The 130,293-nt window shown below is 40.5% G+C and overlaps 2 protein-coding genes across 2 annotated transcripts; both read left to right on the plus strand.

Moving 5' to 3' along the window:
- The first annotated feature begins 1,892 nt into the window (after nt 1-1,892).
- On the plus strand, nt 1,893-69,398 carry RFX4 (regulatory factor X4). Its single transcript, XM_066320252.1, has 18 exons — nt 1,893-1,962; nt 2,943-3,029; nt 9,739-9,799; nt 15,693-15,816; nt 26,867-26,928; nt 31,605-31,818; nt 32,675-32,752; nt 34,554-34,717; nt 36,743-36,843; nt 38,679-38,737; nt 40,247-40,391; nt 43,700-43,794; nt 45,239-45,356; nt 49,994-50,113; nt 51,389-51,550; nt 57,784-57,946; nt 60,377-60,515; nt 69,111-69,398. Exons 1-18 carry the CDS (start codon nt 1,893-1,895, stop codon nt 69,381-69,383), a joined length of 2,235 nt encoding a protein of 744 aa, XP_066176349.1. The 3' UTR covers nt 69,384-69,398.
- Nucleotides 69,399-73,968: 4,570 nt separating this feature from the next.
- Nucleotides 73,969-106,041, plus strand: RIC8B (RIC8 guanine nucleotide exchange factor B). The gene is made up of 10 exons (XM_066319992.1): nt 73,969-74,120; nt 77,284-77,331; nt 85,029-85,637; nt 88,118-88,212; nt 92,755-92,908; nt 93,232-93,327; nt 95,774-95,918; nt 96,072-96,216; nt 97,996-98,115; nt 104,967-106,041. The coding sequence occupies exons 1-10, from the start codon at nt 73,995-73,997 to the stop codon at nt 105,076-105,078; spliced, it is 1,650 nt and encodes a 549-aa protein (XP_066176089.1). The 5' UTR covers nt 73,969-73,994; the 3' UTR covers nt 105,079-106,041.
- Nucleotides 106,042-130,293: the final 24,252 nt, after the last annotated feature.

Here is a 130,293-nt window from a genome sequence, read left to right on the forward strand (position 1 = left end):
TATACTCGCCTAATTTGGTTTATGAGATAATACAACTTTTAAATAGTTAGTTGGTTCTATCACATTTTGTCATCTGCTAAATAATTCGATAAATTTGCCACAAGCTCCCTGATATTTTTTTTGCTCAAAAGGGTTAGTTTTCTTCATTCTTTGCTGCCAGACAGGTCATGTATCTCTTCAGGCCTGAAGAATTTCTATCAGCTATTTAAATGCAAGGCCACAAAGAGAAAGCCAGACTCAGGCTGCAGCAGGCTGAACCGGGGCGATTCAGGACCAAAGGAGCTGCAGCACATAATTAAACACTAACTGCACCCTGCTCCAGGCTTTAGATGAGGCAGTGTAAGCTGGCTGCTTTTCCCATCAGAACAGGGAACTGCGTGAACAAGGATGATGGAAATGGTGATTGAGCAACACTTGGAAAGTTTGGGGTTGTTTTTTTCTTTTTTCCTCCTACATAGGCAGGGAATTTGACTAAAGATGGCTGCTGCCAGTTCCCTGCTGCCGAGGGAAGAGGATGCATCCCAGCTTCCCAGCTCTCAGCGCAGGCAGGGAAAGAAAGGGCAGAGCTGGGCATCAGTCTCCCCTTGGCGCTAATGGCAGCCGCCTTTGCTTGTACTCCCTGCAGCTGGGCTCAGAGCCAAGGGAATTATATACAGCCATGACTGTGTGCTGAAAGGAGGAGGAGAATCTTTCCCAAGGCTTCTTGCACCTCTCTCTGATGTTGCGCTCAGCAGAAAGTTTCTCCTCACCTGTAAGACAGCTCGCAGTACTAAAATGGGAGTGGAGAGATGCTACGAGCTCGTTTTTAGGGCGGTAAAAGAAATCTGGCACAAAACAACCATATCCTTCTCTTGGCCCTTGGACAAGGAGGTGATACATGCCCACCCCATGCAGCTGAGCAGCACAAGCAGGGAAAGCCTCCGAGTTGGAGTCGCCGCTGATCTGTGGGTTTGTAACTGAGCAGGGGCAGATTTCACAGCACGGGCCCTGCTGGCAGGTTTTGCATCGTGGTGTCAGCAGCCTTACAGTGATTTTTTCAACAAGGCTGCGTTGAATTTGATGGGAGGAGAAATATCCTTTAAAAATCTATTGCTCAACAAGTGGGGTTTTTTTTGGATGGTTTTCGGGGAAGTGCCTCAAAGGAGCAGGCTGTGAGGCTCCTTAGGCACAGAAGTGTGATGATGAATGAGGAAGATGCACACAGGGACATGCTTGTATTGATGAAGGCAGCACTGCAGCATGTTCCTGCTGCGAACACGTGGGGAGGGGAATAGGCTGGAGCTGCCACAACACTGCCTGAAAACAGCAAGCACACAAAGCAGCAGTACCTGGAGTCGTGTGGCAGAGAATCAGCCCTGAAAGGTTCTCAGCACATCCTTTCTGGGGTTCTGTGCAGGCACCTTTGCCCTTTTGTTTACATGGCAGTGGAGGGGCTGTGTACCGAGGAATAGGCACAAGTTTATGCAACTGCCTGGGTTTAAAAAGCGTTTTTCCTGCAGGATGTATTTGCCCATGACTATTCATTTGTTTATTGGCATCTAGTGCTGAAATGAAGTCATACCAACTTTTATCTTCTATAAACCAGATGGGCAGCTTTCCCAAGACACTGGGTTCCTGCTTTCCCTTCAAGCCTGCTGCTGTGATGGGCTTTTGCTGGCTGGCAGACTACTGCCTGTGCTGTGTAGCCTGGTGTCTGGGCTCACGGAAAGGAATCTGGAGCCATTTCCATGTCTTTGAAGGTGTTTCTGGCTCTGGCAGTTTGCTGACAGCAAGGCCTGTTTCCCCTTATTTCTTGAGCATCTCTTCACTCAGCGGAGTTGTTTCCTGTCGTAACTTGCAGAGTTGCCTTGCAGCCTTCCTATCTATCCCTTTTATTTTCTTTCTTTGGCCACATGGAGCTCTCTGAGCAGAAACTCATTTCTGCTCACCTTCGTGCCCTTGAGAAATCATCTTTGGAGGGAGGTCAGTTTATTGTAGCAATCCCCAGGGATTGAGGCAAACTCAAGAACTCATATTTCATACTTTGTCCAAGGAAACACATAAGAAGGTGTAACTTTTGCCCTGAAGACCTGTAACAGTATATTCTGCTGAGCCTAGTGCATCCTCTAAAGTCACCAGGGGATGTAAGTTATAGCTTGCAGGAAGAACAGGGGATTCAAATCCATGTAATGCTGCAGGTAACTCATCTGACTGGCGGGGATGAATTGTAAAACAGGGAGGAACAGGAGTGGTTGCATTTGCACTGTGGGGTGACAAAGGTTTGAGCAGCTCAGTGGCTTGCTGACTTGCTGCATTGGACTTGTGCCAGTGAGGAAAAGATCTCAGTAGTGCCTGGGACTCCACCAGTGTGAAGGAGATTGCAGGACTGGGCTTCACAGAGCACTATGTGATCCTCAATTGTAACCAAAATTCACATGCATGATTGATTTTATACCCATTAAGATTTCTTCCAAAACCAGTGGGAATACTCGAGGATATAAGCCTTGGCCAGACTAAGACTTGGAATCTAGTGAAATTTCCATGTTTCACTTGATTTTTTTATGTTTTAATGTATCATGTGACGAAGGGCAGAATATCCTGAGGACCTTTGTTTTGTACAGAGAAGTGTTTCATTCTCTGTAGTTTAAAAGCAAAAAAATCCAACCAAACAAAAAAAAACCAAAACAAAAACAAAAACAAACAACAAACAAACAAAACCCCCCCCCCAAAAAAAAACACCCCACCAAAAAATGAAACTAGAAAGCAACAGTTAAGTTTGAAAGCAAGAGAGGATTTTCTTGCTAAATATCCTCAGACCAAGCATATTGTAATAGAAATGTTAAAGATCACCATCTGTTGCTTGCTGGCACTTTTAGGTTTATCTGTTGCAAGTTTATCTTTTATGCAAAGACAAACAAACAGAAGAGCTTTTTTTTAATTTTTTTTTTATTTTTTTTTTGCAGAGAGTTGGATTGAACGATGTCTCAATGAAAGTGAAAACAAACGTTATTCCAGCCACACATCTCTGGGGAACGTTTCTAACGATGAAAGTAAGTAACTTGTCATTCATTGAAACTGAGTGTGAACGTGTCCAAGTGCTCATTTCCTGCTGTATAAGTTGCTACAGCTCAATTGAATTTTTAGTACTGTGTATTTTAAACAGTCAACTCACTTGACATACTTAATAGTTTTATTAATTTTTTTTCTGGAATATTTGCACTTTTAAAAAGGAAAGGAATACTGTTTATTGGTTAAAACAATCAGAAGAATTTGTGTGTCACTGAATAAAGGTTGGATGATCACTAAAATGCTCTGTTAGTATCAGCTTGGGAGAAAAACCACCTGCTTTGCTTTTCACTGGTGAATGCCATGTGGTCAAAATATGGGAAAAAATGTGCAGTTTTCCAATACTACTATATCAAAACATAAAGTTTAAAAAAATCTTTCCTAAAGAATTAAGCAATCATAAGATTAAAAAATCGCTTGCTAAAACATGATATTGCTTTCTTTTTTAGTGAGAGAAAACATTATTAATCTAGTTTTAAAATAGCTACTTTTTTTTCTTTTCTAGTGATAGTAATTTTAGATTTTGATTTTTAACAATAGCAGGAAATCAAAATTACTTCAAAGTAGTTTAAAATAAGCAAATTGTTTATTTTTAAAATTTCAAGACAATTCCTAGATTACTGTTTAGTTTTCCCTGTTTATGCAATTTCTGTTCTGCTTAATTTGCTTAAAGCAAAGTACTTTTCATGCTACTTCTCCTCTCAGGACTTCATATATTCACATTACAAGACATGAATGCAGATTGAATTCTTTAATGCAGTAACTAGTAATTTACATTTCATAAATATGTGTTTAGAAAGTATATTTTAAATAACTTCATTGCTGCAATTCCTTGCCACATTTTTTTCCATTTTATTTATTTATTTATTTATTTTGGCATCATGGTAAAATGACTTGTAGAACAATGTTGTAATGGATTGTGAAATTTGGTGTATTGGAGTCCTACTCTCATTTGTTTAGGGTTATCTTTTGAGGGAATATTTCTGAAGGAGAAGGAAGATGTTAGTAGAAAAGTGGTATTTATTCATGACTCCCAAGCTAAGAGCAGTGGACGAGAATCTTTAAAGAGAGACAACAAAACTGGGAGAGGTTTGGGGTTTTCTGGTTTTAAAAATTAAGGAATAAAAATAAATTAATCTTTAAAAATTGTAGTGGATTGTAGTGAAAATACAAACAGCAGCTTGTTATTTTGAGTTTTGTGAGAGCCTGTGACATATAAACAAAGTTCATTTCACTCTGATGCTACTGAGAAAGTGATGGAAGAAATCTGTAATGGATGAGATATGTCTTCAGGCTCTTAATAGGGTCAGAAGTCAGGATTGTTAAATGTGCTTTAAATATGAGCATAAGAAACTTCCATATAGCTGGAGCTAGTAAAACCCAGGACCTGTGTGATTAATAAGAGCAGGTGTTTCAGACAGTGGCATTGAGAAGATGGGATGTTGGCTCATTCTGTTTTCTGGTTCTGGAATTAAGGGGCAAGCAACGATAATGAAACGCAGTGAATTTAGAACTGATTAAAAAAAATACATAAATGAATTTGTTCCACTATTCGTGTGCAGAAGACATTGTCACAGCATATAATAGAAACCTAAATGAGAGGCAGAGCTGATTTTATCTAGCTTCCTTCTTAATAGCCAGTTCTTCCAGATGTTTCCTTTGCACAGATTACCAGCATTTCTGCAGTGCAGATAAGAGAATTAATCCACCTGAAAAGTCATCCTTGTTTTGAGAGGGAGGGGAGAAGGTGAAGAGGAAAAAAGTAGGAAAGCAAAATAAGCCACAGCAATAATCTGTGAAGTCCAGAACAAATTAGAAGTTTCGCTGTAGAAGTCATTGTCCTCCATGCTCCTTTCTAGACCTTGAGTTCTTTCTAACATTTTTCTAACGCTTCCCAAACACCAAAGAAGAAATTTCCAAACCACTGTGTCGTTCTTTGTCCAGCCTCTGTCATATATCTGCAAACAAAGCAGGAGACAAAATGTTTTTTAAAAAAACACATAACCCTATTTGAATTCTTCAGAATGGTGGTCAAATTGCTGCTGTCAGTGTAGGTCCAGTTTCCATCTGCAACCAAAAGAAGGCTTAATCTACCTTTCTCTTGGCTAGTTTTTTGTCTCTACATACAAGAGGTAGCTGCATGTACCAGAGAAAAAGTGAGTTTGGTTTTCAGTTGGGGTGGGCTTTTTTTTTTTTGGCCTTGGCTTCACTGAAGATTATGAGAACTTGTGCTGTGAACTGATAATGTTCTTACTGGGCATAATGCTTGCTCTTGGGACTGGCTTTTTCCCTGGATGATTTTAGAGTTCATAGGGTTTCAGGACAGGAACAGTAGTTTTGCTGGTCTCCTTTTCTGCCGCTGAAGTATGCTATGAACCATACTTGAGACCACAGGAGATGTTTGCAACTTCCATCCTGACCCAGCTCTCCCCAGGCCTCTTGAACCTGCATTAGACTGGGAAAGGAAGCAATGGCTCATAGCCATGGAGTCCCATCATCTCTGTGCTTCCTGGGGTGCTTCTTTTGGAACCTTTTATGACCTCTTCCAAACCACAACTTCTACATTCTAAGATAAAAACTATCACTACATTTTATTTCACTTTTCCAGCTTTTAAAACGTTTTGTTTTTTGGGTTTTGTGGGTTTTTGTGGTTTGTTTTTTTTTTTCCTGACACTTCCACGTTCCACACTAGTTGAAAAATTCACAGGAAGTGGTACAACCTTGTAGCCAATAATTAAAAAAACCCAACAAACTCCATAACGTTTTCAAACTCCATTGAACCAGATTATCCAAATTGAAATAGAGGTCTGCAAGAACACAAATAAAGGTTTATGAAACTTACAACTTCAGTTCCTTGGGGAAGGGATCATGATGTTTTCTGATGAAGTGGAAGGGTTGCTTGTCCAAATTTTCTTGCTCATTTGGAAATGTGATTGTGTAGACTTCCTATGAGGTAAGAGAAGATATTCAGACTACTTTTTGTGCTTCAAAAGTGGTGTTCAAAATCTATGTTCATACTGGCTGTAATGGACTTATCCAGCAGCTTTGTTTTTTGTTTGAACTAAACCTCTCATTTTTCCATTAAAAATGTTGAAAGCAGAGCTACTTGTTTTCACTGAAATTTTCCTTGGAGAAAATTCTTTCTTTTTCAGTCATACCTACTCAGTGAGAATTATGCCCCCATGTTTCTCAGAGGATTTAATAAACCCTCCACTGTTCTAAAAGGATGGAATACATGCTAGTGAGCCTGAATCTCATTTATGGCTATGTGTAAGTAAGAGACAAGAGAGCTTTGCATCATAATTTAATTTTGGCTAAGGCCAAATCGCTCCTGAGAACAGTTAGAATCTAGTCTGCAGTGGATATTCTTCTGAAAAATATGCAGCTACCTGAACTAAGGGATGGATTTTATCTGTATCAAGATATTAACAGCATGTTAACTCTGTGGTTTTGAGAAATGTGCAGGCAGCACTGGAAAGTACAGGGCTCTCCAATTGCCTCCACAGGGGAAACAAGAGCTTAGTCTGTTTATCATAACTTAAACGGAGCTAACACCAACACTTCACAAAAAAAGGTGTGTCTTTGCTTTGGGTTGTTCCACTCTCTGTGTTTAATTAGGGCAGCAGGCTCAAAGCTGCTGGGCACAGCTCCTGTGGTCTCCATGTCTTACACCAAGAAGTAGGAAACCCCTCGAGCTGTGCCTAGAATCAGACAGTAAAAATTAGAGGATACCTCTGAAAGCTCTGGGAAAGCCACAAAGATACAAACAGGACTCTGCTTGAGGGGCTTTGAAACACAATTTTGGAAGTAAGATGGAGCAGGTAGCAAAGAAACTTCCATGGAGTTTGGGGAAAAAAGGATTCTCTGATGTCTCTGGGAGCCAACAAATACTGGGGTTTTTTTCTAGAACGTTGATAATTCCTGCTTTTATTATGTTTGAAGGCCTCTTCTATGCTGAGAGTTTTACTTGCAGTTGTCTAAGATATGATCTGGTTTCAGTTTGGGATGAGTACCAGGTTTTCCACCTAATCAAGTACCTTGAAAACACCTTTCCTTGAAATGCTGGTAGTCCTCCTACTAGCAGTGGAGTGAGCACATTAGATGGGTTTCTCCCTGAGGTGCTGTGTGGGGACACTGGCAACTGTGAATTAGGAACAAGGTTATTTTTCCTTGTGACTTGAAGCCCTTTTGGCACAGTAGAATTGTCATGTCTCTTCTTTGACAATGCCTCAAAGCAGGACTTCTTTTCAGTGACTTTATTTCGTTTTCATGCAAAATAGGTCAGATTTTAAAAGGTACACAAAATTATTGAATTTTAGAGGGTATGACTTTATTTTAATCTGCAGTGTTGTTTTGATGTGAATTGATAAAATGACAGGCCAAAAAGTAATAAATGCTTTTTTTTTCCCTTCCCTCTTCCATTCTAGACAAAGTGATCTGGTATCAGACCTGAGTCAGGAGTTAAACCTTCTCTGCTTGATCTATGGACACCATTAGGTGCCCTGCTACCAGCTAGAATATAAAGTATAGGGATATTTAACATTTTCTGCTAGTCAAATATCTGATGAGATTATATTATAAACTAGACAAGATGGAATTAAGAGTTTGTATATGTTATACTGAAAGTTTGTATTTCTAGATCCCATCTATTCCTGTACCGTCTGCGACCCTTTCCATCTTTTTAATGGAAAAAGTGGAAGTTTGGCTGGCAGCTGATGCAATGGCAGAGAGCAAAGCTGCACTCTTTTCTTTTACAGAGAATTGATTTTTGGGGTGACAAGCGCTAACTCTGAAAAATTCAGCTCCGTTGAAAATCCGGTTGTTCAAGGGAAATAAATGCTTAAAGAAATTTTCTGAGTTACACTTGAAGCCTGTGATTCTCATTTTTGCTTTCAAGGGCCAGTTACGGGAGGATGCTGAGGAGTCTTGAAGGATCCCCAGGAAGCAAACAAATATCTGACATAAATTGCAGTTTAGGGCCTGATTGTCAGTTTGTGCTGTTTGAACAATTCCTTTCGTGGAAGGAGCTGAGGACAGCTGGCGTGAAGCGTATCTGAGGGCAGCTTGGGTAAAACACCGGCTCACAGGAGCTCACTCTTAATGCAAGTGAAAAACACCTGCGAGGGGGAATAAAAAGGATATATTGTGTGATTTCGGTGTTGAGTTGATGTTCGATGTGTGCCACGTATGCAGAGGGGAATTCGGCCAGCTCAGCGCCGGTGGAAGGCACCGTGACAGGTCCTGTGTGCGCTGCGCGCCGCCACCGCCCGCTTAGGGGAAAAAAAAAAAAACCCCGAAAACTCCCAATTTAAAAGCAATTTGAGATGTGACTGTTGGTCCTGTGCGCTGAATACAAGCGGGCCGTGACAGGCGGGGAGGGCGGTGTGCGGCCCCAATGGTGAGGGGCACATTGTCATGCAGATGCGGGAGCGGGGGGTCCGCGGGGAGTGCGGGATGCGGGTCTCCTGGCGCTCAGGGCAGCGGCCGCGGGATAAAGCACATCTTCCCGTGGGTAAAGGCGAGAAATCCTGCGGGGACGAGGGCTGAACGCTGAGCCTTCCAAACTGGGAATTATCTATTTGTTATTTATTCCTGTGCGTGGGTTCCCGGGACGGCACAAAAGGCCTCCCGAGAGGGTCTGATGTTCTGAGGCGATAGCCCGGCTCCCGGAAGATGCAGCGTTCTAAAGGCTCGCTTAAATAACTTCTAAAAGTGAATTACACGGGGCAATGCCACTTGCGGCGTGGTGGACAGGTTTGCCTCATTGTTTAGGTATCAAAGCCGTCTATGATGAATGCTTTCAGCTGGGACGAAGCTGTTAAAATCTCAAAATATGTTAGATGCGATACTTTTCCCAAAGAAGACCCTTCTGGAGCTGCTGACCGTGCTCAGCTTTCACCCAGGAATGTTCTATATGTTTAGCACAACACTACTCGGTTGGAATTGTTTTATACGGATTTCTAAGTTGTTTCAAAAAAAATAAATGCAAACTAGGAAGAATTCAGTATTAGAAGTTTTATTCTAATTGCCTTTTTCTTTATTCATCTTTTATCCAAATTTTTGGGAAGGCGGCAAAACAGAGTTGCCTTGGAAGCAGCTAATGGGGAAAATGATCAGAGAAATTACCTGAAAGAGAATAAAGTATATACAGAATATATGTTCCTCTCATTCAGAATTAATCTCTGTAAATTTACAAACATCTAAAATTTACCTTATGTTAGGATCAAACAATGGGTGCACCTCATTATTTTAAAAGCCTTATCCAATATAAAACTTGTGGAAGGCAACAGTTCCCTTTTAGTGAGTGAAGCTGTTTAAAATGTTCTGTTATGCTGGTAGAGATCTAAGAGTTGCTATTTTCCTATATTAATTTATCCTTTGCAGTGTCAATAGTCCTAGGCACCATTCTGCTCCTGCTATCAGTGATATTTGCAGGTTTTACTGCCTTAAGCAGTACTTACAGATGGTATTTTAGTCAATATATTTCCGTATTAAGCAACGTTTTCAAAATTTTGGCAAAATTTTGAGAAAGCTTTGGCACTTGAGAACATTCAAATTTTTCTTTAAAAAAATTAATTAGTCTTTTTAAAAAAAATTTACCATTCAAAATTATTTCTTTTTAAGAAACAGTTCACGAATTCCTGAGAAATTCTTGATGAAATTACATAGCTTTGTTTGTTTGTTTCTTAACAGATGAGGAAAAAGAAAATAATAGAGCATCAAAACCGCATTCAACTCCAGCTACACTGCAATGGTAAGATGCCTTTTAAAAAAATCAAGAAAGTCTATTATTTTTTTTTTTCTTATATGTGTTCCAGATGAAGGAATAGAGCTCTTGGCCACCTTAGAGTTCTAAAGATACTTTCACTGTAAGTGTTTAATGTTCGTAACCTGTACAGCATTTCTCAACAAATGTCTCACAGGATTTGTTTGATCAGAGGAAACTTCTGATACAATTTAGAAAATCTATTTAACATATTGATTTGCCACCTTGCCAGCTGATTATTTGTGATTTGTCATCATTGTTCCATTTATTACAAAAAGAAAACCAGTACTGAGATTTTTTTTTTTAAGACTCACATTTGTTTCTGTGTCTGATGAAGGCCACCCTTACCAACTGTTTTACTGACATGAGATCTCTGTAATTTAATGCAGAAGACAAAAGGAAAGAGTTTGAAGTTTGATTAATTTATCGAAATCCCCTTGCTAAGTTAGTGAGGAGAAAAAAAAAATAATTGGAAGGGTAATTAGGAAGAGAGAGAGGATAGTTTGAGGGTTATTCTACAGTGCTATAAAAAAATAAACAAGTGCTGCTCCCTGTGATTTGCAGCAGTATTTTAGTCTGTATGTTCTCTAATGTGTACCTGTAATTCTGACATCCTTTGCTATTACTCATCTCTTAGACTTTTGTTGACTTTTGCCTCAGTCAAGGTTTTTAATTCTTCTTTAGATTTCTTAATATTGTAAGTGAGCAAGTATATTTTGAGTTTCTGTGCATCTGGCAGAACACAGCTGTTATAGCAAAGCCTCTGAGCACATTTACCTGAAGTCCCATAGTCTTTAGCTTGTTTTAAGCCCTTTTAAAGAAAGGCCTTTATTTTATCCATAAGTACCTGAAGTACTTCTTGTACTTTCTGGATGAAAAGATAAGATTGTTGGGAAAAAAAGTGAATTTTTTTAAAGCAAAATGTTAGCAAACTTCTTTCTCTGCTTCTGTCAGTCTCTTGGGAGATTTCACTGAAAAAAAAAAAACAGCAAAGAATAAGTCATTCAAAGTATTTTACTCCATTTTTTCTGCCTGTGAAATGACATGATTCTGTGAAATATTCATTAAAACTATTTGGATTGTTTCTTCTGTATTTGCTTTTTAAAGTTGATTGGTGAGGTTTTTAGACCAAAAGAAAAAAAGGATCTGATTTTGAATAGTTGCTGGTTGCTGCCAGTATTCAGAAACTTACAGACACTTTCAATGCAAATAATGAGACGGGCAAATATAAATAAAGGCATTTAGTTTGGAGCTCTTGTTTCTTTGTACCTATTCGAACCACAACAGTCCTGTTTTTCAGAAGTTTAAGGAAAGGGAGTGACTTTTCTTTGACAGACACTCGGGAAAGGGTCTAACTATGGACAGAGAGAAAATTATTAAAATAATAACAAAACCTCATAGTGGCACTTTCTTATTTTTCATTATTCATTCCCACAGCTTTATTTTATTTATTAAAATAAAATAGCAAGTAGGTCTTACCAGTGCCAGATTCAGAGCAGTGTTTATTTTGCAGTGAAGTCAGTTAAGAGCCTTTTCCACGGGATCAAATAATGTTGTAGCCAAGAAGCCAGCATTAATTAGAGCATCCAGCGATACTGATCCCGACAGAAAACATGCAAATACAATAAACAGCCTTTTTTTTGCCAAATACTTTCAAGCTTCATCAGTCATAAAGGTTAGTAAATCCCTAAACTCCTGGGATATTGAGCCCTGCTGGAATGTAGTGCGCACACTAATGCCCATTCAGCAGTGTTTGCAGTCGAATCCTAGAGTTTTGGTTCTGAAGAGGCTGCTCCCAACTTCTTCCCTTCTCTCTTGCAAGTGTACAAGCTTACTAGCTGTATGTTATGGTTCTTACACGTTGAGGCTGGTCAAATATTCTTCCCTTTGAGCCCTCTGGAGCATTTGCAATTTCCTCTATACATCTCCCACCCGAAGTTCCACGACTTAACAGAAGGCAAAGTTTCATGTTTAAACTGTTCAGCTGGTGTCAAACTGAATTACACAATTGGCTGAATTTATTAACAGGCATGTTAGGTGAGCAGTTTCCCAGCTTACTAGTCATACCTACAGAACAATTTCCTGGTAGTTTCCATACTCTTTTCAATGTATGTGCTGCAGCTTTGAATTGGTATTTCCTGGAGAAATTGATATACTAAATAAAAGGAGAAGCTCGAAAGTTAGGGTCAAACTGCTGAAGTAACAAGCTTATTTTGAGTGAAGATGAGCAATTTCCAGTGTTCTGGAAAGTCAGACATCAGCATTGGGTTGTTTGTACTGCAGTAGCATCCAGCAACGATGGGCTGGTAAACTGTTGTGGTCAGCACTGTAGGATTGCTGCACAGAGAACTTCCTAGAGGAAATTCTTTACACGTTGGACATGGCTGAAGATGTTAGACAGTTCTGCTTGCTTCAGGTGTGGTGGTTAAACCTCAGCCAACAAGTAAGTGCCACACAGCTGCTCACTCCTTCCCCTTCCCTGCTCTCATCGGGAGGGGGAGGAGAGTTGGAAAAAGTTAAAATCCACCGGCTGGGATAAGGATAAATAATTAATGATGAATAAAACCCAGGAAAGAACAAGTGATGCACAATGCAGCTGCTGAGCAAGGCCCAGCCCATCCCTGAGTGTTGATCAGCACCTAGCAGCCATCTCCTCCCAGATTATTTACTGGGTATGATGTCCTGTGGTGTGGAATATTCCTTCAGCCTGTTTGGGTCAGCTGCTCTGGTTGTGGGCACCTCCAGCGTCTTGTGCAGCTCCTCTCTGGCACAACACGGGAGACTGGAGAGTCCGTGCCTTGGGGTAAGCACAGCTTAGCAACACCTGAGAATGTTATCAACATTTTCCTCATACTAAACCCAAAACGCAGCACAGTACCAGCCACTAAGAAAAAAAAATATAACCCTTTCCCAGCCAAAAGCAGAGCCTCACACCAAGCATTTGCACACTCAAGGAAGACTAGAAAATGTATCTGAGTGTTCCTTAGGCAAGCATATGTCCTGTCTTCTGGATGCAAGAGGTGGGATTGGTGGGGCAAATTATTGACCAGATTTCAGGATACAGCACCAAACTGCCCTTGTTCTGGCAAATGGAAACCTCACAATTGTCTGCAGCATCTGGTGTTTGCCAAGTTAAAACTGGTTATGTTTTTATTGTTGATGCTACTGTCATTTAGAGCAAGCGAAGGTAACAGAGTGTCAAAAAACAGAAACAGGGGAAATGTCAGGTGGAACAAAAAAGAGGAAGAAAGGAGTAGGGAAAGCATAGTAAAGACATAAGGGAAATGTGTACATTTTGTCACAGGGTTCATATTGCCATCAGCTTTATTAGTTATTCCTTGTCTGTAATCTTGCCATAAAGAACAAATTCTATCAACCCCATGGGGAGATATTCTTAATGTTTGTGCCTCTCCAAAGGTGAAACGTGTTGAACATTTTAAATGTGGAGGATGAAAAATAGCTGAAGAAGCCAAGAATTGTGTCTGGATGACTGTCAGCCTGGCTAAATAGCCTTTTCCTGGAAACAGGAATGATGCTTTTGTTTTGTTTCCTTGATGATACAAAATGAAGTGAAAGGCCTGGTAAATGTAGCATTACTGCCAAATACATCGTAATTGAGGAAACTGCCAAATACATCATAATTTGGGAAACTACACAAGCTCTAATGTAACTGTTAAGGCATGAATATAGCAATACCTGATATTCCTGTGCTCGTTATCATCTGTAAAGCTATAGCCTGGCTCTAAAATGTTCATGTTTATTCCAGTGGTAAACTGGCTGACCAAGGTGTTTATTTTACTTCGTTTTGGGCTGTGTGTGTGTTTACTTCCCCAAACACAGAATTATTTGAAGTACAGACAACCTAATCATGCAGTTTGCTGGCTTACAGTGTAGGTACTCTGAATTGTAACAGTACTGTGAGGCTAATGTCAACAAAACTATTCTGTTTTCTGCAACATGCATAAAAAGTCTTTTAAAAGAGTGGGATAAAGCATAGCTAGGGAATGGATTCTCCCCAGATTTATGGTTCCTTATATGTTTTTATACTCCCATCACAGTTGTTCTGTGGTCTTGAGATATAAAAACAAATCTGTAACAACACTACAGCCATGAGTCTGATAGGGAATAATCTCATTTAATCCAGAGCTATGTAGGTGTATATGGAGGGAAGCAGCAGCAAGGACAGATAAAATTGTCATTCCTGTGGAAGTATTAGGGGTTTTATTCCTATACTGTAGTGGTACAAAAGGTCTCATTGTGAGCTACAGGGTTTCACATGGCTTTATTGCAATACTATATATATGTTTATATATATATATGTATATTTTATAACTGGTAATCATTTGCTAGGTAGGAGATTGCATTCATTATTTTTTCTACAACTCTGTAGAATGAACCTGGATTCCAAATATGATAAAGTTGTTAAATAAAAGACAGGAAGATAAAAGAAGTGGAGCAGGATGGGGTTTTGATCATTAAAAAAAAAAAGTTCAGGTATAATGGGGCATTGTTCAGTGTCAGACTAATGACTCTCTGTGAAAGAGAGGAGAAAAAGAGAAAAATTCATCAGATATGAAGAGAAATAATTAACTGCTTTTCTTTCTGTCCTGTCTTGGTCACGGAAGCTGACATTCCAATTAGCAGCTATAGTATACAAACGAACTCTCCAGGTTCTGAAAGGAGGTTTTGTTACAGCACTATGAAATTGAGGAAAGATGCCACGATGATATTTCTGTAGAAACCAGGGAAGAATAGATGTTGCCCATACAAACCGATTCCATTCATCTAGCCGGATATCTTATTAAAATAGTTTGCAGTCACAAATGATCACAATAACTGGAATGGAAGGTAGGTAGGTCCTGAAAAAGGCAATGAAGTAGAGAAACAAGATGCTTGGAAGGTGTTCTACAGCTGTCAAATGGCAGGGGATAATTTGATGTAAAACTGGAGTTTTTTGAGAATACATATTTATTTTTTAACACAATTAAGAGGAAGTTACACTTGATTCTTCCCTTACCCAGCAAGGCAGACAAGCACACGTGTGACTGTAGATGCCCATGACTGACACCATAAATGACAAGATTAATTATGGTTTACTGTTAAGTGTGTATGTAAATATCTCTTGACCATTTTTGGGTCAGCGATCATAAAAATGGCATTTCAAAGGAACGTTTCTTCTAATTTACAGATTTATAATGAGACCAGCTTCAAGCTTTAAAGATGAAGCATATGCCTGCTCATATATTTGACATATAATTTAAGATTTTATAGTTGTATGTTTCTAAAAGGTAGAAGAGGATGTTATTTCACTGGGGTTTTTTCAGCATTGTATTCAGATTGTAGTGGTGGTTTTTTTTTTTTTTTTTTTTTTTTTTTTTTTTTTTTTTTTTTTTTCCACTTTGCCCATAAACAATAGCAAGAAAATAATGCACAATACAATTTTGTGGACACTTTTGAGTATTAGCAAGTTATTTGCTTTTGCCACACCTGCTTCCTCAAGGTAAGCAATTTTGCAGCTGGACAGGTGTGAAAAGAGTGTCATAAACCAAAGGTTATGTTTTCTGTAAAGGAGAGAATGCTTCCCCTCAGTGAATATTTCTTGTTTCAAAGTTGCATGTGTATTTGTTTACTGTAGGGTGCTATTAGGGTATAACAGATTCCTGGGAGCTCACAGTTCTGATATCAAGTGTGCACCAAAGGAAGCAAGTGAGTATTATAGGAATTAATTGGAAGGAGCACTTAGGAATAAAGAACACAAAATTTAGTAGACCAAGAGGAAGTCAGAATCTATGGTCTTAAAAGGTGCAGCTTTTTGTACTGTTTGCTATGCAGGACATCCAACATACTTGCAGTTCTCTCTGTTTGGCATTTGCTTTTTAAGGCTGGAGGAGAACTATGAGATTGCAGAAGGTGTTTGCATTCCTCGAAGTGCTCTCTACATGCATTACTTGGACTTCTGTGAGAAAAATGACACACAGCCTGTTAACGCTGCCAGCTTTGGGAAGGTAAGTCTAAACTGCAGTATGACACCTTAAAATGTCATCTGGTTCAGGTGAATTTGTATTGTTGAAAATAATTAAATCTTTTGCTGTTAGAGACAGAAGTGTAGGAATGAAATCTCTTGTGTATTCAAGTTATTGGACAAAGGCTAAGGTAAGTATTTTGATAGTTGAAATAATTTCTAACCGTGGCTAGGCTCCAGAGTACATCAGCCCCCAGCCTAGCTGATGGTGACATGGTCACCACAGCTGATGGTACTAAAAATTGGCAGTGAAAATCGAATTGGAAGTTGAATACTTCCAGTCAGTGTAAAAGCATCTGCATTATGATCTGCACTGCTTTAACAAATGTATCATTTTTAAAAGCAGAAGGGTAAAATTGAATTCTGGAGCATGTCTGTGCTGTTCTTGTGAGCACAACATGGGGATCCCTGAATCAATGATATCAAATGATGTGGCAAATCTCACATGGTGGAGTGCAGTGCCTCCAGATATAGAAGTCCAGAAAGCTGCTTTTGTGTGCACTGCAGGTGCAAGCTACCAAGCTATCCAAGTTATATTTTCACTGTGGTTTCTCATGCTTCCCTTTCCAACCCTGCTGTAATAAGAGCCACTCTGGTTACCTCCAGATTCACAGTGGAGATGCACTCCTGGCACAGCTGTACATCATCTGGGGTGAGCAGCAAAGCTCTGCAGTAGTAGCAGATGTTAATAGCTGGGTTGAAAGTTACATAAAGTTTGTATTTTGGATTTGCTGGTCAGGTGATATTTTCCTCTCAGTGAAAAACAGGATGATACTTAAGACTGAAATTTTACCATAGAATGTGACTCAGGCCTTTAAACCTGTAGGCTGTAAAGAAAAAAAAAAAAAAAAAAAAGAGAGAGAGAAAAAAAAAGTGTAGAGTTTGCCACTGTTTTTGAAATGCTTGCAAGCATGAATCTGAAGCCCATTGTCCTGCAAGTTTTTCTCTTTTAGTCTTTGCAACATCTGTTCTATAGAAGTTCTGGGTATTTAAAGAAGGAAAAATGTTTCTAGGGTAAGTGCCCGTGTAAAAAAGTAGGTGAAGGCTGTATTTAATGAGGTGACATTTTCTATAGTGCATCTTTAGGCAGCCACTTTGGCAAGGAAAAGAAACTGTACCCTGTTGTAATATTACTATGTTTGTTGTGTCTTGAAGACCTGCATAACTCAGTAGAGTTTCATAACTCAGTGTCAGGTTTCTGTTTAAATACACTGCAGAATTGTAAATGAAGTTGTTGTTCACTGTACATATTATTGCTACCAAGTGATAAGTATAGTGGCAACATGTAATTTAAGAGCAGTGGAAATAAGAAACAGATTTCATGCAGTCTCACACATTTGGAACATGGCTCAAATTTACACAATGCTACTTCTGCTGTCGCTAAAAACTTCTGCTAATTGTAAATATTGTAAATTGTAAATATTCCAGAATAATTCTATCAGAACATAAATTTGCCAGGGATTTCACCATTTATCAGTATGTGGCAGTTTTGTTGCACTGTTCAATATTTCATCCCCCTTCTCTCCTGCCTCTCATACATAAACTTGTTCATTGGTAGGAGTCTCTTGACCTAGCAGGACAGGTACTATAGCTTCCATCCAGAAATCATGGCATTCCAATATATTTTTCATGTGCTGTGGTCCAAGTGGTTTCCTCTCTGCTGCAAAAGAGTTCTGAAGGAGTGTTGCATGAAAATTTTTTACCTTTTTTTGTGCAGAGGAAGGAAGCCAACCCAATCATCATGGTACTGTTTCACACTAGTACTTTGGGTGGCCATAATTTCTGCATCTAGGAACTGGCACTTCTGCACTGGTATGTCCAGGAACTTCAGGCAACAGGGGGGGCAAATATTGAAGTGAAACCAGCTTCTCCATCTGCAGAACCTGAGCAAACCCCACTGGTTCTTTCCAGCCTGTTACTGCCAGCTAAATGTACTGCCCAGGTATAAAGATCTGCAAAAGGCACATCTGCATTCTCTCAAGAGCTTGCAGTCAGCTCCTCCTTGGGAGCACATCACATGTGTGAACTTTTAGCAAACATTTATTATCGTGTGACTTCAATACAACCTTGGCAATGTGAGTTGCATTAATGCCTTGGAGGCAGTTGAGGCAGTGCAGTGAAATAGGTGCTATTTAAGGCATTCTGCACTTAGCTGCTGCAACAGAGACCCTGGACATGGTCTGTGTCTCTGTGCTCATTGGGAAACACCAGAAGCCCTGCAGCTGTCATCTCCTCCACAGAAAGGAGTTACTTGTTCCGTGAAATTTTAGACAGTTTGCCTTTCAAGTAGACCACGTTGAATTTATAATTCACATCTGAACTTTAGCTCTGTGGGTAATGTTAAATATTCAGGCTTTTTCTTTAACAAACTGGTCGTTTTTAGAAAGGGATGTGGAGCTCAGCACATTAAAACAAACTGTAATAAGTAACAGCATTTTCTGTTAAACTTCTAGGACATAGGCTGGACCTCAGACACTTAATTGCATTAATGATACCAGAATTGGTTTGGGGAGTAGGAAGATTAGCAGAGAGACAGTAATATGGACTGTTTTTTGAGGAAACTTAGCTAATAGCAATTAAAGGAACAAGAAGAGCAAAGAACAGAAATACTGCACAAATAAACACCTTTTAAAAAGCAACCTAAGCCACATAAAGAATATATAAAATCAGGAATACTCTAAGATGGCTATTAATATCATATTTGTCATATGACAAAGGGAGCTGTAACTTTGTAAGTCAAGATTTTAGTGTTTTACTCACTCATTTAACATGCAAAAAATACAGGCGGTTTTATCTATATCAGCATTTGCTAATCTGCCATGCCACCTAGTCTGTCATCACAGTACTTTTTATTGTCTGCTAAAGACAGGACCCAGCATTCTTTTATGTATCTTAACTAAATAGCAATTAGGAAGGGCCCTGTAGTTGGGTGGTTACAGCTCAGCATCAAGTGCAGAGTCCAGTGTTGAACTCCTGCTCTTACTGTAGACAGCTGAGCATTTTATATTTTGATTTCGTGCAAAAGTGAGGCAGGAAAGGTGAAGATGCTCCGTGAAAGTGATGAGAAGACAGGGAGGTACAGCGAGGCAGGGCAGGTGTGTCACCGAGTTATTAACCACTGCATGTTGCACATGAGAACAAGCTCCTCACAGTGAACGTGCTCAGACTGTGAATCAGCCTGCAGGCAGAAGGAGTGAAAGCCCTCTGGCTGAGGTCACTTAAAAAGGACGCCAACCTTGTGCCTCTCAGCCCTGTGCTGCAAATGCCTTGGGCTCTGCTCCGGCACCTTGGGGCTCCTGGGAGAAGTTTAAGGTGTTTCCAGCTGGAAGTTCTGCCACTGCCTTGCTGCAGGTGTATGTCTGTTTTGGGTTTTATCTGAGTAACGTGTTACCATAAAATGCTGGTGATTATTAACACGTTGGGCAAAGAATTACGGTGGATGAGGACCCTGACTTCTCATTCTTACTGGGTTTGATTGCAAAAACGAAATTATTCTGAATAAAGGCCTTGACCCAATCTAAAAGCAGGAATGTGTTGAGCATTTCCAAAGCCCCCAGTAGCTATTGTGTAGGGCTGGCTGCCATAAGGCTCTCCTGGTTCTGCACAGCTGTTAGCTGGGTTGGCAGGTTTTTGAGCTTCTCTTTTCACTTTTATTTCCAACACTGATTTCTCTTCTTGTTTCTTTAGTGACTCTGTACGTACACTTTTTTTTTAGTCAGGACCCTCGAATATGCAGTCTTCCTCATCTGCAGAGACCTCTCCCATCCTCCGTGTCCTCAGTTCATTGTTTTAAATTTACTGGGCAGTGCTGGTTCCCCGCCGTGCCCTGCCATGGCTCTGACCCGGAGCGCTGAGTGACTCGGAGTGAAACCGCTTTGCATCCTCCTCATGAAGCCGACTTCTTCCTAACTCCCATGTGCCCCCTGGAGGATAAATACTTTCCTCTTCTGATGGTTTTGTGGGGGTTTATTTTGGTTTTCTGGGGGTTTTTTTCCCCCCTTAATTTTTTTTTCTTTATTTTTTCCCTTTTCTTTTGGGGCTTTCCTCCCATGGCTTTTGACAAGCAGTAACAAATTAATTTTTGAAAAGGAAAACGAAGGTTGCTGACACTTCTCAGGATGGTTCTTCCCCAGTCTGAGGTCCCTTTACATAATTTTGGCATCTTAAAGAGTTTTAATATGGATGCATGCTCACAGAGATTTTGTTTCTCCCTGACTGGCTTTGCTGTAAGTGAGAATTATATTCCAGTGAATGCAGTTGATCGGATAAAGGGCAAAGTCCACAAGAGACTTGTAATATGGGTTAGGAAAGAACAAAGTACCAGCCATATTCCTTTTTCATCCCGATGCACTGTCTCTAAAAGCCCAGAAGTTTTGCTTACCAGGCTGTTCCTCCAAGTATGACTAGGATAAACAAGATTTACAGTTTCTTGCTGTCATACTAAATGATTTTAAAGTTTGAAAAGGACAGAAAAGGCCTTTATTGAAACCTCTTTGATAATGATATTGCGATGCGATTGCATTCTGATTTCTCTTTGCATTGAAATGCACATATCAGGATATTGGCCTGCTGTTGTTCATAAGGAGATACTTCTCCTGAAGATGTGTTTTTTATTTCTTTACTCTCAATTTGCTCTTAAGTAGCCTCAATAGTAACTGGAATAGCAAAGCCAAATTTACTCTTAGCGCTCTCTTCTGATAAATTAAAACAGCACTTGCTCTTTTATGAGCAATTTCCACAACACTGAATGGAAAAATAGAACTGGGGGAAAATCAACATGAGTGTGAGGATGTGGTGACTCTTATTGCACTGAATCAGTCTGTCAGTGCTAAGCAGTCCTCTGTTTTCCTTCATCCCTTTTGAACAGCTGGGATCTCTGACTGAAGAGGAGTTACCACAGTAGGAGTCTTCTTCCCAATTCTGAATCTTCTAGGGCAAGCTCCTCTGATGAGACCACAATAACACAAGTCCTGCAGAGGCAAGCAGTCGTGCTGGTGTGGGGAATGGTGATCCTGCAGTGTAACTGGAAAGGTCTTTGCTCCCTTGGCTCTGCTTAGCTGATTGTTGTATTATTGCAGGTTTCTGACTATTGCCTTTTTCTCCTTGAGCCTGGGGAGTAAGAAAACCAATGGGGACACCTCAGTTTCTCTGGAGTGACTTTTCCTTTCTCAATGCCCTTACAGCTATAGGATCTTTCGTGTCTTTGCCACTTCAAGCATCTGGTTTCCAGTTAGGCCTTAAGCATGGAGTGACCCCAGGGCTGCTTTACCTCATGCCTTGTCTCTCCACATCCCAGAGGTTGTGCTTACAGCACGGGGTCTGCCAGAGTGCAGGGATCCTGGTGCTCAGCCTCTTCCCACAGATGGGCTGGGTGATGGCAGCACTATGCTGGCACCAGTACAGAGTCGAGGTGAGTTGTGCAGGGGTTTAGTTCTGCTTGGCTTCAGCAAGTCAGCACCAAAAGTGGCTGCAGCTCAGCTCAGGATCTGAGGCAGAGCACCCAGCGTTTGCAGCTTTGTTGGGATGCAGTAATCTGATCATGCCTTAGGCTGAATTCTGTCTGGCCAGAGGACCTGCTGAAGGGGGATGTTGTTTTACGTGGAAGGATCTGAGGAGAGGTCTCAGGAGCTTCATGGCAGTGTCCAGTTCAGTTGGAGTCTCTCACAGAATCTCATCTCCATAGCAGGCAGAGGTGGGCACGGACATGAGAGAAAAGGCCAGCAGGTTTTTTTTCTGCCTTGCTTTGCAGTATCAGTGGAGCTGTATCAGTGCTAGAAACAAGTTCTTATCCCAGACCTAGACCATGCCCTATTCCAAAACTTAAGAAAGTAAGTGGAAAGAAATGGGAAGGTTATTGAATCTTAACAGATCTGTGGTCAAGAGTACTGAGCCTGTACATTGCAGTCTTCTGGCCACGCAAGTAAACAAGCAGGGGCCAGAGAAGGTATAGACACAGTCATGTCTCTACTCCTTTTGTTTACACAGCTTGGTGGATTTGAGAGACAGAAATGGTGTTTTGCATTGATCATGCTCTTTTCTATCAGTGGATGTTTCTCGATGCGAATTTTCTTGATAATTTCTTCAAGACTGTGTGATGTTGAATCAGCCCCAAGCCATTTTGAGCTGGAAGGAGCCTCTTAACACACATGTTGCTAATAACACCTGTCTCAGCACAGGATTTTGAAAAGCATTGAAGCAGATGGGGAAACCCTGGAACAACCCAGCTGGATCAGTACTGGGTCAAAGACAAACCAGCTGAAAACCCTTTCACGTGTAAGATTGAAGACATCAGTATTGCTTGTGTTTCACAGCAATGAGAATAAGGAAAGCGTAGCTCTCTGAGAATACAGCTATGTTTGATATCCCTGACTTCTTTGCTGCTGCCATGGCAAAGATTATTGAGACAGAAACACCACAAGAGAAGCTGGTAAATAAACACACATCTTCTGTACCTGACTTCCTTAAAGAAAAGCGTGCTGTCTAGGTGTGGGTCCTGAAACTTGAATTGAGAGAAGCAGAACCAGGCCCTGTTATGAAGAATCGTTATGGGAGGAAAGAGAATTTATTCCATAGTATGTAGAATCTTCTCTAGAATCTCATAGCACTAGGGAGTGCAGAGCCTGGAATCCATTTCTCATTCTGGCAGTGTGCAATTGCTGGTTTGCAACCTAATTTGATCTTATTTCTCTATGTTGTGAAGTTCTAGAAGGAAGACTAGAATTATGTCAAATAGAAAGGAGCATGATTATTGAAGAATAACGTCCTTCTGGATCAGGTGCACTAACAAAATGATCATGCCTTTTGAAAAGCAGAAATTTAAATTATTCTAGCAAAAAGACTTCTAAAAGCCATCCTCTGCCTGTTGCCCCAGAGGAAAATTCAATATTTTGACAAAAGAGGGAGGAAAAAAGTTACTTCAGAAGTTTCCAGATATCTCTAGTTTCTTCCCTCCTTATTTCTTTGCAACAAACACATAAGATGCTTTATAAGATTTCTTTTCCCTGGTTAGTTTTGACGTATCATAGACAATTTTAGATGGACTAATTGGGAAACACAGACTTCACAGCTGGATAGTGGATGCAATGAGGAGTGGTGGGTCAGAGAGTAGTGGTGAAAGCAGAATGTCCATGCCCATGGCAGAGTGTTTGGAATAAGGTGATCTTTAAGGTCCCTCCCAGCTCAAGCCATTCTGTGATTCCGTAATTCCTCATTTTAATGCTGAGCCTGGATCTGCTTTTGTTGTAATGTTGCAGTCCTGGAAAGAGGCAGTGGCAGAAATGACAGCTGGCAGTAATCAGGTTGAAGGAATGCACCCTGGCAGTCATTTGTGGGTAACAGAACAGCTCCTGCAGTTAGCAGTGCCTAAGGTTAACACATTGTGCAGTCTCTAATACAGACCCCTACAGAAGAATTTTTCTAGTTTTTGCTCATAAAGTTTTCTGTGTTTTACATGGATGCTCAAGTAACCCATTTCATTTTCAGAACGACCAAAAATACAAGTAACCGAATATTTAATTCAAGTATGTTAAAACACCTCTGCTATGTTTAAAAAGCTAAAATGGGATTAAAATATCCCATTATCTCCCCATGTGATCTACCTGCACAGACATTCCAAAAACCATTTGTCAGGATTGTCTGCAGCAATATTAAACAAATCCTGACCTGCATATACTAGTCCTCTGAAAATGGTAATCTATATGTTGTTTTATAATGTAATGTTTTCTATCTTCATCTTATATATGCAGTAGGCCCTCACCAGAGGTTAAAGCAGTTCTTAATACCATTGATTTTAATCAAGAAAGGCACAAAAGATCTTCTGTAGGCAGAAGGCAAGATCATGTCTTAAGCAGAGTACAGAGAAAAGGGAGGGAGAACACACTGAAATTCAGGAACTGAGAGAGAAATTGCAGGAACTTTTTTTTTTTTTTTCTGAGCCTGACATAGTAGGAACAAAAGATATTTCCATGTGAAATTTCTGGTCTACATCTGTTTCCAAAAAACCAAAAAGCTAGGTTGCCTAAAAGAATGCCATGTAAAAACTGCCACATATCTTAGGTGAAATTTTACTTGGAAAATGTAAAGCCTGTACCTTTTTACTCAGCAGATCTTACAGGGCAGCTGAAATTACTGTCACTGTGGAGAAGTGTGAGATGAAATTTTAGCTCCACTGAAGGGCAATGGTAAAAGATCTGTTCACTCCAAAATTCCCTTGGATACCACCCATGAGATCTTTTTACCACTGTTTGTGTTGAGAAGCCAGAACTGCTGTGAGAACAGGGACTTTCCCTTCAAAAAGCAGCTCAGACAGAGTGGTCTGGTCATGATCCATTTGCTTGTGCAAATCTCACTGCAGTGATGGGAGGAAAATGATCCATCTTTGGGTTTAAGATCCAAACCTGGATTTTCATGTCTGACAAGTAGAGCCCACTTCCCTTCCTGCACAACTGTAAAGTTAACACATTTTGTCTATAGGTCTTTAAACGTTAATAAGCTTTAAACCATCTATGACATATTTGTGCAGTGATTTTTCAGGTTGACAATGACCTGAATTTTTAAAAAACCACATACTGGGTTCTCTGCTTTTTCCACTGATTCCAGCACATGGTGAACTCCTCTTTGTCCTGCCTGATCTGACGACTTCTCCCTTTTCAGGGTAATCTTCCTGCATTTACCAGAATCATTGCAGAGAGATTTGCATAAGCAAATAGCTGAATATAAACATTTATATGGACAGAGAGTTCTTTTAGTACTTGGCTTGTTTTATTTCAAACACAGATGTTAATAACCACTTACACAAGCACCTAGGTGTAAGTATACTATGTTATATCCTATATATGCAGCATTAGATTAAAAAGTCCTGACTTTTGTTCCAAAGTTTTGCTTGATTGTTCTCTTTTTTTGTTGTTGTTGCTGTTTTGTTATGTTTTGCTTTGTAAATTACTGGAAAATAGTGGTTTAAGTGATGCATACTTTTAAGATACATTCTGAGGGATGTATCTCATTTCAAGTGTGCTGGATTTGAAAAAGAAACAAAGAAAAGAAAAAGGGATCATCTGATCAACTGCTTCATTATTATTCTCTTTTCCTGCTCACCTCTGCCCTGGTATGTAGAAATTGGCTGATTTATTTAAATCCCAGTAACTCCCATGGCATATGGTTCATAAAGTAGCATTTACAGTGTGCATTGTAACACTTCACTGCTACTAGAAAGACTTGAAAGTAATATGGTTTGATGCTGTTCCAAAAGGGAAAATAAAGTAAAACTCTCTCTAATATTAAGTCAACTGCTGTAAGAGCAGCTTTTGGAGAGGGATGGTGTTTTCTGAATGCCAACTGACACAAAAAACCCTCCCAAAAACCAATCGAAAAACTAACACAAACCAACCTTAAAAAAAAAAAAAATCCTCAGAAAGTAGTGCTTCAACACTGCCTTTTTTCCCACAGCCTTGTGGAGCCCCCAACTCTGTCTGCAGAAAATGAAAGAGAGAGGGGTGGGATTAATGTGTAATTAAAGGGAATTTGGAAGGCTGAGATGTTGCGGAATGTTAGATCAGTAGCTGGAACAGCATGTGGTGTTCTTTAGGCAGGCTTCATTGAATCCATACAAAAAAAGAAAGAAGGGCTGCTTGCCTGTCTGCTCATTTATCAAACAGCTAGGCTGAACTTTCACAGCTCCACAAAAGTGTTTTACTGTTTGCTGAAGTTTTGCTCCAGAAATTAAAGCTGAACAACCTAGCAGCTCTGAGTCTTTGCTGCATTTTTGACATCAGCCACCTTGTGCAAAGCTCTTGGAAACTAACACAGGTCAATTTTTACATTATACTAAGGGAAGACGGTTCTACCTTTGCTAAAACCCCCCAAAAAGTATTGAAGAAATGGTCAAATATGTGACATTGTAACGTCTTTATTTATATAGCGCCTTTTGATCTAAATGCGTGTTCCAAAGCTTTCAGTCATCAATCAGGATTAAATATTTATCATGGTGGGAAAACAGCTAATGGAGAAAAAAAAATCTATATTACTTGATCAATTTTAATTGACTTTGTTCCTAGTTGGACAGTTATAGTCCATCTTGCACGTTGTCTTCCTTTAATATTAGTTGGTGGTACCCCCCCCAAAGAGGAAGCATTTAGCAATTTATGTAACAAAAAACATAATTAAAATGGATTACAAATTTTAAAAGGAAGTAAGTCCTTTGCAAGTAAATCCTCAAGGTTTACTGCCATTTTTGTTGCACGCCTGTTCTCACAGAAAACTTTTCCTCCTACTGCAGACCCCAGTGAGAATCTGGTTCAATCCTGTGAGGTGCTGAGCATCTCCTTTCCAGCAACAACAGCAAAGCTTTTTCATCAGGATCAGCCTGGTTGATAGAGGCTCTGATGACTTAAGACACAATCTACATTCATTGATTTATTTCGTTAAGTGCAACTGCTGCTGAAGAAATGTTCTTTTAATGTCTGCTGGTGCACTAGAGTTTGGATTCCTGTTGATATCCTGCTGTTTCTGAGATCCACTTGTTTTCTGTAGAGGATAAATTGATTATGAGGTATCTTTACAAATGCCATGATGAGTTTTCCTTGTTAGAAATGATGCTCCTGTCAAATACCAAAATCTTTTCAGAGAATCATCTTTTAGAAAAAGAAGGGTTTAGTGGCAGGTTTGTGAAAGTCTGTAGAGAAGTTTGTTGATCCTGCAAAGCGACATAAATAAGTATTTGGCCAATTCTAGTCATGGTCTTCCTTTGCTTAGAGGCAGAACTGGTCATAGATTTTTAAAGAAATGTTATGCCAAGTAACTTCTGAAAGTATTTAAATTAATGGTAGTTAATGGAATTATAGTGAAGTTTAAAGTCTCTTTCCCTTCTTTCAGTAATGGAAAAAATCAAGAGCTTAATTTCTGTTTTCTCCTATCTCGTATTTTATTGACATCACAGTACAGTTTTTCTGCTTTTCTGTCTTATAAGTCCATATTAAACTGAGTGTTGGTAAATGTGCTTTTCCATTTGTCTTCATGTCAGTTCTGTTTATTTACAGATAATAAGGCAACAGTTTCCACAACTAACGACAAGAAGACTTGGAACCAGAGGCCAGTCAAAGTAAGCAGTGTATGGTATTATTATCACCTCTGACAGGGTGATCTGCCTCTGGCTCTGCTGAATGGAGAATGAGAACAGGGAATCATTTGTGCAGTTGGGGACTTAAAACAACTTTGATGGAGGTTCTATTGTAGACTTTACATTGTCTTATAAATTCAGCAGTGATCCTGCAGAGGTGGTCTAATGGAGCCCTTTTACTGATTTGATTAGCAATATTTTCTATATTGTTTTTCATCTCAACTCACTTTACACTATGTAAAGGACATTCATACACAGCATTAATGGACCTACACTTGGAGGCTGGAAAATAACAACTGGTTAGCATCATGTTTTAGGCTAGAGAACAAGTGTCAGGATGCTCTTTAGAATTTAGTTAGGAACATGTGTTGACCTAAACTGAAACTGTCCACAAACCTGCATTTAACCACCATTTTTCCTATGCAATGACATCCAACGCACCTTTGGGTGATTAATGAATTCACTTATTGCCTTGTCCAAACGACAGTGTTTTCTGAAAACAGTCCATCCTAATTGCAGACTGAGAAACTGATTCACAATTAAGAATGCACTTCCTGAGGTATTTGACATTTTCCTATTGTTGACAGGATGTGATTATACCAATTTCTGTAGAGGATTCAGTGATGTTTTTACACTTTTTTCTGCTTGTGGACTCCAAGAAATTTTTTCTGGGGAGCTTTGAATCTTTTTGTGGCAAGCATAAAGCCTCTCACATAAAATAAACTCTGCTCTTCTTGATTAGCTTTCACAGAATCCTACAAAGTAGCAAAAGTGTAGTGTCTTGGATCACAAGTGAAAAATTGTGGGAGAGGGAATGAAAAAGTGAGATGGCATGTTTGCAAAATTTTGTTGGTAAAGCTTCTCTTTCAAAGTAAAGCCTGAAAAGCCCAATATGGCTAAATGCTGAGAATCAAATATGCTATTAGGATTGAACTTACATACTAAAGCTAGAATGACCTGCTTTTTAAAGAAAAAAAAAAGAAACTAAGATGCTAAAATAAATGCCTTGAAAGGTAGATTTACTGTGCTCTTCTAGTAAGTGGTCCATGCCACGCAGTATTTCTTTGATGGGACAAAATGTTCTTCCCCCCCAGCTTGATATTTTCTTAGTTTATATAACAAAGTATTCTTTTTCTAGAGCAAACATATTTCAGCAGCTATTTGAAGATTTGATTTTGGGAATGGTCCCAAATGCAAATTCAGAGTTGTCATAACATCACTCATCAAAGCCACCAGAAATCTCTCAGGTGGAAATCCTGAACTAGCCTAACAGTATACTAGGAAAGTGTGACAGGACTGTAACCAGAGTCAGGATTTAGCATTGAATATAAGTTTTGTGGAGGCTCATAAAAATGGAGTGAAAGCATGTACAAGTTGCTTTGTGGACACATTCATGTGAGTACCCCATATTGGCCAGCAAATCATCCTGGCATCAGCTACAACTTTTGTTACTTGTCCTTGCATTCAATGTAAGGAGTACTGCTTTATTGCCAAACGGGAGCTCCTCCCTCAGCTCCAGAGGGCAAGATGCTCTTGATCTGCTGACTAGGGGTGTCTTGCACCTCCAAAAGCTGTCTCTTTACTCTCACTGAGACTTAATATTTCTTGCACAATAACTTGCCTGCCTGTCAGGGTAGCTTTCAGGTCACATACTCCTTTCATGCCACTTGTGCAATGGCTCTGCTCCCTGTCTAGCAAATTAGGGGTTTCTGTCATACACAGAGAGACTACCTGCATACTTAAGATAAATACTCTCCTTGGTAGACCCAACACAGCTGTAACTGAGTTCTGGTTTTGTTTTCAGAAACGTCTGACTGCATTCCAGTTAAGTGTTACATAAAGAAATTACTTTAGGCATTAACACTTCAGTGCCTTTATCACCAACTGTGATATCTGTGAAAAACTGACCGATTGCAGCCAGTATTATTTTCATTCCACTTCCCTGCTGCTGCCAAAGGAAATTCAGCCATATAGAAGTGGTTTAAGATTTTCTGACTTCACACTGTTCTGCCTTCAGTCTTTTTTATAGCACGGCTGCCTTGTGACATTACAAAGTTCAGAGCTGCAATGATGCTGTACTCTTGCTCATCAGTTGTGAGCTTTCTGTTTTGCAGCTGGTTTATTGATGTGCAGCTGTTCTCTGGGCACTGAGCTTAAGAACAGTTCCACCACAGGTGAGCTGTGAGAAGGCAGCTGAACAGAAAAGCAAATTTCTTTCTGTACTGGAGTCAGGAGCTCTTCAATTTGGTACACAAGGTGTGAATTAAACACTACATGGTGTGAAGGGAATTTTGCTTCTTTCTTTAAAGAGTGCTGTATATAACAGATCGATGAGAGTAAAAAGTATTTCACTTTAACACAAAAACGGTTTTGTTGTCTGCATGTTATTCTTCTGCATATCAAACTTTCAAGCCCTGTTTATTGAGCTAAGTTGATTTTTTTTTTTCTGATAGAAATGCAAAAAATGTTTGGAAAAGAATCTGTGTAAACTACTCCAGTGGGTTTTTGCCCTTTAGGATAACAGAATTACTGAAAGAAGCAGCTATGTAGAAAAATTTTGGAGTTAATTTTGCTACTGCTGTCTATATGAAGCTACACAGAAACCTCTCTTATGCAGTTTACTACCAAGTGAAATATAGCAGGAATTAAACACTGCACAGTGAAATTCTACTACATTTTCAGGCTTTTTTTTTTTTCCTTCACTGATTTAAGACAAAACTTGATACAAGGCTGACCCAGGTTTAAATTATACAAGTCCTTTCAATCCTGCTTGCTCTGACTTTTTCCCTCTTCCTGCCTTTCCCTGAACAATTTGTGCTGCTTGCTCCTTAGAGCATTTCCTTTTGGGTTCCCCTACCCCAAATGTAGCACACAGTTTATGTGTGAGTTTTATGGCTCTTATGTGCTGTGCTTGTCTGGCAGCTGCCAGGGGTTAAACTGGGCACTTAAACCAAAAGCTGGAGGTGTTACCATTCAAGCTAAAAAAAAAAAAAAAAAAAAAAGCCAAACATCTACAGCTGGTGTTGTAACCCCTTGCCATTCATTACCTGTAACAGGTTAGAAAGAATCTGGAGCATGGTTTCTTGTATAGAATGCATATTTTGACACCTGAGCTCTGGTTGGAAAATTTGGAGCCAATACCATTGCTTTCTCAGGTATTGAAGCTAGGGAATTCCATTCACACCATGTCAGTGTAATGTTTTAAGGTATGTCACTCGGATTATTCAATGTTAAGTTCAAGATAGCTTTTATTTTTAATGGAAAATAAGGGATGTCCTCGGTGGGTATGGTCAGGAAGCATGTACTAGAAATTTGCTACAACACCCCAGGCCTCCTTTCAGCCCATTTCTGCTGATAGAAAAGTTTGTGCTTCCAGCTCTTTGCCACTATTTTCTGCTGGGGGTTGTGAAGTGCACTGGTCTATGGGTGAATGACTGTCAGTGGAAAAAGGGAAAAGTTACTGGTTAGTTTAAACTACCATCACTTACGTGCTACTCTTTAATCAATCTGATTGATGACCTCTGTGAAACTGCCTCAAGTGAATTTGTGGCTATTTGGACGAACACATGTCATGGCAGCACTCTGGAATTGTAACTGGCTGAAGAGTCAAAGAAACATTCAGAGATGGAAACTTTTTGTGCCATCACAGAGGGATCCCAGAAGACAGAGTCTCATGAGGATCTGATAGGCTATAAGGGGAGAAGTGGAGGATCATTGAAAAGTCTGTGTAGGATTTGGCTGAAACAAAAATATACCAGCAATGCAATCTTGTGATGCCTTTTGCAATCACTACTAATTTAGCTGATGGGTTGGCTGCCTGCAGCTGAGAAACTGAAATGCAAGTTAGGAAATTACAGAAGGACTAAGATAAAATCTCTGCTGCTTTTATACCAGAGTTTTTCTTGATAACCAGTGCTTCCACCAGCACCTGTAATAAAGCTGATAGCTTTAAAGAGCAGTAGCACAAACTTGTGCCATAAGGGCACTGATCTGTTTTTATAACACAGGCACACAGTAGTTCTCAGACAGAATTAGTGTCCTATCCCTTGCTGATCAAAGCCCAGTGCTGATGTTAGGGTATGAAGCAAATAACTGGAACTGTATATTTCCTGCTATTCATTTTTTCCCCCTCCCCCTGCCTTTTCATTGAAATGGTTTCAATTTTTGAAACATTTCTGATCAATTCGTTTGCAATAAAGACTTATGCTTTTCAGGGACCAAACCAGCCCTCAACAGCCTGAGAATCAGGGAGCTGAAATAAAAAGAGTAGGCCCAGTCCAGAAGGTCTGTACCTCTGTTTATTGCTGAACTAAAGGAGCAGCTGGACAGCAGAGCTCTGCCAATAAGTAGCTTTAGGATGGGTTTGGTTTTTTTTTTTTCACTAAGAAGTTAAAAAATGGAAGTACATCACTTTCCTGCCCTACAACAGAGTCACCTTGCTTTTACCACAAGGAATGAAAATTTGAAGTTCAATATATTACGACAGTATTCTGCTGCTGAATCGATGGTCGTTAATCATGTATAAACTATTGCTCTATTTTGCTGCAGATATTATTTCCTGTAGAAATAATTTGCATTATCAGTTTTCCTTGCCTCTGTTTATTTTTCTTTAATTTTCAAACAGTCTGCTTTATAAAATACACATCTCTGTGTATCAGGTACCATTATTATGGAATTGCAGTGAAAGAAAACTCCCAGTATTATGATGTGATGTATTCTAAAAAAGGAGCAGCCTGGGTCAACGAAACAGGAAAAAAAGAAGTAACCAAACAGACAGTGGCGTATTCACCACGATCCAAACTGGGAACATTGCTACCAGAGTTTCCAAATGTCAAAGATCTAAATCTGCCAGCCAGTCTGCCAGAGGAGAAGGTAATGCTTTGGAAATCTTTTCTCAGCTTGTCTCGATTTTTTTTTTTTTTTTTTTTCCTCTCTGCTCTGGATGAAAGCTTTGTCTAATATATAAAGACTTTAAACTAGAGTGAGTTTAATAATGCTTTGACTTGATTTATGGGGGGCTGAATTACTTCATCTAATAGGAAGAAATCTCTTTTCTTAAAAAGGGGAGCTGATACTATCAGCTGTACAATATTTCTAATGCCCATGCACATTTTTTTTAAAGTTCCATTACATACAGCAGGGCAGCTTTTAAAATTATGTGAAGTTTGAGGGCAACTTTTAAAATATGTTAAAGCCCTTTAATCTGTGAACACACTTGATGGCAAACTGACAAACAGCTCTAATGATTTCTTGAGCAGAGAGAGATTTTGTGCATTTCTTATTCTTCTAGAGTAGAAATTCAGAGAATTCTGTCTGCACATATGACAAAAATGCTCTGGCTCCTCTTGGCTGGGCTTGCTAGGTTTCTGGTTCTATTCACATGTGCAGTATCAATGTGAAGTGGACAAAAGAATAGGGTTTTTTGGTTCTTTATGTCCTAATTAGGGCCACATTCTCGTCTTTGATCTCACTGAGGCTTTTTGCTCCTCTTACATTTGAAGAATCCTATTGACAGAAAAATCCATGAATTCAGAGGGAGAATTTACTTTTGGGAAGAAAACTCATCTCACAGCTAATCTACATACACTTTAACTGATTTCATTATTTTTGCAATTGTGCACAGATAAGAAAAGAACTTTGCTTTTTCTGTGCTCTGTGTTCTGATATTTTAGAATTTGATTTCTTAAAGCAGAATGATCTTTTGTGTGTCTCTCTCATTCTTTTTCAGGTTTCTACCTTTATTATGATGTACAGGACTCACTGTCAGAGGATACTCGACACCGTAATAAGAGCAAACTTTGATGAGGTATGGTTAGAAACTGTAGCTGCAGTTAAGTGATACATAAGGTATCAATGGATTTGAGACCTTATTTTGTATGTTATATTCCAGTCTTAGGGGTTTGTGGTGCTCAGTGCTTTTCAGGAGCACAGAAAAATAGCTGTGCTTGAGTGTCTAATATGTGACTGATAGCACTAAATCTCACTTATAAATCTCACTGGGTGAGTTGGAGGAACAAAAGCAACGAGAATGTTTTTGCCCTCTGTTCTCCAGCAGGATTAAGGTAGCAATATCCCCTTACAAGGAGTTGGACAACCCAGTTCTTACAACTCAGGAAGTGTGTCCACCACAACTTTTCAAAGCTCTGTGTTGGGACTTGAGCTGTCTGAAGGAATTCCTCTGAGCGCTCAGCAGAGCCAAGGCAGGTGTCACAGCAGCAGAGTGGGCTCTGCTGGTCTGTTAACAGTGATGCAGAGTGGTGGGGGGATTGCAGCCCCCCAGATGTCCCAGAGAGCCATAGCTAAAGTCTCCAGTTGCTCAGTTGTACTGCAGTGCAGCTCAGCACACTGCTGAGCAGTTAATGCCATCTCTTAGAGGGGGATAAGGCTTGTACCTGGTCATAGCTGACTGAACTTGAAGGGTTTCTGGCACTGCACACAGCTCTAAAATTAAAGCTGAAAAATAAAATGTTACTGGAATGCAAGCAGGTTTATATCACATGGGAAGATGGCTTCTTATCTAGGATAACAAATCTGGCTATGGAGATACTGAGGACCTGATTCAAATATGATATTCAGATCCTGGGGCAAAAAAAAAAAATCAAAGGAAATGGGTCTTTTGACTCTGTCTTCTGAACAACGGGAAAAATTTTCTTGCTTTTCTTCTTCTTCTTACTGTTTAATTCTCACACTCTTCTGATTTAAAGCTGGTTTTGCACCATTGTACCGAGTCCAGAAGTTTCCATGTAAGAAAAACACCTGACACATTCAGGAAATTTGGCTGAGTGAGTCTCAGAATAGTTTCTTAAGAGCAAGATGCTATATTTTATCAGACTTTTAAGGATCTATGGTAGGGAAGGGGCTGGGCAGCAACAACATATGAATGGCAAATACTCTTTGCTACATGTGGTGTGGTTGCTTACTTCACTACAGATTGCATGCAATAAGTTATCCTTCATGGGTACTGGTGTTCTGACCCCTGTGGAACTGATCATATCATTCTCTGAATAACACCCTTATTTCCTCCATTAAAATTTTCAGAGGTATATTTTGCTGTATCTGAAATCTCTCCCCTATTTTTTTTTTCCTTTTGCCAATTTTTCTCCCCTTTCCTTCACAGTGAAAGGAAGATAAAATCCAAAAGTGTAGCGTTTCTTTCCAAAGCAAAGACAGAAAATAGTAAAATAGTATATTGACCCTTGTAAGCCATTTGCTATCCTCCCCTCCCTGCCTCCCTCCACCAAGGCCTAGATTGCATTCCTTTGTACACAGGGACAGAGTGCAAAGAGAGAGAAAAAGGCTTGACATGTGGAAGCCAAAGAGTTAAACTCATCAGCCACTGATGGAAGGTAAAAATACAGTGATTCCCATGGATGTCTCTTCTCTAGTGACACGAAGACTCCCTGTCACCAACCCCGAGTGTCTCCTCACCCTTTGGTTGATTATCCTTGTGTGCTGCTTTACAGTATGAGCCTGTCTAATGAAGGAACATGCCTTGCCCGTGTTGCACTCTATTAGCCCAGCTCTGGGACTGAAACAAATGCTGTGTAAGGAGGATCATTTGTGGCCTTTGATTATTTTAACATTCCTGCTTCTTCCCATTACTGCAGGTTCAAAGTTTTCTTCTGCACTTTTGGCAAGGGATGCCTCCTCATATGCTGCCCGTACTGGGTTCTTCAACTGTAGTGAATATAGTGGGAGTTTGTGACTCAATTCTGTACAAGGCAATCTCTGGAGTCTTGATGCCAACGGTACTACAAGCCTTACCTGACAGGTAACTGACCCCCTCTAGCTCTGCTCTCTTTGTTGTCTTTCTTTTCTTCAAGAATGACACCAGTTCTCGGAGGGCTGCTTGCTGCCACCTGTCTTCTGACTTCAGATGGCAGTGTCATTTGAAAGGAGTTGATGAGCCTACGTGTTCCTGAAAAGATGTTCAGATTTTAACAAGACTGTATTGTCAAAAGAGTATTATGAAAATAATATTTCTCCAAGTATTATGAAAAACTTGGAGAGTTGAGGGGTTTTTATGTGATGAAGGATACCACCTTTTTCTTGGTTTCTTAAAGTTCAGCTAAACCCAGACTAAATTCACTTTTCCAATCCATGTGGTAAATTTCAGCTGGTCTCTTCCTACCTGACATTCATGGGAGTCCAAGAATTCTTGTTCACACAGGTAAAGCAGGACAGAGGTCAACAATCCACAGCAAAAAGTGTAATCACTGAGTGCAGTCAACACGTTTTCCCCTCTGGTTTCACATGTGTGCACTTAAGGAAGCCATTTTTTCCTAAATAATCTTGTACACTTTTAATATTATTTGACTGATGTGTTCTTGTCATTGAGCAATTTGTTAAGAATATTGTCCTAGGAGTTTTTTACTGGTGCTATGTGTTTAGCCCTTAAGATTTTAAAGTGTCTCTAATCAAGGAAAATGTTATCATGATGTTGTTCTGCTCTTTTACCTGCATTTCATGACTGCTAAAGTGAAAGTATTTTACACAAGAAATCAGCATGGGCCGTTCTTGATAAGACATGTACATTTTTACAGGCTTTGCCCCTCACCCCTCCCCAAATCTATTTCATTGGAAGGATTAAACAGAACAGCAGTCCTTTTCTCAAGCTGCTTAGTTCTTTCATAGCAAATAAGGAGAGACTTGAGTGTGAATATAGACTTTTGTAATGCATATAAAGGGCCAGATTGTGGCTATTAAGCCATAGCCTGCACTGGAGGGGGTGAAGAAGGGTCTCATTGCAATGGAAGCTCCTGAAGGAAATGTTGCTGACTCAGCCAGAATCCTCTGAGATACTTCCTGGGAACAAATTCTGGCTATCCAGAACAGGCACTTTTTTAGTGAGCTCAGCAGTTGTCATCCACTCCCCTGTTGTCTTTGGGTGTTTTTGTGGAGCAGAGCAGGCCAATGGCCATGTTCATTTTAGCACCTCTGTTGTCCGTGCAGTGTGATAGGAGTAGAGACAGAAAAAGCTTCTTGGGTGAAAGGGGGGAAGTTCCTTGTACCTTTTCTCTCTTATTTGTGCCTTTCTAGCATTGCTACAGGCAGTGCAGCATTGTCTGTCAGAGCCAGCCCTTGGGATCATCTGCACAACACTCTGCAGCTGTTTCTGGGAGCTGTCATCTTTTACTGAGGATTCCAAGGAGAAGGGCAGAATGAGCTGCCTGCTGAGTGTTAAACTCAGCATGTAAAAAACTGGAAATGATGGAACCATCAGGAGAGGGTAGCGAGAAAGAAGAGGAAATTTCACTTGTCTGGGAAAGTTCCAGTCCTGTGCAGGGCTGAGCAGGCAGGTCCTGCTCCACCTCCAGTTCCCCCACCTGTGTGGGCTTGGCCTGAAAATTCCTCCCCACCACCATCATCTCTCAATATCTGTCTCTGGCCTGCAGCAGAGTTGGTTGTTGCTCCACTTGAATATCCCCTTGTACATCTGTGTAAATGTGGACACAGCCGAGCTGAAGTCTGGAGCTTGATTTATTACCTTCTTTAAACGGTTGTGAATTCACATTTATAGAGAGTGGGAATGGTTTTATTTAAAGTAAAAGTACTATTTGTAAGTATCAAAGCAATGCCATACAGAGATGTAAGGTTTTGAGCATGGTGATAAATTTTGCTTTTCTTGCCAATGTTGTCAGAAGTTTCAGAAGTTTTTCTTCATGCTTACAAACTGAAAGATGTTAGCAACTCTGCATAATGATGAGCTGTAAATAAATGACTCATGGTCTTCACAAGTTCACAGCTTTTATATTCACAGAAAAACATGATGCCATGTTGTGATTTCTTTTTTCAGTTTGACACAGGTGATCCGAAAGTTTGCAAAGCAACTGGATGAATGGCTGAAAGTAGCTCTCCATGATTTACCAGAAAACCTAAGAAATATCAAATTTGAGTGTATGTATTGCCCAATCTCTCTCCTGTTAAACTGGGATGGACAATGTTTATTGATTACAAATTAATTGGAAGTGAGACTGACGTTCTTTTAGGAATTAAAACCTGTCATCATTGCAAATCTTGCATTCACTTAGAATCTCCACTTGTTCATGAGAACCAATCTCATTTAGTGAAATGAGTCACCGCTCAAAATGAGAATTTCTTTTCCTTTCTTGTGGGTTCTGATAAGAAATTAGTTTTGTTGATAGTAAGCAAACATTAAGGATGATATTAGACAAAGAAAATTATTAAACAAACCTTTAGGCTAGCAGCAATTTGAATACAGCTTGAGGCCCTTGCTCAAAAAAGTGCCAGAGTTAGAAATGAAGGAGATCAAATTACCCTGTCACCACAGGAAAGGGCACTAGTCCTTTTCAGACGTGCTTTGTAGATGCCTGCAGTGCACATCACCTATTGATAAAGCCTGCTTTATTTCACAGCTCTCAATTCTTTGCCTTTCATGAGCACTAAATTCCACACCACAAAGTTAAAGGGGAAAAAAAACCCAACCTAATTTAGGAGGAGGATTAACTATTTTGATCAGCGTGGAAAATTAGGTGTATATGTTACTGAGAACAGTCAGGATGGAAGCTGGAGCAACTAATTTCAGGGTGGTTTGAATTGTTTACTAATTTATTTTAAAAATCAAACGAAGTCTGAACTGAAAGTATGCTTTACCACATCTTTTTTCAGTTCAAAAACATCCAGAATCTTCAACAGCAAAATCTTTGCCAGTCTTACAGGCAGACTGAAGGAGATGGACAGTGCACTCTCTAGTCATCCTCAATCTGTACTTTTTAACTCCCTTTATGTACAATATGGAGGGAAAGCTCACTCTGTGACCACATTTAACATCTCCTTGGATAGATCTGGAAATCTGGTCCTATTGATACAAGGAAAATATTGTGTGCACCCTGCCTTTTACATGAGCCTTCGTTGCTTCTGCAGCTGTTTCTTCCTCATCAGAATTTGTGATAAGGGTACACAGCCAGTGGAGGTACTGACAGGAGGAACTGCAAGCTTTGGTCATTTTTTGCATTTCTCAAGTCACTGACTTCAGACCAAAAAAAAAAAAAAGGCACAATACAACATTTTAAAACCTCGTTTTCCAAGAGTAAGAAATATCTTAATGCAAGGTCCATATCACTTGCAAAGAGCTAAACTGGGAGCAGAGGACTTGCAAGAACCTCCTGGACCATTTCAGCCCATAATGCATTAGTATGTCATGCAGTTGCTTTCAGAAACTTTTATCAAATCTACCTGAAGCTGGGTCAGAGTTTAGCCCTTACTAGTCCAGTCACAAGACTCCACCAAAACTTGATTGCACAAAGATTTAGCAACCTTTTCTCTTTTCCACACATAATGTAGCTATTGTTTTATGCGCACTTATTCTTGCACCAACATTTTTCTTTCTATTAAATAGCTCTTTCAATTCTCCAGTTCCTTTGTGTAGCAAGAGAAAATTTGCTGTGCTGAACAAGCAAGGCTTTTCTATTGTTCTCTGTTTCTCTTGTCATCTTATTATTCACAGCATCTATAAATAATTGCTTGCAATATGCCTCTGTAAAATGGATTGAGCCTCCAGATTTAAGGGTTTAGGTCAAGGTTTAAATTAAGTTAGAACTGGGCTAGTTGAGTTAGTACATTTTACGTAGTGACAATTTTGTCACTACATAGGAAATGTCACTACGTAGGAAACTGGATATAGTTTGTTGTTCTGGTTTAATTTAATACTTTCTGAAGTAATTATCCTTATTTAGCACCAGATGTTAATATGGATCTCTTCTATCCTGCAGTGTCCAGAAGATTCTCACAAATACTGCGGCGACAGACGTCCCTAAATCATCTCTGCCAAGTAAGTATTTCAGTTACCCAAGTTTAATGAATGGCATTTTTACTGACTTTTCAAATAATTTTATGAATTGACAGGTTGGACTTTATTCAGAGGAGGAGATCACATTAGCAGTTTGTCTCCAATATTTGTTGTGGCCACCTGTACAAAATCAAAAAACTAATCACTGAACAAAGCTTTTCTAGACAACTGACAACCCCTGATCATTAAATTTAGCAGGGTACATTCAGGAAACAAAATTATTATTTGATTTGAAGAGATGGTTCGTTTCCAGGAAATAAGTGAGAGACATGCCATTGCTTTCATAGCAGTTTGTATTAGGCCAATTGCAAAGCAGGAAAAAATTCTACATGCCCAACAATACATTCCAAGTCTAATTGCATATTATAAATTAAATGCAAATTAGTAAAAGGGAAAACACCTGAACTGGGTTTTAAATAGATGTGTTCCAGTATCCATAGCAAGTGAATATAGAAGGTGCTCCAAAGAGTTTGGTTTTCACCAGTTTACATCAGGATTACCTGTAAAAAGTCGTGAAGCCAAATTCTGTAGAGTATAAAAAGGAAGAAAATTCATTCAATTCATTAACGTTTCATCCATATATTGGAGGGGATTGTTTTTTTCCCATCACCCGAAAGCTCCACTTCTGGAAGGTGTATCCAAAACCCCAGGTTAACCCTGTGAGGGGTGAAACCCACAGAAAGAAGTTCTAGGGAAATAAAAACCCACTCCTGTGAAGAATTTTTGGTAGGTTTCTTCATTCCATAGATCATCACTGAACTCTGGAGGTCCATGGCAATTCAGAGGACATCAAGATAAAGAAACCACAACCTTCTGCATCAAACCTGGGATCAAATCTCTTAGGTGAAGGACTCTTCAAGTGCATCACTCCCTTGGGGAGGCTGATAACCTTGGTGTGTGTTATCATCTCTGCTTAACTTGCAGAGATCTGTGTACATGACTGTGGCCTTGTGTCACTTCCTTTACTCTCAGTCCATCCCCCCATTACCAACAGCAGATTCCCATCTCAACCAGCCAAGACGTGGATCTGATGAGGAGGCCAAGGAGCTTTAACCTTTTCATGTGGCTGAGGGAAGAATGAGAGTCTTCACAGACTGGGAGAGGGGAGGGTGCGAACCTGAGTGGGGTTTGTTTGCTTGGGATTGGTTTTTCCTGTTGCTTTTTTGTTCTGAACTGAAGCTTGAAATGAAAAACCAGCAGAGCTGTTAGAGATTGAGGGGTCTAGCAATGGCAGCATCAGATTAGTGTTGCTCCTTAGGGTTTGTGGTGGATGCAGTCAAAATACTGGCAGTTGATTAAAGTAGGCAAAATGACTGAAGAGTTCTCTTGTTAGAGGACCCTGTAATATCCATAAGACATCAAGCTGGTGGGTGGGGGTCCATGTGGAGAATCAGCTTAGTTGAGCCCAGCTAAGGAAGCGTAAAAGGGGATAAAGCCTATTTTTTAACCTAATAAAGCATGAACTAATGAATAGATTGGATTGGATTACAGGCATCAAGAACAGTGATCCACAGTGCAGACATCACATTTCAAATGCTGGAGGACTGGAGGAATGTGGATCTGAATAGCATTACCAAACAAACCCTCTATACTATGGAGGACTCACGGGAGGAACACAGAAAGCTCATCATACAATGTAAGAGCAGAATCTTCAAATAAAGCCAGGTGAACTTGGCTTCCTGCTGCAAACAAAGCTCAGAGAAAGCAGCGCTGGTTTCGCAGCCATTGGTTTGCTTGGAGGCTTAAGCTAAATATAGAGACATTTACCAAAATGTCAGGGAAAGCCCTATCAAGGCCTTATGTTTGGGGCATAGATCTGGGCACCATTCCTTGATGCGTTCCTTTCTAGTACCCAGAAGAGCCAATGGCACAAAACTTGCCAAATTCAGGAGGATTTTTTTTTTTTTTCCATGAACCTGAGCAAACTAAATCTGAGTTAGCCCACTGAATGTGTGAAAATCAAATTTTTTTCTGCTGTAGAATTGCAGGAGAATTGTCTTTTGAATGTCTTCGACACTTAAGTTGCTGTGTATTTGAGTCCCTTTTAAACTTGTTTATGAAAAGCACTTTTTACACAGTGCTTTCATGACCAAGAGCATTTGATGGGATAAACTTTTACCCTGAACTTTTATGATTAATACAAGTCCCTTACCGGACAAGCTTATTGGCTAATTTAGCTTCTGTCTAGTATAGTGAAAGGTCTGGACTTGAAAGGGACTTTGGAGATATTGGCAAATACAGTTAAAGACCTTTTGCAAATCCAAACCATTCCTTCCACCATCCAGGAAAGTTTTGCATAGTTATAAGCTCAAGTGTAACCTGAAGCACACTGAGTTTTGTCGTTTTGAGGCAACAGATCTTTGTCTTTAATATCCATCACATAACCTCACTTCCTGTGAGCCCACCTGTTGTATTGCCATCTCTCTCCTGAGGAGGACCAGTCATCTTTTAGCCAGAATCTGCCTGAACAGGGCACAACCCAGGCCAACCACTTGTAGGAGCTCAGCAAGGGTAGGTTTGCTAGTGAGGTAACTCTTTCAGGGAGTGGCTGGGAAGACAAGGGGTTGGTGGCACCTTCACATGTACCCTGGACTCTACGAGGTTGACTTTGACAGTCATCCCACTGTGTTAACACTTGAATTCTTCTGCTCAGTTCAGGGATGGGCCTTGCATTCTCTGCCACCTCTGTTTTCCAGGGAGAGGTTCTTGGTGTTCTTTCCTCTCTTTCATAACCCTTGATTCATTTCATGGCCCTCTTCCTTATTGAGGAGATAGGAACTCGGCATGGCAGCAAAGGAGGTAGCATACAGTGAGACTGAAGTCCAGGAGCTGAGTGAATCCTTCTGTCATCTGTTACGTTTTCAAGATCTATCCAACATCCTACCACTGGTAAAAAAGAGAGTTTTCAAAGATATACTCCCTAGTAGCAGCAACGTTTTTGGCTGCCATTCAGAACATCCTTCATGTTTAAGGAATCTTCTTGTCTATGTGCTATTAATGTAATAAAATCAAACGGATTTTTCCTGAATGCTGTTGTAATTGTGCGAGTTTTTTCCGTATTTTAGGTCTATATAGTCCAATAAGCAGTAAGTCAGAAAGGGTAAGCTAAAAGCTCATGAGATGGGGTGCCAATGAACTGTTCAGATACGTACAGAGAATATTCTAGTACCTAGATTTTTCCCTCCACCTTTGATGTTTATTCTACTTGACCAAAGATTTTTTTACCATGCCTTGTATGACTTATATGGCATCGATTAAAGGCCCGTTTTCATGCTCTTGCTACTAACAATCAAGGAAGTACAATTTCAGCTATTATAACTAGAGAAAAAAACCCCCAAGTTTATAGCCTATTAACAAACTTGGAGAGAAACAGAGAAAAATCACTGGGTATAAGAGAACGTCTTTCCTGTTCTGCTGGACTACCTGTCTCTAACATGATTTCTGCTTTATTCCCTCATTCTCAGATCCTGTTGAGGTATTTTTAACAATCACTAAAGGCTAAACATCTAATTTTCTCAAATAGGTCGTTGTACACAGTTGCATTGCTCCAGCAACAAAGCAGGCAACTGATTTGTTTTTCTGCTCTTGCTCCCCTCTTTGCACAGCATATGAATTACTTCATCTGTTGTATCAGGCAGTTTTTGTCCAGCCAAATACTCAGGTAAGGAGACAACATTTAGATTTCTCTGTGATCCTGCTCTGAATAAAGGGAGGTTGCCCATTCAATAAAAGAATAAAAGAAGATAAGGGTGGCCCAATCATCATTTCCCTTCTTCCTCAACTAATGTTTCTGGTAACTCAGCCTTTCCAAGTCTCAGTTAAAGGAAATTGTAGTCAGGTGTTTATCAAATGCATTCCTGCTCATCCTCCTGATCTAACAGAATCAGGGAGGTTGTTCTTTGCATTATTTTTGGATAGCCTTTCTGGCTCATTTCCCTGGCTATCATCTCTATGCTTTGCCTCCTCCACCTCCTTCACTATCTTTCCTATGGAGAGAAATTCCTTCCTTCTGTTATTTACAATTAGTTGTAAATGGAATTGCTTAGCACATTGAAATCATCCTGTAACACAGCAGGTAGAAAGTATCTTTCTTCTTGACCTACTGGGCCTTTTATCTTAGCTGAGTTGAAGAATAGTTTGTTGAGGTGTCAAAGCACGTGATTCTTTGTCTTCCAGCCATTGGTTCTCATATATAAATGAGACTTGAAGTTTTAAGGCCTGCAGTTGAGAGACTTGATTTAACTTTTTGTATTAAAATATTAACATGTGTACTTGGAAAAGATCAAATAGCATACAGGTTGCTTTTTGCAAGTCTTGTTTATAAATAAGAGTATTTCTACACTAATAGCAATTTATTTGGAAGAAGGAGAAGTTTATGGGCATTGTTTGTGAGTGTGTGTGTGTCTGGCATTGCAAATAGATGATTTGCAGCAGTTAAATCATGTTTTTGCAAATTAAGCATTATACAGATGAGCGTCCAATCAACAATACTCATTCACTTGGTGCCTAAAAGATTCTTTATACATTTCTAAATCAATTTCATGCATGACATTTTTTCATCACCAGGGTCAAGACCTAGTTTCTCACTCTTCATAGGGAGCACCATAAACATTTCACTTCTGGGCACACCAGACAACTTAAATAAAAACGCTAATTTTAAGATAACAGGTTCAGATTGGTTTACATTAAAACAACACTTTCAATGACTGCATCACTTTCAGTAGAAACAAAGTAAGAGACCAAATGAACTTTTTGGGTCAGCACCAAGAAAGACGCATTTGTTTCAGTTAAGCAATCTATTCTAAAAAAAAAAAAAAACAAAAAAAAAACCCACAGTAAACTTGTGATTCTTTTGGTAGCCTTTTGCCGTTTGTTTTTTTTCTCATTTGAAACGGAATCCAAGTTCTAAGGTGGGCCTGTTTGTTTGTTTGTTTTGTGTGCCAGTGTATCAGGAGTTTGATCACCTTTTGGAGGAGCAGTCACCCATTGAGTCCTACATCGAGTGGCTGGATTCAATGGTGGACAGATGTGTTGTAAAGGTTGGTAAGAAGGAGTGAGTCACTGATGTGCATTATGAGCTCTCTTCAGGTAATACATTTTTAGAAAAAAGTAAAAGCAATTCCAACAACAACAGCAAAAAAAATGGTGTTGGTAATGAGCAGGACTAAAGCGTTAGCAGGCAAAATCTCACCAGTTTTCATGGAGAATTGCTTGCATTCAGAATTTTGCCTTATTCTGCTCTTTTTATTTTATTCTAAATATGGTATTAAAAAAATGAACAGGGTTGATGTGTCAAATCAAATCAAAATTTCAGGGATATGGAGAGATGAATTCAGAGTCATCCTAATGGTATAGTGCAAAGAAAAACATAATCTGGCCTTTTAAGATTTTAATGAAAAGGATATTTAAGGTAGCAAATTCATTTATATACAATCAAATGTAAAGATGAAAGTCTACATTACCATTCAGTCAAGGACACATTTATGTTCCTTGTGAGCTGACATGGAATACCAAGGACTTGTGTTTTATATTAAGTGAATGCAGAAACCTACTAGTGAAGCTTTAAAACGTATTTTCAAAAGCAATCCAACATTACCATAATTTTACATTGAGTATGAAAATATATAACTGACTATTTTAACTCCTGTTACTTCTTTGTACTAGGATGCTCTGTTAGAATTTCAGCTCTTCATTCCAATTGTTATACTGCTCAGAAGTAAAACTAAAGAAACCAAAATATGCTGCCTCTCTCTCTGCTGCAAAATAGCCATATAGAAAACAGATAATTCTCCAGATTACCTGAAATGCTTTGATTGTTTTGGGGAATTTCTTTTCTAGTCAGTGGAATGCAGTTTGAAATTCAGGCCAGAGCTGTTAATTTTAATCAACAACTTGACATGAATTTTAATAGCTGATTGGGTGAATCTAGTCCTCTAATTCACATATTGGCTATAATAAATATTTTTTGAAGAGGTAATGCCGGAAGTATGCTTTCTGGAAAGTATTTTTCCTAGTAAAATGACTTAAGTGAATTCACAAAAATAAAAATGAGAAGGAACAAAAAACTTAGGTTCAATATTAATCCTCGTTTGAAATAGTAATATAAATTTGCAGTGTAGATCAAACATTATTGATTATAAATTGCGTTCTTGACTGGGAAGCAAGAAGAAACACATTAGTAATTAGGTTAAGATGAAGATCAGAGCAATTTTTTGCGGTCTTTTTATAATGTATAAAGGAGATCCAGTTTTGAATAATCCTTATTGTTTCCTCTATCTGAAGGTTGTCCATGGTTTTAAGGTGGTTTTCTATCTTAAGGCCATTTTGAGTTTGGGTTTTCTAATTTGTAGTGCCTCTTTTGATGTGAAGATGGCGGTAAGTAGTTCTTCAGTATAAAAAAAGAGAAGGTTGATATGTGCATCATTCAGTACTGCTGGTAGAAATAAAAATTTCTCCATGTCAGACACATCTCTCTTCTTGCAGGTAGCTGCCAAGAGACAAGGCTCTTTGAAGAAAGTAGCTCAGCAGTTTCTCCTGATGTGGTCCTGTTTTGGCACTCGAGTGATTCGGGACATGACTTTGCACAGCGCACCCAGCTTTGGTACTTGGTTTTTGTTGTAATAATTGTATGCCACAGCCAAGAAAAAAAAAAATCTGTATCCTAGCTTGTAATGGACACTTTAAGTGAAAACATAACCAGTTTTCAAGTGTCCAGTGCTCTATTAAAAAATAGGTTGGGGCTAGTGACGTTTGGAAATAGTGCTCAGACAGATGTCTGTCTGCAAGCTGCAGCCAGGGGAGAGAAAAACATTGCTACTTGCTTCTGTTTGCATTTAGGAGCTGCAAGGATCAGTCTCAGGGCAGCTGGGGGCGTCCATTACAGGAGCATTACCTAATGCACTTCAGTGCAAAGTGAGCCTGCTTACCCAAACCACTCTGGCCCCATGTCGAGCCAAGAGAGATGATTTTATGCTGAAGTGGATGAAAAGCTCTCCAGTGAAACACTTTGCCAGCTCTCCTCTTAAAGGACATAGCCTTTGAGACTGGTCTTTGCAAAGTGAGCGTGCTTCTATAACCTGGAGAGAGTCTCTTCCATTTCTTAAGAAGTCAGTCAGGATAAAAAAAAAAAAAATTACTTTTTAAATGAAAAATCACGTTGCTTTTCCACACTGTTTGAAAGTGAGCTTTGTCCTCACATATGAGAAGTTCATATTAAAATCAGTTAAAAGCAAGAATGACTCGACAGGAGTGCCATGAGTGTGAACATTCAGTCACTTGGGGCCAGACTTTGCTTGAGGGATGCTTTTTATAAATACACATTTGTCTGAATGTGTTTCTAGAAAGATCAGTAAAGAATGGTTTTATACAGATACTGCATTGAACAACTGCAAGGTTCTCTGCAGGCTGAGCTTTGATGTCCTTTATGTTTTCATAGCCATCTAATAGCATAAGTTTGGATACTGTCAGTGAGATACAAGATGATATTTTTAATATGTTTTATATATCTATAATACATGTGATAGTTATTTATGTAGTATGTTTATATTTTAATCTGAAACAACTTTAATTTCCATTGTAAGAGAGTTTGCCAAACAGGATAGTGAGCTTCTCCAAGGTGATTGCAGTTTTCAGCAAAAAACCACAAACCTGTTCAGGTGCAATGCTAGTGGAGGCAGGAGGAGCTCTGAAGTTTTGAGTATCAAAACCATATCCTTATCCTATAAGGCAGCAGCTTGGGTTGTCCATACCCAAGTATCATAAATTTTATTTAGCCACAGGACACAAATTTATAATAATCTATATTAATGATGCTATTCTTTCACTGCAAAGCCATTTGACATATTTTTTGTTAATTAGGTTTGAGCAAGTTCCAAAAGAATAACCCCTGAATGTAAAATGCTCAAAGCTGGATGGCAGAAACTTTTCTGCACTTAATTTATACAGTTCTTTATAGCTTTTCAGAATTATATATCCATGAAGTGAGTTCTATGGAGAGAAACAAAGACTGATTAACTGTTCTAAATATTTACATATATTTACCTTTGTTCTTAACTTAGATAAAAAGTTTTGCATTTTACTGCACTGGGAACTGTTTCAGTGGACTGATTTTTAATTATTTTTCCACCTCAAACAATATATACACTCAGATGCTCACAGCAAAACTTTTTTTGAAGTGAAATAATGAGTTAGATGATGGGATTTTTACAATATGCCGGACAGTAGATTTTTACCTTTGAAACAGATGATTCCAAAATCTGATTGAAGGAAGTTGTAATACCTGTCACTGGAGTGACACAAAGTGGCACAAAGTGACACAAAGTGGCACAAAGATTGATCTGCAGAGCTTTTAAGCATGGGGACATGGGCAGGGTAAAACAATCTCTGGCAGAAAAGAAAGAGCTGCTCCCTCTCTTGCTCCGTCTCTCTTTTTCTCTCTGCCTGCCTCCCTCCCTTCCTGCCTCCCTCTTTCCTCCTTATGCATATCAAAGGCACAGTCGGTGGCAGTGTTTGGGTAATGCACCCAGTGTATAAAGTAACTGATTAGTAATAGAAACTCCATTATTTTCTCCAGATTTGGAAATCTCACTGTTGTTTTGCTACTTACACATAGTTGCTGTATCTCTTAATAGATGCTGGTACTTCTGTGCCTTAGCTGGGCATAGCCAATGATTTCTGTTAACCCCTGAAAATCAGAGCTAAATGCTTTTTAGTGTTGTAACTGCAGTCTCTTGAATGACTTCTTACCTTTTCCTAAAGAAGTGATTGATCTGCTGGCTACAACTGGATCCGTTTCTCTACTTAAATACAGACTTTAAAAAACCCAACAGTTTCGTGTGAGAAACAGTAGGCTGCAAACACAGAATAAATTATGGTTCATTGTGCTGAATAGCCATTCACTGTGAGGCTGAAATGCATGCCCTGGTATCAGTTTCACTCTATAGCTTACATTTCATTCGACTTATTTAAAAATATAAAAAATATTGCATTCACTGCATTCAGTACCAAAACCTTGTTTGTCTGGTGTCTTTCACACAAATTCTGAGCTCAAAAACTCTATGCAGAGCTTAAAAATTCACAGTGGGAGAAATAATAGGAGAGGAAGAGAGAAATTCAAAAGAGTGACAAGGGCACTGGAGTGTTTTTAAATGCTGCATTCAGTATTGCCAACCCCAAGTCTTCAAAATAAAACATTAGACCCCAAAAAAACAAAGACATTTTTTTAAAAATAGCAGCTCTTGGGTTCTTCTTGTTTCCTTGCTAGCATTACAGTGTTTAGAGTTTGTACTTCCAAATATTTTTATGAAACTACAAGCAATTTTCCTTTTTTATTAATGAAGGCTGAGTAAGGAGTTTGATTAAAAATAGTTAATACCCTGAGCTTTATACCATTACATGATGTTTTGCCAGCATTTTAGCCTGTTTTTCTTACTTGAAAGTTGCTTACCAGTAGTAACTGCACTAGAGTCAATAGAAACTTCCCACTGAAAAACTGTAGTCAGGAGACGAGTCAGCATTTTGTGGAGATTCTTGAAAATCTAAATTTCCACTGGGGAAATCCTGAGTCACCTAACAAGGTGCTCGGCCATGTCTGCTCTCTTTATTTTACTGCTAAATCAAAAAGGACTTGATTTAACAAGACTTTGAGCCCAAAGGATTTTTAAAAACAAGTTCTCTTCAGTAGTTAAATGAAGATCCCATCCCCACTTTTTTACCCTGGAAAGTCTGGGGAAACCTGTTACCATTTTGATCTGCTAAGTCATATAAAACAAACGAAGATCTGGATGCTTCAGGCTCACAGCAGCCAGATATTTCCTCCCCATAGCAAAGGTGTTGCAATCAGCTGTGTCCCATTTCTTGTGCTTTGCCCAAGAGCACATGTTCACCTCCCAGGGTGTGTGCCCAGCTCATATCAGTGACAACAAAACCATGCAGGCACGGAGGGGAGAGAATGAAACATAAAGACCAGCGGGGTCACAAAGGAAAAAGAATGTGCTCAGAGTCACTCTGAGAGCTGAACTGCCAGCTAGAATTGAATAAGGGAATTTGGTCTTTCAAACAACTTCTGCCCTGCATGTTTGAGTACAGAAATTGGAGTAGGGGTAGTTATGCTTCATTATGATAAAAGCTGATATCTCCAGATAAACTTAACTTTCCTGTGAAGAAATCCGTCATTATGAAATCCAGTTGAATTTGAAACTTCTTTGATCTTTTGCCCATGAAAGTATTTCTTCTCAAATGCAATAATGGAATTTCCAATGGAATACCTCCATACGAGTTATTTTGGCAGGAGGTTTGTCTGGCAGTAGTTGAACTCTGTTTCTATCTCAGATGATGACTTTTCTCTGATTTAAGTTAGCTGCTGGGTGAGCTATTATTTTACCCTCAACATACTTGTACTTGTCAGAGTGACACAGTGATTTAAATGAATACATTAAATACTCTGTGCAAGTCTAAATGAACCAAGGAGCTTTAAAAAACCAAACCAAACCCACAGTATGATAAAGTCCTGTCTGGAACTATCACAGGTACTTGATGTCATAGAGTCTATTGCAGAAATTGAACAAAATCCACCTTGATAATAATTGTCAGTGTCCCCCTGCAGATGGGTGTTAGTCCTTTCAGGAGGGCAGGGCACAATGTCTCAGCTCTGCTGTTTTACTCCTCTGACTTTCCCCTCACCCCCAAATGCATCAGTGGTTTCTTCTTACACATCTCTTTTTTTCTTGTGATTTGTGATCTAGGGCAAACATTTCTTCACCATCCCTGACATGTAGTCTTTATAAATTATGGGAAGCAACTCACTTCCTTTCTGTGCGGGTAGTTCAGAAAATTCATACCAGGATGTGTCACTGAGACAGCCAATTTGAGATTCTACTTCTGACAGAAAATGATACGTCCTTTAGACAATAGGAAATAATTCTAGTGTAGAGCAATCATCAAAACTGACATTCAGTGCTAATATAGGAGAAGAATAATCCTTCAAGTTCCAGGTCTCAGCTAGGTAGTCTTCTTGCACCCTAAACCACAACTGGTTGTAGAAGCCCATATAAATCCAGGAATGACCAGTTTGCTACTCCCTGGTTTTACTTTGACCTCTCTTGACTAGAGTAAAAGCAGTATTTCAGTACATGGAGGCAGTTTTATTCAGGACTGTTTGTGCTTGAGTACCGTAATAATTGGTTTAATGAGTGTATTGAGACAATCAATGGCTTTTTTGTTTATTCACTTTATTACCAGGGTCTTTTCACCTTATTCACTTGATGTTCGATGACTATGTATTGTACCTGCTAGAATCACTCCATTGTCAGGAGAAAGCTAATGAATTAATGAGGGCAATGAAGGGAGAAGGAAGCACAGGTGAGTTTGTTCTTTTGTTCATTAGTTGTTGCTTTGTTCCACTGGTTTCTCTATTTTTTATGTTAGGACATATCTTTATCCTTATCTAACATGCTGAGGCTTATCTGGAAGCAAAGCAGTTTTCACATCTATTATGGTGTGAAATAAATCATTTAGGAGGCATCCCTGGTTAATGCATTCTGAAAGAGAACTGCCTGCTTCACAGTGTCACTCTGGATGTCTGAAACCCCATTCATAAGCACTCACTTGGTGTTTCAGTAATAAATTCTTTTACCGAACCTTTTGTCTTAGTTAATCTTTCTAAGCCACCATTGAATTTCAGTGGACTCGGTGTTAGTAAGTTCACCGATATCACTGGATTTCTCCCAGTCTAAATAAGAGGAAGAGATGGCAGGAAAGAAAAAAGACAAATGGCAAAAGCTGTTGTTTCTGGTACACTTACGTTCTGAGTGCCTGTAGAGGAGATTCTGAGTCCTGCTCCACTCCACACTGCCTTGCCAGAACAGAAGCAAGCAGGGGTTGCCTTTAGTTTTTCTACTCTGGGTAACCTCTTGTAATGAGAGGTCCTCAGTGATTTTTCTTACTTGCATCACCCATTAATTTTGGCAAATTAAACCTCCCTCTGTCACCTTTGAAAGCTTCATTCTCCATTTTAGCTGTGGCTTAATTTATCACCCTGTAGATTTATGGGAAGAAAAACATTTCAGTGATTAGGGTACTTGCTATCTTCTGTATGGTGAAAGACTTGAATTTAATTCATTGCCCTGCCATAGCCTCTTGGGTTTTTGATGAACAAGTTGCTTATTCTAGCATATTTTCCACATACCTTTAGCAGCTAATGTTATGCAGAATGTCCTCCTTTTTTTAGTCAACAAAGAAAGAATATCATGGCCCAAAGCTACAGGAATGCTCCTGAAGACTCCTGCTTCTTCCTAGAAGGTGTGGGAATGCCTAACTCAGATTGGACTCCTAATTTTAGAAATGTAATAGTACATTATAGGAGTATAACACTTAAGGTGTCCATGCAACAGTTTCCTGCCTATGCAACAGGGAAAATAGCACTTTGCTTTAAGAGGTTTTCTGAAGGTAAGCTGAAGGTTGTAATGGTGAATGCTCTAGAACGGCTTCTTTCAAAGATTTGTGGTTCCTGCTCTGTATTTCTTGGAATACACTCTAGAGAACCTAACTGCTTACATTATTATTTTTTTTATAGTTCCTCAGTGTTGCCTGACTCTACCTTTAGCTATGCTTAAAGGGTTTTCTCTCATTCTGCAGCAGAAATACGAGAAGAAATTCTTCTGAGTGAACCAGCTGCTCCAACTCCCTCCCCAGCGCCGTTCTCCCCAGCTAAATCTGCCACTTCTGTGGAAGTGCCATCTGCCCCGTCACCCATCAGCAACCAGTCCCCAGAGTATGGTGGCATAGCAGCCACTACAGGTAGGTTGGCTCCTGGCAGATAAATCTGCCTGGAGGTGGCTTTTGCACTTGGTCTCCTAAAATTGAGCCTCAGAACACGATGTACTGACTTGCAAGATATGAGAAGCCTTTCCAAGCCAGAAGTCTGTTCTTACTGTGTCCACACATGATATGTGTGGGATATATGAGTCTACCAGGAAAAAGATCTGATGTTCGGATGTTTTATATGCCTGAAGGAAGCGTGCCAAATAATTCAAGTTTAGTGAGGTTTGCAAAATCCCAAATAACTAGTGGTTCAGGAATTCCTAGCTGGTTAAGTGGGAGATGGGTAACTTTCAAGATATTTAACACCCAAATATGTATAAATAGCTGTGCAGGTTTCTCTTGGGAATCTTTTACACATTGCTGATAACTTTCATCAATCAATGTTAGAGATGAGGAATTACATGTTTGAAGCCTATTTTCAGTGTTATACTCTATTATAGCAACTGATAAAGTTGTATTTTAGTGGGCCCACAAATTTAAAAAATCTGCACTTCAAGGACAGCTTAAACTTGTGGATAGGATTGACAGAAAACAATAAGCATATAGCTAGCTCCTTGTTTGGGCTGCATAAATGGACAACATCCTCTGTGCTCTAGAGCAAAACTCATTACCTTTTGGATGTGGGCAGGACAGTCTGTCTGTATGATCAAAAGGCAGTGTTCTCTTAATTCATGGAAAGAGGGGCAGAAATGTGAGTGACTTTCAGATGGCATTTCAGCTTTGCTGCTCCTCATTGAATAGGATGTACAATCAGAATGTGGAAACGATCGCTTTTGTGATGTCCTAGAAAAGTTACAAAATCTTCTTGAAAGAATGTCATAAAGTGATGATTTACCACACTAGAGAATTTGGCAGTGGCTAAAGAACTAATCTTTCTGAAAAATGTTTTTCATGTTTTCAAAGGCGCCACGGGGAAGCACAATGCATGTTGTGCTGGGAAGAGATTTAAAAATATTTGTCCCTACATCGCAACTTAAGATTTTTCGCTGTGGGAGGCAATACAATAGCTAGGAGGGAAATAGGAAGTTATTCCCCCTCAGGACAGTTAGAAAAGAGACAGATGATTCCTAGACAGGGTAGGCTACCACACACCTTCAGTTCAGGTGACAGTGGAGGTGGTGAGGATCTTTGACTCTCGTTGAAACATTGATGCTGTGTGGAACTTGACCTGTAGGCACTGTGGGATGGTTGTGATGCCAGAACCAGAACTTAGTATGATGCAGGGCTGTATGCAGAAATAAAGGACTGAAAAGAAGGGAACCATGTGTTCTCCAGGGCCGTTGACTGGAATGGAGCTCTGAGGGACTTGTATTTGGGCTGCAGATACAGCAACTCCATGTGACTGTCATATAACAGTTAACCAAAAGCCATTTGCCTTTGTCCTCTCACTACAAGTCCTTGTAAGAAGTCCCCTTCCATCTTTCCCTTCAGGCACTGAAAGACCACAATTGTTCCCATGCTATAACCTTTTAGGCAAGAAAGCTATTTCTGATTATTTTAGTTCTTTTTTTTTTTTTTTTTTTTCTCAGGTTTTCATGTTAGGTTTAAAGGCTTTGGTTTTAAAAGGTATTGGATTTTACTCTTATGGTCTGGTGCAGTCTCACTTTTGAGTATGTGAACATCATCTTTGTCTTACACAAGCCAAATCTGTCAATGCAAGTAAAGCTCTGGTTAATGTTAAATATGAATACGTGGCTATTTCTTTTTTCTTAATTTGAGCAATTAGCAATACTTCTGTTTCCCATGTTCATCATGTAGATGGACTAGTTTTAGTTTGCTTTTTAGTTTGCTAGCCATTACACCGTGGAATGCAGTGTTTATTCACATAAAGCAACACAAAATAACAACTGTGTCCCAGTTACAGGAAATGCTACCCTTTTAAAATAGGAGTGCTGAAGATGTATTACACACACTCAAACTACTTTACAGATCTGTGGTATTACATAGAATATTTTGAAGCAGGAACATCTTTTCTGGAAAGACCACGTTATTGATATTCTCATGTGACTTTTATGAGGTACATGTAAAATTCTACAAATGCTTTGCAGATCTTGAGAACTAGTTCCCTTGGTCACCATTAGCTCCAAATTCCCCAATTTAGAGCGTCATTAACTCTTTCTTGCTTGTGACATTAGCAATAAAAGTTAACTATTAAACTTGTGTTTTAACCTTTTTTGCCTTCAGTCAGTGGTTAGTACAAAACCAGCAAATTAAACCGTTGAAATTAAATTATACTGAGCAAAAGAAAGGTAAATCCTATCACGCTCTGGCATCTGTCATGGCACCAGTAACATTTTATTTTAAACTTTTTGTTAGTTACTAGACAGTTAAAAGGCTAATTAGCCTCCACCCTTTCTAAATCACAAAGGCCAGATTAATGATTGTTCAAACTGCAGCAATATTGTAATAAAAGTGATAGCTATATGGCTGACTATGCCGGTCTCTCTTTAAAGCCCCTCTTAAAGCTGTGATTACTCATTTGCCAATGCAATCGTTTTTAGACAACCCAAAATGAACTCGAAATTGTTTGCTCCTATTAGCCTAGTAAGCTACAGAGTTTGTTGTTCAGGTTTGAGAAATCTATGCATGAAATAAGTCTTCAGGTCAGTAGTGGTCATTAAAAGTCACTGTTCTTCCAAGTCTGGGCTCGGTATTAAAATTCTGGGCATATTGATGCACATCTAGCACCTGTCATATTTGTGTGAACGAGTAAAACAAATTTTTGGTTCTTTTCCTAAAGCTTCAGCTCCTGAACTCCTGTGAGTATTTGAGAACATCAGCTCTTCCTCAACAAGAGTTTAATTCTCATAGCTGCAGAGTGCAAAACTCAAAGGTGTCATTTTCAGAAGGCAATTCTTCCCTTCAAATGGAAGGGCTTGTGTTTGTCTAGAGCTTTATAGGTAAAGTGATCTGTTTGCTGTGTGGGGACAGAATGAGGGGTCTGACTCTAGATTTCTGACTGCTTGAGGTTGACAGTACTGCTGCCTATCAGACATAATGCACAGTGCTGGGAGTGTTTACTGTGTCTTGGTGGTCATTTGCTCCAGCCTAAAGCAGATACAAAATGCAGGATCGTGAAGCATCTTCTGGGTTTTTTCTGCACTGGTATATGTGTTGGCATCAATGACAACAGGGCTGTTGCAGGGCTAATAGCAGTTCCATTTATATTTGGCTCCGTGACAGATCAAATGGCGTCTTGGTTAGTATCCTCAAAATCTTTTTTTTTTTTTTTTTTTTTTTTTTTTTTTTTTTTTTTTTTTTTTTAAAGAGGAAAGAAAAAAGAGTGATAATAAATGAATTTTCCTGTTTTAATCAAACCCTGCATGTTCAGAACACAAAGCAGAGCAGATCATTGCTCAATCACTATTGTTTTTGCTTATTTCAAAAAAGCAGTTCAGTTGAGTTCAGTCATATCTAAAAGAGACTTCATCTCTTGGAGTTCAATCCTGCAACCAGCTGAGGAAATTAATCATAAAGGACTGGGACCTAGGCAGGTATTAAAAAGCTAACTATGAAAACCTTTCACACTTAACTCATTCCATCATAAGATTGGCAGTATCCTGGTTGACCTCATACACACTTACACGCAGTCTGCAAATCTGTTGTCATTTTCCATCCTTACTCCCTGTCTTTGTAATTAGGTCACTGAAAATAATAGCATCCCTTCCACAAAGAGAAGTGAGGCAACTGTAAGTTCCCCAGAACATTCTGGAAAATAATATTTGTACTGCTTTCTGTCATTCTGTAAATCCAGAGTAAAACCCAACATACTTTGGTTTCTAAACCACAACTTGCAAAAGAAAGGAAGTATTCCCTCAAGCTGCTGTGTGAGGGACTGTCCTGTAGCACCTCAGACAATTCTCAGTTAGGAGAATTAAACAGAGATGCTCACAGCTCTCCCAGTGCAAGATCTACTTCTTGCATTTGTTTCTGTGACATCTGGACAAGCACAAAGTTTGTTACTCTCCAACCATTTATTTTAATGTTGAAACTGAGGTGGCTGCCAGTTAGATTTGAATACCAGGAGTGACATCTCTCATCCAAGGAATTTGACTTCCCACAGGGAGCACACGAAACAACTTGCTGTCCTGGACTAACTCATTTTCATCAGACTATGATAAGATCCTCACTATTTTTCAAAAAAGAAAAGGAGATTGTAACAATGTCTGAGGCCAGTCAAATCACTATATTTGATAAAATGCAAAGGGTCTTTTGTCTCTGTTATTGCTGCTTCTTATTAGAGCTAGGAAGGTAATTATATTTTTGGATTAATGGCCAATCTTTTTTTGGAAAAAATAAAATCAAGTCAAAGTAAAACTTTTGTTTTATAGTGAAGTGAAGTGAAAAAGTGGGAAAAAAAACCCCAAACAATAATGTTACCTAAATATAAGTATTTGGGGGGTTTCACCCTCTTTGATGTCCTTTCATTTCTCTTTGTTTTCGCCTTTTGCATTTAGGCCTGTTTTGAAAGAAAATTGCAAATTTTTTTTTGGAAGATAACACTGGGAAAATATGTTGACCTTTTGAAATTGAAATGCTTCATTAAGATATTCTGTGGACAAGTCGCTGATATTTTCAAAACTCTTGTTTTCAAAACTCTTGTTTTCCTATTTGATAACTGCATAAGTACCTTAGGTGGCCCCTTCCACCTAAACTGTATTTTTTAGCAAAGGCAGGTTTCGTTAAGCATTTTCTTATCTCAAGGAACCATGAATGTTTATTTGTCCATGGCAACAGGATCAAGCTTTTCTTCTTGGGGTCTTGGGGATCTCAGTGGTCCTCTGTATCAGGAAGAGACGAAAACAGAAATTCAAGAGTCAGTGTTACAAAGTGCTGCAGGCATGTGAAAACTGACCTATCACAAATACTCTTGGCCAGAACACATCCAAGGATTTCTGTTGTAAGAGCGCCAAATCAAACCTGGCTGAAGTATTTCAAGCTTATCTTGTAAAGCTCAGAATGCCTCTGCTCAGTTGCAGAACTAAGCATTTCCCATTAAAAAAAAAAAAAAAAAATTGCCTGATTTTGACAAATAAAATCACACGCACCTGAAGAAAATTATGCACATTTGAAATAGGCTCTTCGTTTCCCAAAGCCACGGAGTGGACACAGACCTGGGAGTACAATCACTTCCCCCTCTGAATTAAGCCCTTTCATGCTACAGGAAGTCCTAGAATCCATACTGAAAAAAACCTGAGTCACCTCCTGCAATTCCTTTTAGCTGAAGAAAAAGAGTCAAGAGTCCCCAGAGCCGCCCAAACCAGTGTTCTTACTGGGTTAAATTCAGTGTTCTGGTCCTCATTTGCAGGGTAATCTCAGCCAGTATGGTCATGACCTCCAGCAAGAGCTATGTTATCCTGGAACAATAGATCTGTCAGCCTCCTGAGTGAAAGGGGTGTGTGCAAAGGACAAAGGTTTCTCAGCAGCTGGCTCATGAAACTGGAGTTCCTGCCTAGAAGGGATCAGGATGATTAAAAATCTCAGCACCTTCTAAGCAAAATGGAAAACCCACTTCTTTGCTTTGCTCTTCCCACAAATGCTCTACATGACAAAAATAAATTAAGTCCAGTCTCTGCTGCCACTAAAAAAAAAAAAAAAAAAAAAAAGAAACATTATTTGCAGGAAGGAAATAACTAGGCTATTTCTGTCTATCTACTCTCCATAATTTGAGGATCTTTGTAGTGTTGCCACTACAAGGGCTGGTACCCAGTTGGGTGGAACAGGTACAAACTGCAAAAGGATTCAAGATATTTATTTGCATAACACTCTTTCTTTCTTTTTTTCTAATCCTTCATTGTTCTGATCATACTTTCTGCCTCAGTACAGGCCTCAGAGCTGAGCAGGCCAGCAGCCCTCTCCATGTGAGAGACCTCAGATTTTGGAGCATCACACCTGAGAAATCTTAGCACTGGTGGTCTTCCATTTCTCAGTCCTATCCTAGTGCTTTGGTTTTTTCTGCAAAATTCTTTCAATGCCACACTGGAAGTCTGCAGTGTGAGCCATTCCAGATATGTTTTATTCTTCTAGATCCTTGCCTCCTTCAAATGATCGATGTGTGTTGGTATTTATGCCTCAGGTACAGCTGGTCAGTGCACTTCCCATGATCTATTACCTGTTTGGCTGTTTTCCCATAATTGTCTCGAAGCATGGCACCTCTGTGGATGACAGCTTGTGTTAAGAGTGTCCCTTTGGCTCCTCTCTGTCTGCAGGGGCTATGCAATCCTACACATGGTCCCTCACCTACACTGTGACAACAGCTGCTGGGTCACCTGCGGAGAATTCCCAGCAGCTGCCCTGCATGAGGAGCCCACATGTCCCTTCATCATCTGTCACACACCGGATACCTGTTTATCCCCACAGAGAAGAACATGGGTAAGGCACTTCCCAGGGTCTTGAGTTTTTCAATGTGGTTTTGGTGGGATTTGGATGAACTGCTTAGGTGTTTTTTTGTTTGTTGTTTCTTTTTTTTTTTTTTTTTTTTTTTTTTTTTTTTTTTTTTTTAGTACGGTAGAAGCTGTTTCTTGATGTAATTAAGTTTGTATTGCAAAGATGCTGGTATCATAATTCTTTGGCTCTTGTTGCTATTCTATAATTGTATTATGTCTTAGTTTTATAATCTCATCTAATTCTATTCAAAACCACAGTAGGCCTGGAGGACATTTTCTAAAAGAGAAGGCTTAAGTAGATTTCTTCTCTGATTCCTGTTTTCCTGTGCCATGTTTGAAAAAACTAGATGTACCTAGAGAACCCTTCTATACCATTTGTCAGGAGAGGTGATCCTTCTCTTTTGCTCAGCACTGCTGAGACCAAATCTGGATCAAATTCTGTGCTCCCCAGCACCTGACAGAGCCAAGCATACTGGAGTAAGTCCAGAAAAGGGTCACTTTGATGATAAATGTGGGACTGGACTGGCTGTCATATAAAGAGAGGCTGAGAGAGCTGAGGTTATCAGCAGGCAGAGAGAGCTCAGGGAGGGTCTTATCAGTGTGTAAAAATACCTGCTGGGGGATGTAAAGAAGAGAGAGACAGGTTCTTTTTCAGTGGTATTTAATGACAGGACAAGAACAAATAGAAGTACAAGAAATTCTGTTTAAACATAAATGAACAAAAAGCTTGGTTTACTGTAAGTATGATCAAACACTGAAAAGCTGTGAAGTCTCCATCCTTGCTGATGTACAGACCCCAGCTGGACACAATCCTGGGCAGGCTACTCTCATGGACCTTGCTTTGATCAGGTGGCTTAGACTAGATAAACTCCACAAGTCTCTTCCAACCTCAGTGATTTGATGACTACTGTTAACCTGCAGATGAAAAAATGTCCACAATTTGACCATATAGACATATTATCACCATAATATTCTAATATTCTCCATCACCATAATTTCCTCAAGGCTCTCAATTCAAATAATTACAGGTATAAATTTATGTAACATTATTTCATCTGGAAAAACTTCAGACACTTGCTAAAGCTCTCAGTGCTGTTTTCATTAAGCAACAGTTTCTTCTGTGCCATCCTCATTTGATTCAGTGCTAACTCACAGATATCCATAAATAAAAAAACCAATCACAAACTATTCAGTGGAGAAGGAATAGACAATATGGCAAGATCAGCAAATGCCCAGGAAGAGGTCCAAATGATGCAAGAGGTTCAAAAGGTTTTACTGTGTTCCTCAGTCTTATTGCAAACTCATTAACTTTGCAGAACTGCTTTCCCAGTGAGAAAGACTCTAAACTGTTTGGAAGGATATCAGTAGATGAATTTGAACCCTGCATCTTCTTCCGTCTTGGATGTGATTAGGTTTTGATACGTGTTTGAATGTCACTGCTAAGCCCTTACTGGGAAAACCTGGATAAGGAGAAAGGGAACATCTCTCTTATCCAGCAATATGAGTCTTAGGTGGAGGCAGAAATAGAGCAGCACAGAGGTTTGGCGGCTAAGAGTATTCAAGACTTGGAACAGAGCACAGTAAGGCAGTGTCTATGTTATATATATGTGAGAATTCGTTGTTTCTGCAGGAATCTCTTGCCTCTGGTGTTGGATTATGGTGATTTGAGGAAACATTTTAATCTAGGTGAATCAGCTTTTCTGAAAGACAACAAAGATCAGCAGTTCTCATGTTCACAGAAATGGAGAGACTGCAGGAAGTGTCCATGCATCTTCTGCTAGTGAATGATCCAAACAATGGTGGCAAACAAACACTGACTCAATAGCTAAGGAAACTGCTTCCTCCTTTGCCCCATGATGTCACTAGACAGAAGGTTGGGATTCAACAAAGAAAGTAGACAGGTTCTCCAACCTCACATCCCACTCCCTTACTCAGTGCTAAAGCTGAACTTTGTATGCTTCAGATTCAAAGTAATTCACTTCTCTTCCTCTCAATAGAGGAACATTTGACTGCAGCACAAGGAGATAGTTAAACTCATTGTAGTTCTTCAGGTCAGGGCTTACCATACTTCCTCAGCCTGGATAGCAATTTACTGGGAACATGGCATTAGATAACAATAAAAGGGAAAGGCACCTTCTCCTCAGAAAGTGCAGAGCTGGGTCTGCAGTTTAAAATCAGCCACAGAAACATTCTGGGTCTCTCTATTTGATGTTATGCTGGACGTGCTCTTTAACTAATGGCATCTGCTTCCCATGTGAGCTGGAAAATATCTTTTTGAAAAAGATTAAAATATCATCCTCCTATTAAAAAAAGCAAGCCAAAAAACAAAACCAATGGTATGTTTCATAAAAGTCGTGGAATGATTAGTGGGAATAAGTTATTGTGCATACTAAAAGTGGTTTTTGATGTATTTTAGATACACAGGAAGTTACAACTATGGTAGCTACAGCAACCAGCATCCCCATCCAATGCAGAGTCAGTATCCATCCTTACCACATGATACAGCTATTTCTGGACCACTTCACTACTCAGCTTACCACAGAAGCTCTTCACAGGTAATCTGCATTTATTACTTGGTGATAGTTGTTATAACATTTAAAATAATTCAGTTTGTAAATGTATCGACATATTAGCTGTCATAATCAATAAGCTGTCTAGATATTGATGGCACCTTTTTTTTTATTTTCTAATATTACCTAGGTATCTTTTAATTTTAGCGGAGGTCATAAGTAGTTTTAGACTGTCAGTGTAAAGTATTAACTCTAAAATCCAGCAGTCTGGATCATGGAAAGTGTTTGTGTTTTAAGGAGTAGCTAAAGCAAAACCAAATGTAACTACTTGTATGATTCTTAGGTGTTGAGAGCAGGAAGAGATCCCTGAGAAGAAATAAAAGTGTTTTCATTTAGCTGAAGAGACCAAGTGAATTCTTGTGGGGTCTCTGCTTTTGAGGATACCCATGTTTAGGAATGTGCTGAAGCACTGAGCTCTGCATATAGTTTGAATAACTTCAGGACACCACTGCAGAGGTAGTTTAAGCTGTATCCTATAGTCTCCAACTACAAAGCTGAGAAATTGTGTCAGTAACTCTTCCACCTCGGGAAATTGAGCCAGTAGGAGCCAGCCCAGATTAGATGTGAAGATCAGATCTGGCAAGAGTTCCGAAGCAGTGCCACAGTCAGAGGGCTTTAGTGCCTCATGCAGCTGGTGCTTCCTCAGTGTGGGCAGCTGCTCCTTGGGCTCTCTGCTGGAAGATTAGCAAGTGGCAGATACGGGGAGGGGGTGATGGCATTGGGCTATTCCACCCACGTGGCACCACTTAGCCTTTATTGGAAATTTAGGGAAGTTTATCAGGGACTCTCATGCTTAGCTATCACCATTGGACTGCAACAGTTTCATACCAGATGCAAAGATGTGAATTTGATAGTGCTTTGAAACTGAGCACACAAAAGCTGCATCTCATTCTGGTCTTTGGAATCAGTCTGCCACATGAACTTAGAGGAGTAATTTCTCCTTTTATGCTTCGTTTTCCCTAGCTGTAAGATAAGAATCATGGTATTGATCTGCTTAAAGCTTTTTGAGATCTGTACAAACCCAATATGCTCATTTGGAGCAGCTCAACAATGGCTCCCTGGCTTATGGAAGGGACAAACTATAACTTCTCACCCATTTGTGTAGAACTTGATCCATCAGACTACACGAGATGTCCGGCTTTGTTTGAGGGTTTTTGCAGCTGCTCTGTCTTTGGCAGGAAAGTGAATGAACATTTTAGTGCAGTGTCCTAGGACAGGTTTGTTTTCCTCCGTTTTTCAGTATGGGTCTTACCCTGTTATCTCAAGAAACAAGTAAAGCAAATCAAGATCAATACATTTATAGTTTAGTCATATCCTGGTTAACATGCGGGATGCAAACAGTAGCAAACATTGAACTCAGGGAAATATCTTTCATACTGTAGTAGTTTTCTCTACAAGTGCAGATGTCAGATCATTTTTTCCTCTCTTGCTAGTCTTGGAACTGTTCTGAAAACATATGAAGAACAGCTATGCTTTAATAATCACAATTTAAAGGAGAATTATTTCAATTTCAATGTGACATGTTCTTTCTCATGATGCTTATAAACTGAGATGGAAATGCACAGCAGGACACAGCCAACAAATCCCTGTTCCTATTCTGTATTGAGAACCTTACTTTTGAAAAATTATCTGAAAGTCATTAACAGTTTGATATAGAATTTGCTGACAGTCTTTTAAAGGCTAAATTAGCATCTTTAAAATGCCTGCCCTGATAATAAATCCTTTCTTAGCTACTTTTAACAACAACAACAAAAAGCTTATAAGATGTTAGGGAACTGTTCTTTTTCTAGTGGTCTTTGTGAGGGGGACATGTTGCAAGGAGTTGCAGTAGAACTCATGATGTTGCAAAATAAAAATAAAGGAAGACAAATTTACAGTGAATGTATCAACAGCTGCTGCTATACTGAAAGCAAAGGAGCTGCCATGTGCAGAGCAGTGGGAGTATAATCAGCTGGGAAGAGGAGGCATAGACCATAACTCTGAAAAGAACTCTTTGTTATAATCTACATTCTGGCCAAATACAGAGCTTTGGCTCAACTTTAGCAACTATTCTACCATGCTCTTTAGGACAGTGTCTAGGGATTAACTCCTATGAAAAACACCCAAACATCTCTGTGTGTGGAAAATTCTCTACAAACATGGATTCAGGGAGAGCCCTTGCCCCAGACAAGGGTCAGAGCCAAAGCAGGTGACATGTAGTTGTGGTGGGGTCTAAGCTGAGCTATTAATAAATATTTTGGTCTTGAAGAACATGATATCCAACTTCTTTCTATGGAAGAGAGTGACACACTCCAGGTTTTATCAGCTACTTCAAGAGTTTTGTCATTGGAATCTTTAGAGTGAGGCTGCACTGGGGAAGAAGTCACATAGACATGCATATTTTACTATTTACTATTTTACTATTAACTATTACTTTATAGTTCTCAAAAAGTGCAGGGGGGGTGTGTGGATCTGGCATTATAGACTAATTCCCACTGATTTTTTGATGACAAGAACAGTCTGTTCAAACCTTGGTCTTAATCCGAATTTCTTCTTCCTTCACCATCTGTGAATAATTCTCAGAACAGTTCCTTACTTGTTATTCCAGTCCTGATTGCTCATTTCTTCACTTGGCTTACTGGCCAGGAGCCTGGCAGACCAACGAAAAATTATCTACATATTGATCTGTTGCCACCTAATTTTCTAAGCCATAGTGCAAGAGTGCATACAATACTCAGATGCTACTCCACCATCACATAGCAGGGGACTGTTTAGTGTGTGTGCATAAACACATCTATACTGAGACTTCATTTCATCAGTCCTTTATTTCATCTGCTTCTGCAGTTTTTAGGTATACTGGGTGCCAGGGTAGAAAATAGGCAACAACTCTTTCTAAAAGCCTCTGAGAGGTCTCATCAACCTGTGCTGAGTTTAGCAGAGAGTTACAGCACCTTCACAAAGTTGAACCAGCTCCACAGTGTAGGCTTGACTGACTTCTGAGCACAGCTTTTATACGCAGAGTTCATCCTGGCTGGACAGGTCTTAATCCTCTTTCAGGCTATCCAAAGTATTTCAATTCACATTGAATTGAAATGGAAAAGGTTCTACCTTTTCCTTAGACACAAACTAAGTCATGCTGCAGTGATTTTCCTCTGTAAATTTCAAGGCTAATGCTTTCAGTAGGAAGAAAAATCAAAGAAATCTGCAGCAGTATACATGTTAACATATCTGGTAACATATAAAGATGCACCTCTTTGACTGTAAGTGCCCTAATGTGTAGTTGTAGTAAATCACACTGGAGTTTCAGTTATTCAGGTCTTATCTCTAGCAACGACCAGAAACATGTGTGGAGGAAAAGTCTTAGAAGTGGGGTGAGTAGAAGGTGGTCCTTTCACCAGTGTAGCTATGATGACTTTGTCAAGAGCTAACCTAGGGATATCCTGAGTAGGAAGCAGCACTTGGAATGATGTCTTTTGTTGAAAACCACTCTCCATTACCCTGTCTCTGAGCTTTTTTTTTGTACATAGAGACTTTGTCAGGAGTTGCATGAAACACTCATTCTCTTGTTAATTTTAAGTCTGTTATCTCATAATTGCAGTGGGTGCCCTAGGGTTTTTTGGGTGAGGAGGAATAGTGAATGTTCATTCCCTATTTATCTAGTCTCACCATTCAAGACATTGTAGATCTTTATTATTCCTTCCTCACCTCCTCCCTCACCATGTCTCTTGCAGAATGAAGTGTTAGGGTGTCTCTGGTTTCTGTTGTGACATGTGCTCTGTGCACAGGAGTTACCCAAGGGCTGCAGGGCAGGTGTGGTCTGGGGAAGGTGGGAATGTCCTGTTCTCTCAGTTGTGCTGAGCAGGGAACCTGATGGCACTCCCCTCCAGCCTTTCTGTGCAAAACTGACCTCAGAGTAGGTAGGAGGGACTCAGTCAAGAAGCTGCCAGATCAGCCACCTAGATTGGAGAATTCCTCCTAGATGCCACAGTAAACACAGCCTCATTTTACCTTTTCTCCTTTGCCACTTCCAAAATGGAACAACCATCTCCAAACAGTCGATCTCAGGTGACAGAGAGCTATAAAAGCAGCACAGCAATGTTTCTCTTTTTGTATCATGCAGGTCCTACCTTAAAGACAAGAATGATTTTATTTATTTATTTTTGCTGCCTTCAGGCTGCATTTTTGAGGATCAGAGTTTATTTCCATGGCCTGGACAGAACAAATCACCCTGGAAAATGCACTCTGGAAAAGCAGCAGAGTCTGCTGTTAAGCAGTAGATCAAATCTGCACTTCTCAGAGGCGCAGAGCACAGTGTTTGGGCCATACTTAAAGGAAATTTAAGCAGTGTTTGTACTCTGACTCTCCTGAACTGCTCTGGGGAGTGCAGTGGTCTCATATAATTTCCCAGGGTGCAGCACTACTCAGTTTTTTGTAAAATACTGCACTAAACCATGTATTCCTTTCATATACATCTGCAGCAGGATTTGCTAGAAACAGTGCTGGAAGACAGTAGTAACTCTTTTTGTGACAGTGGAGGAGCCAAGGAAATCTTCTCTCAGACAGAGCCCATGCTTTAGTGTCCATTCATGTTGTTTTGGCTCATCTACTTTGGGAAAAAAAAAATAAAAAAAAAAAAAAAGGATGGGAAAAAGTTCTTAATCCTCCAGCACACACACATTATAAACTCATGACTATACCAGTGCAGTAAGAATAACACCCTCCCCAATAACCACTCTGTCATCAAACAGCTGGTAATGACAGAAAGACAAAAATACTGCCCAAATCCCACCCATGCAGCAAGAGTCATTGTTCCCAACTGTAGGGCTTCATAAGGGCCTTGAGACTGTTAGCATGTAATTGAAGTAATTATGTATTGAATGCAACAGGAAACAGATGTCTAAACTTCTTTTGAGATAATTACAAATAGCATTTTCTGAAGGCTCCAAATGCCACTCCCAAAAGTACCAAAATCACTTAGATGGACTTCAAAGTTTCCATCAGCTTAATTAACTGATTCAATAAGGTTCAGTTTGTGGAGAAAAGGGTCAGATTAAGGGTTATAAAGATGCAATTAATCAATAGTTTCAATTATGTTATTTTATAAGATTTAAGTATATTTTTATGAAATTAATTCATGACCTGCTCTCCACAATTCAGTAGTTTCTGGTATGTGTTATTTGCAAATCCAAAAGTAGTGGCTAACATGCAACATGAGTATAGCATCCAGCAGAAGTGGGAACTAGTAAAATATAAAGTCAGAGCCACATTCGTAAGGAAAATATTTTGCTGTTTGGACATTGAAACCTTTCACTTCCAAGTATAATTGCTGGTGAGTTGAAAATAAGGATAAAGAGATTATTCTCCATGCTTTTGCTGCAGAAACTCAGCCTGCGCTTCGTGGGAAGACATATTTAACACTGTATTTTCTAAAATAATACTAAAAAAGAAATTGAATTGATTTTACTTTTTTGGGCAAGGCCTTAACAATAATCTGCTCAAAGTCTCACAGGCTTAAAGGACTTCTTGTCTAGGTCTAATGGCAGCAGTATTAACAAGCGTGAGTCAACCCAGAAAATGGTAATTTCCTGTCAAGGGTCCTCCAACAAATGTCGCTTTTATATCTGGCAAAGATCACTAGGCCCCAGTGTTTTGAGTTCAGCTTAAGCACTCTTCATTAAACCGGATGTGGAGTGTGAAAGGTGATTCAGGCAGCATGGGCAGGCATCCGCCCAGATGGCTCTGCATTGGACACTCCAACAAGGCTGAATAGATGCTTCATTGGATGAGTTAATAGTCAGGCAGGGGCCAATGAGTACTTTAAAAATATTGTCTTTCAATAGTCTCTTCACTGTAGGGGAAAAAGAAGCCACTGAGTCATTTGCGATTAGCTGACCTACCGTTACAAAACTTTCCATCTTGCATTCAGTCATAACAGAATTTATTGTAAAATACTGGATATTTAGAGTCCATGTTATTTTCAAGCCATTACTCTTTTTTACATTCATGACACATTCATAAACACAGCTGCATTGGGTGCGCTTGATGAAAAGGAAAGGCAGCACACTGTATCCTGTCCCCCCATACACAGCTATTTCCCTGCCTTCTCAGTAAGCCTAAGCGTGGCCTCTGGGCTGCACATTGCAGGAGGAAGATCTTTCTTTCCCCAGTGCATCCTGAAGTTCATTCTGGGAGCCAAGATTTCGTTCGCTCAGTGGCACAAGTTTTGTGGTTCCAAACAACCAGAAAAAGACAATGTGGCTTCCCCACACATTGCTGTGTACAACAAGGAAACCCACCACAATATTCCCAGAGCCCGTTCTCTTCTTCTTGATGATAGGTGAACGTTTTTGCGGTCCACAGATTTTCAAATAGCAAATTATCCTGCCTGAAGACAGGGATTTCTCTTGGCATTTGTAAGGGATATGAAAACATGTAATTCCCCTGTTAGAAGTCACAACCTCCGTTTCAAAACCTCAAAGGAAAATTGCACTGAGTCAGGAGGGCAAAGACTTCAGTCATGGTTAACAACAGAATAGATCAATTATCTCACTGGGAAGAAGACAGGAGAGAATCACTGGTATATTACGGCAGAAGTCTAGGGTAACCCTGCTTTAAGTACAGTCTTTAGTATAAGAATCTACAGTGATTTCCAGTACAGATCAATGGGTAGTAAAGGCAAAGACCACCATAACTGGTATCAAGTAAAACACTACTGAAGACAAAGAAGAAAAATTTTAGCTTGGGCCACATATTGCTTCAAAGCTTGAGTTTCAGCGTTGCTGATCATTGGGAGTTCTCATCTTTGGTGAAAGTTTTTGGAAAGCCACCAAGTCTGAAAACCTGATTCTCCTTCAAAGGAATATAAGGCTTTTTACACTCAGTATGTAAGCTCTGCTGTTTCCTACTGAAAAAACCCCCAAACTTTCTCTGGGATGAAAATGGAAATTTAGATAATGTTGTATAGATAATGTTGTCAGTGTTGCCAGGACAGCTTTTTCTGGCATCTGGATTAGCAGAACAGTGTTGAAATGTCGATGTTCCACGGTGCTGCTGCAGTTTAACAGCCCATTTCAGCAGCTGTAGTGGCACAGGTAGATTCAGCCTGTGTGGTGATGGAAAATAGAGGCCAGATAATACCTTCGATGTCTTCCCTCTCATCTCTCTACTGGCCTGTCTCCCCAGGACACACAGGGATGTGCTAAATCACTAACTACAGTATGTTGGTCAGAAAGTCTTCTTTTTCTCCTCTCTAGTTAAGAGTGGCGAGCGTGTAGCTCTGAGCTGCCTGAGGCTTGTGAACTGTTCAAATATGTTTGCCGAAGCTGGGCTGCCTTCCTGGCTGTGGTCTGAAGGGAGACAGCGCAAACTCCTCGTGGAGACACTCCTGCAATTGCCTTGGGCTTATGCAACAGTTGCTTATGCAACTGATTAACCCTGGGCCCATCCACAGTGGAGTAATGTAATGAGACCCCTTGGGAATCCCTGCTGTCTCCCTCCTAGGAACACCTAACCCAGCTGTTCTCTCCATAAGCCTCCAAAATTATGAGGGAGGGGTTTTGCAGCCATAGAAAGCTTTGGCATGTAGCTTGCAAGGTTTGTAAGCATCAGAAGCAATAGTCCTACTTTGGTGACAGCTTTTTAGCTAAAGAAGTACTGCAGCGTCAAACAATCCAAAATACGGAAATTTTAAATGTTGACGCTTTTTGCAGAAAAGGTATAAAGATGTAAAATGTAGAAGCTCTGAAGATACATGGCTGGCCAAGAGTAACAGGGATCCTCACCATCTCTGTGATGCACATGGATAATGGGAACAAGACAGGGAGATCCCTTCCTCAGACACAGCACACAGATGATCTGCTCTGGCAGGACTGGCAATAAGATAAATACAGGCTAAGCAAGGCCTCACAAGCAAAATTTACTTTCTCTTGCTGGGCAGCCTGTGGCTATAGAGGGCAAAAGCTGTTCTCTTCTTCCTATTTAGTCCTTCCTTAGTGGAAGCCATTTGTCAGACTTCTTTGATTTTTAGTTTCCAAGTGCCACTGTGAACAGCTGGGGACGAGAAGGATTCTTCTCCTGCCTGCCTCTTTCCATAAGTTCTCCAATTAGCTGCTGGCTCTGGGGCCAGACCACACCATTTTCCTGCAGAAACTGTCACAGTGTCTTGTGAGCACTTTAAAGGGAAGGCACATTCCCAGAAATAAAGATTCTTTTGCTTCCCTCCCTCCTTCAAAACTCACTTGAGTGAGGAGGAGTGGGGACATTTTATTTTCTGTTTCTAGTAAATAGCAGGTTTTTGAGTAAAAGTGGGAGAAAAAAAAATTAATTCAATCCATTTTTCTCCTCGCAGATACAGCCAGCACTTTGACAAATAAATTAATTTTTTAAAATCAGTGACTCTTTTGCAGAACTTTCCCTGAAACTTTGGTCTAGGGCAGGCACTGGTTATCTGATATTTCACCTTCAGTATGGTACCTTGTTGCTAATTCACATGATTTTGGCTTTTTTTAAGCACAGAATTGTGACACCAGCAGCCCTCATTTTAAAACGAAGTATGCAGCAGATGATTCTTTGATTTTTTTTAATTTTTCTTTTTAACTGTAGTACCCTTTCAACGGCCCAACATCAAGAATGGAGCCCTGTTTGATGAGCAGTACTCCCAGGCTGCATCCCACCCCGGTGACTCCGCGCTGGCCAGAGGTCCCAGCTGCCAACTCCTGCTACTCGAGCTCCTCCATGCACTCCACGAGATACGGGAATTCCAGTGACATGTACACACCCTTGGCAACACGCAGGAATTCTGAGTACGAGCACATGCAACACTTTCCCGGCTTTGCCTACATCAATGGGGAAGCCACCACAGGCTGGGCTAAATGAAGATGACTGGTATCAGCTAAGCCCACACACTCAGAATGAGTTATTAAAGACTTCACGCTGTGTGGGACTTTTCTCGTGGACGTTCTTCAAAGGAGGAGAAAATGTGGAAAAGATCCCGGGCAGATAAATGTAGTTCCTAAGGTGGGCGGATTGCAGACCAGTATGACTGAATTTTCCTGTAGCCGAAAAAAATACTTTTGTGCTGTTCTAGACCACTCTTTGGGCTGATCTGTGCCTTTTTTAATTCTGGGCCAACCCTGTGTGCTCTCAGTTTGAGTGAGCCATTTTTACCCCTTCTCTTATTGACAAACGTTAATGAGTCTTAAAAGAAAAAGTACTGAAGAAGGACCTATTTATAATTTGAATTACAGTCGGGAAATTCACCCTCAGCAAAACTCCATCATCTGTTCTTCTTTTAAGCTCTTAATGCATTCCTTAAAAACCATTCTGCCAAGTCATCACTCACTCATATTAATTCCTCTGTCTGGTTCCTTAAAAGGACATGTGTTGCTGTAGGTTTCAGTTTACACCTAACTTTGTATATTGATGCACCTTTCTGTTGAAAGTAAGTTTGATCTTTACAAAAGAAAAGAAAAGACATGTAGCATTGAATTATACACTGCCTTAAGTTGACTATTGTTCTTATTATATATGTATTCGTGTTGAGTTTGCACAATCTGGAAAAATCTTAACTTCTCTGGTCAGTAATGACAAGGTAAGAAGGGACTTGGGGACTGGGAAGACTTTGGATTCAGAGCCACATATGTTAAATATGATGATATGAAGCAATTATATAAAGAAAACGAAAATGCAAACATGATTATTCGCTTAATTATCTATTGACAGGTATGAAAGTGTTCTCTCAATTCCTTCACGTGGTGATAATTCTCTATACGTCTACAAAAGCAAAATTCAAAGCTGTGCCTTTGAAGTTATTCTGTACTGTGTATGTGTGGAAAAATGTATTGTATTTTGGGAAGAATTTTTCTTAGACATTTTCCGTCAGATTTGTAGCTATTTGTGAGTTTTTGTTAGTTTTTATTAACATAGTTTTTCTTCTGTATTATAAAACGCACCAGGCAATTATGGTGGACCTATTACCCTATGGGTAAGAAATAAATAAATGGAAATACGACAACAGGCATTTTAGTAATTGTTTTGTAAATAAAATCGTTGATAGCACCCAGTGTGATGATAACCATGTTTATGCCTAAAATGGCCACAAGTGTTATTTGTACAGTCGTGCAAGATATATGAGGGATTTTCACACCCAAATAAAAAAAGTAAAAGGAAAGAAATTCCGGTTAAATTTACTTAAATACAAAAACTTCTACAAGCTGCAGACCTGCAAAAAAAAAAGTTAGATGTCATCATGTATGTTTTTATCTAAGGAAGGACTCAAGAACAGGTATACAATTCGTGGCAAATGGGTGATGCACCTCCACTTGCCTGATGGACTGGTGATCATGACCTGCCATGGGCCCTCCAAGGACCTTGGTGAGATGTCCGTGTGTAGAACTGACCAGTAACTCAAGGCTGGGTCTTTGGAAGGATCAGGATGGAGGTGAACCCAAGCACAACTCAAGGGAAGCCAAAAGCACTTCCTCTTTTTTTACAGTAAATCGTTAAACCAAAAGAAGCCTAATCCCCATTGACTGAAAGAGAGGAGAAAATGAGACTATTTTAGCATACAATTATTTCATATTTTTCAACACCTTTGGGGACAACTCTGTTACCCTGATTTCAAGAGCTCAGGCAGACTGTTCAGGAAGGAGGAGGGATATTGGACACAGTGTGAGACCCAGAAATAATTAAACCTCTCTGAGTGGAGAACTGCAACATCTTGGGTGTCCTGGAAGAGGGAATTCTGGCTAACAGCAGCATCACAAAGCTGCTCCTAAAAAAGAGCCAAGAACATCAACAGTCAGACAGGGCTTGGAAAAGTCTTTCAAAAAAAAAAAAAAAAAAAAAAAAAGCTCCACAATCTTTTGTTTTTTAATCCTTTTGAAAAACTGATTTAGAAACTTGTGTTGAAGCCTCAGGAGTGTGAACATGCACCTTCGAACTGCTTCCTGATGAGGGTTTTGAAATTTAAAAGCAGACATTAATGGGGACAGTGTACAGATTGGTGAAACAGAGGCCAGCACCTGCAGGAGCAGAGCTGTGAGGGAGAGCAGGACTCACCCTGGGCCACTACAGCTCAGAGCCCACCAGGGCAGCAGAAACCACGGCAGCTTTCAGGTCACAGGCTGTGCAGCAGCTCAGGAGCACCACAACCTCTGCGCAGAATGCCTGCTGAGGGGCAAGAAGGTGTCAAATGATCCCAGTACAAGCTGCCAAACCTCTCGAGTCAGAGTGTGTAGGCTGTTGTTTAATCCTTTCCCTTGACCGTGGAAATTAAAAGTTGGGGGTTCTTGCCTAGCCGTGCATTTACGGGCGTATAAAGTAAATACGCGACTATGCAAACGTTGCTGAAGAAACTTTTACACCACATTCCAAAGCACTCAGTCTCAATTGCAGCTTCTCTTCTGTTATTTTTTCTCCTATTTTCTTCTTTCTCTTTCTTCTCTTTCTTTTTTTTTCCTCTTTTCCCTTTTCCTTTTTTTTAAAGTTTCTTGCTTACATTCTCTTTTTTCCTAACAGCAAATACACAATTTCATGAAGACGTGGTCTTTTTCATGGGGTAAAACATGTAACGAATGATAGAGATATATATAGTAGAATAGAAACTAATATTATATATTACAGCATAACTGACATAACACATTTAATATTTTTAAATAAATTTACACACACACACAAATATATATGTGTATGTGTGCCTATAAAAATCCATTACAATTCTTCAAGATTTTTCATTACCAGGTAGAAAAAAGACTCAGCGGGGGAAGAGCAGTGAGAACTCCATTCAGTAACACGAATCCTGTTTTTGTCAGGCTACCTCTTGCTGCTAAGGTCACTACCCTTTGACAAAAATGGCCTCTGACCTCCTCAGCCCCACAATTCTGTTGTGACTGACCCTGAAACCCATTAAATTCAGGGGCAGACATTGCTTTGGAAGGTTTAGATAAAGCTGACTAACATGGGAAGGGCTCATGGTATGCACCCATCTGAAAAGGTCTGGCAGTTCTTTGGTAGAGGATGCAATTTATTCTGTCCCTCTCTTTCACTGAAATCCTAATCCTTCATATGCTACATAAAGTGGAAACTAAAACGCGCTGATGATGAATAACAATGTGCCTTTAAAGGGCAGTAACAGTTTGCTGATCTTTAATTTTCAGGTTTCGTAATTAAAAAAAAAATCGGCTATGTGCAAGTAAAATTAGCGTTTTGCTGTGCTGTGAAGTAAATCTAAGCAAGCTTATACTTTACTATAGAATTGTAAATCTAAAAAGCAAAAGATTGTCTTCACTGAGGTTTCTCTCCAAAGCTCTGCAGCTGGATCTGGTTCAGAAGAAATGGCTGCACACTGGATGGCTGCATTTTGTTACTCCTTGCAGTCCAGTGACTGTGCTGTTCTGGATTTACATCTCAGTTCTTGCGGCAAGAAACTCCCAAAGAGGAAATTCAGGTTGTGGTTTGGGTCTGCATCTTAAACACTGCAGACCTGCCCCACCACATCTGGGCACCTCTGGGCCCTTTTCCACACAGGACCGGGCATTCGGGAAGGGTTTCCTTTGCTCATGGAAAGGTTTCTCATCCTCACGGATTCCTGAATTGAAGGAATAAAGATTTCAAGCAGAGACCGGACACAGCTCCGTATGAACATATTAGGTTTGGGTTTTTTTCCTTTTTTTAATTTTTCTTTCACTTCAGTATATCATTTTCTGTTATCTTAGACAATGAATTCCGACCATAGGGCACCTTGAGTATCGTGCATCTGCTGGGTGTTGTTCAAACCCAGGATCTTGCAAAACCTTTCTAGAGACACGGTGCACCTTTGCCCGAGCCTGCCGACGCAGCCCACCTTCCCCTCCTGCCACCTCCCCAAGAAAACGGAGAATTTTCCCGCAGCACCATTGCTCTGCTGGGTTAGGCCGGAGAAAAACGGGGTTGGTTTTGCTGCCCGATGCCGCGGCGAAGCCCCGCTTCAGGGAACACCCGCAGACTTCCCCCGCGCTGGGAGCGCAATGACCTAAAAGCCTGAGAAAAAGCGGCCAAACGCTGGTTGTGGCAGCCCTTCGCCTTGTGACGGGCACGGTGTGCACAGGGCGGGCCGCAGAGAGCACACAACGGGGCAAGCCTAAAGAGGGAGGAGGGATGTGGCGGTCCCCACAGCGCGCTGCCGCCGCTCCGCCCGGCGGGCGCGCTCAGCGCTGTGGGCGCGGACTGCAGCACCCATCGTGCCCCGCGGCAACACACCCGGCGCGCCGCGCCGCTCGGCATGCTGGGAAATGGAGTCTTCTCTCCGCACCAGCCGGCCAGAGGGACGGCAGCCAATAGGAGGGCTCGGGGTGCGCGCCGCCGGCCCCTCCAGCCAATGGCGCTGCCTGCCCGTGCGGGCGGCTTCCGCGGGGAGGGGCGGGCGCGTCAGGGGCCGAGGGCCGTGAGGGCGGGGCGCGGCCGCTGCCGGCGGCGCCGGGCGGGGCGGACGGGACGGGACGGACGGGCATGGAGCCGGGCGCGGAGCCGGGCCCGGAGTCGGGCCCGGAGCTGCGCGCGGTGCTGGAGGCCGTGGAGGGCGGCGGCGGCGGCGCCGAGGCGGTGGAGCGCGTCCTGGCGCGGTACAATGAGGAGGTAACGGGTCCCATCCCCCTCCCTTCTGCGCCGCCCCGCCCCGCCCGCCGTCGGCGGCGCCGCCAGCATCGTCCTCGTCCTCCTCGGGCTGGGCTCCGCGGCGGGTCCCCAGCGCTCACCGCCGTGCTCCCTGTCCCCCACAGCCGCTGTCCTCCGGCCTCCCGCTCTTCCCGTGCGGCGGGGCCCGGGGCCAGGGCGGCGTCTGGAGCCCGGGCGAGCACAAAGCCCATTGCCCGCCTCGGCCCCCGGCACCTTCGGTGTTGCGCCCGCTGGGGAGTGCCGGCTATCGGTGACCGGGCGGTAAAATGAGCTATTCCATAGCGTACGTTCGCCTCACAAATCTTTTCACCTACGTATAGCGGTGGGCAGGGGCCGGACGGAGGAGCGCTGAAGTCTCTCGGTACCTGCCTGAGGTGCGGCGCGCTGTGGGCAGCGCTTTGTCACGGGGAATCAGGGCGGGTTTCCATCGCCCGCACTGTCACCGTGTCCGTGTGCCGGGCTGTGTGAAATGGCCTGACACACCTCTCTTCATTTCTTCCGTGTCGCTGGCCAAGCGAAGGGAAAGGGGAAGACAGCTCGGAGAAGGTTGAGCTTTTATTGCCGGTGGGTGTGAAAAAGTAGTAAGGGTCTCCTGCTGTTGCAGTGTGATACGGGTATGTTCAGTGAAGAAGTGAAGGGTTTCCTGCTGATGTAGGGATGTGAAAGAGTGAAAATGGATGTTGTGTGGATTTTAAAAATCCCCCCCCTTGATAGAGGCAAGTTATATATATTGTATATATATTATATATCCCCCCCTTCTGATAGAGGCAGTTTGACACTTATATTGTAGTAGGGCAGTAGTCTGTTATGAAGGATTACATCTCAGCCCATCAGGTGTCTGCCCTTCTTAGTGTTTGTGTGACTGGTACCCAAATCTCTAAAGCTGGCACCAACTCAGAGTTTGGCTCTGGCTGTAATTTAAATGGCAGTCTTGTTGAACCAGTTATTGACTGAAATTTAGGAATCTGTTACAGAAACGAACATTCAGATCTTTTGTTAAAGTTTCATGGCTTTTGTGATGAGGGGAGAAGCCAAATTAATGTGGATGTGATGTGGGTATTCTTCAGCCTCCAAGAGCACTCTTGAAATTTGCAATCTTAAGTGCAATATGTTTTATATCTAACAATGGCAGTAACTTTTCTTCACTCGGAGTTGGGCTTGTAGAAGAACCTTGAGTAACAGTCCTGACATAGGCTGCCTTTGTGCATGTGGAAGTCAAAGGTAGAGATTGATGCAGCTGTAGGGCACTTTCCCTGAAGGATTGCTAGAACAGGAGTTCATGAGACACATCTGTTTTAACTTGCTGACCTCTGAGGTATAGAGGAAGGTTTCTGATAGAAAGAATCTTCTGTCTCCATCTTTACTCTTCAAAACGACCCCATGTTAAATGTGTTCTATCAAAAAGCATGCACAAGCATAATTTCTTAATTTTGCTGCACTGGATTTTATGCCTTCTCAGCAGCTTTCCCAGATGAATTATTTAGGCTTGAGTTGAGTTCTCAAGGACACAGTGAGAGCTTGTGCAACTTCTGTTCTGACATTTCAAGTATTTGCATGAAGTCTTGGAGTTAAATGTGTAGCTCAATACTTCTTTTGGAGTGGGATGAGAAACTTTAATGTTGTCCCAGTATAGTGTTGCTCTCACTGTGTTTCTTGTTCAAACTTTTTAATCATATTTCCTCCATCTCTTTTTTGATCACTTTGTTACTGACACTTTGCCTATGGGCCAGCAAAGGCAGGGCAGATTACTTCAGGTTCCAAAGCTTTATGTTTCCTTAGTTGTTTTTGTTTTTTTTTTCAAATAACAAACTAAACAGGTTTTAATTGAAAAGAAAGGATGGATCAAGTGTAGTTCCAAGCTGCTGGTGCCTACAGAATAGCCATAATGAGAGAAATGAATAGGTCTATTGGTGCTTCTCTGTGCTGTCCCATTTGCAGTGATTATTCCAAATCTCTGTTCTTCTACTGCTTAGGCTTGTTCTTACTACATAACTTTTGTATATTTGCAAAAATGTTCATGTGCAAACACGAGGGTTGCATTCTCTTGGTTAATTGCTCATCATTTAATGCTTTTGATTCACATGTTGCTGAGCTCCTGTGGGAGCCCTGTAAGAGAGAGGAAGGGGATTATGTGTCTACTATGGAGAGAGGAAGGGAATGATTTTCCTGCCCTCCTCAAGGCTCTAACTGGTGTTGGTAACCTCTGGTGGTTGGGGAGATGTCCAAGGCCTTTCTGTCTAATTGTGAGCTTGGGTCCTGAAAGTTAAGAAGGCCTATGAATGTGCTGTGGAAAGTCACTTTTGTTTTCCACTCGCTTGTGTGATGTAGCAAGTTGCATATTCGAAGTTGAGATTTTTAGGTTTTTTTTTTAAGCTGTTCATCATGTTTGATCATATAGACTGGAAGTTTTAAAATGTTCAGAGAACTGTCTGGTATTAGTGCTGTTTGCTTTGTCTGGCAGAATAACTTTTTGCCATATGAGTAATATTTCCCTAGTAGCATTCTTCAGGGTGCTAATATAGAACTAGATCCAATTGTTACCTGATGCCCAAATGCTATTTGAAGTGTTCAGTAAAAAATAAGGACTTTGTTGTTAGACCATGTCTATCTTTTGTTTAACTGTACTGGAGAAACAAATACCTTGGTGTTTTGGAGGCTGCCAGAACACAGAAACTGGTTGTTTTTGTAGCAAGGCTTATTTGATTTGTGCTACTTGTTTTCTGGGCAAGGTGATGCTGTGGTGGTTCTGGTTTGGAACACTCAGAGCAGTCAGGAGCTTGTAAGCAAGATCTGCTTAGGAAGAGTGTGGGTAATGAGGTATGTGTAAAACACAAGGCAATATCTCTCATTTTTCATCCTGTCAAGTGCCATGTTTGAGGTGTTTGACTCACATCCCACAGATAACAGCTTGCTCTGCACCAGTAGTGATTGTGAAACTCTTCATTGGAGTCACTTACTGAAGCTTTTGCTGTTGGGGAGGATGGGAAAAGGATGACATGGTTGTAGCCCCATTATCTGAGCTGGGTTTAACCAGACCCCTGAAATTTTGAATAGTTGTGCAGGTATTACATCCTCAGCAGCTGCTGTACATGCAACAAACACAAACTCTTATTTTTACTTACAGAATCGGGCTACTTTCAGATTTGACCCTGCAGATGAAGACAAAAGAAAGGTGAGTATAATAGGCTGTTGAGCTGCATACCTCAATGTAGGTGTATAAAAGAGTAAAGGCAGTCTCTTAACTTAGCTGCCATTGTGAAAAGGTGCAAGCAAGGAATATAAAATTGTGTTTTAATTTTTGCTTCTTCAGTCCAAAAGACACGACACCTATATATTCCTTTTTTTTTTTTTTTTTTTTTTTTTCTGAAAGACACAAGCCCCTAGTCTTGAATGAAAGTAGTTTCAGAAAAGTGTAGAAATTATTTTGTTGGGCACGGATTTGAGATGAGGTGGAGGAATAAGGGTGAAGATACTCTTCTGTATCTACTGAGGTAAAATTTTGCGATAGATTTTTCAATTTTCTCTCTTTTCAACAGGTGACAATATGACAGATGTATTTCTTGTCTAGATGAGATGCTTAAAGAACACTAGAGATTAAGATGAAAGGATAAGTACAGAAGAAAGCTGTTAAGCTGTAAGGAGGACAGGCTTACAGAGGCCCATTATTCCAAAGATGGCTGGAATCAGTGAGATGTGGTTTGTGCATGTCAGGTGTCAAAGCTGGGAAATGTAACTTGAGCTGTCCAGTTGTGGTAGGGCTTAACACATCCCTTCAGATCCATCCACAGCCTTGCATTTAAAGCTTGGACATGGAATTTTTATATTTTTCCCTGTTGTTATTTTTAGGGTGTAATATGTATTAACAAGTCCCCTTCTGTTGTGCAGTTAGTTTTGGGGCTGATTTGCGTGTTTATTCAGACAACATTGATTAGTGATTGAGTCTGTATGTTTCTGCTATTTCTGGAATGAACTCAAAAGCTTGAAATCAGAATTGCAAGGTTCCAGCAAGGATAGCTTGTTGAAATTGGGCACGCATTGTTTCATTCTGTGATCTTACGCTAAATCAAAATATTTTCAGGTGTTACCTCTTTTTTCTGGTAGAAATGGGTGGGATGATAAGTCTGTCAGTCTTTTACATTTGCAAACCTATCAGTTGTTTGTACTGTGACCTCCAGTTTCAATTCCTTGTTACACAGGGGACTCAAAGACCTTTTAGCTTTGCTTTATCTGTGGTTTTACTCGAAGCTGACACTCAGTGATGTGGTGATGGACTCTGTGTGTCCTCTCTGATCTGTGGAAGAGCTCAGCTGGGATCTGGACTTGGTGTTCTTACCTCTGTTTCCTCACCATCCCTTTTTACATTGAGAATGAGCAAATGTCTAGTCTGAAAAATTGGTTGCCAGCTACAGAACACAGGAAAGGAGAAGAGAGCAGAGGCCAAATTGGCAAAAGCCTAATAAAGACAATGAGTTTGGAGAGGTGAATGAAAGTTATACAGTATAAGGATATATATTTTTTAAGCAACCCATACACTCCAGTGACGTGCTAAAAATACAACAGAAAGGCCAAAACTCTGGCTTGACTAGAAGCTGGGTCAGTTGGACTGGGTAAACTGTTCTGTAGTGATATATGGCTATAAAAGCATGATGCTTTTAGGCTATAACCTAACTAAACCAGCAGTGAGTTTGTGATGCTGAATTCCGGGAGAGGATAGTAGGTTGTGTCCTCTAGAAGGCAGGGACAAGAGGTAATGCTATCAAGCTTGTCTATCTGGACGTAGCCACAGGACTGAAATACATCACAGGGTGATAAAAACACCAGATTGTAAAGTGAGCTGTCCTTGTATTTGCCCTGGTTGTGTGTTTAATGATGTATGTGTCTGCCTTGGCCTATCTGTGGTGAGTGTTCTGGATATTAATGAGATGGCAATCTGTGTTGTACTGTAAGATCCACTCAGATACCAGGCATATCAAGTTAGTGCCAATCCTTCTTAACTTGTTATATGCTAATAAAAAAATGTGAACTTTTGGAAGCCTGTTTGCAGTTTCAGTGTGTAAACAGTATAAAAATTGCCAACCAGAAGTAAATGTGTCCTGGAATAGCAGCTGAAATTAAAGCAGTGGTCTTGTTTCTGAGGAGCTTAATGAGCTCTTGGAAATCTAAAATATTTGTCTCAACGGTCAAAAAATTGTTGATGATGTTTTGTAGGGAAAAGTTGATTCTTCAGAGCTGCAACACTTCATAGCACCGTGGCATGGTTGAGACAACCAGTTGGTTCTTTAGCTCTGTTCTGGAATCCACTCCAGAAAAGTTCTATCTATTAACTTGACCAGGCAGTCACCTTGGAAAGAGTTGCCAGGTGTAGTGTCTCCCTCTCTGTGCACAGCAGATGCTTCAGCTCAAGCTCACATTTTGTATCCTAATACAAAAAGCAAAGGGTTTTTTGGACCACTTGATCCTTATTTAATAGCTTTGCTCTCAATGATTTATACTTTGTTCGGGCCAAAGACTGCTTCTGATGTAGCAACACATTTGTGCTGTTTACAGACTTCAAATGGTAAGAAGATTATAGCAGTGTTTGTGCCCTGGAAATGTCTCTCAGCACAGATAGCCTGGTTGGTCATAGCATTCCACAGCTGGAAGTTGCCACAGCACCATTTGCTGTAATATAACAGATGTAAATCTACCCTAGATGGCAAGTAAGGCTTTTTCATTTGGATGAAGGCACTGAGTTTGCAAGAGGAAGGGGGGGAAAAAAGGGAAGCAGTAGCCAAATGTAAGAATATAACTTACAAGTCATATTCTTACCTGGTGTGATTAAACTCTTTCCTCTTCAGATCCATACCTTTCTGTCTGCTTCATCTTTTGTAGTATTTGCAGCATCTGGTTTCTGCTGTATTAGGTCCAGCTTACTGTGTCGTGTCTCTTAATAGAAATCTTCAGAATTTGAGATCAGTGTTCTTGAGTTATTGTCCAGGTTCAATTTGAACGTGATGGATCTAAAAGTCAGTGGGAAGAAAATCAGCAGAACAGTCTTTTCCCCTTGCAGCACTGAGTGTTTTCAAGGTGTTGAAATAGCCTGTGGTAAATCATATCAAAGGTATTGTGGGGCTTCCTCTACCAGTTAAATTCATGATGTGGGGAGATTCTCCAAGTCTGTGGACAGCACCGTATTTTAACTCTGGAAGGATGGAAGGAGTGAAGTGTGTTGATGGAGCAAGATGCTGTCACGCTCTGAATCTTAGAAGAACCTCATTTCTAGTGCTGTTGATCCTGTGATGTCTTAAGGAGGTCTGAAGGTTCCTGCAGCCACCAAGGCACAGTTTTTCTCCTCAGTAAATTTGGGGCAAGCTTTTAAAGTCTACTACTGAGTGTCCTGTAAAAATATTAAGCTCAGGTTCTTCTATGGGCACACTGTGTGGTATCTTAGTATTAGTTGCTGTTGTTACTGTTCTGACTTCACCAAAGCCCCTTAAGGGGCTCAGTGTGCAAGAGGAAAAAAGTACTAAGTATCCTTCATTAATCCTTCATTAATACTCAGCATTTGTTCTAATTCCCCCTGGTCCTGCCCATTCCCATCCAGCATTTTTCAGCTTTTGCTGAAACCCATCTCTCCTTTTAACATCCTTCTTTCACCATGGGATTACAGAGGATAAAAGGGTTCTCCCTCTCCCTGCCCAGTGAGGTGAGCAGGGGCTGCTGTGAGTGCAGCTATGCAGGATTTCACCTTTCTGGGACTCTGAAGCAAGTGTTTAATCCACCAGTTCTGACAGCAGGGATTGCTCAGTGTGTTCCTCACCTCACCTGCAGAACTGTTGTGCTCTCAACACGTTCAGTCCTTCAGCTTGGAGCTGTGCCATGTCAGAGCTGGCAGGCTCCTGCCAAACCTCCCGCTATCAGTGTGCCTTCAACAATGAAGTGCTCAAAATAAAGCAGGCTGAATCCTCAAGAAATGCAAGTATACACCTTTCCTTCCCACCTACATCTGTCCACAGAGACTAGGCAAAAATTTGGCACGACCTTCTCGGGGGAGCTTATCTAACTGTCCTGTTATTCAGCAGGCTTGATGATACATGTTATGTAAATGTTGTCTTGACTTACAGAGAAATGAAAGTTGCAACTAACATTTCAAATATTCTTGGGCTTACTTTCTCACTGCCGTGGATGCCTGGCTTTGAAACCTACTAGACACTTAAACACAGAAACTGAAGAGTTGTGCTCCCCTCTCCTTTCCCTCTCCCGGCCTAATCAGCCTGTGAACAAAGATAGTAGAAGATAATGGAAGAAATTATGTTGGCCCAAAGCCACACAGCAGGTCTGTGGCTGAGCAAGGGAGAAAACACGTGTCTCTTGTATCTCAGGAGAGGTCTTTCTACTGGGCTGTGTTGCTTCTTAGCATCAAGACTTTATGCTGCCAAGATAAAATAGACCAAAAGAGGTGAATAGTTTATTTGTCAAAACAAGATGACAAATGGGTTTTTCTGGCATTCCTGTTTTAACACAAGATTGAACACTACAGCATAGACAAAAGGAAGGGTGTGCATTGTTCTGTGTTAGTCTTAGTATTGGCACAAAAGCTAAGAAATCTTGAATTTCAGAGAAATTAATAGATTTTACAGTAAAAAAAAGTTAAAACTAGAAACTGCCTTGCATCTGTGAAGAAGTACATGAAAAACACTTCTTGCAACATTTGTTGCACAGTGCATTAAAGTCAAAATATTATCTGCACGTTGATTTTAACAAAGAAATGTTAAAATCTTGCAGTGACCTAAAGTGTAGCAACAAAGCCCTTGAAACTGGAATAATCATCATACCTATTGTGGAAGGATAAGGTACCTTCCTGTCTGAATTTTCACTTGCTTTCATTTCCAACCACATAAATGAAATCTGTCCCCTGTAGCTTATGCCATGCTAATGGCCTACAGGGTGGTAGAAATGGATGAAAGTAGAAGAGGAAAAGCATAATAATGCTGTTGTGGTCACATCTCTTCCTGTTTCTCTTCTCTCTGTGCATCATTTCCCTTGTACCATCAAGGCCAAAACAAAAGATGTGAAAATGTGCAGTATGGCATTTAGTTTCAGTTGTCCCCAAGGCAACTTCCTAATGGGGTGAATCTTTCCATGAATAGCTCTGCAATTATAATCAGATACTCTAGCTTTTCCTGAGCTGCTCATGGCTTTTGGGATCAGCCAGCAGTGGTTCAATGTCACAGATATCCTAACTGATTCGTCTGAAATCACTCCTGATGGCTCCCTGGGTCTTAACTCCAGAGAACTTTGTCAACAGATAAGCTGCAAACAGGTTTGCCAAATCTCCAAAAAAAGAGTTCTATTTAATATCTATCTTTACTACAACTATTCAGAGTTAAGATTCTTCCGGTGCTGCATTTCACTAAGATTTGAAGCCAAGAGATGATTTGATATTTTTGAGCTAAATTGCGTGTCATTTACTGTATGAAGGGAAGGTTGGACTTCCAGCTCTCATAGCAAGTCAGCAGGAGCTTGGTGCCCTTTGGGATCCCTCCTGCAGTAACTTGGACATCTTGCAGTGATACTTTCATAGCCGCAGGTGGGTAAAACTTAGGGATGGAAAAATTAAGTTAGAATTTGAGGGGGCTTGATCTCTTTGTAATCAGTTGAGTGTTTAGAATTTGGATACAGGTTACAGACCACCTTGTAGCAGCTGTTACCAGCAAGGAAGACAATAACTGCTAGATCTGGTTGAAAAGCGCTTAAACACAGAATAAACTAGCATTTTTCTGAAGTTCTGTGAACTGACTGTTCAGTGATGTGTTGTTCCTCCAAACCAAACAGACTGTATATTTCAGCTTGCAGAGTTAACTGTATGGAAAACTCTCAGCAACAGAAAGGTTAGAAAGAAGTCGAGCTGTGACTAATTTGACTGTGGATCTGGACTGGTCATTTTTTGTTTGGGGCATTTTTAAAAACACTTAAAAGATGCCACTTTCAGAAACGTAGAGTGCAGGTCAAACCATGCTTAAGTCAGGGAGTTGTGCAGATCTGTTTGTGCAGCATTAGGCTAGTGGTGAAGAACTTGGAGAACTCTGTACTTGAGTATCTTTTTTCAGCCACAGTAAGTATGTATATGCCTGTACAAGTGGTCACATGTGGGGTTTATAGTGTTGTAGTGTCTGGAGTATTCTGATAAAGATTTCTTATGTTGCCTGTGTGGTAAAAGGTGGGGTTCATTCCTTGTTTCCAAACTTTTATAGGATGAGTCTAGTCAGGGCTGTGGAAATGCAGTCAAGGTCTTGGTTGTCTGAGTGATGCTTTTGGGTAGGTTTAACCCCAGGACAAGGATACTAGAAATCATATTGTGAGTTCCTGCTGTTTGACTTCGTTTACAGATTTTATTTTAACACTGTTGAAGTTAAAAACAGTTGAAGTCTTCTGTTGTTTTCTCCCATATTCTTCTGCAGTGTCTGTTCTAGATATGCTTTAGACTAATGTTTATTGTTGGTGATTTTTTTTTATTTTGGCTTTAATTGTAAGTCATCACAGTAATAAGATTGGCTTAGCTGTCCCAAGTGGAACCTTTTTTTTGAACTTTGTGTCAGAGTCATGGGCTTCTGCGCTCCTCACCTTTTCATTGTGGTGATGATGATGAAAAGTGGAATTCCAGAGACCATTCCCCAAGAACCATTTTACTAGTATAAAGAACATACTTTACTAGTATTCCAATGCTTTTTGTAATCACTTTCTTGACACAGACTGCCTGAGATGAGAGTGTGAATTTTGGGTCCTAAGTAGACTTCTTGCACTGGGGCTTTTCCATCAGTGGCTGCTCTGGCTTCTTTGGTAATTTATTTATGTTGCTGGTCAAGACACCAAGCTGGGGAGGAGAGGAGTGTAGAGGGACTGTGTCCTACAAGGTACAGTTTCTGTTGTATTGGGAACTTCTTTGTGGCTATCCTTCTGACTCTAGTACCCCTGAGCAGTAGTGTTGTCTTGAGTATGAGGCATAAAAAACCCCTGGAGTCCTCTCATGTCAAGCAATTGCTTCTGGCCTCTCTTTTCTCACCTTTGATTAATTGATTGTCCATTTCTGTTTTATAAAAGGTAATACTTCTGTAATTCAGATGTTATAGTTCTGACCTGCAGATTATGCGAGTGTTGTATTTTCTCATGCTGCATTTATGTGATTATTTACCCTTGCAGTCCTGTTGGTATAAGGAAACCCGTGAACTGTTTTGACATAAAGAACAGTCTGTGTAGATAAAGCAGCAGCTTTGCTGCTTTGGTAGAGCTGCTACAGTCTGCCTTCAAGTAAAACTGCATTATGTTTCTGTGTCAGAGGTGCTATTTCTAAGAGTTGTACCTAAAATGGGGGAAGCCTCTCAATGAAGTTGAAGTGGCCACGCAAATTGTAGCTGTTGCCAAACATGGAGTTCTAATCCTTGTATTTTAGGTAGCAGTCATTTTGGTTTCTTTTTCTCCCAGCCTCCTGACTGAAACAAACTTATCTTAAAATTCTGCAGGTGCTATAGATGTGACTGTTGTACTTTGACATATTTTTAAAAGCTTTCACTTCTCTCTAGCTTTGCTATTCTTCTGGAGTTTTTAGTCCTGGTACTGTAGCTGGCAGTGGTGGGAAACAGCTGCCATCTTGGCTTAATGCTTTTGCAAATATTGATGTATTTGGATTATGTCCTCAAGGAAAGCTGCTTTTGGTGCTCTCTGGAGGGCTTTGGTGGCAGTTCATGTTTTGAAGCGCTAATATGGAATGTCTAGATTCTCATGTCAGATAAAACCTCAAAAGTTACGTTGAAGCTTAGCCAAGTCGTTTCTTATTGCCACCAATATTTTGACACTAAAACTATTGCCTTTTTCTTTGTTGTGTTTGCCTAGAAACTGTGTGAGGGAATTCTAAACATCCTTGAAAAAGACACAAAAACTTCATGTCAAGTTGCCTGCCTGGAGGCCCTCCGGATTCTCTCCAGGGACAAGAAGGTTTTAGTGCCTGTAACCACAAAGAGGAACATGCAGATCCTTATGAAGCTAGCAAAGCTGGACACTGTGGAAGATTCTCTGGAGAGAGTATCTGAATTTCCTGTGATAGTCGAAGCCTTAAAATGCCTCTGTAACATAATTTTTAATAGTTCAGTAGCACAGAAGCTCAGTTTGGAACTGAATCTTGCAGCGATGCTCTGCAATCTTCTGCGGGAGTGTAAGGACCGGCCGCTGGTTGATGACATTAAATGCTTTGATTTGCGTCTCCTCTTCCTCCTGTCACTTCTGCACACAGATATCAGAGCACAGTTGCGTCAGGAGCTCCAAGGGGTGCAAGTTTTGACTCAGGCTTTGGAGAGTTCCTTGAGTGTAAGATGGACAGAAGAATATAAAGTAGCAGAAGATGGTGACAGGCCTCCTCTGTCTTTGCAAGAGACAGATTGTGCCATTGAGGCACTAAAGGCTCTATTTAATGTAACACTTGACAGTTGGAATGTCCACAGCAAGGTAAGGCTTAGGTGAAGTGCTTTTTTTTCAAATTATTTTGTTCAGCCTGCAAGAACCAGTGGGTAGATACACAGGAGGCAGTTGTTCCTGTTACTACTTGGGTAGAAAATCTTATCCATACATTTTCTGTCTAATGGGAGAACAGCTTGGCTTGCCTAATGCAAGTTAAAACTGTATGTTTTAGGAAAAAAAAAAAAGGCAAAAAACACTATTTTGTAAAAGTCTTGGATTTCCAAAAGAAAATAAATTTTAAAATTTCTTTATGTAAGTGTACCAGATTGCTGCATCTCTGGAGGTTGTAGACCATGGCAATAGGGCAATAGATTGAGCTGAGAGGACTCCCTAGTTTTTCTCTGTTGCATGATAAGTACCTCATCTCTCATTTTTCACAAATAACTCTGATGAAAGAGTGCTGCTGTTGTTAATATCTTCGTCCCATCCTCCCAACATCAGCTTTGGACTTAAACATGATCTTTTAAGATGAAATCGAGTAGAAGAACCAAATACATTTTCATTGTTATGTCATGAATAAGGTTTATCTTGGTTTGTTTTTGTTATTATGTCAGATTTTTTTTTTTGTAGATAAATATGCTTTCTATGTGTTGCATCCTTAAATTGATAAACAGAAATTGCAAGGATGACTTTGCTGAATAACCTGAGTCTGTGCTAAAGCAGGAGAATTATATAGGGAAACTTTATTTTGAGTCCACATCATAGTCTCTAGAACAGTGTTGTTTACTTTCCACTAGACATGGTAAATATGCAGCATATAAAGCTGATCAAAATTCTACAGTAGTTAAAACTTGCAAGTAATTGTTCTCTTTAGTGCATTGGACTAAACAGCCAATCAGACATTAATTATGACTTTAAAAGAATGTGAAACTTGAGCAAAGTTGGAAGTTTGTTCTTTGCTTTAATGTCTCAAGGATGTAATGAATAAGAAATCCTGAAATTTAAGGTTAAGTGTTGGATAGGTCAGAGAAGCTAATATTTGAGTTTCAAGGAAATATAAAGAGAGTGAGGTTCCTTTCTTCTGTTTATCTTCCTGACTTAGACCCTTATTAAAAGTATCTTTAACTTTGTCACAGTTCTTTGTATAGACAAGTGATTGTTCTGTAGGTAAAAAAGCATGTAACACAGTTACATGGAAAGTTGAAAAAGCAAACTGTATTACATGTTCACCTCTTGAGAGGTAAGCTCTTGATATCTGGAAGCTGGTTTACTCTTACAAAATACTGAATCTGGAGAGATGTAAAGCCCAGCTCACTGTCTTTTCTTCCTTAATATCCCTAGCATGCATGCAGCTTTTTTTATTTTCTTTTTTTTTAATGAGAGTTTAGGACATCTCAGGGCAGGAGAAGCTTATTTGCATTTTGAGGTAAAGCTTGGATAATAACTCTTTACTAGGAATTCCTAAAAGCAGAGAACTTTTAAAGTACTTTTTAGTGACTGTTATCTGTTAGCTAGGTATGTTAGGTGACATTCTGCTTAGTGAACATTCCAGTGGCAATTTTAATGGTCTGGAGGAAGAGTGAAAGGCCTGTTAATGAAGTTAGGTTGAAGATGCAGAATTTGAAGAGGTTCCAAACAGCAGAACACATGGAAAATAAAAGGAGAGCAGAGAGTTGGACATGTTGGTGGAAAGCTAAACAAGATCCATCCTTATGTGGAGGGAAGCATTTGAAACACCAGTATTTAACGAGTTGAGATGGTTTCAAAGCAGCAAAGTCAGACAAGAGCTGCAGGTGGTACAGTTGGCAGATTTGAATGCTGATCTTACAAAAGATGCATTGGGTGCTTTGTGCCAGGTCATGCACTCCAGAACACAGGATAGATGTCAGGAAGAGCTGTTGAAAAAGGGTGAGGACAGTGATGCACAGTTAAATGGTTGCAGTTACTGGTGTACTTCTGTGTGGCTGCTGTCTTGTGGGAGGTTGGAAGGGGGAGTTGCTTGGAGAGAGGAAAAGGTAGGGCAAGTAAGGTTGCTGAGAAGTTATTAATGGAATGGAGGAAAGGTATCAAGGGAGCAGAAGTAAGGGAATTAGAAAAAGAGACAGACTGGGTGGAGGGAATGAAACTTGACAGCAAAAGGCCTAAATGAGGAGAAGACAAATTAAATGAAGAAGATGCATAATCTAAATGGATGAAGGGGTGGCCTGGTGTAAATACAAGAAGGAAGAGAGTGGTATGTTAGGAATAGTGGTATGGAATTGAGCAAACACTTCTAACTGGGTTTTCTAGTCATGAAGGCTGATTTAACTGGAAAAACCTCCCCAGTGAGTTTTACAAAGTCAGCTTATGAGACTTATGTAGCATTAAGCATTCAGTGAACACTAAGGTACAGTCCTTTTATTCATAGGGATGGATGTTATGATCTAATAGGTATTTTCCATCTTTAACTTTCATTATTCTAGTGACCTGAAACTCTCACTTGCAATCTTCAAAATGAAAAAATATCTTCATAATTTATATTTATATAGAATGAATCTCATCAATTTCGTTACATGGCTGCCATCCTTCGACACTGCTTATTAACCACGGGCCCTACTGAAGAAAAAACTGAAGAGTTGCACAGGTTGGTAGAATTGCAGAACCAGTCTATGTTAAAAGGTTTTTGTTTGATTAGTTTTCCTAAATAGAAATTGCTTTGCCTAAAATCCAAAGTGGAAATCTGAGAAAGAATGAAGACTTAATTTATTTTGATTTTTTTTTTTTTATTATTATGAAAGCTGTTTTCCTCAAACATTGTTTAAACATATCCAGTTTTCTGCAGAGAAGGTGGCTGGCAAGATTGTTGTTTTCTATGACTGATAATGAAGCTCACCTTTGTTAAATTTCATTTTTATGTTCATGTGTGTGTATCTGAGATGAAAAAATATATTGAAGTTCTAGGTGTAGTTCAAATTGAAGTGGAATGCATCTTCTGTTGTTCTGAACAGAAGCTGATGGAAACACTACATTTTGAGATTTCTGTATATAAGTTTTGCAATTCTGATGGATTGGGGTGGAAGTAACAAGTTGATATTTTATCCCAGTAGTTCTAGGATGCTTTATTGGAATTACCAATAATTTTCCTTGGTAGTAATACTTTTTTTTCAAAGCTGAGTGAATCATACAGTTTTAGGTGTGTGGTTTGGTTTTTTTCCCTCAGTCTTGCATCCAGCTCTTATGTATTGGCAGCCAGTAATTCAATCAAAATTCGGATTATTTCTGGTGAGGTGGTGGTTCTTTGTTCAGTGTTACTGTTCTTTCTCTATGACACTCTTATTTTTACCAAGCAAGTCAGCTCTTCAGTGGGCCTGACAATACAGTAGCTTCCCTCAGCACTGAAATGTTGCCATTTTCTTCTTCCACGATGTCTGTATATGTAAATGTGAGATCTTTTGAAGGTCTTCTGAACTTCTCTGGGAAGAAGGATGCATCTTTTCACACCCAGCAATCTTGAAAGTGTTAAATAACCTTGATTAAAATCTTGGAAAGCTCTTAGAGATCAAGAGTCTTAGGAGGTGAACACTAAAATCCTACATCAGAGCCCTTCTCAGTTGGTGCAGACTGGTTTGGAATAATTCAGGATACTGCTGCAGTAGTTGCCATGACTGAAGTTAATGCTGTGTCCTGAAGGGCAGTTACTGTTTTCTCTTTGCTGCTGCTTATGGTGGGTGCTTTGTGCTCTCAGCCTGCTTTAAGGGAGGGACTGGCAGGAATAAAATTCCTACTGCTGGGAGAATTCACCAGTTCTGGATAAAATCAACAATTATGAGAGAGTTACAAGAATTATTATAAGTTGATGCTCTTTATGAGATCTGTTCCCTTGTCCGGAAATCTGACTAGTCTGATCACCCTGTTAACTATATTGCCCTGTAAAATTTAATTGTCTTGTGCTATTGCAAAAGGATGCAAATTATGCTTTTGGTCTTAGCTTTTGCAAACACTTTTAGCTGAGATCCAGAAAGGGCTTTACATAAAGAGGTTGGCAGCTGTGAAGATGACATAGCATTGGTATGATTTCTGTCCTTGCCTTTTTTCAGTGGCAAGGGACATTTTTTGTGGCAGTGCTGCCCACGTGGGCCTTATGGAGCCACCAGTCAAAGCAAAGGTTCTCCATAATTCTGTGAGGGGGAAGCTGGAAAGGAATGAGGACACCCATCACTACCTTGTATCACTTCAGCTGTTCCCCTTTCTCCAGCAGGCTCAGTGCAGCCCTGCATCACTTCCTGCCACGCTGAGAAAACAACCTTGTCCCTCAGAGCAGCTTGTTAAGTTAGCTGAAGAGTAAAGAATGCAAGTCCAGCAGCATTGCTTGTGGTGTTGGATCTTGATTTACATGCTTTCCATGCAGGATTTGACTGCTGCCATTCAAATAATTCAGCCTTTTTGCTGAACCTCAGTTTTGCCTTTGAACGCTAGAAAGATGCAATAAAAGCTAAATAATTCAATACACTTTTTCACCAAGACAAGGCAACTCTGGAATAGAAAAGCTATGCTCAGAATTAATGCCCCTACAAATTCTCAGAGGAATTGGGGCCTGCATCAGAGGGCCCCGCTTCAGTCCATTGATTTACTTGGACAGGCAAAATTTAATTCCTGATAGGAACTGCACTAACAAATGAGTGAACTGTTGTTAGCAGTCTGTAGATAAAAAAGAGAGGCTGCATCATCATTTGGGCCGTTCAGCATGCTGGGCTCTGACTGTGCAATCTTTATTGCTGGAGATCTGGTGGGAATCAGAGAGCAGAGCACAACTTCCAGCTATGCTTTCCTCCTGGGGCCTATCAGTAAGGCAATTATGAAAACTGTGTTAAAAGTAAAATAAAATACAAACAGTGGTGAATGCACAATAAACTTTATGAAGTATCAGGGAGATAGAAATATATTTCTTAATATATTTACTATATATTTAATGTAGTGTGTCTATGTATTACATATTTAATATATTTACTTGTACTTGCAAGTAAATCAAGTATATTTACTTGATTGCTTTCACTTCCCTAAGTTTATTAATCTGCAGAATCTAAGGTGCTTTAGTGAAAGGTTTGGGCAGCCTGTTAAAGCACATCGTTTGAATGGCAGTAAATTGAGGATTTATTTTTATTATTATACTGAATGCTGGATACATGCCCTGAGCCATGATGTACTGATTGTCAGTGTGACTATTTCTAATAAAAAAGCAGAAGTTATCCATAAAAATATCTTACCTACTTTAGTACTCAGTACTGTCATTGTGGTTCTGTTGCATCATTACTTAGTGTTTGAATATGAACAACTTAAAGTACCGCGTGTTAGAGTGAGTGTCATTTTTGCCCACTAACAAGGTTTTAATCAAGGCATTCACTGGCTCTAAATAGGTCTTTGATTCTGAATTTGCATATCAGGAGGGGGCTGGGAGTATGAGTGGGTGGATGTCATGTCCCAGTGATTAATGATCTCTAGGAAGCCGAAAAGGGGAGAGTAATATACGCAGTATTTCTACCCCCTGGAGTAGGAATGCAAACACTATTGTGCGTATCTGTGCATAGTCACTGACTTCCTGGTAGCTGGAGAATTTCATACACTCCTCTGCCACAAATAAAACTGTCAGTGGAGTGACAAAGATCAGAAAGCTGGGCTTCATTTATTGAAAAGAATAGCTCAGGCACAGTGATCCAGAAAATTAATTTTGTAGGTGTTTGGGAACTTGGTTGTTTAATAAGAAACTGGTAAAAAGAGAACTTTTGATGAAAGGCCTAAAGCCACCAAATATTTGTTGAATTTCATCTGTTTTGTTTGTGACTATTCCTGAATTTTTGGAGAGGAATAACTTCCCGTGATATAAAAGACATATCTTGAACAGGGTTTAGAAACAAAACAAAAAGAACAAGCGTTCCCAAAAGTAATAGCGGTCTGAATTTCAATTACTAAAAGAGCAAAAGGCAAATGGCACAGTGTGGAACAGCCACCCAGTCTGATCAAACCAGAACCAGCACATTTGTTAGAAATCCTGCTATGGTCTGATGGCCACGGTTTGCTTTTTCTTTTGCTAATTCTTTGTTAGAATTGTATTAATAACTTAGAAACAGAGAGCAGCTTCTAAGTGGATGTTATTAAAAGTCTTAAAATGAAGTTGTTTGAAAAGTTTTCTCCATTCTTGGAACACTTCACCAGTTCTTGAAACATCAGTGCTCATTGGTTCATTGATAGCTTTGAGGTCTGCATGGGTAAACCTGAATAGTTTTGTGCTATTTCTAAATACATCCATTTATAAGTTTAGTTGGATATCAGCAAGTAAATAATGACAGAATTCTAATTTTTGCAGCATCTGCGTAATTTCTTCCAGTGTTCAGGAACAGTACAAGCCCAAGTCTGTACAGTGAGAACAGGGTAGATAGCAAACTCAAGGCATGTGTACCCTGCAAGAGACCCTTGCAAAGTAAGTCCCACCTTACTCCATTAAAGAGGAGGGAGGGACCCCGTGGCCTAATTGAAATCACTTAATGGCTCTTTGGAAATGCTTCTCTTTGTGTTGTAGAATGAGAACACTGCCAGTTACTGAAAGGTAGTGCTTGGTAAATAAACCTGAGTCTTTTTTAGGGTTGAAAGCCTTCTGTATTTCATATATACTGCAAGCTTAATAAAAATTAAAATATTTCAGGGGACCTAAGAAATGGCCACTTTGCACCCCCATCAGAGCAGGAGAAAATGTTGTCCATTTTATATTTTGCCACGCTAATGTTGGTAGTGTGGATGCGTGATAACTGTTTTAAGTTTCAAGGAGGAAAAAATTTGACTACTGCAAATCAATGTGAGAGTTCCCCCTGCTGTCCTGCAAGATCAGCTGCTGTAGCTTGCTGCTGGAAGCTGTGCCTTGTCCGTGGGATGGGATACTGTGGGGGCTGGAAGTAATCCTGCACTGCTGCTTTTGGAACTTTTTGTCTTTCTTTTTCCTTGTTTGTTCCAAGAGCCAGCACTCAGGCGATAATGCAGACCACCTTCTTTAAAACTCAGAGAGGAGAAAATAAAGCATTGTTTGAGTTGTAGGGCCTCTTTTTGATTGCAGTTGTACAAGCAGTTTATGGTGAGTTGTATTCTGTTTTTAATTCTTTCTTCCAAATGAATAATGAATTTTTAAATTTTGTTTCAGCAATGCAATCAACCTCTTAAGCAATGTTCCTGTTTCTTGCTTGGATGTTCTTATTAATCCATCGTCCCAAGAGGAAACAGATATAAAATACAATGGTATGAATATGAGAGCAATTCAGATTTTACTGGATTTCATGGAGAAGAGGATAGACAAGGTATGGACTGCAGTGATTTTTCACAAAAGGGGCCTCTTTCTCTAAAGCAAAAAGTACACATATATAAGCTTTGTATAAACCTTTTGGCCAGTACTTAGCACAAATATGGATGTCCTACTAAACTGTGAAACACCTCAAAATAAAGAACAAATTCCTGTGAATATCTGAAGCTATTTGCTTATGTGTGTCTGAGGGTGAGCATTTGGCTCTTTATGTAAAGTCCATATTTTGGCTGTATTAGAGAACATTATTGAAGTCTTCGTAGAATTTGAAAAGGAAAGTTTGCTCTTAAAATGTTTTATTTGTATTTGGTTTTATTTTAGGGAAGCAGCTACAGAGAAGGTCTAACTCCAGTTCTCAGTTTATTAACTGAATGCTGCCGAATTCACAGGAATATCAGGAAGTTTATCAAAGCTCAGGTAAGAAAAATATTCATTGAAATTTTAATATGAAGCTAATGATGAACTTTGAGGTTTGTACATCAGTGCAGGACAGTGCAGCAGACATAATTTTTCAGTCCTATACATCAATAGATATTATGGCCTGAGTTCCAGGATACATTCTGTAGCACTGTTAAATAATATCAGGGGTACTGTAAAGCTGTGTTAATGTGAGTCACCGTGGATCACATGAGATGAGTAAAAACCTCAGTAAGGTCTGTTCCTTTACACTCAGCAAATAAGAAACATTTCAGTGCAGATAATTAAACTTTGCAGAGCTGTGTGGTGGCCAGTGAGAATGCAGATGTTTTGATGGGTTCTGCATGAGGTTTAGTTTTACCTTAGCAGGAGGGAGTTGTTGGGATTAAGACTTGTGTATCAGCTGTCCTGTCAGAGTAAAAGTGTCACCTGGACAGAGATTAAGCACACTTTATCTCTTTGTCTCTTAAAATAGTTCTTTATTACAGTATGGACTGTGGCTTTTAACAGGGAAAATATTTCTGTGCCATGGCTAAAGACCTAAAGGATCTGTGTAGCTTGGTGGTTGAGTGTGGTGTTTTCTCTTTGTTTTGCTGTTTTTCCTGAAGTCAAGTGAAAAGAAGTTAAAAGATGAGCAAGAGCAAGAAATTGCTCCTCAGGTTTCTGCTGTCCTTCTCCTAAGCTGCAGTGACTTTTGAATTGCATTCTAGATGCTGCTCCCAGATCAAAGCTGTTCCTGTATTCATAAATGGAATTAAAATGAAAAAGAGCATATATTTTCTGCCTCTTCCATCTATACCAGAAGAGTGGTTTTGAGGACTTTAAGAAACTTGTTCTTGTTGTTTGTTTTTGTTCACAGCAGTTAGTTTTTAGGATACTTTGCTGATCTGCTAACTTAGGAAAAAAAAAAAGTTGCAGAGCCAAGTGTTCAGAAGCTAGAAAATGAAGTTGTCTGCATGTTTTTACGACATGTGGGCATCTCGATGTCAGGATATAATTGCATGCTGACTCCTGCCACAGGACCACTGCCTCATATAGTGCAGAGAATGGAGGGATGCTGCTAACTGCTGAATGGATGTTTGATATTTTGAATTGCCCTCTTGTTAAGTGCTGGCCTTGGGCTTCATTTGTTGTGCGCTATTCAAATTGTGATCTGAAGACAGGATGATTGATTTCCTCATGGACTGTCCTATGGCACTCATCACTGCATTAGTATTAGAGTACTCTAAAAACATTAATTCATTCTTACAACACACTGGGAAATGGCAGTCATGGTACTATCCCCAGTGGGGGGAGCAAGCAGGGACAAAGTAAAATGTTTTTGCTAATTGGTTGAAAACTTGATTTGAAAAAGACAAGGGTGTGTTTTATCCAAAGCAGTCAATGCTGTAGCATTCATGTAAGGATCAGTTCCCAGTGAGTCCAATTTCCGTAGTAATTCTGCTGGAATTTTGCACAGGACATGACACTTTACATTAGACACCTAGAAGACGGAGGACTTACAATCTCCTATGATAATTAGTGACATACTTGGTTTTATTCCCTGATAAAATATTGAAGATCCATCATTCATATGAGACTCTTCAGATCATTCAATATCTCATTTTATGGCCCGGATTTGTTTGCAGATCATATCATACTTCTTTGAATGTGAAAACATTTATATAGACTTTGAGTCTGAAGGCATCCATACTAGAAGGCACAGGTTAGTTTGCCAAAAAAGCCATCATTTGTGCACTACCTGTCTTTCTTGAAGGTTAAAGTTAACAATATTAATGACCTCTAATGAGAAAATAGTGTGTTTGGGGAAATGTTAAATAGTGATTTCTTCAAAATATTTCTGAAATTTAGCTTCAGCTTTTAAAAGTGTTTTCTGCTTGAAGTCTGGTTGAAGTATGCATTTCCTTTATATGTAGAGCACATTTTTGAAATTTAGTATTAGAAACTTGTAGTAAAACTTTCAATGTACTTATTTTCATGCTTTTTCATTAAGCACATCATTGCTCTATATAAACTACACAGCATTTTAAGAGTGTAAGTCTCCTTGTAGAAGTATTAGAAATACCAGTTTAAGATATATGAGCAAAACAGAAGAAACAGAGAACATGAAGTTATGGCTGCCTGTTGTACTGTACTCAGACATCCATTTGTGCTCATAAACTCCTAATAATTGTATTTTTAAAGTCTGCATTTGAGACTGAGTATTTTTCTGCCCGAAATGACAGACCAAGAAACTTAAATATACTAAGAAGCAAGAGTGACTACTAATGCATATGGGCATAGTTGTCTGATTTTATTGTCTTTTTTTTTTTTTTTTTTTTTTTTTTCTTTGAAGGACAGAGTATTTTTTTTTGTTCTGTTGGCTACATCTGTTTTTGTAAATACTGGTTTTGCAAGATACTTCCATGCATTTTATGCTGTTCTTCCCTTTCTTTTGTGCTGCCAGGTACTGCCTCCATTGAGAGATGTCTCAAATCGTCCTGAAGTTGGCACAACGGTGAGGAACAAACTCGTGCGCCTTATGACACACGTTGACCTTGGAGTAAAGCAAATTGCAGCAGAATTCCTTTTTGTTCTTTGTAAAGAGAGAGGTAAAAATTGTTTTTTCTTCTCCCTTTTGTATAAGGTCTTGCTGTAATTGGTGTATTTGCCTCTTGCTGTAACTCCTCGATTCTTGCAGCGCTCTGGTGGGGTTTGTTTTGTAGCTGATTACAGCTGAATAATTTTCTGTGTCCTCTTTGCAGTGGATAGCTTGTTGAAATACACAGGCTATGGTAATGCAGCAGGATTGCTGGCAGCCAGGGGCCTGCTAGCAGGAGGAAGAGGAGATCATTGGTACTCAGATGATGAAGATACAGACACAGAAGAATACAAATCTGCAAAGCCAAAGTATAGTATTGTTTTCAATTTCACCTATTCTATTGCATTTTGGATTCTTTTGACCTAGTTTTTGGGAGTTTTTTACCTTTTTCAGAGAGGCCAGTCTTGGAATGCTATCTGCTTGTATTAACTCCTGTCTTCTGCTGATATCATGGTCTAATTATTGAGAAACCAGCCTCTAACAGTGACCATCATGTAGTCAGATATGGTTGTAGGGGGAAAAAGTTTTTAAAAGTTACTATGAGAATGATTTAACATCTGAATAACTACTTAAAATTCAAGAGTGGAGAGAGGTTTTTAAGGAAGTGATAGGAAAAAAATTAGTAGCAAACTTAGCAAGGATGGGTTTTGTCACAGATTTTTGAGGAACTCACATGAAGTTTGCCAAGCTGCTAATTATTGTTTGTGGGGGTGTATCTCTGTAATGGAGAAAGCAATGGTGTCGAATATATCTAAAGCTTTTAGCCAGAACTTTGTTAAAATGGAGAAAGCCACTGTGTTTAGTTTCAGTTTTGACTGAATTTTAGATTGCATGGTACTAAAATTTTCCTGAAGAACCAAGTAGGTCACATATGTAAATATGGAAGGAGCAAAATAACTTCCATGGAAGTCATGCAGCAGGAATCCAGTATATTTGTTTGAAGGATTCAGTGACCAGGTAGAAGCTTTGCTGATTTTTATTGGTTGTAATTGTTTGGGTGTTAAGGGTTTTAGTTTGATGCCATTTTAAAGATGTTCTGAAATTGTTGATAGTGGAGATCTGAAGTGTTAACATTATTTTTCTGTTTTACTCTGTTTTCCTTGAACTACACAGATATGGTTAGGTATATGGTGAGCACTCGTGGTTTATTTAAAGATTCTTATTAAGATACATGAACAAAGGACAGGATGAAATGTATGAGATTTAGGAGTTATATTGCTTCTGTGCTAAGAAATTAACTCTAAACCAGGAGGTTTCTTTTTATTTCTGCACTTCAGGATTTTTTTCTTGCTGTTTTCTCTCTGCTCTTCTTTCAAAAGCCTGACATTCAGTTATATGCATATAAGTAAAATGATAACATCCATTTAGTTAAAAGCTAGCACTTAAATGAAACATTCAAGATAACCGTCAGTTGATTTATGCATCTGATTTTCTGTATTGCTGTTAAATGTTGGCGATTAAAATGTTTGAAAGGATAATGTGCCCAGAAAGTTTTCCTTAAAACTACTTCTCTGCTTTTGTTACCATTTACGTATCACTGTTCCCTTGTATTAACAGTGAAAACAAAGCTGGCTTTGTAAATGCTCAACATGAAGTGACTTAATCTGGTTTGAGCAAAAAATCATAATCATGGAAGGGCAACAGTTAACTAATGTAATGGAAAACTGAAACCTGTCTGTATTTTTAAAATTAAGCCTGTACAGAATTGGTTTCAGACATGTATCTGTCATCCAGTTCCCTGTTTATGTCATTAGTACTAATGACAGTGTCACTGTTACCATCATCATTCCCCTGGCTTCAAGCTGTTCCTCTCTGGGTTCCAACAACAAGAGCTACGAGCCTGTGCATATTTGAGCACTGACAAGACATTGATACAGGGAATCCACATGAAGATACAGTCACGATTGGTGAGAAGATATGGTATAAATATGAACCTTTTCTATTTATAGCAAAACCTTTCACGTGCAGTTCAGACAGTTTTAGTCTTGACGGTTTCTGTGAGTTCTTCCTGTTTTCCTGCTGTTAAGAAGATAGAAAATGTACTTATTCTTGCAGAAGGGTAAACAGTGTTGTTTTTTCACTTCCAGCATTAACCTTATCACTGGTCACTTGGAAGAACCAATGCCCAATCCAATGGATGAAATGACAGAAGAACAAAAAGAATATGAAGCTATGAAGCTTGTCAACATGTTTGATAAACTTTCCAGGTATTGCATTATAGCTGCTTTTGAGAAGCAGCTTATATCCTGGCTCTTTACTAAGGTCTAGTGCTTTAAAATAGTGCTAGAATCAACTTCTTTCTAGGATTAGGACTGCTTGAAATGCAGAGTAAAATGTTTAGCACTTAAAAGAAACGAGTGATAGGTTGCAGGACTTCAGATAAAACCTCTTTTGGAGAGGATTGGACAGAATTGGGAAGATCTGGTGGTAAGGGGACCTGGCTCCTGAATAGATAGGCAGATGGTAATGAAGAGAGTTTCTTGTTTTAAAGTATGGAACACAGTGAGGCAAATGTGCTGATTTTCCCCAAGTTAATGAATCTCATTGTAACTACTTACGCCTGCTGCTTATATGAAGGACAAACACAGTGAGAAAATGGTTGTCGTCAGAAACATTGTCCTCAGAAAATACATTGTATAATGGAGCAGTTAAAAGGGAATTTACAGTGAGCTGGATTACAAATCAGCCTTTGTAATTTGTTTTCTGTCACAAAGGTAATGCCATGAAAGAAATGGATACTTAGTGTGACATAATGGTGTTACAGTATTGATACAGAGAGTGGATCTTCAGTTCATAACTTCCTATGTACAAAAGAACATAGACCTGTGCTGTTATCTCTAGCTTTTTCTCTTTGGCTCAGTATGCATAGAATTTACTGTTATTTCTTTCCCCATACTTCTAGCCATATTAGAGCTATTGTTTGTAGTTTTTTTTTTTTTTAATTCATAAGCAAAATTGCATTCTTGTGAAATTTATGTCATATTAATTTGCCATTGAACTGAGTTGTAGGAGGTAAATATAAAAGTGCATCCATTCTTCAAATATGGAAAAAACTCAGCAGCTAGAAATGTGCTTGTTTTGTGGGAGTCTATAGATAGTCAATTAACAAGATCTATTGATGGAAATTCAGAAAAACATGTATTTTTTTACATCTCTGTTAAAGATTAGGAATATAACAAAAGATAGAGGAGAAACTGGATTTTCCATTAGCTGTCAAAAACTGAATTACAGGCAGGATTGAAAGCAGGGCAGGAACTTAGAACAACTGATCTGCAATTGTCAATTAAGTAATTGAATATTTTTTTCACACTATTTGCGTAGAAAGCAAGTGTAGTATGTCATAGTGTTCTTAGGAAAGAGAAGAAAATGCACTGCACATGTAGTCTTAATTGAACTACTCTGTAAAATGGAATCATTGCTATGTTAAGCTAGAGAATTAAGATGCAGAGTATCAGGGGTACCACAATAAAATGACTAAATGGTCTGAAATGTTTTTTTGAAAGAGAGATTGAGGCTGCAGATAAGCTGAGACTGAAGACAAGTCATTTGCTGTCACTGCAGCAGTTACACAAAACCTCCCAATGGTTACTGTGGCACAAGAGCCCTTTCAGTTTGGAGGGCTGGAGGCACCTGCTGCAGTGCCTGCCACAGGCTGACAATAACTGAGCAGCTGCTGCCCTGTGTCACCACTTATCCTTTTGGCCAGCAGCATTGCTGTCACCTTGGGCTTTCTGTGCCCCTTACATCCACCTGCAGTTTCTTCTATAGCACTTACTCTGCTCCAGGGCTGGCACTCTTTGTGGTAGGGCTTTTGTGTGTTTGTTTGTTTGGTATTGTGGTTACTGTGTGACAGTGTTGTTGATGTGACCTTTTTAGGTGCTCTGATAACGTTAATAAAATCATTTCACTGTTCTTCCCACACTTCTTGTTTTACTAAAAACTGGGGAAGAGGGAAATGCTGGCAGAAAGGAAAAAAAAAAAGAAAATACTTAAAAGTGGGATGTTTTCATGAATGCAGTTGAGTGCAACTGTGGGCCCTGCAGATGTTAAACATGGGAATTTGCCAGTCTTGCATACAAGAAGGAGTTAGTACCATGCTGAGTCCCTCCATGGTTTTGGTGCAGGACACTTGTGCTGCCTCCAGCTTGAGCCTTTCAGTGCTGGGAATTTTCAGACTTAAATCTACATGGAACACACCTCTACCCTTGGTTTGCACCCTACAGATGCAAAGCAGAGGTTGCTTGGGTGGAGATTTTGGTTGATTCTGGGGTTTGAGTCTTTCTTTGAGGCAGAATGCTCATGCCAGGTTTCCTGCTTCTGCTGCTCTCGTCATGGTAGGAGGGGAAATGCACCATGAACAGGTTCAGTTTGATGCAGTGCTTTGCTTATAGAGGGGAGGAAGTTGAACAGGAACAGCTTCTCATCTTGAGGAAGTTTATATAACTTAGTGTAACCTGAACAGGAGCTTAAAGTAAACTTGTGTAATGTACAGCAAAACAGGTTTGCTTAGTTCACTGGGTACTGCTGGGTATTGTCCCAGCAGTGGAAGCTAAGCTTTGAAGGGCTCCCACACTTTTATTGGAGAAAAGTATGAAAAAAAATTAAAAAAATAAAAAAAAATTTGAAGGATTGACAAACTTGTCACCTTCTGTCCCTGATTGATGAGGATAATCATGCCAGTTTGTCACTGCAGCACTCCAGGTTTGGCTTTGACTGGCGGAGTATCAGAACTCAGAAAACAAATTTGCCAGGCAGTACTACTTCACTGGGAAATTATAGCCTTCATTAATGAGTGCTGAATGTTTGCACTGTGCCCTTTGTGAAGGTTTATTGAAGCTGTAAGTGCAAAGGGACATATTTTTTTTTCCTAGTTCCATAATATGGAACTAGGAAATAGCCAGTGGATTTTTGCTTTTCAGGTTTCTCTTTCTTTTCAGCATTGGCACTGAAAAATTGAAACTTTTTGAGGTCGTGTAAAACTGATGGATGTTTTTGGCCGTTTCAGGTCATACTTCCCAAGCTTTTCTATTCTTTTGGGTTGTTGGTGTTTGGGCCTGTTCATGAGGTAATTGACCATCAACAAGGCTAAATTAAGATTAATCACCCAGTTTTGATTTCTCAAAATACCTGTCAGAAAGCTGAATATTATTGTGAACCCATTTCCCCTGTGCCAATATTTTAACATAGACTTGGATTCTACAAAATTAGTATTTTGATCGAATTTGGCAGAGTGAGATTACTTTTTTAAATCATTAAATACATACAAATTATATAAATTATAAATTTCATACAAAGTATAAATGAATGTGAGCAGTCTTGATTGTTGCATTTCTTGGGAGATGTGTAAACTACTTAGGCTGATCCTGGATGCCTGAACTTGGCCCTTATGTAACTCTGTGGGTTTTGTCTGCAGTAAGTGTTTTCTTTGGTTCTTTGAGAACTGTTTGGTGTCTGTAAATCAGTGTCCTCTGCACATGATGTCCATCTTTGATAAACTCCCCAGATCTGCAAGGATTTAATTCAGCCTTCCATTTTTATTTTTTTTGTTGCAAAACATCCAGTTAGGCACCCAAAGTCAGTTTCATGTGATAACTCTGTCTATATAATGGATTATGGGAGATACTTTGTGTTAATTAAAATGTCTGGAAAAAATGCTAACATTTTTTCTATTATAAATGGTAGGTAGAATTGTATATTAATTGACTAACTTAGAATGTCAGGATGCCTTTTCCAAGCCAACCTTGTATTAATAGCAAGAATCCTTTTGCTGATAAAATGGTCTCCCAATTATCACAGCTTGGGTTTTGTTGTACATTGAAGAGAAGTCAACAAAATGAGTAAGAGAACCTGTCTAAACAAGGTACCCTACTCATTAAAAACACAAAGTTAATCATAGGATCAATGAAGAAAGCAATGCTACATCGAGGTGGTGGTTTTTGGTTTTTTTTTTCCCTTTCTAATTGTAGAACAAAATAATGTTCCCTGAAAGGATCGGAACTATTATGTGGCACTCAATTATAAGGAGGTGAATAGGTCCCCAAGACGCTGTTTTATCAAAGGGACAGGCTGGTGTTTACATGATGGCTGTTTGATTACAGACACCGTCATTAATTCTGTGTGGCAGTGCTGCCCTGCAGCACAGACAGCAGGCAAAAGAGACACCCTTCAAAACAAGGCAATGATTTTTGAGTCGTTATCAAGCTAAATGGCAAAGCAGGAAGGCAGAAATTCTGTGGATATATTTGAAGAGACTCTTGGGAGATGTGCAAGTGGAAGAAGAGAATGCATTTTACCAACTGTTTAATTATGGTGTGTTTCTAAGTACACTTAAACAGAATGTTTTGTTTGCATTAGAAAAATGAGTGTTACAAGGTCACCTAAGGATGTTCACACATGTATAAATGCACATTGTGTGCTTGTATAGAACTTCATGGATATGGAAGAATTCCCACTGCCATCTACTGGGCTGAGGCCAGCGATGTTCTGCCCTATGGATGTGCTCTAAACATCCAGTTTCTGGGCAGTGACCTGTTTTCTGAGGCTCTGCCTGTCAATTCCTGGCACTTCCCTGCCCACCTTGTCTCTCCCCCATGGACACTGAGCACATCCTCAAGTAGACCAGTGTGTCAAAGCACAGTTGAGGTCTAGATTGTGGTTAGAAACAAAACTGGCTAATCCTTGCTTCTTCTCCTCCTTCTTCCTTTGGTGGCTTGGCATATTTCTGTCTTCAGACAGTTCAGTTTTACTGGGTAGCATTTGCCTGAGGAAGGATGTGTGGAATTCAGCCTCCTGATGCAGAGAAGCGCAAACCCCTCCCAGCCCTCTTCCATCCTGCTCAGGAACTTGCACAGCAGGAAGCTCAGGCAGAACAGAAAGGTACTTGATAAACATCCTGGATATTCTGTGCAGTGTGAGATCAGCCTGGCTCCTATCGTTAAAGCCTAAGGCTAAAGTGAAAGTGAGGCTGGGAAAGGGAAGCCTCAGAGAAAGAGCTTTTCCTTTATAATTGACAAATTATGAGGTAGGACTTCTTGACAATATTTGAAGACCTAAGAATTGTTGAGAGGATAGGGTGGTCCCCACAGAAAGGGACCTTGGGACCTTGTTTGCCTGTCTTCCTCTTTCCTTTTTCATGAGCAAATTCTTTATCCTTTATTAGCCATTATAATTCATTTATTACCAAAAATAAATGGTAAATTACTAGAAAATGATGTGATTCCTTGACTTGTGGCTGCAGTATTAAGTGTTGCAACTTAAGAGTATGCCTTGGAATCCTTAAAACAAAAATCTAGGAGCCTTTCAGCTTAAAGGGCAAGCAATGGTGATTTTGTTTTTCGTGGCTATATTTTTGCATTTTAGAGGATACTTGTTTTGTATGATGTTTAAAGTTTGAAATCCAAAAAGACCTTAGATGTATAGGATTATTTCTGTGTGGAAAAAAAAGATTTTGCTATTAGACACAACTCTAAAGCACTCCAGCTTTGCCTTTGGGGGACCCCAACAGCAAGCAAGGTCCTCTATGGACCACAGATTTGCAGTGTTCATGGTTTGAGCCCGTTTGAATCTGATTTCAAGGCCTCAGAGGTGTCTTTTCCACACATCTCCAAGAGATTCTCTCGAGTGCTGACATTGGGCAGAATCTGCACACTGTGGATTGCATTTCCAGATGGGAGGGCCCTCACTGGCAGTCCTGAAGTAATGGCAAGCTCTCTCCAGTCTGTTGAAAGATGGATCCTGTTCTTCCACACGCACTGAGGGAGAGCCTGGCCTGTGCTCTTTGATTTGGTCTTGCAAACCTCTTTCCCTGGCGTCAGGCTTACCACCAGACCTGGTCAGCCAAGCCACAGCACTTGTTCCTCGTGTGGCATTTGTGAGTTAATGGCTGTAGGATCTGATTGTCACATCTGCACAAACAACTGCATTGATCTTGCTGGTCTCTTTTTGAGACTTGATGTAAATGCATCTTCACTGTACAGTGTCTGGCATATGCATGCAAGAAACTCAGATGTTGCCTTTCTTGATGTTGCTGTGGGTGTGTCAGGGTTGGATTGATTGCCAGCTGTGTACAGGGGATTGTTGTCCCTTTTTTCACTCAAGAGAGTAGTGCAGTTTATTGTCCATGGCTTGGGGGGGTGGTAGATGTATGTTAAATTGAAAGTTTAACTGGGCTGCCTTTTTTAACAGGGTAAATTAACATCAAACTTCTGCTCCTTTATTTAAGGTGACTCCTGAATATTTAGAGGTATTTTCCCTTTTTTTTTCAGCATAAAATCAAAATATTATCTTTGCCCTTACATCTTTTGCTGTAATCCACGTATAAATGAGGTGATAAAAAGTGAGGATTAAATAAATCTTTGCTAATACTTTTTGATTGGCTTAATCAATAATTAATCATCTCTTAGATGAGGCTGTAGCTTGTGGAGTAGATATAATTGGATTAACTGTTGAGCGGCCTTTGGAGCTTTGAAGAGATTAAAATGGCTGTAAATCCTGTAATTAAACTGCCACAAACAAAAGCAATAGTATTAGAGTCAGTCAGCTTTCTTTAAATGCATCAGCAAGTCCTTTACACACCCCTGGCAGTGGTGTAGGCAGAGTCTGTTCTCTTAACTGATTTATTTCCTTCAACAAGATGAATATGTATCAAATTGTTTTAATGGCTTGGGCATATATTTGCCAGAATGGCAGGTGAAAATTTAGGAAGAACTGGCTGTCAGAGAACTCTCAGAAGAAAAGCTAATTTGTGTATCCAAAACAGTGAACCTGCTCCTTGTCTTGAGCCTATTAGGCACTGACTTTTCATGGTGTCTTTAATTGGCTAAGTAGGTTTGGCCTACATGAATGAAGTCTTTATCTGGCCTACTCTTCCCCTCCCACCTATTTGGGAAGTTTTTTTGTGCCTTTTTCTTCAAAACAGAGAGCTTTAGCAGGAATAACTTCCTTTTAGGGGCTCATTATGTCCCAAAGCATATACTGTATGTGACTGTCTTATGGGAACACATGGGAACTGATATGTGTGCACATGCTAATATGGATTCTTTTCTTCAATCTCTCACAGGGATGAGCTCATAAAGCCAATGGGAGTGCGGCCGGATGGGACAATGGCTCCTTTGGAGGAAGCTGTCAGCCAGTACCATACCAACAAGCAAGAGAGCTCAGATTCAGACTAAGGCATCACCTGCTTCACTCTCAATTCTCCTCTAATCCACACTTCTTTTTAGAGCCTCTTTTATCCACACATTAGCCAGCATCACTTTAACTGTTCTATTATTGGCATATTTAAATGATGGGTCCTGTGCTGTAACGTCTGAATTTTTATTATGTCTGTTTAGAGAACATATCAATTTATTAGTTTATGATCTTTATTAATTTAAAATTAAATGTATTTCAAAAGGATAAAAAGTGAAAGCCTACAGTGTAAAGTCCACTTTCATTTTCCAGAATCCTGTTTTCTGAACTCTGTACGTTTTCCTATTCTTGATAATCTTTTGTATTGTCTTGCCAGTCTTCCTCTTTATATAATTGTATTAATGAAGTGTGTTTACTTAATGGCATTAGGAGCAGAGGGTGTTTAGACTTAGAAGTCTGATTGACCTTGTGAGGCTGGCATTGAGCAGTGTTTTCAAAGCTCCCATTTTTAAAGTGCCCTGGGGTTTCTTACTGCTACAAACTTCTCCAGTTAAGCTGCTGCTTAAGATTTTAACAATGTGTCAGTGACAGACTGCTTCTAAAACTGCCTTTAAATTGGGAACAAGATGATGTATGTTGTATGTCTTCCCTCCCTCCCTCCCTGCTTAAGGCCACACCAATATACCCCCTCCTCCCTTCTTTGGTTAAGTAAAAACATCCCTATTGAAAATGGTGTTCAAGTATTGCACTTAACTGTTGCCATGAATGGGTGGGGACTGGAGTGCATGTGCCAGTGTTTGACTGAACTGGGGCCTACTTTTGGAGATGAACTTCTATGCCTCATTTGAAGGGAAGTCAAACTAATCAACAAAGAAATATTTCCCATTAGAGAGAACTTAGGAAGCAGTGGGATAGAGAATGGGTGGGTGGAAAGGAGAAAAAAAGTGTCACTTTCAATTCTGTACTCTTTAAGAAAAAAGGATTAAAGTTTTAGGCGTGCTGCACTGCTGTTGTTGCCTCTTTGCCTGCTTGGTTTCTCTGTGTGTGTTTCTCCCAGCATGAATTACATGAAGAACAATCTATGCCTTAGCTTCTACTTCTGTATTTTGTACAGAAGCTTAAACATGGCGTTCACTGGTAACGATTCAGAGGTTGGTGATGGTTCTCCAGTTTGTGTTTGTTTCCTGTGACTTGACACTGGTTCTCTGAACTAAGGAAGTTGGTGTTCAGAGACGCTGTAAAGGGGGATTTGGTATGAAATTGTACTGTGGTTGCTCCTGTGAGGAGCTTCTGCAGATGATCTTAATCTTTCAAAAGGACTGAAAAGAACAAAATAATGCATTGCTGTCCTCTCAGTGGTTGAGTTTGTGTTTCCAAAGGACACTGCCCAGCCACAGCAATGCCTTTCCTGGTACATAAGTGTTACGTCATGTCATACCTCCTCTATATGACTCCTAAAGTGGAAGGGACACCAGTTGTCCAAGAGCAAGAGATGTGTTTGGCTGCATCTGAGTCTCAAAAATGTGATTTAGAGTTCAGCATCATGCACTGATCACTCTGAGCTCAGCACAGGCAAGTATCTTGTGCCCTACAGGTACAAAGAATTTGTGATCCCTCCCCAGGGAGCAAAACTTCCCTGGCCCTGTTTATGAGGAACTGTCTTGGTGTCAGCTGGGACTGGAGAAATTGTTTCAGTCATGAGCTTCTATAGGGGCTTCTTGCTGTAGAGCACTAAGTACAGAGCAAGAAAAAGAGCAAAATCTCAATCGTTGCTTTACAAGCTGTAAATATGCTCCTACAATTAGCTGGCTAAAGAGATTAATAAAACAATAATGGCTCCAGGGACCTTGTTACAAGCAATGTAGTGCAAGGCTCTTGTGCTCTGCCTCCTGTCATTTGCCACAGGGACGCAACATTTGCAATAAATAGTTCTGTTTAGTTTATTTTGGAAAACAGATGCTTGTAGAAGGGTCTGCTTGTAGAACAGACAAGAGATGCTGCTTCAATCAACAAGAAAAAAGTGAAGACCAAGCATAGGAGGTTTTGCCTGAGTCCTCCAGCTCAAGAGTGGCTCATAGCTGGGTTGCCTGTAGTGCAGGTTAATGTAGATAAATGAACTGGCACTAGTGCAGTGCCCCAGAGCAGCTCTTGTTCCAAGGGGATAGTTTGTGAAAAGGCTCCTGCAGACTGTTTGGCTTATCTTTGTAATGTAACATAGGTCCAACCTTAGCTGCACTGGCTAGAGATCCGAGAATATCTTGGGACAAAGGTCTTTCAAATCAGTAGTGCCTCTGCTTCCTTTTGTCCTGGCTGTTTTCAGAGTAACTGAGCATGTGGAAGGATTTCTCTTGGATGAGAGTCTGGAGAAAAGTGAGGTTAAAAAAAGGAGCTCCCTGAAATTTTTTTTGTGTACTGTGAAGTTTTGCTCCTGAATTTATTTTTGAAGTTGAACCTCCAAAACTGGAGGCTTGGGCAGCTGAGTCTTGCCTAAACTGGGCAGTGTGGGGAAGGGTGTCTTGGAAGTCCCATTTTACTCCCTTCTGAGTAGAATATCAGTAGATTTTCTAGTGGTGACTGTAAAGGTGTTACCCAGTGGATTTTGGGGACCTTTCACTCTCAAAAAGTCTCCTACAGTCAGTCCCAAACCCTAGATCCTGTGTTTCAGTCTTTACTTTGGTGTCAACAGTCCAAAGCAACACAGTTCTTATTAAAGCTATCAATGATTTGGAAGCTTTGCTTCTCTTTGTTTCCCATAAGAGTTATGAAACAAAAGATGATGGGAAATTGCTGAAATTCAGAATACTTTGTTCTTTTGCAAAATAATACAGATATATTTGTTTAAATGTTCATGAAAACTTCCTGGCAGGTATTCCCAAATGCTAATTGAAACTTCGTGTGCCCCAAAAGTGGTTTTCAGGAAAAAAGGTCGTTTACAATCTGTTAAAAATGTTGTGAGAAAATTACCAGAACTTTAAAGAAATGTGCCAAAGAGAAAAACCACATTAGCTTTGATGTTTTGAATGTACAACATTGCTGTATGTGTGTGGCCAAAGTGGGGTTTTTACCCTATATCTTGAGTTTTTTCCAAATACCTGAAAATCTGCAAAGGCTTAAAAAAAGAAAGAAAAAATAACCTAGGCAATGGCATATTTTTCTTACAAATCTTCAAACGATAACTTACTCCTGCCTGGGTGACAAATCAGTTGTCAAAGGTGGCTTTAAGGAAGAGAACATTACAATAAAGCTGTAGCATTAGTGGGTTGCCAAGCACCCTAGTTTGGAAAGGGAAAAAGTAAACCCCAAAGTGCCCAAGATCCCAAGTCTCCTGAAGGAGCATTCCACAACATTGTACTTCAACTTATTACCACAAAACAGCTAATAAAACCCTGTGCTTTAATAAGGCTGGCTGTAAAAAGACTCTTCCACTGTTCAAACAGTTGAGAGCCAGACTTTGCTGGTCTTTGAGCAGTAAGTTAAACAGCTGCCCAGGTCAGATTCTTTTCTGGTCAAGCGTGGAAAAGCAGTGATTTAGTGGTTGTGATTTTGTGCAAAGATGTGGCTCACTTCTAGACAGAAAAAAAAAAAAAAAAAAAAAAAAAAAAAAAAAAAAAAAAAAGAGCAGCTATTTAATCCTACAAATGAAAATCCTTCTTCCATTAACATCTCAGTTACTTGCATGGGTCTGGCCCTTATAGAAAGTATCAGGGAACATTTCTTGTTCTCCACGCCAAAGCTGCGTGTCACTCCGCGTGCTTTAGACCGGGAATTTCGGGGGGGATGGCTGTCCTTTGGGCTTTTCCACGCATCCTCCAGCTGTGCCCGCAAAGCAGCTCGCTCAGCACTGAAGGAAGAGGCTGGAGGGTGTGCTGGAGTCGTTCCCGAGCTGTGGAGCCATTTGTTAAAAAAGTTACGCTGTTTAAAATGTTATGCCAGTTGTACCCTGTCTGTTAAGAAAGCTATGCTGTTTGTATCAAAATCTGTACCCTCAAAACCTTATTCCAAGTTGTATACCCCCTCTAAAACCCCGGGTTCCCTTCCCCTTCCGTCGGGCTAGGCTGTCGCCATTCCCGCCGGCTCCTCGAACTGCCGGCCCCGCCTAAAAGGAAAATCCAAGGACTTCCATGGTGCTCCGCTCCAAACAGAAGTGCAGTTGCCGGCAAACGGACCCAAAAGCCGCCACCCAGCACAAAATCCAGATAAAAGGGAGACACTACAACAACAAGAAGACCCTCAGCTACCTAAGGACTGAATCCTGCTTCTGCCGCCTCGCCATGACCACAAGGAGACTGGGAAACAGTGACACCCCTAGACCATACAAGCTCAGTTGAGTTCCTGAGGATTCCCTTGAGGCTGGAACTCCTGATTCTGCTGTGAAGGGCAGCAGATTCGACTGACGCCTTCTCCTCAGCGGCGTCCCGAGCGGGAACGGCGACCCCTCGAGTTCCCCCTTGAAAGAGCTGACTAATGAAGGCCTTTCAAAGGAGCAGCTCTCCTGGCCCGTTTTTAACAGTGCCGGCCGTAGTAAAGCTCAGTGGTTTTTTCAGGGCTCTCGTCTCACCACAGCAGCGCAGGTGAGCCCTGTTAATGCTCTGCTTTTCCCTGTGGCTCGGGTCAGCCCCTCACAGAAGCTGCCCCGCGCTGCTGTGCCTTGCTGCCCTCCTTAAGAGCAGGCCGCTCTTCCTCGCTCTGTGGTCCCACAAGAAGGGATCAGACTTATTTCTTGGGAAGGAGGTAGGAGCAGGCATTTCTCCTCTCTATTCGGCATTGGAGCCACTTTGAATTGCACTGCGAGAAAACTACAAGGGCCAGGCCACACCTGCAGCTAATCCCACCCCAATGGCCTCTGGCCAGGCTTGAGGACGGCAGATGCAGTCTGTCAGGTAGGGAAAAAAAACCCAATCCCCAAATCTGAGCATTGCCACAAGAAATCCTACAGCACCATCTGACAGCAAAATGGGTCAGCTCAGTTCTCTGTCCTGGCTGGGAGCGACAGGGTCCAACAGGACCAGGTAAGTTCCTGGAGCATCCTGCTTTCTCCAGAGCCGGCGAGAGCACAGATCCCTGAGTGCTGACTGCCCGGGAATCGATCCCTCCAACAGCATGCCAATCTCTGTGGGGTACCTAGGCAGGCTTTTAGAGGTTGGTGGGGAAGGAATTATTCAGACCACCCATCTTAGCTGGCTAAATTACCCGGGTAGTCTCTTCTAACTTCTTTTCCAGTCACGGATGAGAGGACAATTCAGAGTAAGGCTAATTTGGGTGCACTGAATGACCCTCTGCAGGAGCTTTGCTTTCCCTCCCTCGACTACAAGAGGGAGCCTGGGGAGACCAGCTGGTTACATTTAACTGCTAAATTGGTTGCCAAAAGATGGGTGGTGAGAATTCCTTCCAGTTTCCCCTTTGCTGTGGACCACACTCTTCCCACAGCAGGATGCTCGCTTGCTCTCTCCTGCAAATTTGGAGATTGCTCAGTGCAGTGGGATACAGGCCCCCAGGAGCCACCAGGAGACAAAAACTGCATCACAGCCCTTGGCAGGTACTGTATAATGCTGTGTGCAGGATTTCATGGGCTTCCTGCTTAAACGTGTTCTTTAAAGCAGCTTTGCTTTGGGGAGCCTGTTTAACAAGTTGCCTTGGTATAAGCCAAGTTTTACATATGCTCTGAAATTCGAAAAACAAAGTGAAACCTCCAGCAAAAATTGTAACTAGACAGGGACAGATAACAGAAAAGACATCTAAGTTCCCTCCAGATGTTACAAATGGGCAGGAAGGTGAAGCCATTCAAAATAAACCCTGCTGAGACTGTCCCTTCCTCTTTGCCTGGTAAACCCATTACAAATTAAAAGAAAAGCAGCCAAGATCGTCAGGCTTCAAGGCATCCATTAGCCTTTTTTTACATTTTAGAGCTTGTAACAGATGCTGATGGTGGGTGTTAGTCCTTGTCTAATCAAAAAGCCCAATTCTTCATTCTAGAAGCTTAAAATACAAGATTTCAAACCTGAACCTAAACTACCAGGATTCTCAGGCTTCAGGATTATTTTATGCTCAAGAAGTGAGTTTGCCTGGTAAATTACAGTGCTGTGGCACGTCACACTTCCAAAGGCATTTGAAAAAAGCATTAGTTTATTAGTGGTTTTTTTTTTTTTTTTTTCCTTTTTGAGAAGAGAATAGTGACTGTCTGGATTCCCTCCTGTTTTCTCAGTCCCCAAATGTTCATAACACCCTGTTGGGGAGAAAAAATTCCCATCCAAGTTGTAAAATACACTTATAAATAGATGGGAAAAGCATGAACAGAGCTGTAAAGAAAACAAAACAACCAGGAACAAGATCTTACTTTGCATGCTTCTCACTGTAGTATTTTTGCCCCAATTAGCATATTTTTAAGACAAGGTCTTTTTTAAAAAAAAATTCTGCTATCTGCCTGGACTGTTCTCAAGCTTTGAACTTTTCCATCCTTTCTATTGATTATGGCCAAGTGACCCATATTTAAAAAGCATTTACAATAAAATTATAGCACTTTCTTTTGTGCTGCCGGCTTTCCCAGTGAAAAGCTAAAATGTTTTAAAATTGTCACTTTTTGACAGAGGTAATGGCTGTAATATATTTAGTCTCTTCCCCCTTGTTGTGCTTAAAATGGTTATGCTAATAAAGGGCACAGCTGTCGATACTTTATGGCCTGCTGGGGGGAAGAGGGGGAACGAAGGCAAAAAACAGATTGACTGTGTGTCAACAAATGCAGCTGGGAAAGAAAAAAAGAAGCCCCTTGAAGGCCCCTGCAACTTAAAGTCCAAGATAAATGATGTCCCTATGCTTAAAAAAAAAAAAAAATGGAGGTTGGAATTCAATAAAGGGGAACTGAAAAGGAAACTGCTTAAAACTGAAAGGCTTTTCTTTGCCTCTAGACAGCTTACAAGAGAAATGAGCAAAACTGACCACAGAAAGAGGGTGAGCGGCCAAGAAAGAAAACAAAAGCCTATCCTGGAAAATATATTGCATCAAAGAATTATCTGAAGTGCACTGCGGCCGGCGGGCGGAGCGCGTACAGTTTAATGGAGATGTAACAACTTTTACACTGCCTTTGGGGGAGCAGGGAGGGAAAAGGGCAGCTGGAATTATTCATATCAAAGAAGTAAGAGCAGGACACGAGGGCAGTGGGGTGTTGGTGGATGTCCTTCCCTGGGGAGCTGGGCTGGGCTGTCCCCATGGCTTGTGCTTGGCCACTGAGACTCACAGCTCGGGGCCATTCCTCAGGCATGGAGAGAGCAACAGCAGGGCTGGAAGGGGTGCAGGGATGGGCAGCTGGAATTAATGCAGTGAGGAAATGGCAATATTGGGTGCAAACCTGCAAGAATCTGGTAGTTTTCATTCCCCAGGTCATGAGGCGGCTTGGTTGGTATGGAGGCAAGCTCCTAACAAAATAACAACTAGCAAGGAGCCATTTGTTCATTGTCATTTCTTGGACAATTATGGAAGATGAGGACAGTTTTTCCCAGCCCAAGGCAAAATGCCTCTGTAAGTGTGACTTGTGTTTCCCAGAGATGTCCTGAGAGCATGACCTGGCTGCACCAGTGGCACCAGAGCTGCTGTATCCACCTGCTGAGAACCAGAGTCCAGGCATTCCCACTGCCCGTTCTGGGCCTGGAAAGAGACTTCCTGGAAAATAAACCCTTGGCAGCAGGCAAGGCCAGGAGAGCTGGCAAGCCTACAAATAACCTCTGCTTCTGCAGTGGGAGGAGATGCAGTATGGGTGGATGCAGTATGCAGTATCCTGCTCTGAGGAACTGTCTGCTCTTCTCTTCCACTTTCCCACTTCTGTCATCCTTTACTCCCACCACTTTTTAAAATTTATTTTTCATTCAAGGCCTTTTTTTTTTTTTTTCCTGATGTGTTGCTCCCATGGAAGAACATCTGGGAAAGGAAGTGAAATGGAAAAAAGAGAGTTATCTGTTTTCTCAGTTCCTCAATTTTTGCATGTGTGTATGTATTCCCTTTAACCTCTGCAAATTCTTTGAAAATGGGAGGAAGGAAAAATAAGTAACTGAAGACAGGGCAAAATCAGGAATTGAAAAAAATCCTGAAATGAAATGGGGGAGTCATGTCAAATTTGCAGGACAGGACATTAAAATGGCATAGAAAGTTCCCATTTCCTTTTGTAATTGTTTGAAAGAGTTTTAAAAGGCCATAACTTTTACTCTTCTTGCTAGATTTCACTTGATCAAACTTTTGCACCATTAGAGATCAATACCTCCCAGTGATGCTGTGTTTTTGGGATGACCAGTTTGACTTTGGTTGTCTCCAGACAAGAGTGGAATTTAGCATGGCTGATGTGCAAGAGGAAAAACTGAAAGGTTGCTATGCCCAAGGACAGCAGAGTTAAGAGATTCCTACACCCACAACTGGGACTGACTTAGGGAAGGTGACCTCCTTGCCTGTGACAGTGACTTGTGTGTCCCACTGCCTCTTTGTGGCTGAAAACTGGGTTGAAAAAATGCAGAAAGAGAAGAGAGAAATACCTGAACACTGAGTATGTGATACAACTGATGTGCTCACTGGTGTGGGTTGGGGTGATTTCACAGGCAAAGGTTCCCCTGCAGCTGGGCTGGAGATGGGAACACATGAGCCCTGCTGGAGTCAGAGGTCATGTTATGAGAGGTAATGCTCAAGCTGTGTGGCACATGTAGCATGAGTGTAAGGTAACTCAGCAGTATTTGAGCTGCTATTGGAGTACATTCTCCACAGGAAAACATCCAACAGGGTTCTGTAAGGCCTGGAGGCCTCGATGTCCCATGATTTGGAAAACCTGAAGGGGCTGGAGATACCACAGAGCTGGGGTGTGATGGTCAAAGCCAACAAGTTATGCAGAGGCTGCACAGTCCCTGCACAGGGAGTGTGTGAAAGTGCCACTTGCCACAGGGAGATTGATCCCCCTGTACTGTGCTGGAGAGACCATGGCTGTAACCCACGGATCTGTAGAGGCCTGGAAAACCGAGGGAGATGATCTATGATCGTGCTGTGATCAGCACACTCAGGGGAAGGCTGAGAGGAGGCTGTGTGGGAGCCAGAGCACATGGGTCTTTGTAACATTTCTTTCTAGACCAGCACAATTTTCAGGGGAGATGCAAGCCCGGGAGAGTGGCTGTTGAGCTCACTGACTTGCTTTTTTAAATGATCATTTGCAGATTGTTTAATAGGGGCCTGGAGTCACCAAGAACCACCAAGAGCCAGAGGCTGACAACCACAAAATATCTCTGTAGGAAGAAGGTATGTAAAACTTATTTTATTTAATCGAGCTGGAAAAAAAGCTCAAAATAATATTTCATGTGCGTCGTTGGGCATTGAAGTGACAGACTGTGAGTTCTGGTGGGCTTTGTTGTCATGTGAAGCTCTTTGGTTGGTCAAATGACTTTTGAACCAGGGAAGCCCTGCCTGGTGCTGTCATTGATGTTCCATATGCTGTGAGGGGTCTCGAGACCCTCAAAATGTCTGTGCTTTGGACCTGTGCTACTTCGAATGCAGATTTTCATGTTAAAGCCTTTCACATATGGTGTCTCCCACAGTCCTTCTAAACAAACAAAAAAATCTCAGCAAGCAGCAAATTAAACTTTACCTATTGTTTTTAGTATTTATGTATAATTTCGGCCCCCTTTAGATGTTGTCATCATTTCTGGGCCTGTCAGTTTTACTGGTTAAGATTGTCAAGATATTGTATCTCAGCCAGAGCCTCACCTTTGGGACTGGTGTTAGTTCTCTTGTTTTCAACCCACGTGGTGTATGGGTGCCTCTGCCTCCCTCCAGGCTCTGCTGCTCTCTGCTGGTCTTCTTCTATTGTATGGGGGTTTCTCAGAGGTGTCAAGTCACCTAAAATTTAACTAAAGGAGGCAGGGACATGGGAGGGAAAGGTTCAAGCATGCCCTTTGCCTTTATATGATGGGAAAAAGGGTTTGGGGTCAAGCCAGTACCTTTTTATGTGCTATCAGGATCTGGGCACAGATTTGTAGGAAATGGGTTTTGCTTATTCTTGTGTGCAGCAGCAGAGGGTCTTTTTCTTTTGGTAATTGTTTCATCCTTCTCATGACACCAGCACTGTGTGGAGACACATGGGTGTTCCCATCCTTTCCCTAATGTGCCTTCTGGTGGTTTTAAACCTGCTTAATTTAAAATACAATTTAAAATACAATTTAAAATACATCTGTCAGCACAGTGAGGGTGTCAGAGACATATCAATCTCACATTAATAAAAATCTGTGCCCTAGAAGAAAAGAGAGGTGCAAAATAGGCCCCCTCCAAGAGAAAGGCTCTGGTACATGCTTGCAGTTTGCTGGAGAATTTCCCATGCAAATACCCCAGCTCAGCCAGCCCCCAGGTCCCCATAAGACAAACATCTGCAGGAGGCCAGATGTTAACCCTGCCAGTGCACCACAGCAGGTTTTCTCTACTTCCTCCCTGCTCCTTTTCCTCTCCCTTCTCTCCCACAAACATAGTCACTGGCTTTACCTTGCCAGGTGACGTTTAGAGGTGAGTTTAGGAATGCTTAGAGGACACCTGGGGGTTGTGCTAGAGCTTAGGGCTGCCCCTATAGCAGGTGTCTCCTGGCTTCTTTGCTTTAGAAAGCAGGTCAGCCCACCCAGGAAACCTGTCCTGGGGAGGAGTCACTCATCCTGCAGGGCTTTCCAACTCTACACTGACTCCAGAGCAACCTGCAGCAGATCAAAGACCTGTTATTCTGACAGTCAAAGTTCAATTTTAATTGTTCAATTAAACACTTGAGTTCAATTTTACTACTGCCTCTAACTCTGGTAGTTAGATCCCAAGGCCTGCTCCCAGCAGATGTTTTTCCAGGTGAACAAGGAGGGCTGCTCTGCCCCTGAGCTGCCTGGTGAGGAGTGAGATGCTGCAGTCAAGAAGCCCAGAGTGACTGTGCCACCCCTTGCCCACACTGTGACCATGGGCACCTCATGCTTCCAGCTGGGAAGGGAGTTCCCATACACAGAACCTGAGAGAGATACACACACACAAATGCACACGTGGGTGCCCAGGTGTATTTTTAGCTCTGCTGCCAACCCTTCAGAGCAAGTTATGAGATAGCTAAGAGGGATTTGGTCCAGGCTCTGAAGCAGCGCTGGGCAGGTTCTTCCACCCTCAGCTCGCCCTTAGATGAAGACAGCAGCTGCAGGAGCAGTCCGTGGTGTGAGTAACTGCAGCGTGCAGCTCTGAAATACCTTCTGCCTGAGACCATTGTATCACCCCAAGGAAGCTGAGCAGATTGCCAAGGGAGGATGTCACAGTGCAGGATCCCAGAACTGTGAAAGGATTTAACCCAAACATTTGAAGCAGTCAGCCAGTTGGATCCTGAAGGAGGGACTCTGGTGCAAAGCCCTTGCTAGGTCTCTGATGCTCAGAAATCTTCCTAACAATCCCTGCGTCACGAATGCTTTGGTGAGGAACTACAGAAAAATACCAGAAGTATGTAATGCAGTAAGGTGTTTGGGGTCACAGGGGATACCTTGCAAATCTAGAAATTAGAAATTTGCATGTAAAAAACCCCAAAATTAAAAAAAAACCCAAACATTTGTAGCTTTTTTCAGCTGCAACCTAAACTTTATGCTAAGTTAAATCTCCCCAGCCCTGGGCTGATCCCTGTAGCCCCTCCAGGGTTTTCAATGCATCCAACAATGAAAGTGAAATCCAATCCCATCCAATTAGAGGAAAATGAATGGCTCATCTACAATAAATGGGCTCTGAATAACAATAAGCCAACAAGAGAGCAATGAACTGGAGACAGAGTACAATCTTCCTGAATGTTAATCGACAACTAACTCCACAAGCTTCTTAGAGGTGGAAAGAATTGGAGGAAAATAGATTAGGGAGGCTTTAGAGCACATTGCCTCTTAACTGCTTAGGCCTCACATTTTTACCTAAATACAAGAATGTTTCTAATGCTGCCTTTTACAGGGTGAAGGGCGTGTGTATGTGTGATGGGGTGTTTGTTCTCAAAGTGAAATGTTTTCAATTAATTTATAATTGAAGATGGTAGGTCCTACTCTGTATCCTCTAGTATTATTTCATTGTTTCACTTATTCAGAAGGCCATTTTTAAAATTGCAAAATAAAATGGCAGAAGCCTTGGAAAATGCTTTCTGTAGATCTGAGGAATGGGGCTGAATGAATCCAGGAGATAGCCTGAGACTGAAAAGAAGCTGGAGAGGTGAAAGGGTAAGGAAAACCCTTCAGTTCAGTTGAAGAGCTGTCTGTACACACAGTGCTGCTTGTTGGTCCCCCCTAGACACCTTTTCACCTGTCAAGGCCTGAAATACCTGCAGAGCAGCTCAGCTGCTGCCTTCCACTGCCCTCAGCCCCACAGGTAACTTTTGTAAAGACAGGGAAGATGCCAGGTGTCCTGACCCATCACTGAGAAGCTCCCACAGCCAAACAGGCTCCATGTCCAAGGCAACAAGGTCTCACCCAGCTGAGTTGCGTTGTCCATCCCCTCTACTCAGCCTATTAAATCCCTAATAACCTTTGGGGTTTTATCCCCTCCAGACAGGCAGAGAGCTTATTCAGCTTGCCCAGCACTGCCACCACCTCCTGCCAGCCTTCATCCACAGGAGCCAACTCAGAGGGCACAGAGACCAGATGAGAGCAGGCTGACCTCACTGCAGGCTGGGCACCCACCTCAGCTATGGGGGTAGAGGGCTGATCCTCTGGCAAAGAAAGTTGCCCAGCACTGGTGCTGCCACAAAAGAGGGTATGGAGAGGTCCATGCAGAAAACAGAACGGAGTAACTTTTGAGGTGAATGATGCTTTAAGGTTTATCTTTTTAGTTTATTATATTAGCAGGGTTTCATGTGTTCCATTCTTTATCATGAAGGTCTTCCCAGAAGCAGCTCCTAGTTTGCTGTCTCATGGTTTAAAAAGCTGGCAAACAGGTCCATAGGAAACCAAAGTCTGTCCTTTCTCTGCAAGATGGGCACGAAGAGAGGAGCCATATCCTCCTTTCCCTCTCCTGATCTGCTGTACAAGCAAAGGGTCATTTGTTGGATTCTTTCAGAGCAGTAAGAATTTGATAGCCAACATAGACAAGATATTAAGTAACATACATGCAGAACTAAAGGGGATTTGGAAGGGAGAATTATTAATTTGTAAATTAAATTACAATTTTGTCTTGGCAGCATTAAAATAAATTTCCTAAGACCATTGTTTGCTTGAACAAAGAAAGGAAAGGAACTGTTAGAAGCAGTTTACACAGCTCAGATATGAGGGGTTGTGTGTGTAAATAAGACCAGTGTTGGTGCTCAGCATGTAGCACAGAGAACACATTTGCTGCAGTGAGCCTGGCATGCTCTGGCCAGCACTTGGGAATAACAACACGTCCTGCTAAAGCTTAGCATAGTGAGCAAGAGATGCCAAGGGGAAATTCAAATTTCACAAATGTGTTTTTTCTAAAAATTAATTTTAACTGTGGGACAGGACAAGGCAGTGGCCAATAGAAACCCCTTGGTTTGGCCATTTTGGGACGAAATGCTGTTCCTTTCCCTTTCAGCATCCTCAAAGCACTGTCACCCTTCCCCCATCTCGCCTCACTCCCTCAGCAGTCAATACAGAGCTTTTGCCGTAGTCTCCCACCTTGTTTTGTTTCTCAGCTTTGGCTGCCACTAACTGCAAAAGTGTTTCTTTGGTCAGCTGGGGATTTTCAGTGCAAGAGAGTTCTTCTGCAAGTCTTGGGAAAAGCTAGGAGTGCTTTGCTCCCCAGATAAGGTGCAGTATAACATTTAGACCAGGCCCAGGCACCTTAAGAAGCATTAAAAACCTTAGCACTTTAACCTTATTGTGCAAAACTGAATGGCTTTATGCTCGTTGTATGACAAAAAGGAAACGGCACCAACAGGTTAAATTGTTGGTCTATAAAACCAGATTTTGGTAACTCAATTTACCCCAAAGAGCAGCATCTGTCCTCATGGGTGTGCCTGTGGAGACAGGGGCACTGCTTATGTAACAACTGCTGCTTATTGTGGGGGGAGTCACACTGAAGCTACAAGGTAAGGACAATTCTGATGAAAAAACAATATTCTGTGAAAGTTTCAGCGCAGTCGTTATCATTTAGAAGAGAAATATCCTGTGAAAACAAATTTCCTTTTCGTAGGTGCTCATCACGTTTTCATTTTCTGGCAGAACCAGCTCCACTTGCTCCTGTGACTATAACATTTCCCAGGCACTGCTGATGTCCATTCTATATGTTCTTCTGTAACATTTCCCAATGGCTGATGTCCATTTTCTTTTGGCACTGGACCACCTCTCCCAAGAGGATCTGCACCTGGACCTCCTAAGAGGCTCCTGCCCCTGCTTCACACAGCTGAGATGGCCAATGGATGGACAACCTTCTCTCAGCCTGGAGTACTTCCTCACTGGAGACTTCAACACCAGCCCTGGGGTAAGGTTGGCTGTGGCTTGGGCTGTGCCCATGTCCCCATCTTGCTGTGACCTTTGAGTGACAGCCTGGCCTGCAGCAAGCTGGCTGTGACATGGGCAGAAAAGCACTTAGAACTCGCTTACAGCATAAAGCTTAGCCTTGTTCAGATATATAGTGAGCTCTCTGCTGAGATCTGTGCTTGTGGGATTGATGTTCCCTCTCATATTTTGTATTCCCAACCTGCTGAAGAGGCCAATGCCCAGAGCAGAGAGCAATGCCTGCCCTGGCACTCTCACAGGAGTGTTTGAGATGGGCTTGGGCAGCCCATGGCTCCCTAATTAGGATCTTGTTCATTTCAGAGAAAAATCTGACAAATTTTTGCCTTTTCTGTCCTGATATTTGTGACTGTTCCCATGTCAGGAGAGAGAAGTCAGGGACAGAACGAGTCGGATCCTCCAGCTCCCAGCACAGTGCTAAGGCCAGACACCTTTGTCTTGACAAGCTTTATGGATGTTGCATAATTTGTAGATTAATAATTAATAACTAATAACAAACTCCTCCTATGTGAACCTGCTTCTGTTTTCCCCTCTGTTGTTGACTGTCTGAGAAACCAAGCTGGATGAAAAAGCATTATAAATAATGTAAAAACAGCACTTGGGTAGTTCTTGGAGGAGATGGATGCTCAGATGATTTTTGTAATACTGACATGAGCACTTTTACTGACACCAGGAATATCAGTAGTCTGAAAGGGAGTTCTTACTGAGAAGCATATTGTTTACTAAGTAATACTTAGAAAGAAAAGGATCTGTTTGAGAACACTGGTGAGGATGGAGGCTTTATGTGTTGAACTGTGTTGTACACACGGGAACAAAAGTGGCCTTAGGAGGGTGGGAGGTACTGCTCTACCATGAGAGCAGATGTACCTGTCATGGCATCTATGCCCAGGAGAGGGAGGTGTTTAACATTTCTCACTTCAGTTATCCCTCTGAAAAAATGGAAGCAAATTTCTGTCTCTGATTCCCCGAGGGCTTTCCAAAGGGAGGCTCAGGCCAGAGGTGGCCCTTTGGGCTGAGGTGTAAAACAGTCACTGCAGCACCCAACTCCTTTTTTAACTTCAGGCACTCACCATCTCCCACATTTATCTTATAAACCCATGTTGTTTAGATGCAGATTTATTCCTGATACTGTCTTTCAGAGTCTCTTGGGAAACCCTCCTGCAATCAGCCCACTTTTATTTGCATGACCGACTCTATCAACAGTGGCATTTGTTCCCGTGGATCTCGTTGGGGAGCTCAGCATCTATATCCAGTGTGTCCATCCCCCTCCCAAAATTCAAGAACTACCATAACTCCTACAGCAGCACCACCATCAGCAGGAACCTCAGACCCAACTTTTCTAACATGCAGCTCTCTGCTGCATCTTTATTAGCTGTAGCACTGCAGGAAGGAACATCTCAGATCTTGATGGGCACCTTTTCACTGCTCAACTTGCCGGAAAAGAGAGATTTTAGAATATCTTTGTCCTGGGGGAGCCAGGATCTAATCTGCAAGCTCCTGCTGCCCCCTCCACTTTCTGAGGTGTTGCAGGCCTGCCATATCCTTAGAGGCTGCCAGAGCATAGCACAGTTCATTTGAATTTGAATAAAGTACTGAATCTTATTTTGAGCCCTAAAATTCAAATCAGAATGCGACGAATGCACGCCTAGAAGATGTGCATTTTAGAAAGAGCCACTGAGCCCTTTTTTAGAGCTGTCCATGTTTCCCATCTCTCTGGTTTAATCATTTGGAGAGTAAATACTGGGGGAAAAAAAAGCCTCTGCATTAAAACATTTCCCAAAACATGTACCTCACTGAGAGATTTTCTGGCATTTTTCTGTGACAGGGAAAAAGAGACTTCTTAGACAATATATCCTTGTTTCCTTTTCATCAGAATAAAAGTTTGGTTAACTCAGAGAGGCTACCCTAAATAGCTTAGGTTTAAGGAGAAAAAAAAGATTAAAAAAGGGGCAACATCCTGCCCCCCACTCCGCCCAACCCAGTGAAGTATAATCCCAACTAAGATTTTGAGAATTTGGGCAGAACTATGTTGTTTTGGAAACACAATCAAAACTGAACAACATTTTCTCAAAGTTTGCTATAGGAAAATAGCTGCCACCTTTAGTGGGTGCTTCAAAAAATCTTCAGTAGTTCATTAGAGAGAGAAAAAAAACAACCATCCCGTCTCTGGAGTTATCCAGGGCTCCAAATTTGCAAGACTCACCAAGTAGTCCTTTTTTTCAGCAGAGTTTTGAAGAGAAACTATCAAGCCAATCAAAGAATAATAAAAACATTAATTATAGGCTTTGTCTCCCTACAGAATATGTGGACTTTAATGCCTCTTGCAGGGATTTATCACACAGGAGAATGTGGTATGTTTTTACTGCTCCTTCTTGCTCTTTTACCCATCAAATACTGGGGTTTTCCAAAAATGATGCTGTGAAAGACTAAATCCTCAGCTGTTAGGAAATGGGATCATGCAGCTAAGTCCCTCTGCAGCTATCCTGATTTGCACTGGCTGCAGATCGGTCCTGTTATTTTACCTAAGCACACAGCAGAGTTGCCTCAATTCTTTATTCTTGTTTGATTTCAATTTCAAAAATAAAACTGTCTTACAGAGTACATGCTTACAAGTGAGACAAAACCCATTACATGGAAACTATTTATTTGTAAGCAGGTTTGATCAGCTTTCCTGTGATAACACCTTCTGATATTGGTGTCTCTTTCTTGTTCAGGCTTAAAACTTCACTTGCAAAATCTTGTATTCCTTTGAACTCCCCTGGGAGATTAAAAAAAAAAAAAAAAAAAAAAAACCCCAAAACCCTCCAGTTAACACTCCGTCATTTCATTTTTAAAGGTCATGCTTAGAGCTGGCAGTTGTTATAGGAGCTGTCCTCTGTAAAGAAAAGTCTTCACTATCCAGGCACAGACTTAACCTCAACATGGAAAAACTAACATTGTCACTAGGATATGGAGAAACCATGGTGAAGAGCTAGCAACAGCCAGACCACGGCAGAATGAGCAGTCGGCATCTGCTCGGTGGGCCTTTATCATGCAGCATTGTATGTACGATTCAAAAACGCACAGGACGATTGTTGAAATGATGTAGACAAATTGACCCAAATTAGTTTAGCATGGGCCATGCAAAGTTTAAGCTTGTTGAGCCCAGACACATAGCAACAGCTCTGTAAGGCCTCGCAGTGCAGGCACACAAACGGGCACCGTGGCCCACGTTCAGGGCATTTGCTTTTGTGCCTGCCTGCCTCTTTTTTTTCCATTTTTGCCTGGCTCTAGACAGTCTGGGCAAAAGCAAACCCTGCTGAAGACCACGCTAGCACTGATAATTTTATAGAAGTGCTTGTGAGCTTTAATGTCATTTTATACTTCCTTAATCTTTTGACTGTTACTTAATGACAAACAAATCCCCAAAGATCTGGGGAGGTGGGGGAAGATTAAAAGGATTTTGAGATTGTATTCTCTGCTTTCAGTCAAACTGTCCCAAATCCTGCCAACACAATTCTCCAGTGCCCTATGACACTCCTCCCCAGACCACCAGGAGTGAGTTTCTTATTGTATTTACAGTAATCTAATTACAACTGTTCTTCAATTCAAAGCCAGCTTTGGTATACAGACTTTAGCAAGAACTCTCCTCTAGTGCAGATGGCAAACTTTAATCTTTTAAACTAACCAGAACACCCCCTTCCCCCCAAAAAAATTTCTGAAATGCCTGTGTAAGCTACTAAGATGTATTCCCCCTCCCACACCCGCCAACACTTCGCTCATCTTTTTGTTAAGTTTCTTTTGTGCCAATTTACTGCCTAAGGTAATAATAGAGTTCCTGAGAGATAATATTCTGCAAGGTTATAAATGATGATAAAAGCAGGTTGCCTGCCAGAAAACTCCTTTTAAAAAAGATATTTCTCCAAATATGTGCAGTTACTTTAATTTTTTAAAAACTTCTGTCTGTTCTTTGTAAAGAATGAGCTATGTAGAAAAAAATATACACTGAACATTTTACTCTAAAATTAAATAGTCTCGGCTTAAAATTGTCATTACTCAAAGCCAGTTAATGGAAATCTTAAAGCTGATTAACTTTATTTAGAAGAAACAGAGGACAAAAGTAGATGGAGTTTGTACATAATAAAAATGTCAAGAAAATGAAGACAAAAAAGATTGGTTTACACGAAGCAAAACACAAAACAAAAGTAAATCCACAATGAATTAGCAAATCTGGACATTCTTAGTGTGCCACTGCAGCCACCTAGCTCTATACACAAGTATTGCACTGTTCACTTTCAGTTCCATCCCAGGTTTTCCTCTTAGGGCTTTTACAGTAACACTGGGTTTACCAAGACACATCTTTGGCAAGTTCGAGGCAGCTTTTCTCTTTTTCCTTTCTGGCATTTGACCTTGTGAGTAGTGCTCACATACAGTCTAACGTGGAACTTGCTAAATTTAGTGAACTCTTCACTCTCAAAAAGATTAGGAATAATTTAGGTCTCCCTCATTACAGTGTTCTTTTGAAGATATACAGAGGGCAGAAATAATATATTCTCATATTACATTTACTAGTGTTTCAAATACTCAGTTTGTCCTTTGGAATCTGTCTGGTTTCTGTGAAATCATCAATCATTTTGCTTTCAAGCAGTCCTTGTCATGTCAAAATTGTTTTAATTCCTCTTGTTGGGATTCATTGTTCTGCAAGTAGAAATCAGCTGGCCAGTCAAACCTCAGCTATTTCCTACTGTTTTATGTGAATCTTGAAAAACTAGGAACACGACAGTATCTTTTCTGGTCTCACATTCAGTCTTGAAAAACTACTTCCAAAGCACCTTTGTGCTGTTTTCCTCCAAGCAAACTGTCCTCCAAGCAATGCTTGATAAATTATGCAATTATTTAGCTTGCAAAAATCTTTGGATTTCTATATAATATCTACACTCTGCTTAATGCAAAGAACTCAGAATAATGAAATAGCTTAGAAAAGTTTGCAAGAAAGAGCAGCTGCATGAAAACCTCCCAACTTCCATCAAAGTGTCTCGCAAATGACAGATTGTACATAGCAGTTAATTTCTGAGAGATCTAACTTTAATTTTAATCTCCGAGATAATAAATCTAATCCTCGCAGTCCACTAATTTATCAGGTTGGACAGTGTACAAGAAATACTCCGACCCTTATGAAAACAAAGTTCTTTACCAGTTTGGGAGATACTATCGCGTGAGGGACTCGGGCTCCTCCAATGAAAGGAAAATGCTGCAGTGGGAAGCGTGGAGCAGGCATCCCGAAGTGTATGGATGCCATCTGCTGGCACTGAAGAATATGAACCCTCCATCCACCTTGAAGATGGAAGGGGAGGGTCAGATCTCATTTTACACACAAGCATGAGCCACTCACGTTATTTCATGTCTAAACTCACATCGGTAGAAGAATTAAATTGAGATTATATTAGCTCTCCTTTAATGGGTATCTCTATGCTTCAGCATTAGGTTTGTCTAAATGTTTTATGTCATCGGGGTGTAGTGATGTAGGAATAAAAGGCATCTCTGCTTGCAGTTTTTCTGAATATCATGTTTAGATGTACTAATCCTCATGTAAGTTTATTAGACCATTGTTTCACGTGCAGTGCTGCATGGAAAGGGTTCTGCCAGCAAAGCCAGACTTAGTCCAGGGTATTTCATCTCTCTGGGTGTAGAACCTTCATTGCAGCAGTGCAAGGCACAACCTTTCCAAATTTGACACAGACTTCCAAACTCACAGGACCTGAAAAACACCAAATATCAAATGGGTTTAGCTTGCTCTTGCATGCCTTCTGGCCCCTGAGGAGTTGAGATTTACAGCAAACTCATTCTCTCCCTCCATAGCATTACTCCAGACTGTAAAATGTCAGCACGGATGGAACACTTGACGTGAGAACCATCCCAAAGAGAAAGCAGTGTGACCAGGGTGTGTGATTTAATCGGTGTAGAAATGGGACTGACTTGGGTGGGTTTGCCTAGAAATGCTAGAATGGATTTAGAGAGTGTGGATTTAGTTTATAATCAGAATTATCGTATTGCTATCTCATAATCAACAAGCAGTCAGAACATTCCTTTCTACATGTTTGATTTATTGTCTCAGGTCTATGCATGAAGAAAGGGCACCACCTCCATCACACTCCCCATAATGCACACTGGATATGATACAATATATTTTTTCCAAGGATGATCCATTCTTGTGAGGCTTTCCCCACTCCACAGTTCTTCTTAGAAAGATGTCTTCTATTTCTTTTTTACTCTAGGCACTTCGTGTTGTTAGAGATGACCTGGAGCCAAGCTAGCTGAGAAGCTTGTCATTATTTAGTGCCTGAACTCTAAAACAGGGTCAGAGCCAACAGTGTAGCTAATGATGGGAAGTGGCTAATGGGGGGTCAGCAAAGGGATATGACTAATGAAGGGAAAAGGATTGCAGAACTGCAAAGTCACTGAGTGCATTGCACGGCAGATAAAAATTTTGTAAGTCCTCGTAACCCCAAGCTCACAGCCATGTTTTCTCCCTCCCACTCTTCATCCTCCTAGCACAGCAAGAATTTCCAAATCACCCATGGCAGGACCTGGCAAAGCTGTAGCTCCCACACCCAGCCTCTCTCCCTGCTCCACACAGAGCTCAACAGAGAGTTGTACTGGAAAGTCCCCCAGGCAAGGACAGCAATCCCATCAATTCTTTCTCCCCCAAAAAAAGGTGTTCTGTGTCTCCTACAAACTGTTAACTGCATTGCAGGAGTGAGTCAGTGCTTTAAAATGTAAGAAATTAATTATGCTGCTATCATCATCACTGGTAATATTCTTATTCTTTTCTTAAATAGCAAAAAGAATTAAAAGAATATAGGGTTTGATTTGAAAATTTAGGAGAAATAAGAAAACTATACTCCACATAGAAAAGAAGAGTTCAAAACCATTGTGAAGAATTTAGATCTAGTTGTATATGGTATGGGAATGTATTTGATGAAGTTCAGAAGCTTGAGTCCGGGGTTTTTGAAATCACAAGGTTGCCTTTACTTTTGAATGTTCCTTTCATCCACTCAATATGTCTACTGTCAGTATGGACCGGTCAGGCACAGCATCAGAAAGCTGTCATCAAGTATTCACTCCTTAGCACTATCATCAGGAGCTTACTTTGAAGCAGGTGACTTGTAGTCAAAACAGACTTGAAGGTCCTTCTTGTGAGTGTTGCCATACCTGTTTTACAATTCTCTGTTTTGTGTTTGTCTTTTCATTTGCAGGAATAAACACGGTAACAGCAAAAAGAGTCTCCAGTATGCCACTACTGTGATATGCCCAACTTGAGAGCCAGTGGCAAGCTGATGGCTCTCCTGATTAGGAGATGGCAGTGATCAGACCATTTACTGGACCTTAAGGTATCATGGAGTAGTTTATTGTTTATGCTGCCACCTCTGAAAGGTACCAAGAGTACCTGAAAGCATTTGCTCGTCTATAACCTGATAATTAAATAGCTGTAACAAAGTCTGGAGGTTCCCCCTGATTTTCCAAATGCTTGTGTGTTTCATCAGTCCACTGGGAAGAACAAGGAAGCAGAGCAGGGAGTTGAATGTCTAATTAAACTGGTGGAAGACATCCACTCAGCTCTGCAGAGACATCTTGGGGAAGAAAAGCAAGGAAAGAGGTGCTCAGTGCCGTCACATGCCTATGTTTTTTATCTTTGCTCTGTTTGTAACCTCACAAATATGGAAGGGCTTCTTGCTATGTACATCTGTAAATCTGATAATGTTTTATTTCATAACAAAAATGGAGGCATGGTAGAGATAAACCTGAGGAGTGACTTCATGCTAAGCACAGCATGTTATTTTAAATGTCAACCTCTTGGAGAAGGTTCCCATGCCAACAATTTTCTTTGGAGGTTACGCTACGAAAGCGGGTGAACACACACCCAACTCGTAACTCACTCAACCTTCCACCTGCATAAAACAGAGCAAAAAAACACACTGGCAAGAAGAGCACTCAGCTGGGAAACAGCAAAAAGGTAATTTTATGTAAAATTGAGTAAAAACCCAAAATGGCACAAGAGTTGCTGCCCTTCTACGCAGCAGACCACACCTAGGAGATTAAACACCAATACTGTCATTTGTACCTATTTATTCAAGGCAGGGATCTGACCTTTCCAGGCTCATTTGTTTCAGCAAACTTTGCTCATGTTACTCATGACTGCTCATATTCATAAGGCTTGCAAGATTAGAACATCAAATAATTGCTGATAATATGAAGACGGTGTGATAGAAGGAACAATAGTGTTTCTTATTATGTGATCATCTTTTTTTTTTCTTTAGGGCTCTGAGAAACCACTTCAATTACTTTGATCATTTTCCTGTCAAAGGTAAATTTTTTAATTGGCCACTGCACTTTCACAGATACGAAGCTTTTCTCAACGAATCTCAACGAATACATCAAACCAGGTGCTGTAGTTCTGCTAAGTAGTATTATTGTAATTGTTTTGTTCAGGGTTTGTCAACGTCCACCCAATCATTTTGTCAGTTGTATGGAAGAAATGCCACCCTGCAGGTTGAGCAACAGATCCAGACTGCTTCAGGGGACAGGCAGCTTCAGTCTCGTCCCTTGACCCTAAAATGACACTGTGGCCTGACCTATAAAATGAGGACAATTAAATCTATTCACTTTTGTAAACACTAGTGCAACACATGGTTGAATAGCACTGTGTAAATTTAAAATCTTAATTAAATTGAGGCAGAGTGCCAAGTAATCACAATGCACACACACGACTTGAAACCAGCTCAGTAATAGTTCTGCTGTTGGAACCAGTTTCTTAATGGCTCAGTAATGAGCTGACTACAAACTAAAACCCCATGTTTCTTGATAATTTTTTAAGTATGTAATTATAATGTGATAATGTCTTGAACTTGTGTGTGCACAGGTAACAAAAAAGATACATGCAAACAACTAATGACCCGAGAGTTTAAATCTGGGTTTTTTATTTAATTCACAGTTTGTATTAGTATAACTGTAACAAAAAGGAAGGAGGATATTCTGGCTATTTTGTTGGTAGCTGGCATTGTTGTGGTACTTCAGTAGAATGTTTAATCTCTAATTACTGCCTGACCCCTCAGCCAAAAATATGGTGCAACCAACTCACTTCTCCCTTGCACGTTATGGTCACCTAGAACTAGCAGACAGTTTCCTTTCCTGTGAGACGACATGCATCTGCAGGTGAGGCATCATGCTTAACCAAGCACATCTCTTTATATGCAATGAAGACATTATATATGTTTGAGTGGGGTATGCTGCTCTTCCAACCCTGCCTGGTTTGGTCAGCAGTAAATCAGCCAGCAGCCTCGCTACCAAAAAATGTTGGATATTAACCCAGCTCACTCCTTTCCTTCCTTTTAGCACACTACTTACCTAGGTTATCTACTCAGGGAACACATTTTTAAGCCTCATGGTAGATTTATATTTGGAATTTGCAAAAGTACAGTGCTTGCCTAATCCCTCTCCGTTACACCACAGGCATTGATCTGCAGTGGGGAGGGGTTTACATCCATGGCATACAAGCTAGGAAATGGCATCCCATAAGGTTCATCTCTGGCCTTGGCTGTGCTCCACTTGAGAATCTTTAGAAATGGATGAAATATAAAAGCACATCTCACAAGCTTTCCTGTTGCCTCCCCCATTCAGCTCTGCTGTTGAGCAAACAGTTCAGCTGGAGTTTGTTGCCAGTCACACGTCTATAGACTGCACCAGACGTGTACCAGACACAAACCCCACAGCTCTGCCTTTTCAAAACAGCTACCTACAACAAGAAAATGGAACTGCAGGGCTGAGGAATTCAGGAGAACACTCGTCATATTTTACATTAAGTTCTGCACTGAGAGAGAAGGACTTCATTTAGGGCTCTTTCCTAGGTCTACATCAAATCCAACACCATAAAACTAACTCTGGCTGTAGTTCCCCACAGCTATGGCAGCAGAAGAAACCACAATCCTCACAAAAGAATACAAAATGTATATATTTTGACCTTACTTCAATTATTTTCTGCATCTATAATCATAGTGCATTCACAGACAAAATGTAAAAACCTATAATCTAAATGAGGGAACCACTCCTCCTCAGGGGAAGACAGAATGTTGTATTTTTTAATTTTTTTTTAAACTGTTAAGAAGATACTATTTATTTCTCAGAAAGATTCAATAATACTTAAGAATTGTCTTTTTGGAATATGCCAACAGTAAACCATCTTTGAGCCCGTTTATAAATGAAAATGTTCAATGAATGAAAAATCAAATGAGACCAAAAATAGTCACAATGACAACACCTCTGCAACCAAAACCTTCCCCTCAGCTTCAGCGTTGGTTTAGCAAAGTAACAGGCACACTGCTCATTTGTTTTGTTGTCTGCAGAGATGTCAGCCTGAAGTTATTTCAGTTATTACACCTGTCAGTGAGGCTCTTCTCCCTGTAGCTGTGGCTTTACAAGGATGTTGGCTCTTTCTGTTGGCTCAGCAAAACATTGGACCGACTCAAGACCTGTGCTATCCTAAGTCTTCCAATGTTTGAAGAGATGTTAATGCCTTTCGTTTTCAGTTACTAGGAGGCAAAACACTCTTCAATGCCACGTGCTGCAAAGTTTATGGGTGATTATTACAGAAAAAATACTCAAGCAGCCACTCTTTCTGCTGCCAAAAGAAGCTTCAGGCCTTGCATTTGAAGCAAAGCACATGCATAGAAAGCACCGTGCACAGCTGGACCTTAGGGCAAGGGATGAATAGCAGCTATAAGAAAATACCATTATCTCAAAGACCAAAAACATGTCAAC

Source organism: Sylvia atricapilla, chromosome 5 (assembly GCF_009819655.1).
Source record: "Sylvia atricapilla isolate bSylAtr1 chromosome 5, bSylAtr1.pri, whole genome shotgun sequence".
Classification (NCBI taxonomy): Eukaryota; Metazoa; Chordata; class Aves; order Passeriformes; family Sylviidae; genus Sylvia; species Sylvia atricapilla.

What these genes read in the sequence shown, in the direction of transcription:
- RIC8B (XM_066319992.1), top strand. Translation starts at nt 73,995, where the DNA reads ATGGAGCCGGGCGCGGAGCCGGGCCCGGAGTCGGGCCCGGAGCTGCGC. An exon ending in GGAAGTTTATCAAAGCTCAG is followed by an intron (nt 93,328 to 95,773) that starts GTAAGAAAAATA and finishes TTGTGCTGCCAG; the next exon opens with GTACTGCCTCCATTGAGAGA. An exon ending in ATGTTTGATAAACTTTCCAG is followed by an intron (nt 98,116 to 104,966) that starts GTATTGCATTAT and finishes AATCTCTCACAG; the next exon opens with GGATGAGCTCATAAAGCCAA.
- RFX4 (XM_066320252.1), top strand. Translation starts at nt 1,893, where the DNA reads ATGGAGCTCTCTGAGCAGAAACTCATTTCTGCTCACCTTCGTGCCCTT. An exon ending in ACTCCAGCTACACTGCAATG is followed by an intron (nt 9,800 to 15,692) that starts GTAAGATGCCTT and finishes TTGCTTTTTAAG; the next exon opens with GCTGGAGGAGAACTATGAGA. An exon ending in TAAGAGCAAACTTTGATGAG is followed by an intron (nt 32,753 to 34,553) that starts GTATGGTTAGAA and finishes CCATTACTGCAG; the next exon opens with GTTCAAAGTTTTCTTCTGCA.